The sequence below is a fragment of the Neofelis nebulosa genome, chromosome 14, assembly GCF_028018385.1.
Source record: "Neofelis nebulosa isolate mNeoNeb1 chromosome 14, mNeoNeb1.pri, whole genome shotgun sequence".
NCBI classification, from domain to species: domain Eukaryota; kingdom Metazoa; phylum Chordata; class Mammalia; order Carnivora; family Felidae; genus Neofelis; species Neofelis nebulosa.
In genome coordinates this window covers 47,012,392-47,139,540 of record NC_080795.1, presented here as the reverse complement: position 1 = coordinate 47,139,540, position 127,149 = coordinate 47,012,392, and the positions used below count along the sequence as shown (strand labels likewise).

Genomic DNA, 127,149 nt, shown 5'->3' with positions numbered 1-127,149 from the left:
GGGCCCGAACTCACAAACCGCGAGATCATGACCTGAGACGAAGTCGGACGCTTAACCGACTGAGCCACCCAGGCGCCCCCACTTTTTTTTTTTTTTTTTAAACAAAAGATGATTGGAGGGACACATGGAATCCTCACTGGTGCTTATCCACTTGTTCTGAATAGCACTTACCATATTCCCTTTCCTAAACTGGACATCATTGGGAACAACAGGACACGTTCCCAGCCTTCCAGAAAGCGGAGGATTTTTTTTTTTTTTTAATCAGTCCGGGTGTGGTGTATCTGAGGAGAGAAAGCACAGTAAATACCTGTACATAATTAGCATCATTGCCGACCTAATCAAACATCCCCAGCCATGCCTATCTGCATCCCCGAGGGTCTCCAGCGACTGTGGTTGATTTCTGCCGCCCTGCTGTTGCACATTTGCTGAATTCAGCTTTCCTTTAGGTTTCACAAGGTTTTGGTTACACACTGAGCTGTTAATTTTGATAGCCGTGTTTCCCAACCAGCTAAAGTCATTGCTGCAACGTGACAGATGGACGACGGAGAAATGGCTGCAACGTGGATGCAAGGGGAGTGATGGACAGAGGGCCTTTGCCATTGTGCACTGCCTCTGGGGGCTTTTCTTATAAAGGAAATCTTGATCTCTTGGTTATTAAGTAGACACCTCACTACTTAGTATGTAGATACGTGTTACGAAACCGTTCTCTTCCTGTTCTCACTGGCATAGTTTCAGATGAAGTGAAAAGGGCCCCCCAAAGGGCTCTGCTCTACCACTAGATGGAGGAGCACCTTCACCCCTGCAGCCCTGGAGACAAGGGCCCAGGGAACAGGAAAAAGATCTGCTGCTACCCTCCCCCCACCCTCCCGGGTTCCTCCCAGCACCGGGCAGGAAGCCACCTGCCGCAGCAGCAACGGTCACCGGTGGGGTCACACTCATTGTGCGCTTTACATTTTGAGATCTGATTCCTGCGTGAAGCCACAGCATCCTCTTTGGTGTTCTTTGAAAGTTCTGTGTTTTTCCAGCTGTTCCACAAACCTTTGTCGGCCAGGACAGCCTTGCACATGGCTTTCCAAAATTACCAAGGCCATCGACATTCTTTCCACCCACAGTATCCGCACTGACCCCTCCACCATTTGTTCATGCAAATCCTTCCCCTTCGAACCAGTGTGGCTCACTTCCGTGTATGACAAAGGCTGTGCGCACCACTCAGAGCACGAGTGGCACTGGAAAGGGGTCACCGGGCGCAGCCAGGATTAGTTTTCTCTATTCTTGAGTTTCATATAAATAGAATCACACAATATGTCCTTTTTTGCGTGTGGCTGCTTTTGATCAATACGTCGTCGGTGAGATTCAGCCATGTTAAGCCGAATCCTATTCCATTATATAAATAGACCACAATTTGTCAGTTCCCTTCTTGATGGACATTTGGGTTATTTCCGGTTTTTGACTATTATAAATAGGCTGCTATGAACATTTTTGTCCAAGGCAATTTATGGATGTATGTACTATACTTTCTCTTGTATATATACACAGGGGTAGATTTGCTGGTCCTTGTAAGTGTGTGCTTAGCTTCATTAGAGACCTCCAGCTTTCCAAAGAGGTTGTTTTCTTATGTTTAATCTTTGCAACAACCGTAAGTGTTCGTCAGTCAGTTCACCGTTGCTTATTGAGCACCTACTATGTGGCAAGCACTGTTCTAGATGCTGGGATATAGCTACGAGTGGATAGACAAGGTCTCTGTCATTGAGGCATGTTCTCGCGGGGTGGGGGGTAGTCAGGCAATGTAACGAAAAAAAAACAAAAAAGGGTAATATGCTGCAGGCAGTGTTCTAGGCCCTGGAAATGTAGCAGTGACCAAAATAGATGAACAGACTGCTGTCACAGAACAAGAAGAAAAGAGCAACCAGGAGGGTCTGGAGGAGAAAGCAGAGGCCAGGTTAAGGAGGACCGGATAGATCATGGAAATGATTTTATCCTGAAGCAGTAGAAAGTCGCAGAAGGGCTGTAAGCGGAGACATGAAATGATCTAATTGACAGGGATGGGGTCGAGGAGATTCACTAGAAGGCTGTGTGATCCAGGCAGACTCTGGGCCAAAACTCTGTCTTCGACGGTGGAAGCCGTGACAATGACCAGAATTCAGGATATACTTGGGAGGTTGCGCCGAGAGGACTTAATGAACGATTGGTTATGGGGTGAGCGAAAAGAGGAATACAATTTAGATTCTAGATTCTTAGCCTGAGAAACGGGGTGGATGGTGGTACCATGCCCCAAGACTGGGAGGACCGGGGAAGGAAGGAACTTGACGAAGAAAAGCAAGAGTTCCATTTTGCTAAATTCGAGATGCAGACGAATGTTCGAGTGGAAACGTTCAAGAGGCAGGAGTTCGCGGGAAATAGTCTGAAGATCTACCTTTGAGAACCATCAATGTGTAGATGACTTTCAAAGGCCCAAGGCTGAATGACAGCACCTGGGAGGAGAGTATAGGCCACGAAGGAGCCGGCGAAAGAGTCTTGGAATATCCTGAGAATGTCCAGTTCCATTTTACAGATGGGGAAACCGAGGCTCAGAGGAGAGAAGCAAATTGCCCGAGGTCACACGGTGTGACAAAGTTGGTCTTATTTTAGAGTCTGCGTACTTACCCACTTCCCTTTAATGCCTGAGGTTTCTCACTTCTGCCACTTAGATGCCACATGACCTAACGTGAATTAACCTTTCAGCGCCCCCCCCCACCCCCGCCCCGGGGGCGTATACCTGAGGTTATGCTAATGAGGTGATTCAGCTTGGGAATGCCAGATCGCCTGGGGATAGGGCTGGCCACCACCAGCAAGGTCCAGCGATTAGAATGTTGGACCTTCCAGCCCCACCCGTGACCTTTGGGAAAGGGAGGGAAGGGGGTGTTGGTGGCTGCAGGTTAAACTCTATTCAAGCTCTCGAGTAATGAGATTTGACGAGCTTCTGGTGGGTAAACACACCCAGGTGCCAGGTGAGTGGCACACCCCACTTCCATGGGGACAGAAGCTCCTGCGCTCCAGACCCTTCCAGGCCTCACCCTATGGACCTCTCATCTGGCTGTTTACTTATCTCCTTTATAATAAGCTGGTAAATGTAAGTAAATGTTTCTCTGAGTCCTGTGAGCCACTCTAGCAAATTAATCAAACCTGAGGAGGGTGTTGTGGGGGCCCCCCATTTTATGGCCAGTCAGAAGCCCAGGTGACAGCTTGGACTGGCAAGTGACATCTGGCGTGGAGGGTAGTCTTGTGGGAGGGAGCCCTTCACCTGTGGGATCTGATGCCATCTCCGGGGAGTGTCAGAATTGAGCTGAGTTGTAGGCACCCACTCAGTGTCCGCTGAGGATTGTAGAATTGCCTGGTAGTGTGGGAAAACATGCATCAGACCGTGACTCAGGGTTCCTCCAATTAGCACCTAGGCTGTAAAAGCTGAATCTGAAGGCAAAGGAAGAGAAAGATCTGGTGAATGTTGAATGTGTTTTTTGCACATGGTGCAAACACCTGTGTGTGTGTGTGTGTGTGTGTGTGAACAGCGTCCCTTGCCCCTGCTCTTGGTAATGGCAGCCCTCTCTTCCTTGGAGTTATCGTCCCATCCCCCACCCAGTGTCATTCGTGGATCCCATCCCCCTGTCCTCAGTGGTTGCCTAAAGGTGGATGCGTGATCCCAGCCACACCAAATCAGAAAAGGGTCCTTTGGCTTTACAGATATTGGGAGAATAACCTTTCTTTCTCGGGGGGTTGCTGAGCTGCGATGACAGAAGAATGGAACTGTCTGCATCCATACCTCCCTTTGCCTATCAGCCATTAGGAGAGAACAAAACCAGAAGAGAGAGAGTTTTTGTGGCTTTAACTGAGCCTCTGGCTCAGTGATGGGAGTCCGTGCTTGAGCTGCTGTTTGCTTAAGCTAGTTGGGGTTCCTCACAACCATAAAGGACCAACTAATTCATGTTAAGTTCCACTGGTGCTGATTTTCACAGTCTTAGCCGAGACCCTCCTGAAAGTAATTCAGCAATGTCATTTGGTTTCATGAATGATGAACCTAGAAGGTCGAAAGTTCCAGCCCAAGGTCTTATGGCATTAAACAAACTGACTTTTGGCACGCCTGGGTGGCTCAGTCGGTTAAGCATCGGACTTCAGCTCAGATCATGATCTCATGGTTTGTGAATGCAAGTCCCGTGTCAGCTCTGACAGCATAGAGCCTGCTTCGGATCCTCTGTCTCCCTCCCTCTCTCTCTCTCTCTCTGCCCCTTCCCAGCTTTGCATGCGCACGTGCGCGCGTGCTCTCTCTCTCTCTCTCTCTCAAATAAACATTTTTAAAAAATCATTTTTAAAAAAGTCCTGTGACTTGGAGTGTATCTAATCTATTTTTAGTTTATCACCTTCCCTGTAGACCTACCCATTTGCCCATATGAATTCTGAAGTCCTCGGGGGATCTCCATAAGAAAGGAGTGTGATCAGAGTATTTGGGGAAAAGAGGACACCAAATAGGCAATACATTGCTTAGGGACCTGGGACGTCTGTAGACAAGGAGATTGGGGCAAAGGAGTCATGTAACCCTGGGTTGAAATCCTACTGGATGGGATCAAAGCAAACGTTTGGATTTGGGTTTCTACAATTCTGGCCCCAGTAAAAGGGTCCAGTGAATTATGGGTCCCTGAAGGGTTTAGCAGATTTCCAGAATCTTATGGATTCCAATCTTCCTGGAGAGAGTAGACCATTGGGTGATATTTGCTTCGTTCATACATATTTGTATGTATACATGTATGTGTGAGCATCTGCACGTGTGTATGTATGTATGTACACACACACACACACACACACACTCACACAAGTTCCAGCCTCACACATTTCTCCAGAAAGGGGGATTTAAGGAAATGGTAAGAAACATCAGAATTCCTTAAAGCCTTCTGGGGAATCATCTTCTGGACTTGGCCCCCTTTCCTGTGAGATTTTCCTTTCAAAGCTCAAAATTCTTTTCACAGCTCCTGAGTAGGTGAAAGCCACTGGAGAACAGTCTTGTATTGTCTTGCTCTCCTTTGGGAGGCCAGGTGGGAGGATTGAGGAGCTGGGAAGGTGGGGGAGGGGCCCATTTTCCCTGCACCTCCAATCTGGCAGACCCGGGTTTAAAAAGCTCCAGAAAATGTAGCATTTGAAAATGCAGCCAGGAGGAGAGTAGACCCAGGAGGCCCAGAACTAGAAGCAAATGTGGGTTTTCGGTGTTATTCTTGTCTTTGCTAGGCCAATCACTCCTCCTCCTTGTTCTTGCTGCCTGGAGCAGAGATTTTAAAGGGTAACTCTCTCCTTGCTGAAGCTTTTGTCTGCCCCGGGGACTTCCTGCGCGAGGGAGGGAATCGGGAGAGAGGACCAGGTTCCTCTCTAGCCACCTCACTGCCAGAGCAGACTCAAGTGGAGTTTGTGCCCAGCGGGTGAGTGGCCCTTTCTCCACCACTGTTTCGCTGGTGGCACAATCAGCCTCTTAGAAGATGCTAATGAGATTCTGGTAGAGAGCTACAGAATCGTCTGTGGCAGATGGTAGAAGGTTAGGTTCTGATTTCTCTTGTTCCACTGTTGTTTTTCTCTAAAAATGTGCTAACCAATGTGCAGCTTCCTTGGGCTTGATTTGGACAAAGCCACAAATTAATTTCTTCATTCCTTTCATCCGTCCTTCCTCTAATCATAAATATCTTTTTAGAAATGAAAGCAAATCATTCAGTTTCTTCCTGCTGCCCTTCCCCTGCAGTCTGCATTTTTTATTTTTTTACACCAAAGAAATCACTTAAATTCTCTCTGAACCTACGACGATAATATACACCCGTGCTATGAATGCCCCCTGGTAATACGTAATTTCATTTTCTCATCGACTGGGGCAAGGTTAGGTTATCATGTTTTGGTTATTTTACACTTCCTCAATGGAAAGATATACAAACAACAACAACAAAAAAAATACCATAAGAGCCAGCAAAGGGAATGCTACCGTTTATTGAATACCTTCAACATTCCAGGCACCGTGCTGGGTAATATATGGGCAATATTTTAGCTACTCCTCGCATTAATCCTATACGGAGGCACTATTCTTATCCCCATTTTACAGGAGAGGAGACTGAGACTTGGAGAAAGAGACTTGTCCAAGATGGGGGGGGGGGGGGCTAGGAAGTGGCAGAACTGGAAGCCGAAGCTAGGAAGTCTCACTCCAAAGCCAGTGCTCTCACTACATTCTTGCGTTTTCCTTGATGAATTTCAGTTGCACCAGTGCTGGTGGTCTTTCGGACTCAGGGGCACTTCTCCTGATTTCAACCCTCCTTTGGAGACCAGATGTCAAGAGGTTTATTTACAATGAGAGAGTCTGACGCTGCTTACGGAGGCATTGGCTTGGCCTCCAAGATGGAAGGCAGACCCACCATTTCGCCAATGAGGAAATGAAGGTCCCGAGAGTATAATGTCTCCGTTATCTATTGCTATGTGACAAACCGCTCTAAAACTGAGCAGTTTAAACCACGAAACGATTTTATTGCTCCCAATTCTGTGGGCCAGGACTTTGGGCAGAGCTCATCTGTGCTGTCTCGGGACTGTCCCATGTGGTGTCAGCCAGGTGGGGCAGACACCCTAGGGGCCTTGAGGCTGACTGCTGGCTCTCTGCCCAGCAGAATAGCCTGCACCTTACCTGGTGGCTCAGGCTCAGGGAACACAAGGCCTCGGCCCAGAACCAGAACAGTATCCCTTCTATCTCCTTCCGTTGGTCACAGCCAGTCCCAGGGCCAGCACAGATTCAAGGGGGAGGGCATCACCTCTACCTTTTGATGAGAGGACCAGCACATGCAAATAAAGATGGCCTGTGCGTGGTCGCCTTTACAGACAGCACCACACATGCTGACTCATCAGTGGCAAATATCCAAGCGTGAGGCCAACATTATGGAAAATCGCGCTGTGGCAGCTTTCCTGGAGGGGAAAAGATTCCCTTCAGAATCCGCATTCTATTTGGACTCCTTCAGCCCCAACAGGTAAACGTGGAAGTCACTTTAGAGGGGACGGGGGTGGTGACGCTCATCTAATCCTGTGGGTGGTGATATTCTTGTGGGCCCGTGCTGAGTCCGGTGACCACATCATGCACTGGGGGGAAATGAGTGGCACCTCCCCTGATCTGGGCAAAGGAAAGGGGGTGCAGATGTGTATCCTGCCAAGGCCACAGAAGTGATGTGTCCAAAGATGTTGCAGAAGCTGCCAACATGATCAGAGAAGAGAAAGCCCAGAATGATCAGCCCAGTGAGCCTCTAACAAAAAACAGATGGGGGCCCCTGGGTGGCTCAGTCGGTTAAGCGGCCAACTCTTGATTTCGGCTCAGGTCACGATCTCGCAGTTTGTGGGATCGAGCCCCTCGTCGGGCTCTTTGCTGACAGCCCAGAGCCTACCTGGGATTCTTTCTTTCTCTCTCTCTCTCTCTCTCTCTCTCTCTCTGCCCCTTCCCCTGCTTTCACACACACACCTCCCTCTTTCAAAGTAAACATTAAAAAACAAACAAATAGATGGATGGCCTAACCAAGAAGAACTGATTGAGAAAATAAAGGAATTTCAGGCCTTAACGGGCAGGGCATTTGTAATCATTTTCTAAAGCTCATCCACCAAATTGAGTAAGGAGAAAACACAAAATCAAGGTCAAAGGTAGGAATATGTACCTGGGAAGGAAAAATAAGGTAGATTATGACCGGGTGAAGAATAATTCAAATTTAGCGGCTGTAAGAGCAAGAGGGAGCCTAAGAGATCAAAGTTAGTCCAAACCCCATTTTATGCATGAAAAAATTGAGGCCCAGGAGAAACAGAAGTGAAGGGCCTGCCCCAGCTCCCGCAGCTCAGTTATTTTTGCATTGTTAATGAGCATTTAGCAAGCACTGATTAAGTGGCAGGCATTTTGCTGGGTGATGGAAACTCTCACAAAACTGTCCAGGGGAGGAGAAAAGGTCGTGAAAGGCAATGATCACAGAATAATGCAGGGAACGTGGCACCAGCAGGGCTCAGGGTGGACCGTGGGTGTCCCACACCTCAGCTCTAGGCTCGTTGCATGCTTGATGCCCGTGAGCTCTGGGTAGAAGAAAGCTTGTTTTTAAAAATCCGGCCTGGGGCGCCTGGGTGGCGCAGTCGGTTAAGCGTCCGACTTCAGCCAGGTCATGATCTCGCGGTCCGTGAGTTCGAGCCCCGCGTCAGGCTCTGGGCTGATGGCTCGGAGCCTGGAGCCTGTTTCCGATTCTGTGTCTCCCTCTCTCTCTGCCCCTCCCCCGTTCATGCTCTGTCTCTCTCTGTCCCAAAAATAAATAAAAAAAAAACGTTGAGAAAAAAAAAAAAAATTTAAAAATCCGGCCTACTGAGCTGCCCATTGGAGCTACATCAGATCAGAGGCCTGTGCTTTCAAAGAGACTGCAGTTTTCCAATCTCATGTGCATTTAGAAGAGAACATCCTAAATGTGCCTTGTGCTCGGGCAGGTCCTAAGAGAGCATTCGCACGTCTCGGGACTAGCACAACGTCACTGCCCGTGGACGCCACCACCAGTCCCGAGGGAGGCAGTGAGATTTAATCCGGAGCTTCTGACTTCCAACCCCTTCGCTGGGCTACCACATGAGACATATTCTGGCTGGAGTCCACCACAAGCAGGCATGGTGGGCCCTTCACCAAGTCATAAAGTTTGAAAGGGGTGTTTGACCGAATGGGAGCCCAAGAGGTTTGGGAGGAAATGGCAAGTTGCTGGTGGCTTCTACCCAACCCCCCCAATCCCCCCCCCCCAGACTTCAGCATCCCCTCCCTTCTACCAGTGGTTCTCAAAGGTCACTGCCCCTTGGAATCGTCTGGGGAGCTTAAAAAATCCCTGTGTGATTTTTTTCCACCTATATGATGGAGCGAGGGGAGCACAGACCTGGGTGTTCCTGGGGAGCAAGCCTCCGCTGCTCATGTCTCCAACGGGAGAAATCACAATCCCAAACACCCTCGGAGGACTGGCTGTGTGTCTGTCGCTGATAAGAGGGCTTTACAGGATCACCTTTCTTAGTTCTGACAACAATCCTTTGAGTTAGTGATTACAGCTCCATTTTACAGATGAAGAAACTGAGGCTGGAGAGCTTAAGTCACGGTGCCCAAGGTCACATGACTAGCAACAGGCTACAGCCTCGCACAGCCTCCAGGGAAAGCCTGCAGACTTAACTCCTCCAAGGGGCAATGGGACAGACAGGCAGCTCCCCAGGTATAGTCGTCTTCTCTCCTGGGGCCATCCCCTTCCTGTTCTCTCTGTCTCCTGGGATCCTGACCCTTGATGGCCACTGCTCTCCAGCCTTCCGTGACTCACCACCTGCTCAGGTCACTCTTCCTGCTACCATTGCTGTCTGCCTCCAGCGGGACTGTTCTCCCAAGGCCTCAGGCCTCCTCAGGGCTCTCATGGGGACCCTCCTTATCCTTCATCCCTCCAACTCAGCCCGCTTCCTTTTCTGCTCCCCATCCCCACCCGACAGTGGAGTTTTGGCTTCAGCCCAGCCGTCCTCCTATGAGGGCAGAGAGCAGGGAAGAGGGAGCCTGGAAGGTTCCTTCCTCTACTTGTCATTTCCTGGCTGATTCTGCCATGAGGGCCGATAGAGAGCTTAGCCATCCTCAGAGAGCTGATATTCAGTGACAGCTCACTGAGTGCCAGGTGCCTTCCATACATCATCTCATATCAAACTTGCCAGGTCACTATCACACCCCAATCTCAAGTATAAAGAACTGGGGTCTGTCTTCATTCACCAAGCTAGGAAAGTGGCAGAGGTGAGATTCCAACCCCTGGCCATCTGCTCCACGGCCCACGTCTTCTCCATGACATCACAAGAGAAAGGTAAAGGGACAAGGAGCACTTACAGAAGTGTCCCTCAGCCCTAGATGTACCCCCAGACCAGCAGCCTCAGCATCACTGGGGAGCCTGTCAGAAATGCAGGCTTGCAGGCCCCGCCCCACACCTACTGAATCGAAACCTGCATTTTAACAAGATCCCAGGTGATTTCAATGCCTATTAAGGTTTGAGAAGCCTGGGTCTGGGTCCGTGGTCCGCCCTCCGCAGCCCTGGCTGAACACTGGAATCACCTGGGGAACTTTGCAAACACACACCCGTGGTTCAGACTTCCGGGGGCGGGGGGCAACCTAGGCATCAGAGGGGTTTGCTTCTGTTACGTTTCGCGTTTTAGCTCCCCAGGTGATTCTAAGGGGCAGCAACCTCTGAGACCCCTGTCAGGAAGAAGGGACAGGCTGAAGGCTGTGGAAGGTAGAAGCCACCAGCGACTTGCCGTCCCCTCCCAAAGCACAGCGACGCAGTCGGGGGTGGGAGGCCGGGGAGACCCGGTGCCGGGGCAGTGCCCAGCCGGGTCTCCTTCCCGCCGGTGCGTGCGTCTGGGCAGAGACCGGCTGCGGAAGGACGAGGGCTGGGAGCCTCCTTCTCAAGAACACCGACTGTCTGGACGCTGGGAGGCCGCTTCGGGTGAGTTCGCGGGGTGCCGGTCTGCACCGAGAGCCCGGCGCCGGGCGAGCGGGGCGCCGCGAGCAGCGCGCGCAGGCGCAGAGCCGCGAGGCGCGGGACGGGGCGGCGGCTCCGGCCGGGAGGGGCGCGGCTCGGAGGGCGGGGGACGGGGTGCGGCCGAGAGAGCCCGCGGGCCTCCGCGGAGGGCCCCGCCCGCCCGGCAACAGCCGCCCGCCGAGGCCGCCTCCGGGAGGGGGGCGGCGGCAGGCCGGCAGGTGCGGCGCGGCCCCGGGAGGGCGCGTTCGAGCGGTTCTTTGTTTCCTGTCCGGCTCAGCCCCAGGCCCGGGCGCCAGCCGGCCAAAGCTGAGTCACGGCTGACTGCTGGGCGTGTGGCCACACGGCCCCCTCCCGGAAGAATGCGTTTCTTTCCTGAAGCCGGCTCCTCTAATGAGCTAGCAGGGACAAAAGCCAGAGAGGTGGCTTCTCTCCTACAAAGCCCTGCACTCACCCTGGGCAAGTCCAGGACCAAGGTCACCCCCACCCAGCCCCCCACCCTCGCAGCTCTCACACGGCCCTGAGCAGGAGCTGCCGTCCCCGAGGATGCCACCTCCAAGGGGATCATGATCTGGGGGGGTCAAGGCAAAGCTTCGCGACAGATCCGCAGCGTCGTGTTTCGGGCAGGTTTCTCTGGGGCTGCTCCACCTGCCCGGGGTGTGGGGTACAGGCTGAATGGGTTGGCCTGGGATCACCTGGAGGACTTGTCAGAAATGCACGTTTACCCAGCCTTGTTCGCAGAGGATAAGATGAGTAGAACCGGGGAAAGGCATGGAATCTGCATTTTAACAAGTACCCTAAGATTTTTTTTTTAAAGCACGTGGTCGGTACACTTCACTTGTGAGTCGCTGATTTTGTAGAAGTTCCCGCGACCACGGTTAGTTGCGTCAACCACAAATGGGCGTCGCTGAATAACAAAGTTGAGTTTGCCTGGGGAGATAGAATTAGCAGATAACAATACAATTGGCAGAGGTGGGAGTCAGGCCGGGGTCCCCAGGCCCCCAAGCTTGTCTTTAGTTTGTAAGCCCAGGTCAAACCTGCCCTGCAGGGATTCCCAGGGAGCTTCTCCAGAACCTCCTTTCTACTTTTGTGGTATTGAATACCACCTGAAATAAAGTGTCAGCTGGCACTTTTACGCCTCTTAGTATTATTGGGGTGTCTTTCCAGTTTGGTATGTGGATTTGGGTATACTGGAGCTTAAGCCCCTATCAGCCACTAATGGTCATTAACCCCAGAAGAATCTGTTCTGTCTAGATAGATGTCAGCTCAGATGGATTTTTAGATCTCAACTTTCAAGCTGCTAGCCTATCACAAAAAGATAAAGAAAAAATTTACTGAAAATTAGGCTTATGAATACATTTATCCCTTTGGTGGGCAAATGTTATCCTGTTAACAGCCCATAATAGAAAAAAAAAAAAAAATGAACATGTTGTATTTTCTACAACGAAGGCAGATGACCTTGGCTCACATCTCAGCTTTCCCACGTATTAGCTGGTAACCTTGAGTAAGTTTCTAACTTCTTTGTGCCTCAGTTTCCTTATCTGCAAAATGTAGTTGTGAATATTTATTGCTTCCAAATATAAGATTTGCAAGTGTCGTTTTGTGTAATTCCTATTTTCCAAATGAGGAAACTGAGGCTCAGAAAGGCTAGATACCAAAGTCACCCCACCTTGGCATACACCTGTTCCCTCCCCCATTGACCACATCTCTTCACTGCCTCCTCGCTCCTGACTGGCTGTCAGACAATAACTGTGCATATTCTCATGAGTGCACTCTAATGGCTAACATTTTTTTTTTTAAGCAGTTACTATGTTCCTTAAACTAGTGTAAACACTTAAATTCTTGCCACCCTTCCATGAGATGAGAATTGTCATCATCTCCCTCTCTCAGGATAGGAAACTGAAAGAGATATTTGAGATGACACTGCCAGGAAGGGGCAAAGCCAGAACTTCCGTGCGGCACTCTGGCTTCTGGGCCTGGGTACTAAACTGCTATACTGTGTTGCCAGTTACATGTATTATGTAAGAGGGGAGGGAGGCTCCCCACTCTCCTGATCCACCAATGCAGCAATGCTGAGACTTTTTCCTTCCCATCAGCACTGCACTTCTGGGTGCAAAGGCTCCTTCTACTGGAACGCTTGTAACTGTGCCGGGCCTTTGAAAATTGGTGTTTATGTAGGACAGCTTAGAGGGGCTTTGGAAGAGACTTGCGTATAGGCCAGCATTGAACCCCCTGATTGCCTGCAGGCAGGCTTCCACAGAGGCCCACCCAGAGCAAGGGATGGATGCTGATGTGGCTTCCTGCTGAGGGGCTGGTACTGTTGTCTCAATGCTGATGTGGCTCCCTGCTGCGGGGCTGGTAGTGTTGTCTCAATGCGGGAATATGGTTTGCAGGCTCAGCCTCCACTGGTCAGCTGGTCTCCTGCACGGCAGCCAGCCTGACCCTCCCCTATGTGATCACTCTTATAACACTGAATTTTGGGGTGCGTGCTAGGATATGGACATTAGGGGCGACTCTGGTGAGGTTTCAGATGTAAATAAGGAACATGTTATTGGGAACTGGAGAAAAGGTGATCCTTTTTTTTTTTTTTTGAACTGTTTTTATTATTTTTGAAAGAGAGAGAGCATGAGCAGAGGAGGGGCAGAGAGAAAGGGAGACACAGAATCTGAAGCAAGCTCTAGGCTCTGAGCTGTCAGCATAAAGCCTGACGCGGGGCTCAAACTCATAAACTGCTAGATCATGACCTGAGCCGAAGTCGGGCGCCTACCCGACTGAGCCACCCAGGTGCCCCAAGGTGATCCTTGTTATAAAGTGGCAAAGAGCTTGGCTGAATTCTGTTCTAGTGTTTTGTGGAAGGTGAAAGTTGTGAACTGTTGAAGTTGAACATGCAGCTGAGGAGATCTCTGAGCAAAGTGGTGAGGGAGCCGCTTGGTATTACCTGAACCCTTATAGAAAAATGCAAAAGGGGAGACATGAATTAAAGAAGGAATCGTTAAGCAAAAGGGAGCCAGAGCTTGGAGTCTTAGAAAATGTTCAGTCTGCATAACTGCCAAAAAAATGAGAAAGAAAGGTATGGCTGAACAGCCACTTAATAACGCGGGTGTGAGCACAGATCTAATCAGCCAGCTCAGTGGAAGCCGGGAAAATGATGGGGTTATACCAGCAAAGACACGGCCAGTTTGAAACGAAGGGAGCAAGAGAAAGCAGGACAGAGTGAAGGCAAGTTCACAACCTTCCTGTATGCTACAGGACCGGCGTCTGTCAAAGTGCACTGTTCTTCAAGGAAAAAGAAGGGCCCTAAAGGCAGTTGAGAGATGATTAGGCCATCACTTTGCAGGCCAGAAAGTCTTCTTGAGGGAGCCTCCCTCCCCGACTTGACAAAACTGGCAGAGGTGGGACCATTGCCGCAGGGGGTCGGGAAGGCAGAGCACTGAACCAAAGACATTATTCTCCAGCCTTAAGATCTAGTGGAATTTGCCTTGTTAACCTGTGGGCTTGCCTGAGATCCATTACCCCTTCCTTCTTTCCTGCTTCTTCCTTTTGGAACGGGAATGCCTATCCTGTGTCTGTCCTACGGGTGTATTTTGGGAGTATGTAACTTAAATGGCTTCACAGGCTCACAGCTGGAGAAGAATGTGGCCTCAGAATGAACCATACCTTGAGTTGCCTGTATCGATTTAGATGGTATTTCGATGAGACTTTAAACTGGAGATTTTAGAGTCGCTGCTGGAATGAGGCAAGACTGGGATAGAATGGACGTATTTTGCATGAGAGGACACAAATGCTATGGACCGAGTCGCACCCCTCACCCACCCCGGGCCCCTGTGACAGTATTTGGAGGTGGGGGCCTTTGGGAGGTAGTTAGGGTTAGATGAGATTCCTGTCCTCGGCCTACTCACCCTGTCTCTGCCATGTGCGGGCACAACACGTGTGTCGTCTGCAAGGCAGGAAGAGGGTTCTCACCAGACGCTGGCCCCGCTGGCACCCTGATGTTGGGCTTCCAGCCTCCAGAACTGGAAGAAAATAAATCCCTGCTGCTCAAGTCACCCAGTCTACAAGATTTTGCGATGGCAGCCCAAGCCTGCTAAGACAATTCTCGAAGGCCTGTTCTGAACGTTTAAAAACCTTGACTTCTCGAGGCGGCAAGGATGCCTCTAACAGACTTGGGAGAAGCTCTGCACAAATTGCTGGGGGCAGGGGTGGGGTGTGAAAAGGGAAGAAACAAAGAAGTCTGTTTCACAGCCGGGCTTGGTCAGGCACTATGCTGAGCCCTACTCTGGGGTAACACCGCCTCTGGCCCACAAACACCTGGGGGGAGAGAGCTGTTATTTCTGGCTGGCTGTTGACCAACCAGCTCTCCGGGCAGCTCGTACTCTTTGCTTCTCAAACGTCCCTTTGCTTCTCAAACGTCCCTCCTAGGACACCTCATTAAGCACGATCCAGTGCCCGGCGAGCTGGGAGGACGCCTGTGGCCCAGGACCCACCGTGTGCCTTTGCTTGGGTCTCTGCCGCCTGAGCTCTCCAGCATGAAGAAGACCTACCCGACCTAAACTCCAGTCGTCCCTCAAGGCTTCTCCCTGCCCATTCCCAAAGTCCGTCCAGCCTCCGGGCAGTGTCGTCAATAAGAGAGAGAACGGATCTGAGTTTTACTTCTTGTGGATAAACAGAAAAATGGCCCAACGCTGGGCAGCAGCTGGGGGAGGAGGAAGGGAAGGTAACCAACATTCCTGAAGCTTCTGATAGACGCCAGTTGTTCTACCCTCAGGCCGCAGGGACCCCCATGGCACCCTGGGCAAACAGGCAGGGAGAGGTGAAGCTGCTTGCCCAAGATCACCCAGCTAGAAAGGGGCAGAGGCGGGCGTGAGGGGAGCCGCAGTCCATCCTAAACGTACCCCTGTCCCCAACACTACACTGCCCTCAAGGACCTAGACCACCAGCATCCACTGCGGGTACCCAGCCACTCGGCGCTCCCCTCCCTGCTACACCTGCAATGGTCTGGGAGCTCTAGAAGAAACACTGATGCCCGGGTCTATCCCCCCAGTTCCTCATTTTGCGGTCTGGGGTTCAGCCCGGTATTGGGCTCTTAAAGATTTCCAGTGATTCTAACATGCAGCCAGGACTGAACTCCACTCTCCTCAGGGATCCACATTCCCTCCCTCTGCAAAATGGGGCAGATGGTACCTTCCGAACACGGTGTTGTAAGGCTGAACTGAGAGGCCTAGGCGGGGAGGCCTGGGGAGGGAAGGGATACCCTTGACAAGGGCTACGGGAGCCCTTGTCCTGTGCCCCGCGTTATGCCACGGATGGGTTTCCCTGCACATCGACTCAGCTGCCTCCCCTGAATGGATGGTGCGCCACCCTCCTTGTATCCGCCCAGCTCCTTGCAGCCCGTGGAACCCTTCGCTCCGTGAGACCCTGAGACTGAGGCTGCCACATTGTGGTCCTCAACAAAAGCCTGTTAAACAGGTGGATGGATGATGTCCTTTGACCTTCACAACAACTTTGAGAAGTAAACTGGGGAGAGTTCCTTACCTCCCCTGATTACCTACAAGACGTGGGAAATCCAAAGTCAAGTCAAGGTTCTGGCACCAGCTATATGTCCCAGGGACGCAGTTAAGAGAACTTCTCAAAGCTTTTGTTTCTTCATTTTGTAAACTAGGAATTTCTAATAATTCCTTTGTTGTAAGTCTATTCTGAAGAGCTGCTGAGACAACATATGGGGCAAACTTTTATATAAACTATTATTTGATGAGGGAATTGAGGTTTGGGGAGGCTAAGTGATTTGCCCACAGTCACACAGCTAGTAAATAGTGAAGCCAGAACTTGAACCCAGGACCAAAGAATTTCTGGGCTTTTCTCATTCCCCGTATAGAAACACAGGCCCACATGTACTTTAAAAACAAAAACGAACACTCCAATAAGTACCTGGTTGTAGAGAGAGATTCAAATATTTGGAGTCTTAGGAGGCTCTGGGGATTTTGGGCTCCCAAGTTGCCGTGTTGCAGTGAATTTTGCAGAAAGGCAGGGCTGGGCCTTGGGTAAAGGTTTTTGTTTGTTTGTTTTGAATGTTTTATTCATTTTTTTTTTTTTTTTGAGAGAGAGAAAGAGAGTAAGATAGAATGAGAGCCAAGGAGGGGCAGAGCGAGAGGGAGGCACAGAACCCAAAGCAGGCTCCAGGCTCTGAGCTGTCAGCACAGAGCCCGACGTGGGACTCAAACCTGTGAACCGTGAGATCATGACCTGAGCTGAAGTTGGATGCTTAGCCGACTGAGCCACCCAGGCACCTGGGGTAAAGGTTTTTTTTTTTATATAGGAGGACCAGCCTGGAAGAAAATTCAAAGAAATGAGTAAGCAAAGGACTTTGTCCGAGGTGGAGAAGCTGAGAGGAAACCACGGAGAGGAAGAGGCAGTCGTGTGGGGAAAAGCCTTCACCCCCTCGAGGGGGGCTTGCACCCAGAAGAGGGGCTCTAAGCAGCTCGGGGCAGAGCCCCCAGCTCACAGCCCAGGCCCGGCTGAGGAAGGGGATTAGAAGATCCCCCCTGTGCCTGGGGGGCTATGGGCCGGTGTTAGCTCACCTGAGTGCAAGCTACTGCCTTGAAATCACACTAGAGAAGGAAGGAACCCGGCCTTACTGACCACCCGTCCTGTCACCTGTGATCACAGTACGATTAGGTTAGGACCTCATGCCTCTCAGTGAGAGAGGCCTTCTTTACCCCGTGACACAGGTGAGGCTCAGACACATTAGGTCACTGGCTACTTCCCAGGGCCCCTCCGTCCACACGTACCCCGGCCACCCCTCTAATGCAAGCCCAGAATCCACGTGTCTGCTCTCCCCTGGGCTCCCAGTGAAGTCTGGGACAGACTGTGCAGGGCAGCCCAGCAGGCAGGCTGGCACTACCTAATTGCTGGCCGGCTTCTTTTGTCACCTCGTTTTTCCAAGCTGCCTGGCTCTGAAAGCCTCCACCTCAGACAGACAAATGAGACTCGAGCCTTGTTCTGCCGGAGCTCCAGCAAAAGGAAGAGATCAGAAGCTGTCGCCTTGATGGAGCAGCAGCCAAGATGCGTACAAAGCACTGGGGGCAGCGGATGTCTTTAGCAGGCGACAAAGCCCAGGCCAGTGCCCTACTTACGGCTGTGACTTCCCTTATTGGGCTCTGCCTTCCGCTGTGAGGTGCCTGGGGTCAGCATTCTGGGCTTTGGGACTTGATCTTCATCAGCCAGCCTCCCTAGGGAGAGAGCCCTTGTTAGAGCCGGCCCCTAGCATCCTAAAAGCCTCTCCTACCTCAGCCAGGCAGATGTTTCTGGGGTCAGGGAAGAAGAAAGCAATCAAAGGAATGCACTCAGTTGCACAGCCTCAAACAGGCAGGCCTTCGTGCCTGGGGGTTGAAGCCAACTCCCGAAGCTGGTACAGGGTACCCAGCTCAGAAGCAGCATCGCGCCCCCTCTGGGCTCTGGCCTGAGGCTGCAGCATCTGCCTCGGAGAGAAAAGTCACTAGAGAGGCCGAGGGTAATCGGGCCTCACCCTGTCCTTGTCCTGGCCGGTAGGTGGGGTGGACAGACAGTCCTGCTGCCCTCCCTGGACTTGGGCATCTCAAGGGTAGAAGCCGGGCCCACTGAACTAGGGATCTCCCAGCACAGGTTAGCCAAGTACTGTTCTGAGTGCCCTAGGTAATCAGCCCATTCACTGTCGCGTCAACCCTAGGAGGTTTGATTCCCGTTTTCCAGATGGAGAAACTGCCAGAGAGATTAGGCTCCTAAAGCTCATAAATCGGGAGTCAGGATTTGAATTCAGGCAGCGTAACTCCAGAGTCTGTGCTCCTAACCGTTACACGACAGTGACCCTCAGTGAACAAAGAAAGATGAGCGAGTGAATAAAGCAACCCGTTCGTGGCTTGCAGAGAGACTGACAAAAAAGCCTTCTGTTCAAAATTGTCTCCTCCATGAACCGTTGCAGGGCCTGAATCTGCCGTTGAAATACGTAACTTTTGAGTTTTAGCCTACGATCGTCTTCAAAACCTGGTCCTAAGAAATTGAGGTGATGGCAATATTGGCCAGGCACGATAGCCACCGGGAAGTCTAGGCCCGGGAAGAAGTCAACCGAACGTGTGAGGAGAGACACAGGGAGGTGGGGGTTTCCGCGAAAACACTGTGATATTGTCCGTGTTGTGGTGCAGAGGCCGGCGCATGGGCCGCAAAGCCTTGGAACTGAGTTCAAGTGGCTGTGCCGTCTACCGGCTGTGTGGCCCCCGCCAGGTCTGTGGCCTCTGCGAGCCCCAGTCTGCTCGTCAGTGGGGTTACTGATACCTGTCTCATGGCTTATGATGAAATAAATGACAGTAGGTAAGATGGTCAACGAACGGGAGCTGTTACACAGGTTATAGCTAAAAAATGTTAGTAACGATGACTGACCTGTCGGTCACCTGTTCTTCCCTCCCAAACTGGTTTCTGCTCTGGCGACTCCACATGTGGTGTCCCAGGCACTCTGGTCAAGGCCCTCCCTCTCTCCCCAGCCCTGCCGTCCTTCTCTTCAGTGTCTTTCTTTCTGGGGTGTCCCCAGCCCTCCCCTCCCCGCCCTCTGCCCCGGCCTGGGCCCCCGCTACCTGTCACCCGTCCTCACCACAGGATGGGTGGACGAGGCTGTTGGAACGTCCACCTTTCCCAGTTTCCCCCAGTTTCCCCCTATTTGTCTAGTTCCAGCCCTTTGCCAGTTTGGGTCCCCAACTGGTCTTCACGCCCCACCCCTTTTTCCTCACTGTCTTCTTGCTGCCCACTCCCTGGCTGGCTCCCTTTCGCTCCAGCTAAGCCCTAATTAACTTATGCACCAGCGGTAGATGCATGCCGCTCCTTCCAAGTGTTCATCAAAGTCTTGTGCACAACACACCCCAGACACGGGATACAGAGGGGCCTGGTCCCTGGGCAGCGGGCGGCGGGGGGTGGGGTGGGGGTGGGGGGCGGGTGTCGTCAGGGCAGGGCAGCAAGAGGATTCCTGACACCAGAGAGGGAGGGTCAGCGGTCTTCTGTGTGTCCTGGGGTAATTCATTTGTCTGTCTGTCCTGCCAGGACAGAAGTCCCCCATTCTGAAAACACAGGAGTGGAGGAGGGCAGTGAGGGTAGCAGATACTTAATAAAAATGCCCGCGAAAGTGCTGGTAACCATCACTCTGCTAAGGACTAATGATGATAAATATAAATAGTAACAGGGAAAGAGTCATCGTTGACAAAGCCTCTCCCATAAGCTCTGTCACTTGAACCTCACCACCACCCCGTGAGGTAATGGGTAAACCCATTTTACAGATGAGGAAACTGAGGCCTGGAGAGTTTAAGTGATTTTCCCAGGGCCTCGGCCGCCGGCCTGATGACCTGAAACACTTTCCTATCACTTAGTCCTTGTCCTTTCGCATCCCTCCATCACCGACCCACCAGTTCGTCCTGGCTGGCCCGAGGTACCGAGCGTTTTGGAGGAAATCACGCAGCCACGGGGACTGTGGCCAAGGACAGACCCAGCCTCCAACCTCACCCAAGCTCTCGACACACTCTTTTTCCGGGGATTGGCCTGCCCTCTCTATGTCCTCCTTAAAAACAGTTCCAGACCGTCCCTGCCCTCCTTCCTCGTCCCCTTCACACTCAGTGGGTGACCTCTTATCCTGTTACTCCAGAAGGGCATGGCCCTGGGGCAGGAATAACCCTTAGTTCCAGCCCCACGCCTGCCTCTACCCCATCTTTGTTTTCTCCTCTTAGTCTTAGGGCCACAGATACTCTTCCTGGTTGAGGCCTCCCCTCAGTCAACCCTTGACCCACCTTCCTAGCTCTGTGGCATCCTTCTCCATCAGCAACCAAACTTCCCTTCCGAATTTCTACCCCCTTCCTCTGGACCCATGTCCCTGGCCTAGGAACATGCTGTTGTCTCTCCCACCTTCCTCACCCCTGCGTTTCTCACTCTACTTCCCCATCCCAGCGAATTTCGTGAAGGGATAGTCTACACCGGGTCTGTCCACCTCAGCACTACCGACGCTGTGGACCAGATCACTGTGGTGGGGACTGTCCCGTGCAGGTGCTTGGGTTTGCTTGGACTGCCGTAACAAGACCCTGTAGACTTGGAGGCTTAAACCTGGAGGTGTATGTCCCCCACTTCCGGAGGCGGGAAGGCTGAGCTCGAGGCCTGGCGGAGTTCAGTTCCTAGTGTGGGCTCTCTCCCTCGCCCACAGATAGCCGTCCATCACCGCATCCTCAGTTGCCCGTCCTCAGAGTGCTCAGAGCGAGGCTACCGGCTCTGGGGTCTCTTCTTATAAGGACACTAATCGCATCGTGAGGGCCCAGCCCTCCTGAACTCATCTAACCCTAACTGCCTCCCGATGCCTCCTTTCCAAACTCTACCACTTTGGGGTCAGAGCTTCAACCTGAGGATTTGGAGCGGGGGGGGGGGGGGGACACAAGCACTCAGCCTCTAGCAGCACAGGGGGGACACTTAGCAGCATCTACCCACAAGACACGCTTTCCGTTCAGTTTGGGAAGGATGCACGGACCCCAGCTGCCAGCAGTGATGCTTGTGACGGCGTCCAATTGTGACAGCTGTGGAGAAGCCCCGTTGCGACAACTGAAAGGGTTTCCAGACCTTACCAAACATTTCCTAGAGGAAAAAAAACCCTGTCTCCCCGTCGCCTGTTGGGAACCACTGGTCTACACTATCTGTTCCCCTTTCTTATCCTCATTCACTTCTCAATTCGCTTGTAATTCCGTTTCTACTTCTCTGCCATCCTACTGAAACTGCTTTCGGAAGCACTCCCTATACCCTGCACGGTGCAGTCGCTCGTGCCCGTTGTGCTGGGCCGCGCCACTCCACTGGAAACCACCTCTCCTTGCTTCTGAAAGGCTCTACTCTGTGGGCTCCAGAGGAAGCCCCTGGTAGTCGCCCTCCTGACTGCCGGCCTTTCTCCGCCCTTCTTGCAGCAAGAGCTCTGCTTCTCCCACGAGACTGAGATGCTAGTTACTCACTATCCAGCCTTTTTTGCAGCTGGGACTGGTTAATGGGGTGTGAGGGAGAGTCTACGTGGGAGAGCTTCACAGGGAACATTTACTTTCTGATAAAAGGGGAGGAGGGACACAGAGAGAAAGCCACATGGTTGGCAAAAAAAAATAAAATAAAATAAAAATAAAAGATGTCTGGAGTTGCTGCAGCCATTTTGCCAACATGAGGGAAAGCCCCAAGAGGCCTGATTTAGCCATGGAACCAGCCTTGGAATTGCCCACTTACAGACCTCTTGTGAGAGAATTCGCGTTCCTATTACCTGATTCTTCAGCTTTTTTTATTCATTCAGCGATTTGATTACTTGCAACCACAAGTCCCCTGACCGATCCAGCTTCTGAGACTCTACCCGGGCCTCGTTCTCATACTTCTCTGGCCGATCCTTTGCCACCTCCTCTTGGGTTTCCTCCTTCACCCTCTCCCCGACACGGTGCTGTTTCCGAGGCTCCTGGTCCTCACTCCACCCTCACTCTGTCGCGCTGAGGACATCCTAGGTGCTGATGACCCAAATCTGAGCCTGGTGCTATCTCTTGAGCTTGAAACGCTTATGTCCAGCTGCCTGCTAACATGTAGTCGCTTTGTTGTTTCCTTCTAGCTCTCTTATCTCTGTCCCCCTCTCAATGTTGGGGCTCCCCAGGCCTCATTCCAGTGTCCTTTCCCCTTTTATAGCTATACTTTCCGCCCGGGTTACCTCATCCGTTCATGTCCCTTTAGATGACATTTGTACATTGAAAACCCTGGGTTATGTCTTGAGCACAGACAGAGCTCTCTATTGAGGTCTGGATTTGACAGGAACGGCCCACGAAGCTGTCACACCCACATGCTGGGTACTCAGTTCATCCTCCTGAGAAGCTGCTCCTCGATGGTGCGTTCCAGCTCAGTGACGCCCACCTCTGTCCTCCCAGACCGGAACCAGCGGGTTCTCTCATCTTGCAGATTCCAAGAACTGCCAAGTCCCTCTGATTTTACCTCCGAAATCTCCCTCTCCTCCGCCCCTTCTGTCCGCGGCTGCCTGATTCTGGCTGCAGGCCAGGCCACAGGTCGTACCGCAGTCCCCTCCCCATGACCTACCGCCTCCGCCCCCGCTTTTCTGCAATCCGGCCTCCGGCCTGCAAGCGGAGCGATAGTTCGAATGTGCAAATCTTGCTCTGTCACTTTTCTGCTCAGAATTCTTCAGTAACTCACCATTCCCTTCTAGTAGTGATTTTCAAACCATTTTCAGCAGAAGGACTCCAATATACAATAAAGTAAAGCAGAAGAGTAGCAGTTGAAGTTAGGGAGGGACATCTGGAGGCCCTCCTAGATACTCAGCCTCCCCATCCCTTCCCCCAGTCCAAACCCACACACGCGTGCACATATGCACATGCGTGCACGCACACACACTGATTCCTGTGTCACTTTCGTGCCATCCAGTCTGCCTTCCCCGGATGTACAGGAAGCACCACACCACACCCCTGGTAATATCTAGCATCCGTTGGATACTCTTGGATAATATGCCGCCCCCTACTTTACATGATCCATTTCAGAACCATATTTTGAAGCGTCACCAAAGAAAGTCACCCATTTTTGTGACTGGGTGCAATGCAGGGGCCTGTATTCTCTGTCACGTGGTACAGCAAGGGCTGGTCTCACCTGACTCTGGAGGACTTGGGCTCCCTACTCCAACCCATCCTTGGGTGTAAGCACAAAAGAAACGCTTCCGAGCCCTCGTTGCATCACCCTGACAGTGCTGCCTCAGCGATCAGTTGCTGGAACACGTTTAGTCAGTTGGGACTGAACTGCTGGACGGTGGGACCAGACTAATACGAACAATGGAAACCAGGCCTCTTTTCAGGCTCCTGCTCACTCAGGGGCCCAGGCCGCTCCGCCCCTGTGGAAGGGGTGACACTGGCAGGAACGCTCCAGGTCCAAACCCCAGCTCATGCCTCTTAAGAGGCATGTGCCTGGGCTGGGTAACCAACCACTCCAAGCCTCAGTTTCCATATCTGTGAAATGACTGTCATTAGGATGAGGACAATGTCCATCAAATGCCAAATGTGGATTCTCAACAAGTGATGGTTTTTAGGGGGCACCATACAACGGTCCTTTCCCATTCCTACCTGGGCTCAGAGGTAGGCGCTTCTGGATTTTCTGAATGACCGACTTCACCCCGTCTTCCTGCTCTGTAAGGTGGGGATGAGTTTGTGCATTCCTGGTATAGCCCCACCTGGGCCCTTATTTTAGACACCCACACCCTTAAGGTCAGCTTCCCAGGCAGCCTCAGCCTCCACAAGGGAAGGGAGCTCTGCCATTTGGGGGGCAGTTCACTTGGGGCAGGAAGGATTAAGAAACCTCTTGCGGCCGATACGTGTAAGCGCTCGTTCCAGAGAAATGTATCTCGTTTGCATCCTGACACCCAGCAATGGCTTTTAGAAAGGCGAGCTCAAGCAACAGGTGAGAGTGCATACAAAGCCAATGTCAGGCATCCCTGTGGTTCTGAGAACCTTCGATGCTGAGTGTGGTCCATGTGACGTCAGAAGGGCAGGGGCCCGGCGGGCCCACTCGAGCACCTAGGCGGCCGAGAACCGCCGCTCACTCTATTGCAAAGGAGCAGGGGGGGACCTGAAATGGGCCGAGGACAAAATCGGGCCCTGGCTTCCTCCTGGAAATGCCGTGGGGCCCTGTAGAAGAGGCAGTCAATTCATGTAGAGTACTTCATACGCAGCCTGGCACCCGAGTAAGTAAATGCTGGCCTTTGAAGCTCGGTGGAACTTTTCTTGGAAGGAATAAGGGGATTGTAAGTAGAGCTGAAGCCAACAGAAAACATAAATCTGGTCACTGCGTCCCCGTTGCCAGTCCCTTCGGCGTCTTCCGGTGAGGACAGGCCTCGTGCATAGCCTGCAAGCCCACAGACGCTGGCTCACCTGCTGTCACCCTTGGCCCCCGCTGTCACCCTTGCTTGCTCGTGTCAGCCACAGAGCCTCATTTCAGTTCTTCAAGGAAGTGACCTCTGACCTTTCCTGGTTCCCAGATGCTTATTCCCCCTGCGTCTGCCTCCCAAGGCCAAAGAGAGCAGCCCCCCAACAGGCAGCCCTCCAGGCAGCCTTGCCCCTGGGATTGTCGCTCTCTGGGTAGAGATACTCCGGGAAAGCAGCCCCTGGGAAGAGGAGAAGCCTTAGGAAGGGACAGGGTCTTGCTTGCTTTCCTTGCTCCTGTGTGCCCACACCTACATCCTCAGGGCTCCCTGTGCCCTGAGCCCACCTGCCGGAGGGGGAGGGCAGGGGGCCGTGAGGCACAGTACCCTTCCCCGGAGAGGAAAGGAGAGTTGCTCTTTTAAGCCGGACAGCTGCACGGGTGCTCAAGTGTCAGCAGGAGAGGTTAGGCAGCACAGGCACACGCGTCCGAGATTTATGCCTTGCGAGGCCAGAGCTGCTACCCGAATGGCCCGCCTTTGTGACTCGTCTGTGCCCCCTACACCCGGCGACACGGCTCCGTTTGTTACTCCGTGTTAGGCTGAGAAGGAGCTGTAGAAATCGTGGGAGGGCGAGGGCTGCTGTTGAATGAGACAACACCTGAGAACGGCTTTGGAAACGGCGTATCAGGGAAGTGCGGTCCCGCTGTCATTGCCAGAAAGAGCTGGAAAGAGTGCCCTGGGACTTACAGGTGGACCGGGGAGAAAGGAAATGGCCTGGAGTAGCGCTGCTCACCTGCTCATTTGCAGAAGCCATGAGGTGAGTGTCTTGAATGATCCCCAGGCTTTCTCCACCTGCAAGACTGGGCAGCAGATAAGAGTGTTTTCTTCGAGAAATAATCATTAGTATCGACGGCAGGGCTGACTTGCTCAGTATTGTGCCAACCACTTCACGTGCCTGACCTCTATAATGCTCCCTGCAGCGCCAAGAGAGAGGGACCATTGTGTAGATAAAGAAACTGAGGTCCAGGGATGCTAAGATAACCTGCCCAAGGTCACACACAGCCAGGATGCAAACCTGGGTCATCTGACTCCTGAGCACGTTTCCCCTGTGTGCCGAAGGACTTGTCCAAAGACAACTTTTCAAGAAGGGGTTAACTCAGCAACCAGGTTCCGTTAACCCTGAGCATCTCAACCTTGGTTGTGCTGTACCATCAGGAGGTAAATAGAATAACCAGGCCCCACCTCAGACCAATGGAGTCAGAATCCTGGGGAGAGGTGGGGTCTAGGTATAAACGTCTTTTTGTTGTTGTTGTTGGTTTTGTTTTTTAACTTTTTTTTTTAAGTCTATTTATTTTGAGAGAGAGAGAGAAAGGTGGGGAGGGGTGGAGAGGGAGACAGAATCTCACGCAGGCTCCACACGGTCAGCACGGAGCGGGAGGCAGGGCTCAAACTCAGGAACCGGGAGATCATGACCTGAGCCAAAGTCGAGAGTCGACGCTTAACCTACTGAGCCACCCAGACGCCTCTGGGCATGAACGTTTTCTAAAAGCATCTCAGGTGGTTCTAGGATGGCCAAGGTTGGTCAGGAAGGGCACTTCAAGCAAATGGGGGCAAAGGGCTGTCCATTCGGCCCTGCTCCGTCCCTGCCTCTCTGCGCCAGCCCCCTCCTCCCCCAGGACTGCTGAGCACAAGCCAGGAAGTCTGACTTTCGCCCTGACCTTGGCACAGCACCGCCTCTTGGGACTGCTCTGAGGGTCCCTCCCGCCTGCTCTATGATTGACACGATCTACCTGGAGCTGTCCTTAACTAGCACAACCAGTGGGCCCAAGAGGAAAAGGAGCAAAAAGGCTTTTTTTTTTTTTTTTTTTTAATTGGGTCAAGAGAAAACCAGAATTATAAAAAATGCAAGTCACAGTTAGAACGCCGGTCGTTTTTCAGGCCGCTGCCGGGCTCTGCACTTCCTACGTGGGAGAGCCGGTGCCCAGATGAGGGGTGGGGGCCCAGTGTGCGATGCACGAGCCAGCCACCATGCTGGCCGTGTCTGTGCATGATCCTGGCCCGGCCCGGCCCCAAAGACACCCCACGAAGGAGACGCTGTTAGGGTCCTATGATGAACGAAGAGGCCGAAGTTCACTGTGACCAGGTAGCACCGGAGGAGAAGGCAGCCCGGCACCATCTTTTCGGGGCCAGCCTAAATGGCTCCACTTGGTGGTGTCTCCTGGGGGGTGAGGGGACCGCCGGGTCCCCCCTGCTCCACTCGCCTCTTTTGTCTCCTCTCCATGTACTCCACAGGCTCATAACGTGGGCTCAGGTGACCCCAGACCTACAGATCTGGGGCCATCAGTCAACACTGGCCACCCACAGAACCACTCCCCATCAAGGCCACCTTGACTGCGGGTTTGCTCTGTGTTCTTGAGAAATCAGGAGAGGACACTCAGCCTCCCGGGCTCTCGCGCAGTGGGTATGAAGTCCCAGGGCCTGGGAGGGATGGCGTGTGAATTCTCTGAGAGTCCTCCATGTGCCAGACACAGCTGGAGCTCAGACTGTCCCCCCCCCCCCCCCACCCCGCCCCCCAGATGACCCCTACGGAGAACTCCCTGTCCTGTCTGGCTCTCTGACCCCACTCTCCCACCAGCCTTCCCACGCCCCCCACATGCAGACAGGGTGGGAAAGGGAGGCCCGCTTCGGGGCTGGGGAGAAATACTTGCAATGTCACACACTGTGCCCGAGTCGTCATTGTCCTTCTTGCAGTAAAGAATATTCGCTCTTCCATTCAGCTCACATTCTTGAGCCCCTCAGCTAAGTTAGGGGCCGGGCCTGCCAAAAGATACAGCCCAGAGCTGGGGGAACTCGCAGTTTTGTGGCGTAAACAGAGAGTTTAGCCCAAGTTGTTGAGCTATGGGATGATTGCAGTCCCAGAAGCATATCCAAAATCCAGCGTTAGCCCAGAGGAAGGCGTGGGTAACTTTTGAGGGGAGAGGTGCCAAGTCAGGGGAGTCCAGAAAGATAGCTTTGAGTGACACATGACCTCTGAGCACGCAGGCCAAGGTCTACCTCCTCCCTGGAGTCTGATCTGACCGTTTCGCCATCCCTGGTCTCCCCTTCCGGGAACCAAACAGCACGTCTTTATGTTTTCTTGCCTTTCACAGATAACCTCTTAATTCCGCCTTGTTCACGATGGGTTTTCTTTTCTTTTCTTTTCTTTTCTTTTCTTTTCTTTTCTTTTCTTTTCTTTTCTTTTCTTTTTGTCCAGGGCCCCCTGTCTCAACTGGGTTTCAAGTTCCTTAGGGCATAGACCATTTCTGGTATTTTCTCTCCTCCAGAGGGTTAAGACAATGCTGAGCACCCTTGAATGCTTAAGAAACATTGATTGAGCGGGGCGCCTGGGTGGCTCTGTCCGTTAAGCGTCCGACTTCAGCTCAGGTCATGACCTCACGGTTTGTGGGGTTCAGGTCATGATCTCGCGGTTTGTGGGTTTGAGCCCCGCGTCGGGCTCTGTGCTGACAGCTCAGAGCCCGGAGCCTGCTTCGGATTCTGTGTCTCCCTCTCTCTCGGCCCCTCCCCTGCTCACACTCTGTCTCTCCCTCCTTCAAAAATAAATAAAGATTAAAAAAAGAAACATTGATTGAGCTGGTGACTGAATGGCTGTTGGAAAGTTTCGGAATTTGATAGCCAGTTCCAGGCGAAGTGTGGGGACACAAATGGGGGCACGATCGGCGAGAGGGACTGTGTTGCTGTGATGGGTACTTTCCATCAGAGAACCCGTGAAGCAGACCTTTCTCTGGATCAAGGGCAGGTGGGGAAGGTGGACAGCTTTTAAATTTCTCGTAAGCTGCCTTTCCATAACGTAATCTATGACCTAAGTGTAGTCAAACAGAGCTGTAAAATTAATTTCAAAGTCAAATATTGGGTCGAGGATTATGGGCTCTTTAGGGGTGATTAAAACTGCTGTTCTGCTTCATAATAAATAATAGAGGAGAGGAAGGAGTAAGACAGCATATTCTGTTCAAAGAGCCAAAAGGCCCAAAGAAGTGATATTTTCCCCACTACGGTTTCTAGTTTTAAGAGGAAAAAGAAAAGGCAAGTAAATAAGCTAATACTGAAATTACCTTTTAATATTAATTTTGATCATGGTGACAAATACACCTTATTTAAGCATACAAAGGTATCACATTAGTATTTTTTTTATAATAAAAAGCAGAGGCTCCCTTACCCTCAGCATGTTGCTTCCCTGAGTCCCAGTTTTCAGAGACAGGCATTTTGGACTCTTTCAGACATTTTCTGGTATTTTCCTCTGTAGTTTCAAGTAATATATTTCTTGACTTTTCCCCATTTTAGACCTATATTAACTTCCCACTATAGTAGAGGAGAATTTAATTTTTACATTTTATACACACTGGCACACATTCACAATCATTCTCCAATATAATATTTCACCTCTTTTGGATTCTTTAATACTCAGAATTTATGTTGATATGCCCCAGTAAATATTGTTAACTGTTATTCACAGATAAGCCTCAGAGTCTGCTATAATTACATTTCCTTTCATGTACAGTGTTTTCTTTTTCCCCCGGAGTTAATCACCCGGGTACATTTGCTCCGATTTTCAGGTGCCTCTCACCAAGTCCTCTGACTCCTTGTTAAACTCTTCCCAATGGAGGCAAGTACATTAAAAGGCTATCAGGTCATTTGTCCTTGTGGTGGCATGAACACAGGTATTCAGTGTCCTCCAACCTGTGGCCCCACCGTGAACTGAGAGCTCTCCAGGCCTACTGAACCATGTTGCCCTGGACATGATTGCCTTGGATTAGATGTTACCCGGGTCGCTTTTTGTTGGTTTACTTTCTTGTTTTGTTGAAGTACATCTTTTAAGTAGCTTCATGAGAAAGGGTCCATGGAAAATGAATTTGTTGAGATTTTGCCTATCTGAAAAAAAATGTCTTTGGCTTAGCCTCACATCCACATGGAAGTCATTTTCGTTCAGAATTTTAAAAGCATTGCTCCACAGACTTCTAGTTTCCAATGGGATTGGTGAGAAATCAGAATACCATTCTGATTCCTAATTTTTAATATTTTCTAGAAGCCTTTATGATCATCTCTTTATCCCTGATTTTGTCAAATTTCACCATAACTTATCTATTTTTTTTATTCAAATATTCTGGGCAGTCGGTCTACATTTTTTGGCGTCTTTTTAAATAATTTCCTCCTCTCCATTTTTTGCTCTGCTTTCTTTCTGGAATGCCAATAAATTTGGTGTTGGACTTCTTGCATTGCTTCTCTGGTTCTGTCTTTCCTCTCCTATTCTTTTTGTCTTGTTCTATTTCCTGGGAGCCTCCTTCAACCTCACTGTTCAAGCCTTCTATTGAAATATTCATTTCTGTTATAAATGTCTTAATTTCTAGAAGCGTTTCCCTACTCTCTGAATGTTTCCTTTTTATCTGGTCCTCGATCCATGGATGCAACATCTTCTCATTCTTCGAGTTTATAAACTTTAGTTTGAAGCTGCCTTCTGCTTTCTGCATTATTGCAGCTTTAGGACTTTCTGCATTTTTTCCCCCCTTTTATCTGTTTGCTTAATTAGATCTCTGGCATTTGGGTTAGAGGCTTTCCTCAAAAGTCGAAGCCGCTTGTCTTTCTCTTCACATTTAAGAACGGTGACATTTAAAGCTACTTGGGTGCTCTGGGTACATATTTATTACAATTCCTCCTTTTTTTTAAGTTTGCTTATTTTTGAGAGAGAGAAGGGAGGGAGAGAGGGGGGCAGAAGATTCGAAACTGTCTTCGCACTGACAGCTGCGAGCCTGATGTGGGGCTTGAACCCATGAACTGGAAGATCACGCCCTGAGCTAAAGTCCGATGCTCAACCAACTGAGTCACCCAGGCGCCCCTTGGTTATAATTCTTAAGAGCCGGGGTTCTGGACTTATGTAAACCTGTGTTCAAATGTTCTTTCCTCTTTAGCTCTGTGACGTTGGGCAACTGCCCTACCGTCTGTCCATTTCCTTCTATGTTAGAGATGGAAATCACCGTAATGCTCAGGCTAGTGCACCATGAGGCATTCTTGGCCTGCCCTTTCGGGACTCTAAAAGTGAGCACCTCCTTAATTCTTGTGGCCTAGGGTCCCGCTTGCCTCCGCCTTGTCCCAGCCCTCCTGAGGATCCCGCAACCTCATGTGGTAGCTTTGAGGATTCAGGCAGGATGTAATGCATCCCATCCTGGGAGGCTGGCCCAGAGCTGGCCTGTGGCAAATGCTCAGTAACTGTGAGCCGTTACTCCACATCAAGCAGCGTAAGATTTCTTGATATGAAACATTTATTTAATAGCCACTGAGCATTTGGTGCTATGGCTGTGAAGTCAGAAGATTACAAGAGAGAAGAAAAAAGGAGAGAGGATTAAGTGAAATGAGGTGAAGAAAGCATTATGGTGAGAAAAGCAGAGAAAACAAAAGGAGAATCATCACAACCTAACCAAGAAGGGCTAACCTAGCGGACAGAAAACTGCGTAAAGCAAATTACACAGACGCTGAAGCTTCAGGGGGCAGGGTTTCTAGGGGAAGAGAAATACCTTCATCATAATGAGGAATGAGTTAATAAGAAAAATCTGGAATCCCCGTCCCTTCTGAAACACAGAAGTGATTGCTTCTTCAAGGCCTTCCTGAAGGAAGAGAAGCAGCCTCCGGCCCGGGAGAGGATGATCTTTTACAATTTGTGTCCCCTTGATTTGAATACATGCCACTCACTGCTGCCGCTTTTCTGCCTTTTAATCGATCGTCACGCTTCTGGGCCTCTCGGTGATCTGAGTCAGGGGCAGGGCGAGTGTATAGGTCTGACACACAAATAAGCAAGCACTGCCGATTCCTTCCCTCCTTGAGATTGTGGGAAGTAAAATCTTTATGAAATAAAAACCTCTCTCTCCCCCTGCCCCATCCCTGGGCTCTCCCTCTCCCTCCCTCCCTCTCTTTCTCTCTCCAGACACCAGCGTGCAGTAAAAAACTAGGGGAAACTTAGAAAAATATGAAAGAGCCCATGGATATTGTTTTCCCCTCCAGACTCTTTGCTCTCCCCCGTTTAAGAACTCTGTGCTACTTGGACTCAGTTTGACCTACATGCCTAAGGTGATTATCCATAAACTTTTGTGGTTGTCCCAGCCTGATACTCCCCCTTGGGCCTAAATGCGGGGTGTGTGGCCTCCCTGGACATGGCTGTGGAACAGAAGCCATGGGCGCAGGAAAGCCGAGGCATGGTGGAGAGAGGGAGAGACCAGCCACCTCCCAGGCCTGCCTCAGGAAGAACCTGGGAGAAGGGAGAAGGGATGGCCTCAGCACTTCTATCACCAAACACAAAGGAGACATTTGATCACAAACCGTTTGACCTTTCTGGAATCCCGTTGTTTCTTTGTGCTTTGCTGGCATCTAGGGAAGTGACTGAAACACCAAATCTTTTTTTTTTTTTTAAAGTTTATTTATTTTTCAGAGAGAGTGAGAGAGAGGGAGGGAGCGTGCCTGCACATGTGGGGGAGGGGCAGAGAGAGAGGGAGAAAGAGAATCCCGAGCAGGCTTCGTGCTGTCTATGCAGAGCCCAACATGGGGCTTGATCCCATGAACCTTGGGATCACGACCTGAGCCGAAATCAAGAGTTGGGCACTCAACCGATGGAGCCACCCAGACAATCCCCCGCCCTCCCCCCCGCTCCCCTGCCCGGCCACATCTACTTTAAAATAAAAGCCCTACTGCAGGGGGTGAGGGAGGGTTTGTCTGCCCCTCAAACCTTTCCTGAGGGGCTCAGGCATCCTGGGAGGAGCTACCACTGCTAAGCCTGTGTGCCAGGAGGCGAGTGGGCCCTGTGCCCCGAGTGAGGGGGCCCTAATCCGATACGAGTAATGTCCTTATAAGACAAGGAAGCGATGCCAACAATGGGAGCACATAGAGGAAAGGCCATGTGAAGACTCAGGGAGAAGGCGGCCATCTACAAGCCAAGGAGAGACGCCTCGGGAGAAACCAAATCTGTCCACACCTTCATCTCGGACTCACGGCCTCCGGAACTGTGGGAAAATCAATGGTCATTCAGCCACCCAGTCTGTGGTATCCGGTCTCAGCCACCCCCGCACACCAACACGGACGGGATGAGAGGAGTCTCCTTAAACGCTCTTCTCATCTCATGATTTCCCAAGTGAAGTCAGCAGCAACGTCATCAACTGAGACAGAGACGTGGGGGACTGGAGAGCGAGGGAACGCGTGGAGCTGGGGACGTGGCTGGGTTTTCAGAAAGCCCGAAGGGCCCCCTCATATTTGAAGTAACACCAACTGGCCTGCTCCTCATCTTTTTGACTGTTCATGCTCAGTGTTGGGGGGGAGGGGGCGGGGGTGGGGGTGGGGTGGGGGCAGGTGTGGCGTTGACAGAAGGCTGAGCTCCACTGGGGCTGTTGGGTGAGTACCACAGTGCAAGAGAAGGGAGGGGGCTGATGTGCACGTGCGGAGTCATGACTGGCCACGGACTTTAAGCTGGGTGAGGGGAACTCGAGAAGATGACGGAGGGGAGGGACACTTGGGATGTGGTGAGATCGGTGTCTTTATAGGCCCTGGTCCGGTTGTGAAGAGGTGGGAATTGGGGTTCTGGAAGAAACGAGCAGAGCTGGGCAATTGGCAGGTGGTTGAAGAAACGGTCACAGAGGCTTTGCAATTCTTTGTTGTTTGTTTTTGGTGGTTTTTTTTAACATTTATTTTTGAGGCGGGGAGGGGCACAGAGAGAGGGAGACAGGGGATCTGAATCGGGCTCTGTGCTGAGAGCACAGAGCCCAACATGGGGCTCGAACTCACGAGCCTGGAGATTATGACCTGAGCTGAAGTCAGACGCTTCACCAGCTGAACCACCCAGGCGCCCCGAGGCTTTGCAATTCTTAATGACGGGAAGGTCCAGCAACTGGGAGTGAGAGGAAATCAAGGGACGAGAAGGGGGGTTAGAAGGACCAAGTCTGTGGAGACTGAAATCAAGAACTGTCATTGAGGAGGCTGAGTGACAGAAGCAGGTGCTGAATGGGAAGAAGTGAGGGGAGTGACCCTAGGCTCGGTGGATGGCCACACCTAGGCGTGGTCCGGTTGCATCAACTTCAACTCTGGGGGGGTGTCTAAGACCAATAAGTCTCGCAGATGACCCTGATGGGCATAGCCCGGGGGTCAGAAAGCTCGCGGATGACTGGCCAGAGTCACACAGCTGCCCCCAAAGCTGGCTGTGGCCCCGGGCATCCACACACTCACCGCTCATCCAGTCCTTCTCTGAGCCACTCCACCAGCACCTCCTGAGGGTCCAGGACGTGCCCTGCACAGTGCTGTACACTCTGGAAGGTCGGAGACAGAGATAAAGACGGGGCCTGGTGGAGCAGGGAAGAGGCTGAGCCCTTACCGCCCACCAGGGCACTGCCCCCGAGGGATGAGCTGCCTCCCCATCTCGGAAGGCGGGTGGTGAGGAGCTTCTCTCCCCGACCCCACACGCAAGCGCCCGCTCCCTCTGTCGCTGCGTTCGGGCACCCTAGTAAGAGAAGTCTGTTTAGGTTTTGCACTTGAAATGATACTTCCTGGCTTTCAGGAATATGCAGTTGATTTTCCCTTCCACCGTAGGCTTTTGATGACGTGAGTGGAGGGTGCCTGTCACTAAACATCCAACAAAAACTTCATCTGATTGAAACACGAAGAACCCGCCAGCACGCTGACATGTTACAACCTGAGTCAAAGCAGTTGAGGCACACCTACGCCCTTCCCCCGTCACCTTCCAGACCACCCTGCCGGGATTCTGAGAACCAAGTTCAGCTCCTGGTCCAGCTTCCAAATGTGGCCGGTACCCAGAAGAAGCAGTACCTTTGAGTAAGAAAAGCATAAGGCCATCTCCCTGTCCCAGAGCCACTTGACATTCTCTTTTCTGTGCATTTTCTGCCATCCAGAGACCTCAGCAGGGAGCCTTCCTGCCATCCTGCCCCATCCACTGTCAATCTCACACACACACACACACACACACACACACACACACACACACACCCCTTGCTTCTGCTACCTGGCTTCTTTTTTTTTTTTTTTTTTTTTAAATTTTTTTTTTTCAACGTTTTTTATTTATTTTTGGGACAGAGAGAGACAGAGCATGAACGGGGGAGGGGCAGAGAGAGAGGGGGACACGGAATCGGAAACAGGCTCCAGGCTCCGAGCCATCAGCCCAGAGCCCGACGCGGGGCTCGAACTCACGGACTGCGAGATCGTGACCTGGCTGAAGTCGGACGCTTAACCGACTGCGCCACCCAGGCGCCCCTGCTACCTGGCTTCTTGACATTAGGTGCCTGGCCAACTTGGGGAAGGCCTCACACAATCCCTGACTTCAGGACGGGGCCCAAGGTACAGTGCAGTGTGGCTCTGTGACTCAGAGGGTGGCAGGCCCTCCAGAGCCGAGGCCTCGTCGTGTTAGACATTCTATGTGTGGTAGTCAGGCTCTCGCTGGGGTGGGCTGCTGCATGAACAGTGATCAGCCACTTAGCAAAGGACTTTCCCAGTCCCAAAGCTTCAGAGGAAATGCCGCGGAACTCTAACCTTGGATTTAGCCCGCGTTATCTATGAGAACAAGGCTTGTCACCATGTTATCATGGGGAATGTCCTCAGTAATGGCTATAGATTTGGCCGTAGAGTCATCTTACGCACAGCAGCCTCGACTGCAGCCAGATGCCTCCTGTGACCCAGCGACAGGCCTCCAGAGTTCCAGAGAGGCCCTGGTCACTTCCTGCCAGTTTAGGGCCCCGTGAGAATAGAAAGGTGAGGACAGAAGCGAGATAGTTTGATGGCAGGATTTTTAGGGTTTGATGATGGATCCCACGTGGGGGGGGGGGGCCATGGGGAGATAGAGTCAAAGTTGGTGACAATAGAGTAGGAGCCCCCCGAAGTTCCCAGGACAGGGCTGCAGTGCGGTGTGGTAAGACACAGGCTGCGAGAAAAGTCTTCTTACCACACAGGACCCGTCTCTAGGAACCGAGTCAAGCTTAGATTGATTAAGGATTGCCTCCCCCTTCCTCCTCCCACACTTGCTCTCGGGAAATGGCCCCACCACCCCTGCAGTCACTCACGCCAGAAGGCTGGGAGTTATTCTCAGCTCCTGCACCCTCCCCACCCCCACATCCCATCCACATCCGATCTGTACCCTCTTCTCCATCGCCGGCGGCCCCAAGCTCGTTCAGCTCCTTTATTCCAGCAATAACTTGCCGGTTGGCTCCATTTTCCCTCCCTCTGATCTGTCTGTCTTGTTCCCATCAGAGGGACTTCTACAATGCAAGTCATGCCCTGCCATTCCCGGGCTTACCTCTCCTGTGGCATGTCAATCAAGTGCGGTCTGCCACACCTCAGCACTTCCCTCTCCCCTCCCAGGAATGCTCTTGCCTCCTCTCATCACCCAAAACAGCCAGCTGTCTGTTACAGACACTGGCAGTGTTCTTGGGTGGAGGTGTGGGGAGGGACCGAGCAGGACGTCTAAACTCGGGCCTCACTACTGGGGCTCCTGTACAATATCTCCGCTTAGGTGATTGCTGGCACGTCGGACTTAGCATGCCCCAAACCTCACCCTCAGTTCTGTCCTGCACCCCACCCCAAGCCTGCCCTTCCTCTAGGTCAACGGCACCTCCGCTAGGAGGTCACGCGAGAAACCTGGCTGGCTGTCCCTCGTGCTCATTTCTCTCCTCACACCCCGACATCCCGTCCGGCTTTCCTGCCGCACATTTGCCCACTTGTCCCCATCTCCACGCACTGCCCCCAGCATCCAGGCCAGGGCCTCCAGCCTGGGCACCCGGGTGGCTTCTGGACCCCCCCCCCCTTCATCTTCCCCCACTCTGACACGGTGGTCAAGGTCTTTTGTTTCTTTACAGCTTTCATTACTCCTCTCCTGAAGGACCCAAACGCGCACACACACGTCTTTTTCTTAAATGATATATATACTCTACACACGGCTCTGGAATTTCCTCCTCCTCCTCCTCCTCCTCCTCCTCCTCCTCCTCCTCCTCCTCTTCTTCTTCTTCTTCTTCTTGATTTATAGTTGGCATACAATGTTTCAGGTGTGCGAAACTTGCTTTTTAAAATTGACTATCTGTATATTTCAGAAACTGGCCCCCATCAGTACATAAAGAGGTCCCTGATCCCTACAGTTGTCCAGCATTATGCCGTGTGAATGACCACCATTTGCTCAGCCAAGCCCTTATTTGTTGATATTGATGGGTTATCAGTCACTTACTGATATCTAGGGTCTTTTTTTAATCTTGTGTAGTCATACAATGCCAAAAATGAATAATCTAGTAGATGATGATTTTCAAGCATTACATATACAGGATAAATTCATGGAAACAAAGTCACTGAGTCAAAGTAGTGCATTTTTTATTTTGATAAATATTGCCAAGTTGCTCCTCTTCAAACGTATAACTCCACCAGCAAGCTATGAGATTGTCTGTTTCCTCACACCTTTGCCAACCCCATGTGTTTTCAAACCTTAGTCTTTGCCAATCTGAGAGAATGATTAAAAAAACAAAGAAATCAAATCATCTCACCCTTTTTTTATATTTTTATTTTTTTTAATGATTATTTATCTTGAGAGAGAGAGAGAGAGACAGAGTGCGAGCAGGGGAGGGGCAGAGAGAGAGGGAGACACAGAATCCAAAGCAGGCTCCAGGCTCCGAGCTGTCAGCACAGGGCCCTACGTGGGGCTCGAATTCATGAACCATGAGATCATGACCTGATTCGAAGTCAGATGCTTAACCAACTGAGCCACCCAGGACGTCCCTAGAATTTTTTTTAATATTTATTGATTTTTGAGAGAGACAGAGACAGAATGCGAGTGGGTTAGGGGCAGAGAGAGGGAGGCACAGAATCCGAAGCAGGCTCCAGGCTCTGAGCTGTCAGCACAGAGCCCGACGCGGGGCTCGAACTCATAAACCATGAGATCATGACCTGAGCCGAAGTCGGACACTCAACAGACTGGGCCACCCAGGCACCCCTCTCACTCTCTTACTTAAAACTCTGTGGTGGCTTTGCACAGTGTCTCTGTGAAATCCCATCCCGGTCCTGGCCCACACCCTACTCTCCAGCCTCATCTCTTGCCTCTGCCGGAGGCATAGCTTTGTTCCAGGGCACATCTGCTTCTTTTCAGTTCCTGAAAAATTCCAAGTCCATCAGCAGCTCAGGCCCTTTGCACAAGCTGTTCCTGCATCCTTGCCTGAATCTTCCAGGTCTCCATGGCTACCCCCTTACGGGGGCTCTTTGACCACCGTTAAAAGTCGACGTCCTTGCTGTTCCTTATTATTGCACACTGTTTCCTCCATGTTATTTATCGCAGTCAGAATTGCTTGTATGTTTACTTTCCTTCCCCACCGGATTTTGAATTTCACAGCGCCTGGCTCACACTGGGTGCTTGCTCACTGAGAACGTGTTGAAGGAACGTATGAATAAATAAATGACGGAACATTTCTCCCTGACTTGCAGTGACATCAGGCTTTCCCCATATTCTGTCTCGTCCCATTGTGTGTCTTAAAGACTTTGTGCTTCTAAAGCTGGAAGGCTCCCCATGCTCAGGTGGCTGTACTTCCCAGGTGTCTTTAGCCAGCTAACTTCATTCTTTCAGAGCCTTCTGAAGGCAAAATGTGACTCACACCTAGGTCACAGCTGTCACAGGTGTGCCACGGAAGCAGATTAGAGGCCCCGTCAAAGACTTCTGTAGTTGCCCAAGCGGCTCTCAGGCTGCAACACGTTCTCTCAGGAAAAGAGACAGATTCCCGGGCTCGGGTGGGCTGATCAGATTTTTTCAAGTGAAAAACCTGCCTTGTACAGTGTGAGGTCAAGAGTCAAAGCGAGATGCAAACTTCGGAAATCCAAAGTGACACTTTACATGAGAAACAGAAAGCATGTGACATGCAACTTTTGTATGGGGTGAGGTGTACCCACCCCCAAATCCGTATGCTGAAGTCCTAGCCCCAGAATGTGAAATAGAGTTCTTCCAGAAGTAAGGTGAGGTTATACTAACGCAGCGTGGGCTCCAATCCAGTGTGACTGGTGTCCTTACAAAAAGGGGAAATTTGGAGACAGATGCAGGCAGGTACAATGCCATTGTGAAGATGAAGACAGAGGAACGCAAAAGAAGGCGGGCAAGCCGCCAGAAGCTAGAGGAGGATATGACGCAGATTTTCTTGTGCATCCCCCAGAAGGAACCAACCCTGCCGACGCCTTGATCACGAACTTCCAGGCCGCAGAACAGTGAAACGATCCATTTCTGTTAAGTCACTCAGGTTGTGGTACTTTGTTACAGCAGCCCCTGGAAAGCTTGTCCAACCGACGGTCATGTGAGGCTAACTTGGACAGCCGTATTCTGTGTGCCCAAAGTAAATTTATCCATTTCACCATCTAAATAACCTCAATCACAAGCATTTCCTTGTCTGAGTGGTAGGAAGAGCGTGTGGCTTGGGGGTGGGGGGGAGGTCCTGGGGTATAGTCCTGGTGCACATTCCCCATTCTGGCTTCAGTAGACGGTAAGGTGAGTGGCTGCACTAAATGATCTCTCCCTTCCCTCCCAGATGAATGCTCCATGGTTCTGTACCTCCCACACGCTTTCCCCCTGTGGGCATGGTTACCACCAAACAGTTTGCAAGGCTTAGGGAGCTCAGGCCAAAAAACCAGCAACTTAGATGTCAGAGGTAGGGCCATGGAGACTCTGCAGTTGGACTGTGGGAGCTATTATCCCGCATGCTTTCCCTTTCTGTCCGTTCCCACCGACAGAAGTGACTTCTCTTTTCCATTTGTGTGGAATTCAGCTTTAAACCATCTCAAGATGGCTCTGTCTACCTGGAGATCTCACCTGGGGATGTTATTCTTAGGAGTCACTTGGGAAACTGTGAAGGCATTCTTTGTTATCACCATGACATTGGGGGAGGGGTATCAGATTCATGGACAAAAGCCAGGGGTACTAAGGGTCCACAGTGTGCAGGGAAAACTTAAAACATTCTTGCAAAAAAACTCTCCCACCCAAATTTCAATGTCTCTGCTGAGAAATGCCCATAGGGTAGTATCGAGGAAAGAATAAGGACCTTGGTGTTAAGCAATGTTTCAGTGACCTATTGCCATGTAACAGATCACCCTAAAACTTCATGACATCACATAATAGTCTTAATTATTCTCTTTCACAGTTCCGTGGGTTGACATGCCAGCCGGGTGGTTTCACTTGGCATCTCTCATGCAGTTGTAGTCAGATAGTGACCGGAGTCAGATGAAGGTTCACATGGGCTGGAGGTCCAAGACGGCAGCTCACTCACACGGTTGGCAGTTGATGGCAGTTAAATGGCCCACATGGCCTCTCCATGTGGCTTAGGCTTCTCCTAGGATGAGGCTGCTTTCCAAGAGAGAGTGTGCCAGAGGGAATATCCCACAAGACCGAAGCAAGAGGTGCAAATCTTCTAATGATCAAGACTGAGAGGTCACCAAAACTCACTCACGGCATTATATAGGTCAAAGCTGATGCAAGACCTGCCCAGACGCAAGGGGGTGGAGAAATAGACTCCGTCTTTTGGTGGAGGAGTGGAAGAAGAGCATGAGGGATTAGTCCATCTTTGAAAACATAATCTACCACAGGGGACTTGGCATCAGGTCCTGCCTCTACCACTTACTGTATCAATGGCTTCCATTAACTCCTGAGTTTCAGTGTTTTCCTTGAAAGCATAGGATAACATGGTAGCAAACTTGCTAAGGTGTCTTGAAAGCCTATGGACACGATCGCTAGTTGTTACTGTTGGTGTTTTCATATTAGTAGGAATAAACGGTCCCAGTTCCAGAAATTCTCCTAACGGCTATGCATATACCTGACGCTTTGTGTTTGCTGACTTTATCACTGAGGGATTTGAAGGTGTGCGTTTGTAAAGCCATCATTGGACCAACACAGGTCCAGTCTTCTTTCCTTTTTTGGATTTTTAATTTTCATTTATATTTTATCAAAATACACCATCTGTGAAAGTCCCTTGACCTCCTTCCTATCTCATCTTTCTTTTGTTCCCCAGAGGCAACCACTTGCAACATTCATAGCTTTTTTTTTTTCTTCCTTTTTTGGTATTTACATTCATGTTTTTGGATAATAGGCACACGTAGTTCTCTCTCTCTTGAGTCATCTATTTTAAATATTTTCCACTATAGTAAGTGAACGTTTTAAATCATTCACCCCTCCCCTTCCTGTGCTTTCTCTCTTCCCAACATAATTGTTTATTACTTTTTGGTTCAATCCACACACAGTGTTTTCATTATTATGATTATGTAAAATAAACATTGTTCATTACTGAGCCAAGTAGTGAACTGAGATTTTGTTTTGTTTTTCTCAACGTTTTCTTCTTTCTGGAGTTGATAATTCCTTTTATTTTGCATTTGTTTTGTTTCCTTAAATATCTAAGTCTTTCCATAGTTCCAACAGCTCTGCAAACTGATTCATTATACAATCCTTTTTAGATCTCAAATCTGTCAATAATCAGAATTTCCTAGAGAAATTTTTGTTGGAGTTCTCAATGTTCTTCTCTAATCTAAACTGGTTGGTTCCTAGGCCTGCCCCACCACTGTCATTCTGGGACTTTCCTTCATCCGCATCTTGGAAATTCCCTTTCCCCTCTGCATTGTTGGATCATAAGCCTTCTTCCTCTTTCTTGGTTACTCCCTCATCATGGAGCATCTTCCATTGGCTTCCCAAGAAAGGGTACATCAGATGTCAACTTATTTGTATTTTGTGTGTTTGAAAATGTCCTTGTTTTGTCCTCATACTTATTCAATAGTGTGGCTGGGAATAGAAATCTAGGCTGAAAATAATTTTCCCTTGGGATAATGAAAGTATTTTTCCAATGTCTTCTTACTTCCAATGCGACTATTGAGAAGTCCAATCCTATTCTGACTCTTGATCTTTTATATGTAACTTTTTAGTTTTCTCTTTGAAAACTCTTAAGACCTTTTTATCCCTAGATAAATCAAATGCAAAATATAAAGGAATTATCAACCCTAGAGTTCTGCGGTGTCACAATGGGGTATCTTGGTCTAGGTCCGTTTTCAACTCCTGTGCTAGGCATGTTAGACAAGACCCGTGTCCTTCAGTTCCAGGGCATCTTTTTGTATTATTTCCTTGATAATTTCCTTACCATCACTTTTCTCTATTCTCTTTCTGAAACTACTTTTACTGGGTGTCGACCCTTCTGAATTACTCCTCTAATTCTCTTTCTTACTCATATTGCTGTTCTTTTGTTTGCTTTCATGGAAATTTCTGTAACTCTATCTTCCAATGCTGGTGCAGAATTTTTGAAATTTTCATTTCGTATTTCTGATTTCCAAACACACTTTCTTGCTTTGATTATCCCTTTTTCATCACATCCTATGGATGCAGGATTTTCTCTTCTGCCTCTAAAGATATCAAATATACTTTATTTTCAGTGTCTGCTGCTCATTCATCATTTCTGCTTCCTTCATAGATCCTTTTGTCTTCCTGTTTGATTATTGTATTCTCTGTCACGTTGGATGCTTTCCTCTCTGGTGATTGTTGACTGCCGCTCGGATTGGATTTAAGGAAGAGGCCCTAAAGAGCTGATTGAAGTTCTGTATACATGGATGGGATTTATTGTAGGGTGCTCAGGTAGGCAATGACTTTTTCACCAGGAGCCTCCAAATGTCAACATGTATAGGTCTTTTTCCTGGATTGGGTTGGTTTCTGCAGGAAAGAATCTTTCAATCTCCTGCCCTTGTCGGTCTTAGGCTAGGAGGGGGAAGAGGCAGGGGAGAAGGGCTCATTTAGTGTGCAAACTTTCACCTGACACCAGCTTCCCTCTGTATCTGATGTCGGTAGCACAAAGTCTCTCTGATTCAGTTTTTCTGGAAAATAACTCTCCTGTCCCAGGCAGGAGCGGGAGTCAGGGTTGGGACCTGCAAGTCTATCTGCCTCTTATAAATATTTCTAAATAATCTCTCTCTTTTCAGGCCCCACACCATCCCCTTTTACAGACTTGTCAAGGTTCTATGGAACAGTAGAAACTTACCCCTCTTTGAGCTGTGTTACCCTGCCCCCCGGCACTCCGTTTGGACTTTCCTCCTTCCTGCCAATTCCTTCACCGGTCCAATGTCTTTATACACTGCAGTTCAAGGTTACATTATGTCTCCCATCATGTAAGAAACCTTTGTGGAGAGGTCGGAACTTGCTCTACCCACCATCTTGAAACTGATGGTCCTGGCAGCCCAGAAGTCACTGCTGGGAAAACCTGCCTTTTGTGTCAACCTCAAATCAACAAAGCCTCTGTGCAGCATCTGGAAGGGCTCGAAACTCTAAGGATGATAACAGCCGCAACAACAATGGCCATTTTTCGTAGGGCTATGTGCCACTTTGCATAATCCTCACTACAACCTACAAAGTGAGTGTGATTATCCCCCATTTACCCAAGAGGAAACTGAGGCCCGGCAAGCTTCAGTAACTTGGCCCAGTGTATCCCTTTGATAAGTGGCAGGGTGAGGATTTGAATCCAGTCTGGGTGGCCCCAAATTGCCTCTCACAACCAAAGCCTTACAAGTCCACCTCAAGTCACCCAGCGAGTGGCCCTTAAATCTTGGGTATCAGTCCGGACCCACACACTAGTATGCTTCAGCGCTTAAAAGCTGGGGTGCATCGTCTCCTGGTGCAAACAAGTCCCCATGGAATACATGTTCCGTTCAGCCGTTCGCCTCTTGTGTTTGAGGTGAGCCCTTCAGGTGAGCAGACCTTGGATCTGCCGCGTGCAGCCGCGAGCTGATTTGAAAAGCACCCAGTTCAATAGGACGACTAATGAGACCAGCCGCCCTCCCCCTGCTTCGACTCCCGCGGATCTGATCGCGGAGCTGCCTCGGGAGCTGGCGTCACCATGGTGATGGTGGCGGTAGCCGGTGGCGGAGGGAGGTGGGCGTGGGGGAGAGGGAGCTGGGAAGAAGCCTCCTGCAGCGGATGGGACCGAAGGGTTCCTTTGAAGAGCTGGGGTGGGGGTGCGGCCGTGGGGGCGGGGCTGCGCCCACCTGCCTCGCCCGGCTCCCCGGGGCTCACGTTCCCACCTCTACCCCTGACTCACCATGCAGGTGACTCACAGCACCTGGGGTGTAAGCCAGGCAGAGGAGGCGCACAGACGCTCAGGGTGCGCACTGAGCTCCAGGGGGTGGGGGCAGGGCAGCATCTGGAGGAGACCACCCCCCGAGGGACCTGAGCTTCCCTTGGCCAGGGTTGGGAAGGTGACACTGAGGGCCCACTCTGCTGGCCTCTGACCCGACCCTACCTTCGACTCCACCATGTCCTGCCTGGTCCCCGAGCCAGTGTCATACCCATTGACACTGCTTGAACCAGAGGGTGAAGAGGCCTCTGGGCTCATGGCTTTCCGTGGGCTGGGTGCCCACGTACATAGCCAGTGTCCCCTGAAAGCCAGTCCCTTCTCCGGTCCCTCTACGGGTTTCCCGCCGCCTGCAGCACAAAGACAAGACTGAAAGCAGCTGACACACACAACCTTCCCCTGCAGCCCTGAATCCTACCTCTGTCCCGCCCCCCCCCCCCCCAACGCTCTGCCCTGGGCCACACGGGCCCCCTTCCGTTCCCTGCAGTTTCCTCATCACGCCCTGCCCTCTGTCCGGCCAGACGGCCCCCTCCCTGCTTGTGCCCCTTCTGGAGTCCTCTCAAACACCACTTCCTCAGGAACGTCTGGCTTGGCCTCTCAGATCAGTCACTCCTCCCCTGAGGCTCCCGTGAACCTCTTCTTTGCAGCGATGGTCACAGCTGCCATGTCTTCATGGGATGTCTCCCCCTTCCTGCTGGACTGGAAGGGCCAGGGAAGAGCTAACGTTTCCCGCAGGAAAGGAAGCTTTCCTTGAGTACCCGGCCTCAGGGTGGGGTACCCGCCATTCGCCTCATGTTTCGGAGCATTTGCCTTCTTTCCCACAGCCATCAGCCCTGGTTCCTATGTCACTCAGGATCCTGTGCCCCTAAGGCCCCCCCCCCCCCCCCCCCCTTGCAAGGGTTTTGTGAGAAAGGCCAGGAGTGGCGTCTGGGGCCAAGCTCCCCTGCATGCGGGTGGCGGGGCTCCCAGCTGGGGCAGATGGAGAAGAGTGGAGGTTTAAGAGGCCCTTCTCTGAAGTGGGCAGAGAGGCTGGTACCTCTCAGCCCTGCAGCCCCAGCCCAGATCCTTGCAAAGGGCTCCAGGGAGTGAGTCACCTCTGATAAACCCAGGCAAGAGGGATTTTGATAAGACAGAAGGAAGGGTGTTTACACGTGGCCCTTTGATATCAGGCGAGTCTGTGGTGTGGGAGGCCAAAGAACATCCTTTAGAAAGTGGGAGAAGTCCTGCTAGGAAAGAGAGGGGAGGCAGAGTAACTGGCTGCCTCCAACCCATATGTCCTTGAACTGATTCTAAAAGGGATCTGAGTCAGTCCTCCTAGAGAAAGGTGTCTGACTACATAATGTGAATCAAATGCATTCTCGAGCTGTATGACTTTGAGTAAATCATTTTACTTCTCTGCTTGATAAACTGCCTGAAAGCCAACTCAGATGATCTATTGAGGACCTTTTGACTCTAATAAATATTTATGGATCCCTTAGCGTCTCCTTTGGCACGTACTTGAATTTGAGTCTCAAGTCTAGCATTCCCTGGTTTTCCACCTCTGTAAAACGGAGCCTAATCACAGGGCTGTGTAGGCCTCCAGCCTGGTGCCCTAATCCTGGGAGGAAGGGGCTGGCTATTCTTTCGTTACTGTTCCTCCCTTTCCTCACCTCCCAAGGAGTGTGGAATGAGCGGCCGCAGGTGTTTGGAGACCGTACATGACGTTTCTGAAAGGAAGCTCCCGGCTTGTTAAGAATGTGCCAGAGAGCCAAAAGATTGCTCCTATACTCTTCTGTGAGGCCTTGTTCCTGACAAACGGGTACTACTTCGAGAGCCAGCAGAACTGGGGAGCCCATCTGAGCAGAGGAAAGGGAGACAGAGTGGGGGCGGGGGGCCCTGTTCAGAGGCCAGCCCATAAAACCTTCTAGAAGACTAGAAGAGATCTTGGAGGTGGCCTGCCCCACCCTCCTGGTGCGACATACAAGGAAACAGGTTCACAGAGGTGAGGTGAACCCCCCAGGATCATCCGGAAAACAGGTGGTAGAGGTGGGTTGAGAGCCCAGGTCTCCTGCCGCCGGGGAGAGATTGCCTTTGGACTTTAGTCACCCATTGCAAGTTCTTTTGAAGCCTAGGGCCCTGCTCATTTCCATCAAGGATTAACAGGGAACTAAGGTATAAAGTCCAGGGGGTTGGAGCTAATTTTCTGAGCAGTGGCTTCCTTTGAGCTTATGAGCTTATACACAGAGTACAGCAAAACGTAGTAACAGATCAACAGTGAAGACTGGCTTATCAGTCATGAAAGGTCATTCCTAACTCTTAAGTTTCTATTTGATTAGTTGGTTTGTTTTTAATATTAGCCAAAGGTAATCATTCATCTATGGACCTCTTGAGACTCAGACAGTGTATCAAAGAGCTCACTAAATTGGCAATAGATACTGTGATGAGAAGGAATATCATGGTTACTCAGGACCCAGGATGGGGCAGCCCACACATCTGCATCACTGCCTCCCTGCAAAGGCCCAGGGAGGGACCACCACATGTGACTGATGAGGAGTGCTGAGTATAAATCTCCTAGGAACACCCTGAAATAAACCAGTGTCCAATGAAACCATGGAGGAAGCAGAGTTAGACGGGGCAGAGTTTCCACTTGTTTACCAGAGACTAGAGAAGGACCCGCAGGGTTCGAGTCCTCATCTCCTGGAGTAGGAGCAGGACTCTCTGGGTCTTTCTCGCCCTGTGATAGAAGGAAGTGGAAAAGTTGTATTTGTCGGGTCCTGAAGAATATGATATGGTCTCCCGGGTAACAACCTCCAGCCCAGGGCAGGAGAAAGGGGCCCACTCTGCCACCCAAGGGTAGCCCTACAGGCCTTGACTTCCAAAACCACAGGTGGTGCCCAGGGCAAGGAGTGGCAAGGAGATAAGGAGGAAGAAGATGGGGTCCTGGGGGCTGGGAGGTCCCTGCTGTCATAAAGGTTGGATCTGCAAGTACCTGGCACAGCCTGTCAGAGACAACTGGACATAGAGAGGGAGATTCTGTTCAAAAAACTCCAGAGAAAGTCCCAAGTTTCCTTCCAGGCTCTGACGAGGCACGAGGACCATGTTGCCAACAGATCTTGGGGGACGTGGAGCAAAGAGGGAGTGAACCAAACTGTAGAATATAGAGTGTCCAAGTTAAGAGGACACACCCAGGAATAAGGCAGCCCGGTTGGAGTCTCAGCTTGTGCACTTACTAGAGGTGTAACAGGCATTGGGTAGATGTCTAAAGCTTGGTTTTCTCAACTGGAAAAAATTGGGACAAGGATACTCACCTAATGTTGATTAAATGACATCAGACATGGAAGTACGTATCACAGCATCTGGTACATTAGAGTAAGTGCTTGTATTGGTTATCTGTTGCTGCATAACAAATTACCCCCAGACTTAGTTACTTCAAACAACAAACATTTTCCTTATTTTATTTTATTTTATTTTATTATTTTAATATTTACTTATTTTTGAGAGAGAAAGAGAAAGAGCACGAGCAGGGGAGGGCCAGAGAGAGAGGGAGACACAGAATCTGAAGCAGGCTCCAGGCTCTGAGCTGTCAGCACAGAGCCTGACTCGGGGCTCGAACTCATGAACCGTGAGATCATGACCTGAGCTGAGGTTGGACGCTTGACTGACGGAGCCACCCAGGCACCCCACAATAAACATTGTCTACCCACAGCTTCTGTGGGTCAGGAAACTGGGCACAGCTTAGCTGGATGCTTTTGCCTCAGGGTCACTCAAGAGATTATAGTCAAGCAGTTGGCAAACAGGTCTCATCTGCAGGCTGGGCCGAAGCAGGGAAGGGACACACCCAGGCTCACTAACATGGTCGTTAGCAGGCCTCAGTCCCTCAGCATGTGGTCCTCTACACGGGACTGCCTCATGACATAGCAGCTGGCTTTCTTCGGGGCACCCAACCCAAGAGAAAGCAACAGCAAGAGAGAAAGTGTTCAAGGAAAAAGCCACGGTCTTTGAATAGTCTAATCTCGGAAGGTACCCCATTACTTCAGAGACATTCTACTCATTCTATTCATTAGGTCAATAGATCCAATCCATACTCAAGGAGAGAAGTCACACAGAGCATAAAGATCAGAAGGCGGAGAGTAAAGACCATCTTAGGAAATGTCTATCACAGTGTTTAATATTACCTATTTTTATTATTCCACAAGTTTCCACGTCTGTGTTTTGTCGCTGCTGTTCTTTCCACCAGAAAGGCCTGCTTCCAAATCTTTACATTTTCCAGTCCTACCCATCTTTTAAGGCCAGACTCCAATGGTACTTCCCTGACGCCTTGATTACCGCCACCTTGCAGGAAGCAGTTGTTTTCTTCTCTGAAGGGGGGGGGGGGGGGGGAAGAGTTTGATGGGAGAAAGTGACAAAGTACAGCTCTTTTGTGCTCCAGATAAATGCAATGACACCTAAATGAGAAGGACCAAGGTAACTCAAACACATTCCGTGTACTTTTTCTCAACAACAGGCCATCGGTTTTGGCATTCTGGGTCAACGAGGCTACCGGCTCTGTTAGACTCTGGCAGAAACTGCTTGCATATTTCTGCTTGTTCTGGGCTGGCTGAGCTCCTACCCGTTTGCTGACCCTTAGGACTAGGCTTTGCTAATAAAGGTGATGTGGGTCAAAAAAAATAAAGGGCTTTCTGTAGGTAGGCTCCAGCACTCCAAGCAATGTACAAACACAGAGCCTGCTGCCTACCATGGAGATAAATCATTTGGCAAATAAATTGAACCGTGGTGGTTTGTTCTTCTGTGATTTCCCGTGTAGGCTTGAAAACTCCATCTCCCAACAAGGTTCTATTAGGCCTGAACAGAGCCTTATCCCACACCAAAATACTCTTCTCTAATGATCCAGGCATCGCAAAACAGGAGGAGCTGCCATAGGGTTTCCTTGGGGGTCATGGGCTGCTAAGAAAGAGACAAAACCAATGCAGCGAATGTGGCTTATGTGGAGTCAAGGATCCAAATGAAGCCAATTCAGCCACAGCCTGGAAAAGAGGGACATCAGGTCAACTCAGGAAAAGGGAAGGAAATTCACATGTATTATCCAACTGTTGTATGCCAGACCGGGCAGTTAATATTCATGGCCTTATTGAATCATCAGGAAAGCCTGGGGAGGGAGGGGGGTATTTCTCCCCATTTTACAGGTAAGGAAACTGAGGTTCAGTGAGGTGAATTGGCCCACCCCAGTTTATATCACCAGTAGAACCCAAGACTGCTGGACTCAATGCCTGTGTTTGTTCCATGATCCCCTCTTACAAATGACAGTGGAAGGACAAAGGGAAAGGCAGGGCTTTAAGACAAGCTAACTAAAGTAACTCTAAAAATAGCTATTATAGACCAAACATAAAGCTGCATTTAGTTCTCCAACCTCCCAAATCAAATTGTAGCAAGGCTTCCTTTGCTGTTCCTGAGTTGGAAAAAAGCTGTCTTCTACAGTGACAACCTGGGGGAGAGGGCAGGAAAGAATACTTAGTGTGATTATTAACATTACCCCCCCCCAGTCCTCTGCCCCATTACCACCCCATCTTTATCAGAAGATACGTATTAAAAGTGATGACACAACCAGAGAGTTAGCAGGATGGAAAATCTAAATCTAATTATCAGCTTGCATTCTTGTATGAACTCTTCCCTTCTCCCCTTACTCTTTCTTACTCCTACTTTCTGTTCTTTTAAGATTGGGCCCACTGTCCTGTCCCAAAGGAGATGCCTGCCAAAAGGAAGTAGAAGGCTCAAGTCAAGAGAAGACACAGGACTGATTCAAGGCTGTGCGGTAAGAGCAGCCCCAAATGGTTGGTGCCAATCCCTCTCTGCTCACCTCAGCTTGATGACATGGAAAGGTTTAAACGTCTGTTGAGTCTTTCGCGGGATGTGGTTATTGAGAGACTGGGAGCTCTAAAGAGCCCACTCAAGACAAAGAGCATGTGTCCTGTGATCTTCTCAATAAATTAGCACCAATTCTCTGCCAAGCACTGGGCTAATAGGTACAGTGGGACTCAACTGTGTGGAGACTCAGACCCTGTCCTCCAAAGATCTAGAATTCTGCAAGAGAGGTATAATGTGCAAATGTTGCTTAAAAATAAGACCACATGTCATAAATGCCATTAGAAAAATAGAATCAAATTAATATTCCTTAAAAATGAAGGAAATCCTGATACATGCAACTAACTTGAATGAGCCTTAAGGACATTATTCTAAGTGAAATAAGCTAATTGCAAAAAGACAAATACTGTATGATTTCACATATGATTTTCACTTATTTGACTACCTAAAGTAGTCAAATTCATTGAGATGAAAAGTAGAATGGTGGTGGTCAGTAGAACGGGGTGGTGATGCTTAATGGGTACCGAGTTCCAGTTTTGCAAGATGAAAAAGTTCTGGAGATTGGCTGCACAACAATATAAATACACTTAACAGTATTGAACTGTATGCTGAAAAATGTTTAAGATGGTAAAATTTATGTTATGTGTATTTTGCCATGACTAGATATAAAAACAATTAATGGAAAAAAACTGCTAGGGACCTACAGAAAACGAAGCAACTGTATATGTAACTAGAGATACCCAGGAAGTCTTCGTGGAGGAGGAGGCATTTGAACTGAGCCCCTTTTAGAACAGAGAGGCTAAAACCTGGACAGGAATAGGGCATTCCAGGTGAACAGAGCAGCGGGAGCAAAGGCACACCTTTAAAAAAATAATAAATCCAGAAATTTCTCTCTTCCATTGCATCAACTCTTAACAGACATTTTTCCAGTGATCAAACTGCTGGAACCTGTATCTGTGACTCTCTCCTGTGACATCTCAGCAAGGCCAGGCTCTCCTGCTTCTCCCTCCCTTCATCTCTCTCCCTCTTTCTGTGCATGCCTCTTCCTGCCTCTTGTTCTCCCTCTCTCCCTGGTGTCTTTTGAACCTTCTAAAATGAAATCCTCGACAAAGGTTTGCTTTCAGCCCAGAATTAACCTTCCTTGAGGTCTCTTGACTAACAGAAAATACCCAGAGACTCTCACACCTTTATTAACAGACGTTGTTTTGTTGTTCCTTTTTCTCCCTGGATACCAGAAGCTTGAGAAGAAATTACCTCACCTCCTACAACAGGCTAGGTCTCAATTGTAAGAACAGTCTTTCTGACAGACATTTCCATTGTCAATTCTCCCTGATTAATGGCAGTTTTATAGAACAGCACTTTGATGGAGGAAAAGGGAAAGATACAGATTTATACTTAATTCGTGAACAGAGTCAAGAGAAGGGTGGGTTCCACCAAGAATTTCTTCATCTTTGGAAGGATTATTAAAATCGCAGCTTATTATAATCCCCATGTTCATCATGGAGATCTATGGCCGGCATCCTTTTGTGATGAGAATGGTAACCGGGCCCAGGGAAGGCATCGAAGGCTCTGGAAAGAAAGCCCCCCTGCACAGGCCTGGGGATTCAGGACAGGCAGGCAAGAAGGTTCATTTGCTCGGGGAAGAGTCGTGGAGCTCAGTCTCCCCGTCCCCAAAGTGCAGACTCATGTAGTGGGAATGCGCAAAACTTGCCTGTGAGAGCGAATCAAGCTGACCTGAAGTGAAACCCCGCTTCACTCTGCCCACTGTGATTTGGAGAAGCTGCCAGATCTCTGGTTAGAAAACTGCTTGTTTTCGGTTTTCTGTCTTTTCACCCGGTCCTTCATTTTCGATCGTTACCTTTCGTTCTGGTTGAGGAGGACGCGTGCCTTTTCTGGGGGGTGAATCGAGCCACGGCCTGGGCATATCAGAGGAAGCATCATCACAGGCCCTGTCTCCTCTCCACGGTGTCTCCACTCTAGAGAATTCACGTTGCGCTTTTTCTCACCCCTTCGGCTCAGTCTAGACAGATGGTAAGTCATACAATGCTGGAGAGAGAGCAGAGATCAGTGTGAACATTTACTTTGTTGTGCTTGATCGCTTTGGAGTTGAGGGGGGAAATCCAAGTTAGGGACCACAGTCTTTCCTCGGTGTCTGTTCAGTTCCATTAAAAATTATCACAAGCAAATCACGGACTCTCAGCATTGGGTGGAACCTCGGGTATTACCTTAGCCAAGCCACGCATGATGCAAGAATCCTCCAGAAGCATCCTAGCTGGCTGTTGCTGGTTCAAGCAGTCACACATTTTCCCTCATGGAGGGCGAGCTCCTTTTAGTAGTGAATTGACTGTTGGAAAACTCTTCCTTAGACTAAGTGAAAACTATAATCTGCTTATTTAATGGCATCCACCCACAGACACTAGCACCTGGTATATATGTGTGTGGACTGACCAACGGACAGGCTGACTGACTGAGTCAGTGATTCCACAGAGTAAACTGGCAGCAAGGAGAACAAGGTCAGGAGAGAAGACAGTTGCAGTGGCGAGAAGTCATGGGCTGAGTAGAAAGCGAGGAGAAAAGAACGTTCTTCTCTAAGGACTTGTTTTCTCCCTGGCGAGGAACAGAGGAGAAATGATTGTCCCAGCAAATGTTTCCACTCCCTCATGTCTTCTAAACAAACCAACAGGAAACCCCAAGAATCTAATTCATAAGTAAATCACCTTTCACATTTGTGAAATGAATGAAAGTACTTTTGATTAGTGAAAAGTTGCTAAAGACAAGTATCGCCGGTTTCCCTAAGTTACTTTCTCATGACCTCTCTCCCTCCCTCTTTCTCTATCTCTCTCTCTCTGTCTCTCTCTCTCTCTCTCTCTCTCACACACACACACACACACACACACACACCAGAGGTTACAGATCATGGCCTCCCGGCCTCCTCAGAGCAAGCTAGCTAGATAAAGCAGCTAGCAGTGACCTTTGCCTTAGCTCTCTCACCCTTCCCCTCTGTCTCTCCTCCTTAAACAGCTGCCCGCCCCTCTGCCTATTAGGAGGGCCGAAGGTCCTCCCCCCCCCTTCCCCCGACTCCCACACACCCATCCACGGCTCCATGTTCTTGCAGGGCTGCTCAGCTAGAGCGGGAGCCTCCTCGCCTGGCAGCAGTCAGGCAGCAAACACGCAATGCATCTTTCCTGCCGCTGTGTGGGAGGGTTGGGGAGAATTCCCAGGGTGCAGGCTGCCAGCGCTCCCCTGAATCTCCAAATGAAGACGGCTCACCCAGGCTCGCACGGCTTCACGTGGTGGTCTTGAACTTGGCCTCCGATAATCCGACATTTCCCCAGCCCGTTTTCCTTCCCACCCCGTCGCATACCCTAGGATTCCCCCATCTCCGGGCACCACAGAGCGATCCCTTCCCTGTAAATGGGAGAGACGTCTTCCTTTGCCAAGATGTCTCCCTACAGGAACCCATCCTCCAATGAGGTCCCTTCCGGGGGTCACCGGAATACAGCGCATGGCAGCAAAGGCCGTAGAGGCTGGTACTAAAGCCACCACTTGTGTTCTGGCTCCTTCCTGGAGAGGTAACCTCCCTTACTGCAGGTCTGGTATCTGGGATTGGGATGCCGTGGCCATCACAGCCAAGTGAGATGGGTGGTAGGCAACCGTACGCCCTTCTCTGGCAGCAAGGACGGCCAATCCGGATAATACCAGGCAGATCCAGATCCTCCCAGTGTTTGGTGATTGAGCTACAAATAGACCCTCGGCTTTTTGCCTTTCATTTTGCAGATAACTGAAGTTATAGCTCATCAAAGGTCTACAAGACAGTCTCTGTGCACTAACGCTTACAGAATTCTCAATGTGGAAAAGATCCTAGATGTGAATCAAGGTTAGGGAGCTCCTCCTATGCTTCTTACCTTCTGCTGGCAGGTTTACTTCCATTCACCCGATACAGGATGTCTTTTTCAACCCTATGAATTGAAATTGGTCATTGCTCTCTGCCCTCTATCAGCACTTTGGTAGACCAGATACTCTAGGAGAAGCTTCATGTGGCTCTGTCTGTAGTTAGTGGGTGAGTGGGTGCCCTGCCTGTCTCCTACTCAGACTGGGGGCTCCATGAGGGCAGGTCACATTCTTCCTGAATCCCTCCTGGCTCCTAGCACAGACTCTCATACACAGGAGTTTAAAAAGGGCCCATGTAGTAGAGTTCCCATCTTCTGCTTTCCCTTCTACTGAGCCAAGAAATAGCGACCTAGCCTAAGCAATGGGAGTCTGGCCTCCATGAGAATGGCTCCCATGTATAGAAGGGTTTTTATTCAAGAATCTGGGGGCACCCTGGGTGGCTCAGTTGGTTAAGCTCTGACCCTTGATCTCAGCTCAGGCCTTGATCTCGGGGTGGTGAGTTGAAGCCCTGTGCTGGACACGAAGCCTACTTAAAAAAGAAAAGGTGGGGGGCGCCTGGGTGGCTCGTTCGGTTAAGCATCTGACTTCAGCTCAGGTCATGATCTCAACAGTTCGTGGGTGGGAGCCCTGCATCGGGGTCTGTGCTGACAGCTCAGAGCCTGGAGCCTGCTTCGAATTCTGTCTCCCTCTCTCTCTCTGCCCCTCCCCTGCTTTCTCTCTCTCTCTCTCTCTCTCTCTCTCAAAGATAAATAAACATTAAAGAAAAAAAAAAAAAGAATCTGGTGAGACCAGAGAGAAGAGTTAGAATGTGCTCCAGATGTCCTGCCAGAATGAGCCCCAACAATATGTAGGGGCCTAATAGGGGCACTTGTACCCCAATGTTTCTAGCAGCACTCTCAACAATAGCCAAATTATGGAAAGAGCCTAAATGTCCATCAACTGATGAATGGGTAAAGAAATTGTGGTTTATATACACAATGGAGTACTACGTGGCAATGAGAAAGAACGAAATATGGCCCTTTGTAACAACATGGATACAACTGGAGAGTGTTATGCTAAGTGAAATAAGCCATACAGAGAAAGACAGATACCATATGGTTTCACTCTTATGTGGATCCTGAGAAACTTAACAGAAACCCATGGGGGAGGGGAAGGAAAAAAAAAAAAGAGGTTAGAGTGGGAGAGAGCCAAAGCATAAGAGACTGTCAAAAACTTAGAACAAACTGAGGGTTGATGGGGGGTGGGAGGGAGGGGAGGGTGGGTGATGGGTATTGAGGAGGGTACCTGTTGGGATGAGCACTGGGTGTTGTATGGAAACCAATTTGACAATAAATTTCATATATTGAAAAAAAATATATGTAGGGGCCTAAGTAAGCCCAAGTCTTACAGGCTTGTCCTCCCCTGTATGACCTTGGCTTAATGACAGGAAGCCACACGCTTCCTTTAGCCTAAGATGCCCAGAGCAGCATCTGTCCTCCCATTAAGTGTTGTCAGGATGGTAGCTAAACCTCTCTGATTTTGCTGGATAATTTCCATTTCAAGTGTTCTGTCCCATCATTCCCATCCATTCCCGTGTATGCGTCAGACTGTGCCATTTCCGGTTAAGAAAGCAGAGTTTGGACTCCCACTCTCCAAGAATCCTTCTTTTGGCTCTTCATACATCTACTCTGATCGTTTGGGTTCCCCCTAAAGTGGACACAGGCAAGACACTGAGACAAGAACTCAATCGCAGTGTATTTGGGAGGTGCCAAAAAGAAAAAAAAAAAAAAAGACGGAAATGGGAAAAAGACAAGAAAAGGAAGGCATCTCATAAAGGATCTGCGATCTAGCCAGCTACCAGTGTGGGGTCACTTAATCCCGTCAGGGAAACTCTGGGGCTGGTGTCAAATGCAGTGTTCAGAGGTAGCTCGCCTCAAAGGGGTGGAGACCAGGGCGTCCTTCCCCGGTGCTCATCAGTCACTGGTTGCAGGATGCTGCCTTGGGGCTGCTCTCAACCTTCCATCTGTTAGCAGGTGGCGCTCCAGGGCGAGCGGACGTCCCTAGGCAGCAAGAAGATACCAGCGCTGGCGGGTGGAAGCTGGAGCGGTGTGTGGGGATTGCAAATGGCTAGGAGGCGTTGTGGGGCACTGGCCAGGTGCTCCTCACCGCCCCCCCCCCCCCTTCTAGGAGACACAGCTGTAATTCCCCTTGAGGGGCTGTGGCTTGTCATGCCGGAGAGCAAAGCCCTTTGAGAACAGGACCCAGGATATAAATTGGTGGCTAAACAGACTGAAGAAAAAGACACCGAAAAATGTGGGTAGGCACTAAGGCCGACCCTTCAGGCCTCCCGACTCTGCGTGGTCCAGTCTGGTTAGTCACGTGGGGACTGGAGGCAGAGCACAGAGCTGTTTCTAACAGGTGGGTGGGTGAGCCTGACCCCAGCCAGAGGCCCGAGGGTGTCCGGTTTCACGGGGACTTTAGCAGGAGAAAACAGGAGGAATAAGCAGGCGTGGGACACGTCGGGGACTCATAGCTACTGGGGACCAAATGCCTGCTACAGGGCAGCCCTTCCCATCCATTGGCTTATTCCAGCCTCACAACAACCCCTCCAGATCAGCACATGACCCCTGAGATGGCCACCGGGGGTTGTGCCTGCTCAAAATGGCTTCCTCTTCTTCTGGGCGATGCTGATTTAGACCACGAGGTAGGGCGAGGGCTGCCAGTCGTGGTCTTCCATCGATCTGGCCACAGAGGCTGCTCCAGCTACTGTTCACCCTGGTTTTCTGGATAAGTATGCTAAAGCTCAGAAAGGTTAGGTCACATGCCGGAGTCACATATCTCCCCGGTGCTAGGGTCGGGAGACCCTCCGTGGATGTCTGGCTCCGAGGCCATTGCACTGGGTCCTCAGGTCAGTTTCAGCAACAGCATGTGGGCTAGTGCCAATGGGGAGCCAGAGCTGGCTTTTATTCACAAAAGACCATCATCCATATTCTGTAATTCTGCAAGCCAGTTACCGTCGTGTTGTTAGCTTGGGGGTATTTACACCACAGAAATTGGCAAATGATACAAAACCGGGGCTTCCTCCCACCTGTTGTTAAACATTAAACACATGCATCTTGGAAATTCATGTCTTCCCTGGGCCCCACAGGGACATTCTCAATGTCCCTTTGATGTCCCACCAGATGCCTAGTGCCCACCTGATGTCTGAGTCTGGTAAGAAATGTCCCCAGTCGGGGGCGCCTGGGCGGCTCAGTTGGTTGAGCGTTCGACTTCGGCTCAGATCATGATCTCGCGGCCCGTGGGTTCCAGCCCCGCGTCGGGCTCTGTGCCGACAGCTCGGAGCCTGGAGCCCGCTTTGGATTCTGTGTCTCCTCTCTCTGCCCCTCCCCCACTTGCGCTCTGTCTCTGTTTCTCTCTCAAAAATAAACAAACATTAAAAAGTATTAAAGAAAAAAAAAAGAGATGTCCCCAAAGAGTCATAGGTACTTGGTTGGGCCTTCCCCAGCCTGCCATCAGGGGCAAATGCAAAGCTTCTTTTGCTTTTGGTCTTACACAGTTCAGCTCAGCTTGAGGCTCCCATTGAGTGTGCTGCGGGACTTGGCAATGACGTAATCCCTGCATCCAGGCCTGCCTCGCCCGGGAAAGGGAAGAGTTTTAGGGGAGCTCAAGCATGATCACCCCCAGCTTGCTTGTGGAGTCTTCCACAGAGAAAGGAGGAGAGAAGTTTCTTCCTGTGAGATGAGTGGGGAACCCAGAGTGTCATGGGCATGAGCACACCTTCCTCTGGTTTGTCTTCATCACTCTTGGGCTGAGGTAGTCACAGCCCTTATTTCTAAGATCAGACCTTCTTGGGTCAGTTTTGGCTCTGGTCATTGAAAACAGAAGTCAATGACACAGTTTTAGGGAACAGACTATCCTCAAAGATACATCCCAAAATAGATACTCTACCTTGTGTGTGTGTGTGTGTGTGTGTGTGTGTGTGTGTGTGTGTGTGTCTGGTTGAGTTTTGTTTGTTGTTTTTCCCAGACTTGGGAGAGAGCCCTCCAGAAAAGCAAAAGTGGGAGACTTCTGTGGGCTTTGACTAGAAACCAGGATAAAACAAGTCAGAGGGGCAGAGAGGTCTCCAGTTCCAAAGAGGAAACTGGGGGAGACGGGTTAATTCCTCTGGGTCACGAGGGTCCTTGCAGAAGGAACAATTTCCAAAGCTAACAACATTCCTCTAAATGCCTGCCTGACAGCTTGGCCGAAATCCAGCTCAAAAATGCATTTGAAAATTTTAAGGCAACAACTTAGATAATTGTATTCAGAACTGGAAATAAGCGACCTTGGGCTAAAACTTCTCCAACCCGGTGGAACGATTTAAATGCACGTGTTAGTGCTGATATGTAATCCTCTACCAGCACCCAAGACAGCAGAACAATCCTTCCTTTCAAACTTTTTCAGCCTCCTCCCCTCACAGAACCTTCCAGGGCTAAGCAATTTGGACTTTAAAATGCTAGCTGTTCTTGCTTATTATCTCCCAGTAAAGTGCTACAAGGGTCTGAGTCCCATCTCCTGCCTTCTACCCTAGCTGCTGCAGATCGTGTGGATGACATCAATGTGGCAGGGACTGTATAAGCCCCCCATGTTAAAATCCAACGTTAAATGGCTGAGCACCACCCTGCCTTTTGACTCAGCTCAAAGAATAAGAGCCTGATGCTTTCTTTCATTTGCAGGTACACTCAGGCTGCAGGGCACCTCTAGAGGAATGAGCTTCCCCAGGTGTCAGACCTCAGGTACATGAAAACCCCTTGAAATGATGCCACGTGGGGGCTCTTGGTCACATCTGAGCCATGGCTCTCCAGCTCTGGGAGGGCTTTCCTCCCTCATCTGTCCCCAAAATGTGCTTTCCCCTCATCTGTCCAACCATCTGACACTTGGGCCCAGTCTGTCCTCACGACACATGCTAGGGTGATAAACCATCTACTCTGGGGGGATGTATTCAATATCTGTTACATTTCTCAACATTTCCTTTGGTTCTGAGTTTTCAGAGGTGTCGTCTGATTTCTTCACATATGTGAATGCAAAGTTGACACCTTCCAAGCTGACTTCTCACCCTCTGCAGCATCTCCATCACGTTTCTTAAGGGGCATTGTTGAGAACCTTTGGACTTTTGAAGTCTTTTACCAAGATAGTTTTTTATAAAAAAAAAAAAAAATTCTGTTTCTCATTGCCAACTTGAATAAGTAACACCATTATTTTTACTTTGAATTTTTACTCTATATACAATACATACATATTTTGCTATAAATGTATGTTCCTGCCTAATTTAAGCCTTTAAAAACTCAAATCAAGTCAACTGCTTATTAGTATGTATGATGTGTTCAGGCTATGGACTAGCTAGGGAATTAAAGAAAATGTAAGCTCTGTTATTTGGGCTCAAGGACCATAACATCTTGTTGGGGGAATGACAGAGGAGAGTGTAGATACAGCACTGGGGTACATGGACAATAACAGACAGGAACCATCAGCCCAGGCACTAGTTTATAAGCCTGACATCTCCAGGAAAACAGGATCTCTACCACAACACTGGCCCAACATAGAGGATGGATGACAGCCAGATTCTTAACTAGCAACTCTTTCATAAACAGAACTGGAATGGCCTCTAGAAGGACAAGTGAAAAACCTATAAAGAACCTTGTGGAAAGCATGAACTCATCCTTTTACCAGATCCTACTTGGAGAAACTCTGGCCCCTGCATTTCCAGGATGAGATGCAGGGAGGCCCATGTGGCTCACAGAAAAAGCAGAGACTTCACCCATCTTGCGTGTATCCTATCCCCATGGCAGTAAGGCTTTGAACGTCCCTCACCTACATCAAAGGGGTTCATTTGACCAAAGCTTGCTTAATTCATAAGAAGGTATCAGCTCCCCCCATTCTTGTCCCAATACCGTACCAGTCCACATCTGATAGCTGACGGGCAATTATCAGGGAGAGAGGGAAGAGCAAGTTTTGTCCCCAGTTGTAGCTTTCCCTTGGGTCTTCCCCTGTGACCAGAGTCAGTCAATCAGGTGAATCCCAAATTATACAAGTCCAGCTGATGCAATTTAGAGGGAGAGAAAAAGCAAAAACACTTTATGGTCAAGGAGAGAATGTGTTTATCATCTTCCTTAATATCTGATAACATTTAGAGTATCTGATGCTGGAAAAAACAGAGGCTTTCAAAATAATTTTGAAGCCCTCTCCTTTCCTCTAAATAAGGAGTCCTCAATAAGTCCCCTGTTTTTATCTGAAGTCAACCCCAACCTGGGGCGCCTGGGTGGCTTAGTCGGTTAGGCGTCCAACTGCAGCTCAAGTCATGATTTCACAGTTCGTGAGTTCGAGCCCCCTGTCGGGCTCTGTGCTCAAGCTCAGAGCCTGGAGCCTGCTTTGGATTCTGTGTCTCCCTCTCTCTCTCTGCCCACCCCCCACTCACACACTCTCTCTCTCTCTCTCTTTCAAAAATAAATAAATGTTAAAAAAAAATTGAAGTCACCCCCAACTTGCTGATTTATGCATCATCTTTTTTTTTTTTTATTTTTTTTTTCTCAACGTTTTTTTTAATTTATTTTTGGGACAGAGAGAGACAGAGCATGAACGGGGGAGGGGAGAGAGAGAGGGAGACACAGAATCGGAAACAGGCTCCAGGCTCCGAGCCATCGGCCCAGAGCCCGACGCGGGGCTCGAACTCACGGACCGCGAGATCGTGACCTGGCTGAAGTCGGACGCTTAACCGACTGCGCCACCCAGGCGCCCCAAGCATCATCTTGATCAGTTGTCTGTTCAGAGTTCTAGTAGTTCTGTCTCTAAACTGCAATGACTTTGGCCAAATTGCTTGACCTCTGTGGTATTGTTTTCTTACCCTAAAAATGAAGCTGTGATCTCTAGGTTCCCTTCTAGTTCTTAAAGTCTACAATTCTGTGACTGTGCTGCACGGAGATAGACTTGCCCTCAAAGAAGTGTTCTTTATTTAGGGAATCATTTCTGTGGGTATTAATCTTCAGCAACCCAAGAAATGCACGGCGCCACAAATAGGCTGGGACAGAATACTTTCCCAGGAAACCTAGAATTTTCCAGAATGACCAGGGTGATCCACTCCCAGCAGCCTTTTCGGTCACACTTGGCCCAGAAAGAACCACACCATCTGCAGGGATGAGTAACTCTAAGAAAGTAGGGCAGTGATGAAAAGTAGGTGCAGCTGGATGGAATTTCAAGAAGCAAAGGCCTGACAAGCCGACAGTACATTACCATGCTATCAGCACGTGATTCTTGCAATGATCGGGTCTCTGGACGCCAATCGTTCTCCAAACCCAGGCTTGCCCCTAGCCCCTGAAGATTTTAAAGACGAGGCTGGGAGGGGAAGCAGAGCGAAGGGAGGGCGAGGTGCATTAACGTGTCACCTCGACACTCACCTGAGCCCTGAATGAGGCGTGGTTCGTGCAAACGGTAACCGGCGCTTCTCCCGTGTGTCACGTACAGTATGGGCTTCCCCCGCCCTGCCCGCTGGGCCCGCAGGGTGCGTCAGATAGGTTGAAACAACTCTGGGATCCGGAAGATGGCTCGCCACCCATCGAACACTGTACCCAGACACTGCCTTGGCCTCAGGCACCGTGGGGGTTCTGCTGTGTCAGGGACCCAGCGCTGCAGTCGTTTTGTCTTTCAAATGAGAGACGACAGGCAGCCCAAGAAGGGACAGTGTAGGGTGGGACTGGGGAGGGCTAGACGGCTCCGTGAGGAGCCTGTATCCGTGAGGCTGGAAAGTAGAAGATGCTGGCAGCTCTGGGAGTTCCGGCTTAGTGACCTGGCCTCCCTCACGGGCACTTTCATGACTTGCTCTGTCGACATTTCCTAGTCCAGAAGGCAAAGGGAACTTTCTCCATTCAACAGGAGAAACAGGCACTGCTCACCTTGGATGTGGAGATTCTGTCCTGTTGCATGCATTAGAAGATAGTGGCACCTAGGGGATCATACACACACACACACACACACACACACACACACACACACACTCACAGACACACACACATATACACACACACACATACACACACACATATACACTCACACACACAGACACACAGACACACAGGAGTGCCCACTCTGGAGCCCGGCTCCTGCTGTGACTGTGGAGCCCCAGGCTTTCCAGCCCACTGGTGAAACCACACTCTGCTTTCTGTCCTGGGCAACGAGGGGTGGAACCAGAGGGACCAAGTACTGAAGAAAAGGTCCCGGTTTGGCATGAAAGTTGCTGAAGTTGCTGCTGTACCCACATAGGGGACTTTAGCCTCTGCCAGGGCAGTCGGAGCTCGAAACCCACTCCAGTATCCAAACCCTGTGGGGTCTCCGGGCACGAGTCCCTGGTAACTCCACACCACCCCAGACATTCCTGAACAGGAACGAACTCCATGCCTGTCCTCAGGCTACAGTTGCCCCTGCAGGGAAAGGCAGGTTGGGTGGGGCCCTTGGAGGAGGCTCCCAAAGAACACCTGCTCTGAGAAATGCTGTGAATGACTCACCACATGACGCTCGTCCCTCGAATTCAGCCCAGACTCTGTGCCCAGCCTGCCGGCAGGGCTTGGAGCAGTTGTAGAGTCATAAACCAAGAGGTGAGTCATAAACCAAGAGGCTGACCATCTACACTCCTGAGGGACCCAAGACTTACTCATAAAAAGGCAGGCAGAACTCATTTCTATTCACCTTCTCTCCTTCTGGCCTCTCTTTGCCCATGATGATGATGGCAGGTGCCACGGTATGTGCGAATATGCTTTTTCACTGCTTCCAAACTGTTGTTGAAAATTTCTAGACCATGTTAAGCAAAAAGAGTTAACTTGAGAAGGCTACACAGCCTATTAGTGTAGGTGATCAAATTACGCAGCCAATAATCTAAATCTGCACATTCAATATGGTGGCCACTGGCTACACGCGACAAGTTAAATAAAATGAATTAAAATTTAGAATTCAGTCTCCCAGTTACACCAGCCACATTTCAAGTGCTCCGCAGCTACATGTGAGTGCAATAATGAACAGCACCATTATATATTCCATCATCACAGAATTTCTATTGGACAGAGCTGATCTAAATACACAACAAGTATTAGAAATCCACTTAGCCGTGCACTTACTTGTTTACTAAGCAAACAGATGGAGGGTCAGCCATAGGTAAGCACCTGTGGGGGGAACAAAGATGAAAAACAGGTGGTCCCTGCACCCGAGGAGTTTGTAACTGATTGGGAATCCATATGTGTAACCAAGCCACAGAATTTTCCATCCAGGGAATGAAACTACGCAGGAGTGAACAGAATTCTTACAAAGAGCCAGCTTTAGGGAAGAAAAGCAGAAGAGTGAGTCAACCTGGTTGGACCTGAGCTTATAAATACTTCATCAGCATCTGCAGCAGATATGGGTGCAGTGAGTTAGCTTAGACCTGAGTGAAGGTGTCACAGTCAGAGCAATTAAGCCAAGAAAAGGGAAGCTCAGACCCAACCCCCAGAGCCTTCTGATTCTGCCCTGTAAAGAGGGCAATTTTGCGAATACAGCTGGTCCAAAAGAGGGCCATTTTCTCAGGCAATCACATCCCAACCAAAGGGCTTGTGTAGGTTAATTTTGCCTTTCGCCTCCTGGAATTCTTGAACACTGTGCTTCCCACGACACTTCTGAGAAAGTGGTGAGCAACCAGCTGGCTCTTTCTCCAGCCCAGCTGTTCCTTGTTTGAAGGATTTTCACCGAGTGATTTTTAAATGTTTTTACAAGGTGTTCAAATTGGGCAGCCGCATTTGATATGCATCAAGTACAGAGTCTGGACAAGCAATCACAAAGCACCAAGAGTGACCAGTTCTCAAGAACTTCTCAGCAAGGTCATCTTTGGGAGGGAATGCCCAAGGAAGAAAAACATCAGAAAACAAAGGGCAGACACTGGCTTTGTTAAGTAGAGATACTATCTGAAAATGACCACTTGAGTGGGAAAGAAGCACGTGGGGAAAGGCAGAAACCCAAATCCAAGCCCCCAGAAGGATGGCGGGGCGGGGTATTTTCAACCTCGAGGGAGTTCTAATAACTTACAGCTGGGTGATGCGGTACCCCTGTCCTCTAAAGACATGTATGAATTTGCTTGGGGGGAATATTTCCTAACATTGAGGGTTCACTGGAGATGGTGTGAGTCATCAGACCAGGTGCTGGGTTCTTCTGGCAGCCAGGCTACAGAAGTCTTCTGAAAGAAAGACTATGGAAACGGGAAACTATCTTTTTGTAATATGTTGAATAGGGTACACATTCTCAGGATTCAAAATTCAAAAAATATAAAAAGGTTCACAGCGAAAAGTCTCCTTTTCACACCTACCCCCATCTGCCTGGTTTCCAAACCTCTCTCACCTCTACTTGGGCAATCATTTTGCACCTCACCGAATTCCTTTATGTTTTTACAAGAGAACACAAATACAATACACACACAATACAAATAGTCTCATTTCTCCTCCCCCATGTTATACACAAAATGCACCAACTATTTATGCAGGCCTACCTTTTTCTTAACTGTCTTGTAGCTATCTTGGATATCTCGGATCCCTTCCCTGTCATGAGCACATCTCATTCTTTTTCTCAGTTGCACGATATTCTATTGTACGGAATCTGTCATCACCATCTACCCAATGGTACCCGGTTGATGGGCACTTAGCGGCTCCCTATATGTCACCATTACAACAGTGCTCTAATTAATAACCCTGAATATGCATTATGTCACATGTGTACAAGTATATCTCTATAGTCAAACCCCAGAAGTGGAGCTCAAGGTATAAGCGGTTACAATCTGGGTAGATATCGTCAAATCGCCTTCCCCTGAGTTGTGCTAATTTACCTTCTACCAGCAGTGGTTGGTATTGCGACCAGACTGTGTTATCAAATTCTGGGATTTTTGCCCACATAATAGGTAAAAATGGGATCTGTGTAGAGAATTAATTTGCATTTCTCTTATGATGAGTGAGATTGAACATCTTTTGTATGTTAAAGAGCCATTTGTATTTCCTTTTCTGTGAACCAGCTAATCATATCTCTTGCACCTTCTTCTCTGGAGTTATTGGCTATGTTTAAAAGTCAGTTTATTGATTTTTAAGATCAACTTTCTTTATCAATTTCAAGCTCTTTATTTATCAAGGACACTAGCCCTTGGTAACATGAGGAACAGTGAATATAAACACAACTAATCAAGAACGCTCTTGCTCAGAGATGTTTTTGTGAGTTCCCATAAAATTCTTGACAAGGCAAGGCCTTCCATCCCCACTCCTCATGCTCTCCCCAAGCCCACCTTACACATCACCTCAGGTCACCCCAGGTTTCTAGTTGTCCCTCTCTCACTTGATTTTCTTTCTTCTTCGTATTAGTTTTTTCCTCTTCCTGGGATGAAATTTCTCCTTTGTCCTCCTGGTAACTTCCTGCTAAACTTCTCAAGGCCTATGGCACCTGCTCATTGGAAAGAGCAGGTGGAGGGGGAGGCTCCTGGGTGGCCCAGTTGGTTGAGCTTCTGACTCTTAATTTCAGCTCAGGTCATGGTCTTACGTTTCATGGGATCGAGCCCTGGGTTGAGCTCTGTGCTGACAGTGTGGAGCCCACTTGGGATTTCCTCTCTCTCCCTCTTTCTCTGTCTCTTTCTCTCTGTCCCTCCTTCTCTCTCTCTCTGTCTCTCAATATAAATAAATAAACTTTAAAAAAAAAAAAAGAGCAAGTGGGGACAAAAAGGAGTGATGACTTGAAACCGTGAGACTCTTTCCCCAAATCTTAGTGAATTGAGGGGAGAACCAGGCTGGGCAATAGACCACGAAGCAGTGGTAAGTCAGGAAGTGGCAGTCAGTCGGAGACCCTGAGAGAGGCAGAGTAGTGTGAGGCCCAGGGATGGGTGTGGCACAGTCCGCTAAGCGTCGACTCTTGATATTGGCACAGGTCATGAGCTCACAGTTCGTGAGTTCAAGCCCCACATCGGTCTCTGTGTTGATGGCATGGAGCCTGCTTGGGATTCTGTCTCTCCTTCTCTCTGCCCCTCCCCTGCTTGTGTGCTCTTTTTCTCTCTCTCAAAATAAACAAATAAAGTTAAAAAAAATAAAATAACGAACTCAGAGGCACCTTCTGGTAGGGACCTGCCCTAGGAGCAGCAGTTCAGCATATCCCACTCTGAGGCTCCCCCAAATACTCTTTTTCTTATGTTCACTCAATACATGGGTTGTTTTTTTTTTTTGACACCTACCATGTCCTAGGCACTTTGCTATGAATTGTAATGGTGATTACAACACCAGCCTGTCCCAGTCACTGTAGTCTACCAGGAGAGATGGACACATACGGAAGCCAGTGTCATATGTGCTTTGATGGAAGTGACCTCTGGGGTTTGAGGCAGCGCAGAGAGGGGGCTTGGCCCAGGTTTGGGGGTGTCATGAAGGCTTCCTAGCAAAAACGACTCCTACGTCAATTGGGACCCCTCAAAGAATGGCATCCCCATGGGAGGCCCCTGAGAGCATCTGTCCCGGGATAGGGCAGTGAGCTCTCCTGGGGCTTAGAAGGAGCCTCAAAGTGACATACTTGACTTCCAGGTAAAGGAGGAGACTTTAGAGCATCAAACTGAGAGATGCCTGCTTTCTTCCTTCTGATCATTCTGATCCAGACAGTCAAATTCCTGCACGACTTACGCCTCAAGAAGTAATGTCTATGCAAATTCTAAGCCAAGAACAGAAGCTGTGCTTGGTAGAACCCATTCTGCCTCCTTTGTGGCTGACTTTTGTATTCGCTCTTAGCATTTCCTGATGCCGTCTTCTACACGGATCACCTCCCCCACCCTCCTCCAACTCCTTTAAGGGTCTCAGATCTTCCCAGCAGTCTGACTGAGTATTTATGTAGTCTGGACACGGCGAGGCTACGTTGACTGGCAGTGAGGACTACAGACCATGGGTGCTTGGCTCTCAGGGCTTCCTCTTGGTTGCTGGTCCCCAAATTTGCCCCTCCCCCATGGGTCCTCAGGAGCCCTTGGGGTGGGGGGGGGGGGGGAGGGAAAACTCTTCATTCAGAGTCTTCACTTCCACTGGGCACTAGTACAGACCTGCGAATTTCCTATGCGGCAGAGAAAAGAGCTGTGCCGAGTACGTTAGCTAATTCTTATTTACAGCCCAGAGAGTCGGTCTTCATCCTTTATTGTGACCAGTTAGCGGAAGCAAGAAGTCAACAAGCCCGTAGGGCCAGTGCATGTAACAGGAAAGTGGATATGAGTGGCAACTTCTCTTTTTCCCCTTGCCACTTAGAATTCCCAAGGCCTGGCTGCCTGTTTTCTTTCATCAGAGGAAGCAACGACACAGGGGGACCTGTGTGGCTCGTTCTTGCTCTGACAAGCACACACCTCCGCCAGGGTGCTAAATAAGGAAAGCCCCCTTGGACTTGCTTTCGGGACCTTCCGTGAGAAATGAAGGCCAGTCCAGAAATCTGTATTGATTTACCTCCAGCACAGAGAGTCTGGCGTAATAGGAAGCTGATTGCTGTGCTGTTGTCTTATCTTCTCAGCCTAGCTACAAAAAGAATGCCGCTACCGTGGCTGCATCCGGACAGAACCTTCTAGGTCAGCTAGCTGTGGGGCAGCATCAGGCAACTTGGTCTTCGTAAAAGGACGAGAGGCTTTTGGCCGCAGAAGCTCCTGTGTCTCTAACATCTTAGAGAAGCAATAGACCAGCATCAAGGGTATAGGTCAGAGTTGATAAATATAGCATAGCTAAATTTCTCTCTCCTTCTTTCTGTCCCTCTCTCACAAGAGACATTAGAACTAATCAATCACAGGACTTTTTTTCTTCTGAAAGCACGTACCATGCTGAGAGCCATAGTTGCTGATACAGATTCTTGGGCTGCAGAGAAAGTGAAGAGAGGAGTATTGATCTCCTTTCCCGAGAAGGTTAAGTTTTATAGTTAACGAAGTCTAAAGGGATCCTTTGCTGACACTTTATAATTAGGAGCCCAAGTGGATTCATTTTTTTTTTTTTTTTTTTTTCTCATGGGGAGAAAAGCCCTGAGCTACTGGTTCACTGGGAGCATCCTGACAGACAAGAGCAGGGGTGGGCCCAGGAGACCCTTTCGTGTCCCAGGAAGAGCCTACAAGACTGCACTGAGCATGTTGGAGATAGGAATGAAGTCAATCCCCACCTCCCCCGGCGGCTGGGAGCCAAAAACCAGGGCTTCAGCCCGGCAGAAGGACACAGACGATCCACTGCCCAGGCGTGAAGTCTCTGGTGATTCCTGATACCCAGGAAGGCTGGAGAAGAAAATAACTCCCACCAGCCTCCTCTTACATGGCTTCATTCATTCATTTGTTTATTCACTGAGTCACCGACATTTCCTGTGGCTCTATCTTTGGCCAGGCAGTAGGACTTAGCTGTGGGGGTATTAGCACAGATTCCTGCTTCTGAATCTTCTAACCTTCCCCAGCCATCTCCCCCTCAGTCCTCGGGCATGCATTGCTTTGGGTGTGGACTGATAGCAGAAAGACAGACAACACCACGGAGACTGAAAACCAAGGCCAGGCTTTCCATCTGCCAGAGCCTGGGATGTCAACAACCAAGGTCCTAGCAGGGACTTTTTGGGATGATGGGTCATTTCTACATCTCGGTTGTGGGGGTCATTACATGGTCACATGCTTTGTCAAAACACACAGAGGTGGACCCTAAAAAGAAGGCATTTTGCTTTATGTAAATTGCTACCTTAAGAATAAAGAAAATATTAATATGCAGTGGAAAAAAGAAAACAAATGCGTACAATATGATACTCTTTATGTAAAAATCTGTAAATGCATGTAACACTAGAATATACTTTTTACATTTTTATTTTTAGAGAGGGAGAGAGAGAGAGAGTGCCCGAGTGGGGGAGAGGGGCGGGGGGTGGGGGGGAGGGGGAGGGAGAGAATCCTAAGCAGACTCCACCCTCAGCACGGAGCCCACCTGGGATTTGATCCCGCGACTGACGGTGAGATCATAACCTGAGCTGAAATCAAGAGTCGGACGCTTAGCCAACTGAGCCACCCAGGCGCCCCTAGAATATACGTTTTAAGTGCAGAAACAAGTTATAACAAAACAGAAATTTCTGAGGGACTGAGGAGCACTAGCTCTGGCACTGTCATTACTTGCAGAAGCTGGGGATAGCGGAGGTATTGGGCTCTATCTATAGCGATTGATTTATTTTACTTTTAAAAAGAGGAGGATCTGAAGCAAATATGACAAAATGCTAAGGTCGGTTTGATCTTGGTAGTGGGTACAGAGGTATCATATTATTTTCTGATCTTTCTGTAGGTTAAAACGCTTTATAAAAAAACCGGAGATATTACACACACACACACACACACACACACACACACACACACACACACACGGCCCTAAATGTCTCCGGTTCTAAACAAGAGATTTGGAAGCTAGAGGCAAATAAGTAACAGTGAAAATGAAAGCAAGAGAGTTCGTGAGTGGGGTAAACCCTGTGTTACCAGGCAGTGGTTGTAGGAAGAGACGTGGAGCAAGGGGTGTCTGAGCCTCCTTTCCAGGGAAGAAGCCCAGAAGTGGCAAACCTTATAGTCCCCAGGGTCCTTGGAGGACCCGCGAACAGCTGGCAGAATTTCCCACATCCTGCAGCATACAGAGACAACACAGTACTTCCCACAGCCCAACAGGGGCGTGGAAGGAGTTGAGACAAACAAGATCTGAGAGGAAGAGGGTCCCCAGAAGTGGCTGTGTATGCTACCCTCGGAACAGATGCCAAAAATAAATATTTGGGTGAGTTGTAGAAAAATAAAGAATTTTTTTGTGACTGGCCCCTTTAAGCTTGTATCCTTAGAACTTGGCTACATTTAGGATGGGTCAGCCGAGCCCCTGCTCTCAAGGGCCCACAGTCTGTCTGGGAGACAGAGAAGCAAGGAAACCATACCTACTGGGGATATGATGCCTTCGGGGGAAAGGGGTAATGAGTGATACGGAAGCTTCTGGCCCCGAAAACCGTTTTTGTGAGACTCCGCCGTCCCTCTCTCCAGTCCCACCTTTGGGATATATATGAGTTACTATTGCTAGGCAACAAATCGCCTCGAAACTAAATGGCTTCAGATAATCAACACTTATCATCTCACAAAGTTGGTGTGGGCTAGGAATTTGGGAATGGCCTGGCCAGGTGGTTTTGGCTCGGGGTCTCTCAGAAGGATGCAGTCAGGACATGATCAGGGCTGCAGTCACTTGGAGGTTTGACTGGGGTGGGAGGGTCCACCGCCACCATAGCTCACTCAGATGCTCCTTGTTGGCAGGCCTTAGTTCCTTACCACGTGATCCTCCCCACGGGGTGCTTGAGTGTCCTCACAGCATGGCGGCCGGCTTCCCCCAGAGTAAGTGATCCAAGAGAGAGAGCAAGGAAGACTACATCCTGATCCAAAGAAGCTCAGCCCACACTCTAGGGGAGAGAGCTAAGCTCCACCTCCAGAAGTGGTGGTTGGGGGGGAGTATCAAATTATTTATGGACTTAGTTTAAAACCACCAAAGGGCAGGAAGGAAGTCAGATTTCCTGAATTGCCCCACTGTCCCGATCCCCAAAACGTGATGGATTTTCGTGGGTCCAGTGGTAATAACATGAGGAAGCCCACGTGACAAGACTGGAATTGGGACTCAGACACAGTTGGGAAAGGTTAGGGGTCTAAATACAAGAGCATAGTCAAAACTGTCACTGCTGGGATAGGGCTCTCAGGAAGCCAGCACGGGGTGGGGGGGGGGGGCTGGGGGGAGTAGAAGCCAGGCGTGAGCACCGTCAGCAAACGTCTGAGCTGTGCTTTTAGGCAGGATGATAGGATCCAGGAGGGATGGGGCAGGGCCCGAAAGGGACCCAGGAGGGGGCCCCAGGCCCAGGGCCGGACTGCCCAGTGGGCCCCCTAAACATGAGCTTTGAGACCCAGTCCAGTAGGTGGTTCCTACAAAACTAAAAAAAGTTTCAGCTTTAGCGAACAAGAATGTTGCAATCTAAATATCCCAAGTAAGTTCGTTATAATTTCAACACTTGTGTAAGTTTGTGAGTCAGTATTGTTGTAAGCTTGTGTTTTATGAGCCAGTATTGTTTTTATTTTAAATTTTATTCTGAATTACATAGTGGGGATGGGGGGGGGATCGAGAATCTCTGAAGCAGAATTTGCCGATTGGCGTATCATAGCACACTGATAAACTGTTCGTGGGGAGGGCCTCCTCCAGAGCCGTGAAGCTAGTGGCCAGTACAGAGAACCTGCCATAAGGGGCAGCGGTGGGGGCTGACCTCCAGCCTGTGTCCTGTCCACCACGCCTGGCATCCTGGTGCAGGGACGAGCCAGCCTGCAGGGAAGGGACACATTTTTTTAATTTCTAGTTTCCGCTAGCTGCTGGCTCGGCCAGTAGGTTACAGACCTGTTGAAATACGGATGCCTTTGGCCCTTGGGGAAGGAGTCCAGGCAGGCTAAGAGAGCACCCTGGAGCACCCATGCCAGATCCCTTCTACCAGGAGCAGGCTGCCCAGTGTCCAGATAGGAAGGAAGGAAGGAAGGAAGGAAGGAAGGAAGGAAGGAAGGAAGGAAGGAAGGAAGGAAGGGGGAGAGAAGAAGGAAGGTAGGAAGGGAGGGAGGGAAGAAGGAAGGAAGGAAAGAAGGAAGGGAGGTAGGGAGGAAGGAAGGCCACGTGAATCCAGTCCTAACTAGGCTACTAACCACTCAAGCATCGGCGCAGTCCCTTGGGCACGGCTGTGCATGCCAGGTGAAGGTTTCCTTACAGTCTCCTGCTAAGTAATCGATCCCCAAGTATGGGTAGCACAGGAGGCCAGCGCGAATCAAGGACGCATGGAAGCAGAGACTGAGAGAAGCAAAGACTCGGGTAGCTACCATCCAGGGTTCGGCCCCCGTGGGCGGCTGGGGAGCAGCGTGCCCAGAAGGTGGAACGGGCCCATTCTCCCAGAGCTTTGGAAGCCGACCGCTGGTGGCAGAATGTCAGCAGCGCTCAGGCCATTCTGCTCCACTCCCTGATCCTTGTGGGGCCGTGCCTGAACCCCCCCCCCCCCCCCTGAAGTGCCCTTCCCTTTAGAGAGCTCCATTCCGCCAGAGGGGCTCTGAGTTGGTCCAGAGCAGTGAAGGGATCTGCGGCCAGACCCCCTAGCATAATAAAGCCTGAATCTGATAGGAAGAGGTCGTTTGGGACAGCTTTGTTTGTCCGCTGGGATTTGGAGTCAGGGGCCTGCGGGCTGAAGGAAGTGACATACGCAAATGAGTCACATGCCTGCCCTGCGGAGACTGACAGCTTTATCACGAAGTACCCAAATCTCCCAGGGCCTGTGTATAAAGAGGCCTGGAGCCTTCTCTTGTCCTTTGGCGACGATCCAGCCTGCTCAGGCATGACTTCGCACAGAAATCGGGTTTGGCTTTAAAAACGCTCCTTGTGATGGTAGCTCTGCAGCCAAGACAGGCTCTGTGCTGAATTATTGAGCGGGGCGCCTGCTTGCCTGCCTCGGCCAGAGCCTTTCTTCTCTGTAGCTCCGTGGCCTGACAAGTCAGTTTCAATACGCAGCGACGCAAGGCTCTGTGCTCGCTCCGCCTGATGCTGGGCCAGATTCCAGACGTGCTTGTACAGCCGCCAACACACCCCAGGCACCAGGCTTTACTCCAGGGTCACGGGCACCACAGATTCAGACAAATGGATATCTCGATGGTCTCCAAGCTGTCGTCCTGTAGGAATCCTGTATCAACATATCTAACACCAATATCAGGAATCAACGCCCCAGCCAGCTTCTTCACCTGTTTCCTCTATTTTGATGAATGGTGCCACCATCCACCCAGGTGCCTGAGCCCAGGTCTCGGCTTCACTCTTCATTCCTATCGCTTCCTGTCTCTGCAACATGGCATTGGTCTCCGAGTTTGTCTATGCAGCCTCTCAGATATTTCTCAGTGGGGCGCCTGAGTGGGTCCGTCGGTTGAGCGTCCGACTTCAGCTCAGGTCGTGATCTCATGATTCGTGAGTTCGAGCCCCGTGTCGGGCTCTGTGCCGACAGCTCAGAGCCTGGAGGCTGCTTCAGACTCTGTGTCTCCCTCTCTCTCTGCCCCTCCCCTGCTTGTGCTCTGTCTCTTCCTGTCTCTCTCAAAAATAAATAAACATTAAAAAAAAAAAAATTTAAATATTTTTCAGCACCTGGGTGGCTCCGTCGGTTGAGTGTCTGACTTCAGCTCAGGTCATGATCTCACGGTCCGCGGGTTCGAGCCCCGCATCCGGCTCTGTGCTGACAGTTTAGGGCCTGAGGCCTGCTTTGGATCCTGTGTCTCCCCCTCTCTCTGCCCCTCCCCCCGCTTGTGCTCTGTCTCTCTCACTCTCAAAAACAAATAAACATAACATTTTTTTTTTTTAATTAAAAATAAAAACCAAAATTCTCAGATGTATTCAGTCGTCCCCATTCTCACCACTCCTGACTTGTGGCTGCTATCTCCCCTCTGGGCTCCTGACCTACTCAAGCTCCCCTTCTCCCATCCTTCGGCAACACCATCTAATCCTATCGTTGTCCGACCTTCGTTGGTTCTTATTCGTTGCAGGACAAAGTCTAAAGCATGGTCGTCAGAGAGAGCTCAATTTGAATGTGTTCTGCCCCTTGCAGCCATATGACATTGGTCAAGTCAGCCTGTGAAATGAGAGTAATAGCAATGGTGAGGATTGAGGTAATGTGACATAGTTCAGGATCCAGTGTCTGGAAAGTACCAGAAACGCTAACCTTGGTTGCTATTCACATCCTGGCTTCCCCTGCCCTGTCCCTCTTTATCTCCTGACCAGAGGGTCATATCCTACCCAACCACACACATTCCCTGAACGTGCCCTGCCATCTAATGCGTTTGCACTATGGGTATACCATTTTCCTGCCTGGAATGACCTCTATCTCCTTATCTAGCCAACGACTTGCTACTCATTCTTAAAGGCCCATCTCAAATATTACCTTCCTTGAGACGGTCCCGATGCTCCTACCTTAGCATTTTCTTAACTCTTGTGACTCTCTTACAACCTGTTACCTTGAAATATTCTCATGCGCGCCTGTCTTAGCATGCAGTGAGCGCTCTGGGAACAGAGACAACTATCCATTCAAACGTTCATTCGCTAACAGGCGTGTGGTATTTCTCACGGGCCGGGCATAGTGCTGGGTGCTGCGGATGCAAAATGGCATTAAACACTATCTCTATTAATCAGGGCGCTTAATTGCCAACAATAGCATCCACTATTTTGTTGTGGAAAGAGTTTTATTCCAGAGAATTGTGCCGCTCACAGAATCGTGGCAAGGGCCAGGGCCAGGCTTGGTGTCCATACAAGTCCCAGCAATAAAGCTGGGAACTGCAGACTAAGAAAAAGCACCAACTCCATTAAGGCAATGTTCTAGTCGGAAACACCATAATTATAGCCATCCTGTGCTGGGGGCCGGATTTTAGAAACTCACCTGTACCTGCCCCCACAGGATCAGATATCACCACCAAGGTTGCCAGAAGATCTCTTCAGTTTTTGCTTCTATTTAAAGTCTCATACAGGGGCATCTGGGTGGCTCAGTCGGTTAAGCATCCAACTTCGGCTCAAATCATGACCTCTCGGTCCGTGGGTTTGAGCCCCGCGCAGGGCTCTGTGCGGACAGCTCAGAGCCTGGAGCCTGCTTCGGATCCTGTGCCTCCGTCTTTCTCTGCCCCTCCCCCATGCTCGCAGTCTGTCTGTTGCTCTGTCTCAAAAATGAACAAACGTTTAAAAAAAATAAAGTCTCATACAGGTATACCTGCTTGATGGAACTTACATTACCTTTCTATATCCCAGCCGCCAGGCGGTCTCGTAAATGCAATTTTTAGCTTTCTAGCTCCAACAGGAAAATGCGCTACGAAGGGTTTGCAATGAGGTGGAGTGAGCCAAACTACGATATCCTGGCTCTTAAAGTGCTCTGGCTTAGGGGGAGAGTCAGGCAAGCCAACAGATGGTACAATGTTATCAGTGTAGCAGGGGGCTGGGCACCAGAACAACAGTCCCCAAGCCAGGTGAGGGGTTCCGGGTGCAAGATAAAGCTACGTATGCCAAGTTTTAAAAGCTTGCATTTTACGCTGAAGGCATGGGGTAGTCAGTGAGTGATGTGGTCCTATTTTAGTCCGGGAATGATGAACCTGGATTGGAGAGGAGCAAGCCTAGAGTGAAAAGGCCAGTTAGGAGAGCACTGTAGGCATCTGGGTAAAGTGATGATGATCTGAGCCAAAGAGGCAGCAATAGGGCTAGAGAAGAAGGACAGGGATGGAAAATAGTTTAGCCCCAGTGACAGACTGACCACGAAGGAAGGCCTGGAAGTCAGTGGTTCGGGTGGTGGGGTAGATTATGGTACCTCTGCTTTTCTTCTGGCCCTTCCTACTTATCTCGTTTTAGGGAAACTATGCTTTCAGGAAACCATGGGGTCGTGAGGACCTGACCTCCTCACCCCTTATGAGTAGACATTTAGCCAGGCTGTCCGATCAGAGCCCCCCACCCTCAACCACAGAGATGGGTGCAGGTGTGGTCACGTGACCCAACCTGTGCCAGTCAATTAAGAATATACCCAGGCTTGGCCGGACCCCTCACAGAGAAGCTGGTGTGTTTCCATGAGGTTGACGAGTTGATGCATGAAACTCTAGAGTGTCCAGGGGCCGTTTTCCCATCAGGTATCTCTAATCGAATACCAAGGTGCAGGATGTTACCGGGAGGTTGACTGGCTAAGGAAGAGGGGACGAGAGTCACCCAGAGTGATGTAATTTGCATCTCCTGCACCAACAGCAACACCTGCATGTAGTGAGTGCTCAGTTACGTTTAATGAGTGAGGAAATGAATGAAGCCTTTAAAATGTGTATTTATAAATACAGAATGGTACTTCTGTCATGTCATTTAAAAAGTCAAACCTTGAGGGGCGCCTGGGTGGCTCGGTTGATTAAGCATCTGACTTTGGCTCAGGTCACCGTTGGTGCGTTCAAGCCCCGCATCAGGCCCTGTGCTGACAGAAGGGAGCCTGCTTTGGATACCCATCCCCCTCTCTCTGCCCCTCACCCACATATTCTCTCTCTTCTTCAAAAATAAATAAACATTTATTAAAAAAAAAAAAAAAAAGTTGAGTGCCTGGGTGGCTCAGTCTGTTGGGCGTCCGACTTCAGCTCAGGTCATGATCTCCCAGTTCGTGAGTTTGAGTCCCGCATCGGGCTCTGTGCTGACAGCTCAGAGCCTGGAGCCCGCTTCCGATTCTGTGTCTCCCTCCCTCTCTGCCCCTCCCCTACTCACACTCTGTGTCTCTCTCTCTCTCTCTCTCTCTCTCTCTCTCTCAAAAATAAATAAACATTAAACAAATTTAAAAAATAAAAAAATAAAAAGTCAAACCTTGAGATTAAAAAAAAATCTATCAAATGGATTCATTGGACATGCAGAAATTTAAAAACAGGTAGATTCCTTGTTTTCTTGGGGGCAGGAGGCGAGGATTACACTGGGCATATTGTTTTGTATTGCACGTGATTTCCCTTGAATGGTTGAAGACATAGACGAATAATATTAAACATATCGCGTTACTAAATACTGTATTCAACTAGATCCCCAATTCTTTTCCTTTAAATGGTTGATGCCGTAAAAAATAATCAGTATAACAGCAGGACTCACTCTCAAAGTCTTGGAAACCTGTGTTCTAGGGACTGGTGCACCCAGACAGTGGGTCTTATTCAGTTGCAAAAACAACAAAGGCGATATAAGTTAAATTGCTATTTTAATCAAGTAGGGATCGAACATACAATAAGATATGTAATACCTTTTGCTTCACATCGTGTACCATGATTCATCCACAACTTTTGGTTTGCATGTGTGCTACTGAGCCGAATTAAACATCTAGCCACGGTCCTTCCTCGTCACTCCTTCCTTTGGCTAACAAAGGATACGAGAAATCAGGAGAACTTGCAGACCTGGCCATGGGTAATTCATTTTCTTTCCATTTCTCCACTTATACCAGGAACCAACACATGTTTTGAGCTTTAATTAAACAAATTGCCCGGAAGGTATTAGCAACACGTTTCTCTCAGGCTGGGAATCTGCGGGCGCGGCTGGTAGTTGGGAGTCTGTCCTGGGCTGTTGGGCAATTGAGGGAGAGGAACCCTGAAGACAGAGGAGAAGAAGGAAAGTGGCACAGCGCTTGCACGTGTCTCCTCCCTAAATTGTGGCAATAAACAAGCCAGGCAGGAAGGCACCCCCCCCCCACCCCCCACCCCCTATCTCTCTGTGTCCTTTCCTTTGCCTCCGAACAGTCTCTGGCTGTGTTCTTCTTACCAGGGTCACATCTCCCTCGTCCCCTGAGCCTGACAGAGGGAGTGTTTGCAGAAAGGAAGCCCGAGAACTTGGGAGTATGGGAGCAGGTCTTCTATCAAAGGATGAAAAAAATAGTCACACACATGCAAGCAGGCAATTTGCAGATCCCCTGGGAAATTCTGCCCAGGGTTATTCAGCTACCCCCCTATCGCCTTTGTCTGCAAGGCGGAGTTACCACAGGGGTAATTGGCAGCATCAGGGGCTTGGGCCGAGAGGGGTACCCCGCGGCAGCAGGTATTCTGCTAACCAGATGTCACCACTCTCTACTCCCCCATCTCCTTTCTGGCCCTGTCTGCTTTCCTCCTCTCAGACACCCTCTTGGTCACACAGTCCTCTGGCTGGCTCATATACCCTTCCCCCCTTGTTCGGGAGAAAACGCTGTATTATTTTATAGTGACCTTTCCAAGAGCAGACACAAAGGAGGTAAGAACGGGTGTAAGAAGGGACTAGCATACCAGCCAGAACAGGTGCTGAGTTAACATTTGTTGAATGGCTGATACACAGAAAAAGCATCTAGATAACTCCTAGAACCAAAGAAGCTTTGAAAGTAGTACAGAAAAAAACCCAGATCGTTCTTTCCCCACTCTTCCATCCGACGCCACCCTGCCACGGGCTTCTCTGGACTTCCCCCTCCACACAGACATTGTGGACCTCAACATGCTGCCTTAACCTAGCTAAGCCCCCAGATGATTAAATAAACCACGTATCTGGAGGAGCGGAGGGGCCAGTTTAGGAGGTGAGAACCCCGGACCATGTTGAGGTCTGGAGAGCCCCATTATATCTAACATCACATAAACCACAGCTTATAAGGCTAAAAATGTCCCCACATGGTCTGATCCTTTTTGGCCAACTCAGACTAGAGGTAGCTGTTAGTACTAAAATGAATAATAATGCTATTATCTTTGAGCGGACCTATCATTTGTCAAGCACGTCCTCAAATTCTTTTATTCCATTATACATAACTTTAGTTCTGTCACCCCACCTCGCGGCTGGGCACACTGAGGTTCAGGACGATTAGAGGACTCATCTAGATGACACATGGAACACCGGCCGTGCCACGATTTGAACCCGGATCTGTCTCCTTCCCTACTGGGCACTGTGATAAGCCACATGAAGAAGAGAGCACCTTTCATGTGCATTGCCTGTCAACAAAGGGTACCAGGTACTCAACTATTGCGTTTTAGAAGTCAAAGCTGACTTTCCTACAGGCCGGCTTTCTTCTTAGGAGAGTCCCCTTTTGCCTGTTATGGAGACAGATGTCCCCATGGAAAACCCTGGTGACCCATTAAAATGTTATGAAAACTGCCTCTGGCCAGACCGGTAGGAGCCAAGACGAGAACACAAAGTACATCCTCTGGTGATTTAAGGAGGCGTTGGCCTCACCACCTAGTGGGGCTAGCACAGGTACCAATGCTATTAGGCAAAGCCACAGAAATAACAGACTGAATTAAGCTTTAGTCTCTAAACCATTGTAAGGATAATGAGTGCACTTTATAATAATTGCCAGAAGTGAGAGCAGGGAAGAAAACATTGGAAAAGGCCGCAGCTTCAGTTTCTTCCTTTGCAAACCGGGAGCGTAGTACCAGCCAAGCTCCTGAGCCCACAGAAGGCTAGAATAAAAATGCTCCGCAATTAACGAAGAGGAAACAGATTTAGAAAGAGGCCCGCTTTACCAATGGGTCTGCCAGCCTCCAGCTCCTAGCTGACCGTTGACCATGATGACCACAAGCCTGCCCTGAGGCAGCCTCTCCTGTGCATTTTCCCCGTAGGCTGGAAATCCAGCTCACTTATATAACAGGCTTCGAGGCAGCACTCGTCTTTAAGCAGGAGGGACCCCGGATTACTCCCCCATTTCTGTGGCTTCCAGGGCAGGCATTCCCAGCTTCCTGGGAATTTGGTGAGCCACCCGAATGTGTCTGCCAAGCCTCTCTTTCTGGGGGTATTTGATTCATTGTTGTCCAGAACCCCCAGTGGGTAACATTCACCCGTCACGCTGGGTTGTTGTGCCCGGGGAAGCAGAGCGCCAATGGGGGTAACTGGGTACGGCTTCTGTCTTTCTCTTGTTTCTGTCCTCACTGTTGCTTTTTCTCAGAGGAAGAGACATTTACCTATAGAACCACAAGAAAGCCCACAGAGGGTTCCCGGGAAGACATAACTGTTCCAGCCGCCGTCAACATTTGTGTACAAATACCTGTTTGGGTATCTTTTTCAGTTCTTTGGGGTATAGATCCAGGAGTGGAAATTGCAGAGTCTTATGGTTGATTTCCACATATGCGTTAATGTCCAGAATAAGGAAAAGCATAGAGATAGCAAGCAGATTGATGGTTTCCGAGGGCTGGGAGGGACAGGGCAGTAGGGAATGACTGTTAATGGCTACGGGGTTCCTTTTGAGGGGACGCACATGTTTGGGAACTTCATAGAGGTTAGAGTGACACAACACTGTGAATGTACTAAATGCCCTTCAACCGTACATTTTTAAGATGGCTATAAATTTGTTATGCGAATTTCACCTCAAGAATTATTTATTTATTTATTTTTTAATGTTTCTTTATTTTTGAGAGAGAGCGAGAGAGACTGCAAGCAGGGGAGGGGCAGAGAGAGAGGGAAGCACAGAATCTGAAGCGGGCTCCAGGCTCCGAGCTGTCAGCACAGAGCCTGACACTGGTCTCAGATTCAGAGACCGGTTAAGCGTCCGACTTCGGCTGCGGTCATGATCTCGCGGTTCGTGAGTTCGAGCCCCATATAGGGCTCTGTGCTGACGGCTCGGAGCCTGAAACCTGCTTCAGAGTCTGTGTCTCCCTCTCTCTCTGCTCCTCTCCTGCTCTCACTCTGTGTGTCTGTCTCTCTCTCAAAAATAAAAATAAACAGGGGCGCCTGGGTGGCGCAGTCGGTTAAGCGTCCGACTTCAGCCAGGTCACGATCTCGCGGTCCGTGAGTTCGAGCCCCGCATCAGGCTCTGGGCCGATGGCTCGGAGCCTGGAGCCTGTTTCTGATTCTGTGTCTCCCTCTCTCTCTGCCCCTCCCCCGTTCATGCTCTGTCTCTCTCTGTCCCAAAAATAAAAAAAAAACGTTGGAAAAAAAAATTAAAAAAAAAAAAATAAATAAAAATAAACATAAAAAATAATTAAAAAAAAAAAAAAAGCACCTCCAATATCTGAGACCTGCCTTCCCAGGGAAGTACAATAGGAGAGAAACGCAACTGAGAGCCTAAGAGCCTCAGACACCTTGATGCAGTTGTGGTGCAGTCATATTTTATGGGGGAAAGGAGTGGTCTGGTAGCTTCAGATTCATGAAAGACAAAAATCTTCATATTGTCATTATTACCGTAGGCGTTTCTTAAGATACAGTAAGCTCTTTCCGTTGCTTTCGTAAGTAGTATTCATAGTCCTAGCAACAACATTCCAGTTTTCTTATGAACCTCAAGGCTGAGAACCACTGGCCTAGACTGAAAGAAGGGAAAAAGGCAAGTGTATGATGCACGTCTTTGGACCTTCCAAATATGGCGTCTTGAAGATAAAGAGGGGGAGGGATCAGGCATGGCGACTCTCGTTAATAACACCGTATTGCATATTGAAAGCTGCTAAGAGCAATTCTCCAAAGTTCTCTCACAAGAAAAAAAAATTCTGTAACTCTGTGCAGTGATGCAATTTAACTAGATTTACTATGGTGATCATTTCACAACATATACAAATACTGAATCATTATGTCGTACACCTGAAACTAATATGTTATATGTCAATTATATCTCAATAAGGAAATGAGCAAAACATTCCAAAAATACACAGCAGAACACATCAACAAATGGGAAAACATACCATCTCTTCTGACAAGATGACACAATGTCATTTTCCTCTCTTGCATCGAGATACGCTCATCTTCTTAATTCGATTTTTAAATTCAGCCTGATGTCAATAAACCTGTGCATAATTTTAAAAAAGGGTAGGAAATTTTGAGAATGTTCCTACTCGTTTGTAGGGTTTAGTTCCATTCTGTGTACATATTAAAACTCTAGAGTATTAATACATGTTAATAGATTTTTTTGTTTTGATTTCATCTCATTTGGGGGAGAGTTGAGAGAGGTTGGGCTCTATTAAAGGATAATTATTTTTAATTAAAGAGGTAAAATCATGAGTCTCATATAGATATAAAATGATCGCATGTCAAGGATTTTATTAAACTCATTAATTGACAAGGGAGAACTTGATTAGCTGCCACCCAGGCCATAGTCTCTCTTCTTTCACATGGGTGCTATCCTTCTCCACTCAGCTCAGCCTGGCAGACCCCTCCAGACCCCAGCTGGGCCGGGACCGTTGTTCCTTTTCTGACATTTCTTAGCCTCAGATGCTTCCTCTCCATGAACCCTACTGAGCTGATGGATGGGATGGCCCCTGAATGGGGTGAAATTACAATCATCAGTTTGAAACAAAGAGAACGATAGTACAGACCCAATAGGACCTATCGGTCTCCATGCTAAAAGGCAGCTTTTCTCTGAGCTGGAAACTGCAAGGTCTGGAGGGAGATCAAAGGGAGAGAGAAGGAGCATGGGGCTGAGCACCCCCACCCTTGAGAAGGTTGCTATCCAGGCTGGGAAAGTGGAGGCCACTCTGTATTAGTCAGGAATCTCCAGAGAAACAGAATCAATAGAACATGCACATATATAGAAAGAGAGATTTATTTTAAGAAATTAGCTCATATGATTACGGATGCTTGGCAAGTCCAGAATCTGCAGGATGGGCCAGCAGGCTGCAGACATAGGGGTGAGTCAATGTTGTGGTTCAAGTCCAAAGGCCATCTGCTGCAGAATTTATTCTTGCTCAGGGGAGGCCAGCCTTTTGTTCCATTCAGGCCTCCATCTGATTGCATGAGGCCTACCTACATATGAGGAGCAATCTGCTTTATTCAAAAATCCACTAATGTAAATATAAAGTTCATCTAAAAACAGCCCCATAGACACATCTACAGTGATGTTAGACTAAATATCTGGTCACCTTAGCAGAAGTTGACACGAGCTGACACACAATGACCATTACACATTCCCAGGACCGTAGCCTGGGTCTTTGGAGCCCATGGGTCAGTGGTCCAGGTGCTGAAGACTGCTGAAGAACAAGGCTGGTGCTGAGAGAAGGGGAAGGGAAATATGGCTTCAGAGTGGCCAAACAGAAGGAGGTTAGGAAAAACCCAGCCCAACCTTATTACTCCCCTGTCCAGCCCTCTACCTCCTGCCCCCTGTCCCCTAGAGAAGATTTGCTACCTGTCCAACCTCCAGGCTTATCAAGGCATTTCTACTGAGCTCGTAAAATGAGCCAAGATAGCTCATCATGGCCTCGTTCAGCTGGACCATTCTTGTGAAGGCCCAGCAGGCAGCCTGGAAAATCTGAACATTCTTCACTTAATTCCTGGGGTGCCCAGTGATGGCTTCACAGATTTACGGTCAACCGTGGTTGCAGGGGGAGCGTGCTGGGACCTGGCAGTAACATGCTGTGTGACACCATAGAGGAAGATTAGCCACCCTGGAACCAATGGTTTCTCTTTATCTCTGTTGAGGCTTTGGGCCCTTGATAGTGTGTTGAATAATGCCCCCCTGCCCTGCCCTCCAAAGGTATGCTCATGCCCTAATCCCTAGAACCTTTGAATATGACCTTATGTGGAAAAGGGGCCTTTTTGGTTATAATTAACTTTAGGATCTTGGGATAAGATCATCTTGATTGTGCCGGTGGGCCTAGTTCCAATAACAGTTTTCCTTGTAAGAGAAGGGGCAGAGGGGCACTGGAGTTCCAGAAAGAGGCCACATGAAGACGAAGGCAGAGACTGGTATTGGGGGTCACAGGCCAGGGTGTGCCTGGAACCACTGGAAGCCGGAAGAGGACAAGAAGGTCACTCCCCCAGAGCCTTCAGATGCCTATGTCAATTTTCTGGCCTCTAGAACTGGGAGAGAATTAATTGCTGCCGTTTTAAACTGCCGCGTTTGTGGTGATTTGTGATAGATTAGCCCCAGGAAACTAATATACCCTCTTGGTGGCCCTTAGAAGTTGTCTGAGGCACTGTGGATCCAGATAACATACACTGGCAGGCTGCCTGAGATGAGGCAGACGAAGTGTCCTGGCCACAGAGAAGCTGTGATAACATGCACATGTGTGTGAATGAATTCATCCACCCCCCCCCACCCCACTTCCACCCCCCCACCCCCACCCCCCGGCCTTAAGATCTCTTTATCCAGAACCAACCACATGGTAGGCGTCATGTTGGGTACTGATCTGGGGATAATCAAAACATCTTGGGAGGGGCAGCTTCACAGCTGATTGCAACCCGTGTCCCTTGGTCCGACCAGTTCTTTCTTAGAAACTATTTTTTTTTAATGTTTATTTATTTTTGAGAGACAGAGAGAGACAGCGCAAGTGGCGGGAGGGTGGGGTGGGCAGAGATGGAGGGAGACACAGAATCTGAAGCAGACTCCAGGTTCCAAGCCGTCAGCACAGAGCCCAACATGGGGCACGAACTCCCGAATCGCGAGGTCGTGACCCGAGATGAAGTCGGCCGCTTAACCGACTGAGCCACCCAGGCGCCCCAACAATAAAGCATTTTTTATTTTTTTATTTTATTTTATTTTATTTTTTTTTTAATTTTTTTTTCAACGTTTTTTATTTATTTTTGGGACAGAGAGAGACAGAGCATGAACGGGGGAGGGGCAGAGAGAGAGGGAGACACAGAATCGGAAACAGGCTCCAGGCTCCGAGCCATCAGCCCAGAGCCTGACGCGGGGCTCGAACTCACGGACCGCGAGATCGTGACCTGGCTGAAGTCGGACGCTTAACCGACTGCGCCACCCAGGCGCCCCTAAAGCATTTTTTAATTAAGGTATCTACATTGTTTTTAGACGTCATGCTCTCGCACACTTACTAGACCACAGTGCAGTGTAGATGTAACTTTTATATGCACTGGGACACCAAAAAATTCATTTGACTCCCTTTATTGCAGCGCTCGCTTTATTGCAGTGGTCTGGAGCCAAACCCACAGTATCTCCAAGATACGCTTGTATTTGCATAGGCCTCAGCTGTGCTTGAATTAACTTCAATTTCCTCATCTGTAAAATGGGGGTGATGGCTCGTAGGGCTGCTGAATGGATCGGATGCTCAATACTCAATAAAGAGCAGCGGTTACTATTTTTACAGAACTCGTCCCTTTGCGTAGTTGTCCTCTGGCTCTCATTCGGAGGCCTGGGGTCCCTTCTGGTCTAACCCGGAAAGTTTTGTTTTTCTGCTAGCGCCAGGAAGGCACCTTTCAGAAGGTGCGAGGACAACTGGCGATGAAGAGAACAACCGGGCAGAGAGCACCCGGCAAAGCACACGTGGGCCTTCAGTGTGACTCGACCGCGTGCCTGCCTGGATTTTCAAAGAAAGGAAATGGCAGCAGTGAAGACAGATGTCAGGGCCCGTGACTCTACCAGCCTCCTTCACGCTCAGAGCCACTCTGCGACGCACCTCTGGGGGCCCATTAGAACAACACTGGTCGATGTAGCAGCCCCTTCCCGGCAACCTGTCCTCTGACGTGGGGAAGAATGAGAATTTGGACTTTCAGATGCTAATTCCTCCTCGCCTGAGTCCTGAGTTTTATATATTCATTAAAATGGCAGTGGGTGTGCAAACAAGTTCTTGTACGTACGTGTTCATAGCATCACCGTTCACGACAGCCAAAGGTGGAGACAACCCAAATGACCTTCAGCAGGTGGATGGATAAACAAATTGGGGCGTATGCATTTACTGGAATGCGATTCCGCCACGGAGAGGAGTGAAGCACTGGCACATGCCACAACTTGGATGAAACTCAAAAACATTATGCTAAATGAAAGAAGCCAGGGGGCTCCTGGGCGGCTCGGTGGGTTGAGTCTCCGACTTCGGCTCAGGTCATGATCTCAGGGCTCCGGGGTTCGAGCCCTGCATCGGGCTTTCTGCTGTTGGCACAGAGCCCGTTTTGGATCCTCTGTCTCCCTCTCTCTCTCTCTGCCTCTCCCCTGCTTGTGTGCTTGCTCTTTCTCTCGCGCGCGCGCAAAATTAAATAAACATTAAAAAAAGAAAGAAAGAAGGGGTGCCTGGATGGCTCAGTCAGTTAAGTGTCTGATTTCGGCTCAGGTCATTATCTCATAGTTCGTGGGTTCAGGCCCCACGCGGGGCTATTCACTGAGGCGCTGATGGCATGGAGCCAGCTTCGATCTTCTGTCCCCCTGCCTCTCTGCCCCTCCCACACACTCTCTCTCTCTCTCTCTCTCAAAAATAAACATTAAAAAAAATCAATAATAAAAATAGAAAGAAGCCAGACACCCAGGATCACATACTGTATGATTCCATGTATGTGAAACACCCAGAACAAGTATTTCCATAGAGATGAAAAGCAGATTGGTGGTTGCCAGGGGCCCGAAAGGGGAGAATGAGGACTAACTGCTTACCGGGTACAGGGTTTCCTTTTGGGATGATGAAAACGCGTTGAACTTTTCTAGCTAGTTGCACAACATGGTGAAGATACTAAATGCCCCTCAATTATTCACTTTAAAATGGTTAGTTTGGGGGGCACCTGGGTGACTCGGTCTGTCATGTGTCCAACTTCAGCTCTGGTCATGATCTCACAGTTCATGAGTTCAAGCCCTGCATTGGGCTCTGTGCTGACAGCACAGAGCCTGCTTTGGATCCTCTGTCCCCCCCCCTCTCTCTACCCCTCCTCTGCTCTCTCTCTCTCTCTCTCTCTCTCACACACACACACACACACACACACACGCACACACATACAATAAAAAAAATTGAAATAGTTTTTGTTGGGTGAATTTCACATTTTTTTTTTTTTAATGACACTTCACCTTCCAACATGAAAGAATCCTGAACGATTCTCAAAGAGCCTGATCTCAAAGATAGCCTCAGGGCTATCTTCTCCCCAAGTCTGGTTCTAGGATCTTTGCTTATTGCTGTACCTGGAAAGAGAAAGATGCTGCAGATCTGGAGCCAGTGCAACAACTCGCCCTTCAGTGGGGATTATTTTGAAAAGAGACAACCAAAAAGACAGGTCCAGTCCTCTCCACAAGACGTATTTGATCTCAAAGGCAATTTGTCCTAGGTTGTGATATCTTTATTGCATTCAATTCATGCTTCCATTCCAGAAATATTAGTGTTTTTTAATACCTCCCCCACACCAACTGTAAGATCTTACGGCAGCTTTCTGGATTTGCAGCGAGTCTCATATTCCTTCAGAACATGGTTGGCTAGAAACTTCGGTGTCCCCGCCTAACATATGGAGAGAAAAACCGATCCTCTCACTGTGGTTTCGGTTCTCTGAACGGCCTTCCCAAAAGATACTCTTAGTAGCAATTATGCAGATGTGTGGACAAGGTGAGGCTACTTTTGGAGGATCTACTGCTACCTCAGAGGAACAAATGCCAGAATCTCCAAACAGCGCTATGGATGCCCAAGAGCAGAAGACGCCCCTGTGGCTCTCAGTTGGAATCCTCCCTCTCATTTATCAATCACTGTTGGTGCTCCAGGGTTGGGACGGCAGTTTGTCGATGTTGGGAGTCTAGACTCTTTCTAGATTCTGTGTGCTATCTTTAGGATGTTGTCCTTATCTACAAAGTCCAAAATGGTTCAACAGCACATCCGCACTCCTGGAGGAGAAGGGAAATAGGAGCAATGGAGGACAAACTCATTTCCTTTCAGGAACATGGCCTGGAAATTTCACACATCACTGCTGCTGATATCCCATTAGCCAGAATCTAGTGGCCCTGTCACACCTAGCTGCAAGGAAGGCTGGTCTTGTGCCCAGCTTAACCTTCCATCCGAACAGAAAAAGGGGAGAATGGATACTGAGAGAGACAACTAGGACTCAGGCCCACCATCCAACTAATGTTCCTTCTTTCACTCGTATGTCCAGTGCCTTTGCTGCCATTTAAAACAGGGGGTTTGTGGGGCTCCTGGGTGGCCCAGCCAGTTAAGCGTCTGACTTCGTCTCAGGTTATGATCTTGTGCTTCGTGAGTTCGAGCCCCGCATTGGGCTCCGTGCTGACAGCTCAAGCCTGGAGCTTGCTTTGGAGTCTGCGTCTCCTTCTCTCTCTACCCCTCCCCTGTCCATGCTCTGTTTCTCTCTCTCTCAAAAAGTAAACAAACATTAAAAAAATAATAAAACAATAAAACATTGAGTTCGTGCCCCACCTCTGAGACTTTACTCATGGTCTTCCCTAACGTGGAAGGGTCTGTCCACTTCTCCACATCCATATTGCCTTCACTGCCCCCTCTGCCTCGTCTCCTCCCTTCCTGACAACCTTCCCTGACAATCCCAGCCCTCAGTGACTTCCCAAGGCGTCCCTTGACCTTTATGTTTTCCTTGTACATGATGTCCTATATAGCTAAGGTTTAATTTCAGAACTAGACAGCACATTTCTTGGGAACAGGGTCCTCATCATATATTTTTCTTGTATCCTTCATGGTCTCTAGCTCAGTGCTGAGCACACATATGTATTTAACAGTTACTCTCTGAAATGAATTGAAGTTGATTAGAATGACATGCTCAACAATCTAGGACAATATTTTTATTCTTCTTTGATTATAGTATTTTTTCACCCAAGTGGTCTGCATGTAATTATGTATGTACAGTTTTATATAAATACATACACATATTAATTTACTTATATAAGTATATATAAAGAGTTTAATCTCTATAATATAAAAAATTTATATGTAGGGGCGCCTGGGTGGCGCAGTCAGTTAAGCGTCCGACTTCAGCCAGGTCACTATCTCGCGGTCCGTGAGTTCCAGCCCCGCGTCAGGCTCTGGGCTGATGGCTCGGAGCCTGGAGCCTGTTTCTGATTCTGTGTCTCCCTCTCTCTCTGCCCCTCCCCCGTTCATGCTCTGTCTCTCTCTGTCCCAAAAAAAAAAAAAAAAAAAAAAACGTTGGAAGAAGAAAAAAAAAATTTATATGTACATACATATATGCACACATTTGCAACTCAAGAAACCAGGTTTATTCTTATTTAGTTTTCTAATCCTCTTGTTTACTGGGCAACTTTTCATCAACGTTACCTGCACTGTTTCAAAACTTTAATAGGATAAGCAGAACCTGAGCATTTAGCACAGCACTGGCACACAGCCAGCACTAAATAAATGCTAAGATTAAAAAAAAAAAGGCAGGGGCAAAGTATAAATGTAAACTGAGTTAGAACTTACTACAAGAGCAAGGATTCTGGTATTAGACCCTGGTCTGAACTTTGTTTCTTCTATTTATTCACAGTTTTGTAGAGTATTAAGTGAATTGACTCATCGTGCTTGTCAATGATCTCTCAGTTCCATGCACACCCTTTATACTTTGATCTGTAAGGCTATGGGCTTAGATTCTGAAAATGAGATTTCCCAGATTCCCTTGCGAGCTGATTTCCACTTAGGGTCTGCAATTGGGAGGCACAACTGGGAGACTGGGAGGCAGGAGGAGAGAGGAAGGGACTTCCTTCCTCTTTCCACCTTCCTTAGGACAGCTACCACTCTAACAACTTTAGACCAGAGTCTTGCCCCTTCCTACAGGCCCTGTCACCAGCCACCCAGCGCCCTTTGGCAATCTTAGTGCCAAGTACATGATGGTCCTACAGCAGCCCAGCAACAAAGATCGTGGCTCTTCCTCTACATTCCTAGGTTATACCTCTTTCCTTTTGTTCCCCCCAGCCCTAAGTTGCTCCCTGTATTTACCGACTTCACTGCTTTCTTTTGGATATTCCAACACATGTGAAATCCATTCACTATATTAAATACCCTCTGGTTAAAATACCTATTATAATTTCTGTTTTCCTGATGGCATTTTGATTGATACGGCATGCAATGTGCTTAAGGCCTTTCATCTTCTCAACAAATGTTAGTTCTCCCCTAGGTGATTATATCTGCTGTGTTAAAAGAAAATGCATGATAGAAGCGAAGATATAGTCACTGTATTTTTTACGTTACCATTTCTTTTCAGAGTTTTTGAGCTTTCTCCATGGGCTCCCATTTCAGATGTGAGGGTTAGTGCAAACTCCCATGGATGGTAAGTGACAATCAGGGCTTGGCCTTGGTTGAAATTGGGGGGAGAGCCAAAGAAAATTAACTTTCCAACAACTAGGCTTATACCACTGAGATATGACTGAAGCCCAGGATGGGGGATCCTAAAAGAGAACAAAAGAGAATGCCACAAATATCTATCACATCATCTGTTCTCTTGGCTACTCTTACCTCTTCCTTCTCCATTATGCTTTTACACTGACCTGATCTGAGAAACATCTCCAACCCATAAAAACATTGCTTCTTTAAGCCCATGTTTCTCTCACTCATTACCCACACCAGTTTTCCTAGATTCAAATAAGAAGCCCATGAAGAACCCCTTGGGTGAGAAGCGATCCCATGAATGTTGAAGGAAGCTCTGCCCTCACTGGAGAATCAAGGCACTAGGTTATCATGAAATCCAGTCCTTTGCAATTATTATTGTATCAAGTGAGATGTCGTCTCACTGATGGGCTTCCAAATTCCATCTCAATGGAGAAATCCACAGCAACCAACAAAGTGTAAGGAGAGAAAGCAGAGCCAGGGAGGGGTTAGTGTAATAAGCTGGTGACTGCAAATAATATGACTTCATTTATTATTTTAACAAATAAATCAGAGCTTACATTTCCAAATAGCAAATTTTTTTTTCCAACCGTGCTACCATGGCTCACTGTATTTTAAAATTATCCCTAGAGCCTGCTGCAGAATTTTATAAAAAATTCTCAAATCTTCCTGGCCTCAAATCTTCCTCCGTGAGTGGATTTGGTGATTTGGAAACAATTGAAGTCATTTGGAAGTAAATCTGGTGACCAAGGTATGTGAGCAAGATGGGAAACACCATTATTTGGTCAAATGTGGCTGTAACCAAAAGAAACCAGGACTGGGGGGTGGGGGTGGGGGTGGGGAATGTAAGCTAAATGTGAGTAGAGTTTTCAAAGAGAAATTGCAAGCATTTTAGATAGTGTTTGGAAGGAGTAATAGTCTTCCAAAGATGACTTCAAAGATGACTATTTTATATATATATATATATATATATTTTTTTTTAATGTTTATTCATTTTTGGGAGAGAAAGAGAGAGATAGAGCGTGAGCAGGGAAGGGGCAAAAAGAGAGGGAGACACAGAATCTGAAGCAGGCTCCAGGCCCTGAGCTGTCAGCACAGAACCTGATGCAGGGCTCAAACCCGCAAACCACAGGATCTTGGCCTGAGCTGGAGTCATACACTTAACCAACTGAGCCACCCAGGTGCCCCATGGATGACTAATTTAAAGGATGGTGCTCATAATGAGTAACGTGTGTGTGTGTGTGTGTGTGTGTGTGTGTGTGTGTGTGTGTGTGTAATCAACCTAACTTTATAATGTTATATTTATAGAAGTTGTTCTCAGTTTTCTCTCTACATATGAAGATGCCCCGTCCAGGGTATTCTTCCCTGCCTATCATGACCTCAGGCCAGGAGTTTGTCTCAGAAAAACATGGATTTTGGAAAAAGATTATTATGCAAATCTGTGCCTAAACAACTTACTGTGTCTGAAATCTTAAGCAAGTTGCTTGAGCTCATTGCACTTCAGTTTTCTGATGTATATAATGGACAAAATACAATGGAGTGATTAAGAGGCTTAAAAAACTATGGATGCAAGTGCCTAGCTGAGTGCCTTGGCCCAGAGCAGACACTCAATGAATGGTTACTATTATTGGTGCAAACATAATTTTTTTCAGTTTATATTTTAATTCCAGTTACTTAAATACAGTGTTATATTTCATGTATACGATATAGTGATTCAAAAATTCCATATATCCCTCGGTGCTCATCACGACAAGTGCACTCCTTAATCCCCATCAGCCATTTCACCGTCCTCCACCCACTTCCCCTCTGGTAGCCATCATTTTGTTCTCTATAGTTAAAATCTGCTTCTTGGTTTGTCTCTCTCTTTCTCTCTCTTTCGCATGTTAGTTTTGTTTCTTAAATTCTACATATGAGTGCGATCATATGGTATGTCTCTGACTATTTCTCCTAGCGTTAGACTCTCTAGCTCCATCCATGTTGTTGCAAATGGCAAGATTTCATCCTTTTCTGTGGTTGAATAATATATGTATACATAAAACTTCCTTTTGGTCTATTCATTAATCAATAGGCACTTGGGCTGCTTCCATATCTTGGCTATTATAAATAATGGTGCTATAAATATAGGGGGTGTATGAATCCCTTTGAATTAGTGTTTTCGTATTCTTTGGGTAAATACCCAGTAATGCACTTGCTGGATTGTAGGGTAGTTCTATTTTTAACGTTTTGAGGATGATCCATAATATTTTCCACAGTGGTAGCACCAGTTTGCATATCCACGAACACTGCAAGACGGTTCCCCTTTCTCCACGTCCCTGCCAACACCCATTGTTGATTGTAGCCATTCTGACAGGTGTAAGGTGATATCTCATTGTGGTTTTGATTTGCATTGTTCTAATGATAAGTGATAAGCATCTTTTCATGTGTTTGTCGGCTGTCTGTATGTCTTCTTTGGAGAAATGTCTGTTCATGTCTTTTGCCCATTTTTACATTGGATTACTTGTTTTTTGGGTATGCAAACATAATTATTATCATCAGTGTATAGCTGTGGCATCGAGACCCTCATCAATCATTTCTGAGAGAGAGAGAGACCGATGTAGAGAGACCGATATGTCTATTTATATGAACCAGACAGCCAAGCCTAGAGAAGCCCATGGTGAATTCTACGTAGAGGAGGGAGGAGCCAATGATAGCACAATGGAATAGTTTCCCCTTCTTTTGGTCCACTTATAGGATACTGCAAAATGGGAAAATTGTGTCTTCTCAATGTACACCTGTGTTAGAATGTTAACACAAAGATATTGAACCAATAGTGTTAGGAATGCCTGCAGTCTTTTGCATACTCCACATAGTTGAGGTTTTCCTCTTTGAGAACCAACACTTTTCCCAAAATATTAATTGTTTGGCAGAAAAGCATTCAAAAACGTACCATTCACCCCTCTACCTTTTAAAGCAAAGGACATGATTTAACTTTTTCGTTATAAGCCAGGACGATCATCATGAACATCTGTTGCAGTGTGGACGAGTAGCTTGGGGCTGGGCCTACTTTGGTTTTTTTCTGCCCTCTCCTTCCTTGGTGTCAGGCATTGCCTGGATATGACAGGCTTGAGATGCAACGCATCTACCAACCTTGGAAACAGGCAGATACTCAGAAACCAGCAACGTTCAGGACAGTGACCACATACTACTTAGGGACATAGATTCATTCATAGGCAGACCTGAAATGAGACCCTCCTTCAGCCAGGTAATCTTGAGCAAATGACTGTACTGAACCTCAGTTTCTTCATCCGTTCAATGAGGATAAAAATAGTACCTAGCTCATAGGCGAGTCATGAGTCTCCAGTAGGAAAATAGACATAAAGTGCTTAGCATGGCACTGGGCAGATATCAGATGCTCAATAAACATTCCCTACTACCATAAGTATTACTACTAGCAAGCAAGGTCTCCCAGACACTCTGACTTCCCTACTGCGATACTCATAAACACTCAGCCTTTGGTTTTTTTCCTTCCATCTGTCAAATAGGACTGATAAAAGGTAGTCTGAACAGCCAGTGACCAAAGCCCCCTTGAATTTTTCCCCCCTAATCTGGTGAAACTCCCAGATAAGAGAATTTCAGCCAAAGGAGAACGTCAATAATTCTGTGAAAAGCCAATCATTCTCATAAGGGCCAAGTTTCTCACATGGCCTGAATGCCCCCCCCCCCCCAGACCGGCTGTATCTGCCCCTCTGAGCTGTGCAGTCAGACACGCCAAGAGCAGGAGTGCGCTCCGGGGACCAAACACCAAGTCACCAGGTCATGGCTGGTGTGGTGATCCCTGGTGGCAGAAGCGGGGAGGCAGGCAGGAAGGCCCCAGAGTCTCTTGTCTGGCACTATTCACGGCACTAAGAGAAATGTCCTCCAGAGCACTGGCAGGTGCCTATCTGGTGAGGATTCGGTACGTTGCAGCTCTCCAAGCGGTTATTTTCTATCTTCTGTATCCTGCAGGGGCTAATTCACGTCCTCAGCGGTGTACTATTCTGGCTATTCCACCACTGGGGAATATAATTTAAGGTCGCTCTGGAGTTACAGGAAGGCAACAACAACAGCTTCAGTCTTTGTGCAGTCCAGATAGGGAGCTGTTGGGCAGGTCCCAGCCTGTGCCTCATCACGTGCCAGCACCGTGAGGAAACCAACAACCGGAGCTGGAATAAGCCCACAAGTGTTTTCACCCAGCACGTGCCACTGGGTTAGGGCTCCAGTCTCTGTACCAACTTCCTGGCAAACACTCACTTCTCCCAGGGACGCACTGCCTTAAAATGATATTCCCAGGATAAGTGCCAGATTGGAGACCATCTGACACTGTTTTATATTTCATATCCCCAAGCCTGTTCTCTCTCCATCAAATCTCCACAACCTCCATTTACGTATCAGGACGTGGACCTCACTTCATACAGCATTGCTTCCTTGCAAAGTTGGGGGTATATGTAATGCAAGTCATATTTTAAGCGCACGAGGTGACCTTGAAATTGTGTTAGGTCGCTATCGCTGCATAACAAATTATCCCCCCAACATATGGGATAACACAATAATAAATATTTATTATCCTCACGATATCCGTGGGTCGGGAATTCAGGCGTGCCTTAGCTGGGTGGTTCTGACTTGGGTTCCCTCCTGAGGTTAGAGTCACGATGTTGGCTCAAGTCGCTGTCTCCTGGAGAGCCTGCTTCCAAGATGGCTGTCTCACACCGCCAGCAGGTTGGTGCTGTCGTTGGTGGAGGCCTCTCTTTCTCCCCACATGGGCCTTTCAGGCTATTTGAATGTCTTCACAAGGCCACTAACTTCCCCTAGAGTGAGTGACCCATGAGGGAGAGCCAGGTGAAAGCTATCCTTTTTATGACCATCTTAGAAGTCACATCTTATTCATTGGAAGGGAGTCCATCACTCAACTAGGGAGGGAATTCACTTGACTTTTGAAGTGAGCATCATCACAGTATTAGCGAACACATTTGAAAGCCACCAGAAACATTTAGGAGTGAATCATTCGTTCATTTAACAAATATTTGTTGAGTACCTACGACGTGCCCACACCGTTCTAGAAGGTTGGGACACATCCTGAACAAAACAGACCAAAGTCCCTGCCGGACCTTGTCAGACTAAATTCTAGTGGAAAGAGACAAAATAAACAAGAAGCCTCACAACTGCGTTTTGTGTAGTGGGCTGCAGATTTAAGTGCTCTGGCGAAAAAGAGATCTAGGGAAGAGAGCTCCGGAATCCTAGAGTCAGGTTACATTGTTTTAAAACTTTATTTATTTTGAGAGAGATAGAAGGAGGGGCAGAGAGTGGAAAAGAGAGAGAATCGCAAGCAGGATTCGCACTGTCAACACAGAGCCTGATGTGGGGCTCCAACTCACAAACCGTGAGATCATGACCTGAGCTGAAATCTGGAGTCGGTCGCTCAACCGACTGAGCCACCCAGGTGCCCCAAGTCAGTTACATTTTAAATAGAGTCATCAGACTTGTTCTCACTGAGAAGACAGCGTGGGGAAGGCAGTGATTGGAGAAGTAATGGGACCGTGTGCATAGCCTCATAGTCCACCACCTGACCACAGAACCCATGCATCCTGGTGGTTGTCACCCTGCTCCTTCATGGGTACATGGATGGGAAGAGAAGTTTCTCTGCACCTCATGAGAACCGCCAGCATTCCCTTCCCCTAGATTACATAGGAAAAGGTGTTCTTGTGGCCATCCCCAGCTGCAGGTGACCTTCATGGCCATTCAGAGGGAGCTTCTGTGCCACCCTGGGACAAGCTGTAGGCAGCATGGGCATATAACACCGTGCATCCAAGGGGGAAAGACAAGTGAGTCACTCGGTCCTAAAGAGATCGCATTTGGAAGAGCAGCACTTTTGCAGGGCTGAATGTGTGCTTTCAGTGCTTAAATTGATCACGGTGTTTCTACCACTGAAGGCAAGCTCCAGACCACACCCAACAGAAGCCGCCCAGCCCTGGGAATGGCAGAATTTTGAAGTTTTCTGAATCATGAAGGGAGGGAACAGGAAGGAGAAGACATTCCTGGCTTGCGTGTGGCCCAAAAGGGGTCAGCACACTGCTGGCCGTATAGGGTCTCTCAGGAGACCCTTGCCAACAGAGTGCCTCGAGCTGGCGGAGCTAGGGATGAAGTAGGGCAGGGCGGGTGCCAGAGGATTCAAGGAGAGCACCCGGTTCTAATTCAGCCATCCAGGCAGGCAAGAGGAGGCTCAGGGCAGGTGGAGGGGCAGTGGGTATTTGCACAGCGATGTGTGAGCCCTATTTGGGGGGCAGTTATGATCTCGAGAGTGTGGCGACTAACACACTGGGACATAGGCGGCCCCCCAGGCTCCCATGCAACAGACCCCATGAAGAGGGACCCTATCTCAAGCGTAGACAGAGGTGCACAAGAGGGCATCGGTTCAGGGTCTGAGGGAGACCTGTACATGTAGCAAGAGATGGTTCCCTAAAACAGGATCATCAATCCAGCCCAGATGACCTCACCCAAAGATGGCTGTGAGGAAAGAACGAAGGAGAAAGCTCAGCCCCTGGAGGTGCCATAGACAGTCGGTGCTCACCACGTCAGTAGGTAACAAGCGCTAGGGTAAGTGACGAGAACACGAAGGAGCCCCCTGGGTGTCAGAACAATCATCGATAGCCATGTCTGAAGCCCTTGGAGGCTGACGGGGGACATAGGGTGCACATGTTGAGTTCCACATTTACTCTTTCTCCAAGGGAAATCCTTGAATGGCTAAAAGGCAGAGACGGGGTCGGGGTCGACACAGCCAGGTATGTATCCTGGTGATGCCATTTACTGTGTCAGAGAAGTCCCTTTGTTTCTCTTTAGCCCTGGTTTCCTCACCTGTCAACCTCGCACAGCTGGTGAGAGATAAATGAGAAACTATTTCCCATGATTCCCAGACTATAGAAGTAGTCCACAAATAGCTGCTATTTTTATTGTTACTATTTTTACAAATGTTGTGGACAGCCACTGTGGGGGCTTTGTTTGGTTTTGTTACCCAACACCTCTTCCTTTGGAGACATTGCCCCATCCCACCCCCACGCACTTGGGGGTGGTGTTCAGCTAATCTTCGGACTCGGACAGGGATGGACAAGTGACCAATCAAATTCTCTCTCCCAGGGATTGGAACCCTAAGTGCCTTCAGGCAGGAAGGCAGTCAGAGCTGAGTCATCCTGTGACAGGGGATTTCCTGGAGTGGCTCCTGCTATCATCCCTCCCAGGGTCTGAAATCCAACTCGTCCTTCCGGTGTCTGAGCTTGGCCAGCCTCCCCGTGGTGACCCCCTCTTGCAGCCGAGAATCCCTTCTGACAAAGCAGCCACAGGGTGGGACATCTCTACATAGATGGCCATCCGAATGGCTGTGTGGGGACACCGAGGCTGGGAAAGAGGATGTGACCGTCCCACTTCCTCCCTTCCCCTTTCAGTTCAGGCTATCTCTGCCCCCTGCCCTCTCTTTGTTTGGCTTACTTTTTTTTTTTTTTTTTTTTAATCAGGGTAATATAGGTACTTAAATATGATCAAATGGTGAATAGAGTTGGGACAACTGGGTAGCCATCTGGAAAAGATGAAGCTGGTTCAATATATGAGGTAAATTCAAAATGGATCAAAGATTTAAATGTAGAAAATTGTAAAATACTTAAAGTCACTAGGAGATAGCATTGACGAATTACTATGTAATCTTTTTGTGTGGAGGACCCTGCTAATTATGACTCAACATCCAGAGTCTATCAAAGAAAATATTTCTAATTTTTTAAAATGTTTATTTATTTTTCAGAAAGAGAGTGGGAGCAGGGGAGGGACAGAGAGGGGAACAGAGGATCTGAAGCAGGCTCCCAACTGACAGCAGCGAGCCCAAGGCAAGGCTCGAACCCACAAACCATGCGATTGTGACCTGAGCCCGAGTCAGGTGCTCAGCTGACTGAGCCACCTAGGTGCCCCTATCAAAGAAAATATTTCTAAATATTACTCCATATTAGTCAAAAACTTAGCATAAAATAATAACAAACTCCGTTAACAAACTGAAAAATCAAATTGCAGTGAAAAGGATTAATTTCCCTAAAATGTAAAGAACTCCTAGAAATCAAGAAGAAAAAGATACAAAAAAAATTGAAATTTGGGCAAAGGACATAATTAGAGTATTCAGGGAAAAAAAGAATTATAAATGGCTCTTGAACATTTAAAAGATTCTTAACCTTACTCGTAATTAGAGCAGGTTGACACCCATCAGACTGAAAAAAAACTCAAAAGTTCGACAACACATTCTTCTAACGAGACTGGGAAAATAACCACTTTCACATGATTCGGGTGAGAGAATAAGATGCTACAAAGCCTTTGGAGAGCAATTAGGCATTATCTATCAATAGCACAAATACATTTGCCCTCTGACCTCTGGAAAGTCATCTCACAGCTTCTCTGCACACAAATGAAATAACATATGTATAAGATTATTCATTTCAGCATTGTTGGTAATAGCAGAACATTGGAAACACCCCCAGTGACTAGTTTTTTAAAAAGCCAAAAGTTTGCTTTAAAAAATCCATCCGGGGCATGTGGGTGGGTCAGTTGGTTAGGCATCCAACTTTGGCTCAGGTCATGATCCCACGGTTCATGGGTTTGAGCCCCGAGTTGGGCTGTATGCTGACAGCTCAGAGCTTGGACCAGCTTCAGATTCTGTGTCTCCCTCTCCCTCTGCCCCTCCCCCACTCATGCTCTGTGTCTCTCTGTCTCTCACAAATAAACAAAGGTTAAAAAATTTTTTTTTTTCTAAATCCATTCCATGGTCCACCCTAGCCCCATCCCCAATTCTGTTTCCAGAAGCTTTAAAACCTGTTAATTGATTTTTCAGATATTCATCTGTAAATTTCTCTTTTAAAATGCTTATATTATTGGGGCACCTGGGTGGCTCAGTCAACTGGTCATCTGACTCTTCATTTCAGCTCAGGTCGTGATCTCACGGTCATGAGATCAAGACCCATGTTGGACTCTGCACTGAACATGGAGCCTGGTTGAGATTCTCTATCTCCCTCTCTCTCTGCCCCTCCCCTGATTACATGCATGCATGTGCACACACTCTCTCTCTCCCTCAAAAATAAATAATGTTTAAAATGTTTATATTATTTCTCAATTCTCAATTTAAGCATGATCTACTGATTTTCTACTATAGAAGAGAACTATTTAGCTCTATTATATATCCTCCACCCCTCATGCACACACAGAGCTATTCACCATTCACCTTCATTTTTCCAAATGGTTACATTACAATTTTTTGTTAAATTCATACTTAATAGTTGAGTATTATGATGATGCAAATATCGTTTACAATTGAAACATAGGTATAGAATCATTAACATTCCTTTCTTGAATATTTAAAATTTTTCCCTGGAGTTCATAATTGCCTTGTTTTTCATTTGACCATTTCATTTTTGTTTGACCATTTTTAGTGTATTTATCAACAATTTATTCCCCAAATATTCTATGCATCATATACAAGATCCTCTATCAGTTCCAATTTTTTCCTAGAACTTTTCCATTCATTCTTTGTTCTCTGCACTTGTTTCCCTCTAGTCCTGCTTCATAGCAGCCATCTTAAAACCTGTCTTTACTCTCACCCTGAGAATTTCCTTTGCTCCCTCTGTCTCATGTGTTGGATCCATTCATCCATGGGGTCTGGATCCCAAGCCCCCTACATTTGATCACTCATTTCAGTAGAATACATTCTCTAGTAAATCCTCAAGAAAAAGTACATAGAAAAAACATTGAGATCCTGCATGTCTGAAAATGTTTTCATTATACCTTCACATTTGGTATTAGTTTGGCTTTATAGATCAGTTCAGAAATACTTTTTCCAAATGTTCCATTTCCTTCCAGCATCCAGTGTTACTGTTGAGAAGTCTGATGTCATCCTGTTTCCAGTCCTTTGTTGTGGTTTATTTCTGCTCTCGGGAAACCTCTCTGAAATCTTGTCTTAATGCCTGGTGTCCTGAAATTTCATGCTGATGTTCCTTGATAGGAGGTTTTCTTTTACGATTATTTTTTTATTGTGTTCGGGCAACCCATGGGATTTCTTGTATGATTTCTTTGGACAGTTTCTTTCCTCAGTTTTCTCTGTTCTCTCTCTGAATATGCTATCAGTTGAATGTGGAACTCTTGAATCCATACTCTCAATTTCATATTGTTTTTCTCCTACTTTCCAACTATGTATCTTCTATTTCCTTTCTATGATGTTTCATTAATTTCATCCACTGGCCTTTCAATTGAATGTTACTCTATCATTGCACTTTTAATTTCTGAGTGCCCTTTCTTATTCTCTGATTTGTACAGGGTTCTGTTCTTATTTCATAAATTAACAGTGCTTTTGATTACTTCGATTCCCTGATGTTTTTCCTGCTTCCTTCAAGTTCCTTTTTTTCCATTGGTTTCTGTCTTTCAATCTATCTTCCATGTTAAATGTAAGTCTCTAGTCATTCCAACTCCTAAATCCAGTGTCTCTTTTCAGCCTGTTTTTCAGACTGTTGATTTTAAAATAACTACATATGCAATATATAAATGTATTCTCATTATCAAAAATTCAAACAGTATAAAAGTATACTGAGAAAAAATGTAAAAGTCCCCATACACTCTCACTCCTGCTCCTAAAAATATCCACTAACAATCGTTTGGTGTGCCAAGATATTTTCTACCATAGAGTCTAGAAAGGGTGTTGGGGGGGGTGTGTTTTGATTTTTCCTTTGGGATACAAGTTCCTTAATTTTTGAATTGACTGCCCAACATTTGAATATTAGGAGATCATATAAAAATTCAGATTCCTAAACTCTCCCTAAAAAAATGAGAATTCTGGCAACACTGGACCCACATACCATATTAAGAACGGCCATCTTTTCTACAGTTCTGCGAGTCCCCATTTGACCTGTGCCCACTCACATTACTTGCCTGGCTCCTTTAAGCATTGGGGTTAGTGGCGCCTCAGTTAAGTGATGCCTAAATTGTTGGTGTCTACTCTGGAAGTAGTAACACATCCATCAAGTAACAGAGTAGTCTACCACATCATAGGACGATCTGTCAGATAGGCAAACATAGAGAGGAAACGCCTCCTCTTAGAATGGCACGGAAAAGAATGGGCTGGAGTGGACTGGACACCAGGTCAGTGGTACCGTTGGACGCAGAAAGTAGGATGGCTCATTAACCGCTGATCCCTGAGTATTTCTTCCAATTATCTTCCCCAGTATAGATTCCATGGCTGCAAAATACATTTTCTGACTTCTGTGTAGAAGAATAGGCACAAACTGGAGGGCAGACGAAGCAGGAAACATCAGACATGTCGATCTGCCCAGAGAAGAGGACCCTCAGAATGAACTGTCTGTCCCCATGGCCGTTGCATCGTGAATGGCTGCCATTTACCCTCACGTAGGTGTTTACCAAGGCTAACTCCTCACCCTTTGTCCAGTCAGGGAGTGGACCCACTGTGCCATTTTTCCCTGAGCAGCATCCCTGTGCATCAAGTGCAAGGAGGCTTTTTGCACACGTAGCTCAGATCTCTCTACCCGGTCCTATCGATTTAACCCGTACATAGCCACATACCCACTCATCCAAGGCAAATCATGATTTAATCCCAGACAAATGGTAAAGAATACAGATTTTATGAACCCTTTTACATTAAAAAGGGTTAAAGAGAATCTAGTAAAATCATTTCTGTGGGCAGATGCTTAGCTATAAGAATATATTACGTCTTTGTCGGCAGAAGGAAACATCTCTGGCCCATTTTAATTCACTGCTATACAGATAAGTTTTGATGTTCCTTCTTTAAATTTCACAAATGCACGGGATGGTCTGGGGGGAAAGAGATTGGCCAGACCTCATCATTTGTCTACAGAACACAGAGCAAAGGGCCTTGAGTTCTGCCAGTCTCCAGTCTAGTGAAGGTCTCATGGGACATTTTTCACAGAAGGGCACTCTGACCCCTGTTTCTGCCACTGTCATCTCCTTACCCCACCTCCAACCTTTCTTCCTCTTTTCCAGCAGCCTCACTCCCAAGGGTCCTATAAGCATTCCCCAGTAAGCCCTTGCTCTGAAACCTGTACAGAGATCATAGAAACATTGTTATACCCACAGTTAATGTTTATTTTCTTGCTTCCAATGAGATACACCCTTTCCTCCACTAAATTGTTTCACTATACTGTACTTGAGAAATGACAGGGTCATCTTTGGTCAAATGTTCACCCTCAGCAGAAATAAAGGGGCATTTAATGGGGAATACAGATGGAATGATCCAGGCTCCCTCCGTAGACACTATTTTAGGAGTCAGCCAGGGAGAAAAGACAGAGAGGGGAGTAAGGAAGCAAATTATATGATATTTCTCTTTCTACTCTCCCAAATTAAATGTATTCCTGCCTTCGCTTTCATCTAACACTGCCACCATAATTTCTCTTGGATGCTTCCCATTATCGCATAGCAAAACAGAATTCTGCACCACGATTGAATCTAAATACTAAAATCATTTAAGATACACTGCTCCTGGGACATACAGCAAAATGTAATAAGTTTCTCAAAATGTGACCTAATTATAACTGTCCTTTTAAGTTTTATTTCCCACTGGGACCAAATGTCTGCAGTTAAAAATAATTCTTGAAACAGGTCCATGTTGCCACAAAACTTTTCAGAGTCACTTAAATGTTATCCATGTACCCAATTTATTTTTCTCCTCTGTTCCTATGTGATAAAAGCCAGACATCCAGGAGAGACAGGAGGCCAAGCCGGCAGAGAACATGCTGGGCCAGAATCCTCACAATGGAAGCCTTCCCATGTGACCGGATGGGGAGTCAGGTTACCACTGTCTCACTGACACCCCGTGCGCCCCAGTGACCCTGTATCATGGGGCCGTGAATGCCAACAGTCGGCCCTTCTTTTCCCATGCCCTCATGAATACCAGGCTCCTACGCTTTGAGCTTCATTCTCATTTGCTGCCCCAGTGGTCTTTGAGATGCTCAGGCCTTGATTCCCCTCCATCCCCTTGGTCCAAAGTGTTCACTCTCTCCTTCCAATGTCCATTCAGTAAACCTCCACGTAGAGGCAATCCCGTCTTCTGGAACAGCACAAGCCCACTCTCTGGCTGGCCAGAATCCCACTGCTTTATTTGCACTGACTCTGATAGACCCGGCTCCTACCAGTGGGGTTTTCTAAGGACACTTTCAGAAGCTGTTGCTTTTTCAGTGTCTCCATTTAACTCTCGCTCGAAAGGAACAAAAGACATTTAAAAACGTCTGATCTAAGGCTACACACCTGGAAGGTTCAACACACGTGTTCTGAAGTCAGATGGACCTAGGCTTGACTTTTTAGCTCGTCCACCCATGTGACTCCACACATGTGCTTGAACTCCTCACGTCTCTGCTTCCTCATCTGTGAAGCGAGGATGATCAAGGAATGACTTTATAAGGTCGTTGTGAGTATTAAAATTGATGAAGAATGCTAAGCAGTTATCACAGAGCCTAGCGTGTGGCAAACACTCAGCAGATATGAGCTATTATTATTAGAGCATTTGAAAAAAAATCACTTCTTCCAGCTAAGATAATGCCATTAGTACAGATACTCTTTCTGCTTGTCAGAGGTTGCCAGAAAAATTCAAGCCAAAGATGGCTAGAAACTAAATTACCTTAGTCTCTGGATGCTCTTCTGTCCTGATTCCAGCTCATAGGAGAGGTAAACAGCCAAGCAGAGGAAGACCAGCCAGGATCATACCCAGGATGCCGTGGTGAGAACCCACAAGCACAGGCATGCCATTTCCAGGAGCTTTCCCAACCTGAGAAGGAGCAGCTGAGCTTTAATATGACCAGATACATTTTAATTTTTTTAACATTTATGTATTTTTGAGAGAGAGGGAGACAGAGTGTGAGCGGGGGGAGGGGCAGAGAGAGAGGGAGACACAGAATCCGAAACAGGCTCCAGGCTCTGAGCTGTCAGCACAGAGCCCGACGCGGGGCTCGAACCCACAAACCGCGAGATCATGACCTAAGCCGAAGTCGGCCACTTAATCCACCGAGCCACGCAGGTGCCCTGAATTTTTAATTTCGGATATGTACATTTATTCTGTGTTAAACAGTACCCTGGAGTCCTCATTGGGGTGGGCGGGGCGGGGGGGGGGGGATGTTGACCAGTTGACTGGTGAGCGAAGCTGAATATAAAATGCCACGTCTGATGCTGGGAGCTTTATAAAATGATACAGACAGTCACTGAGAGCTCCCCACCCAGTCGTGGCCAAACGCACGGCAGGCTTCTACCGAGGGAAAGTAGAAGAAAAGAAACAAAAAAAGAACATTGCTGGCTGGGAGCAACAAAGAACAGGCAGGCAAAAAACGAAAGCTGCGGGAGGCACTGCTCGGCAGTGACTCCAACTGGGACCAGGAGGCGGGAGGAGTAACAGGGAAGGGGGAGGGGGGAGAAACCCAACCGTTCATCTGCTGTGTTTCCACACTAAGCTGGGTGCTGGGAGGGCCGAAGTCAGGAGATCCAGTCTCCACACAAAGCATCCGGCAGCATTTCTGGCATGCGTACAAGGAGATAGCTGATTCAGTGTGTGATTATAGAGCTCACACGTAAGACAAATGTAATGGGAACAGGAGAACCTTCCATTAAATAGTAATAAACAATATTAATAATATTGAGTTACCCTCAATCAGCAAGCAGTGGCTGGTGGATATCCAAACCTCCTTATCCCTTCTTCACTGGTTCTCCAAAGGTCCCGCAGGGCGGAAACGCACTCCTTCGCATTCCCTGTATTGGCTTGCCCCCCTTCCACGTCTCCCTTCCTCCCTTCTTCACGTATGATCACCTGCTGTATTCATTTACTAGGCTGTCATAACAAATTACAACAAACTCAGTGGCTTAAAATGGCAGAAATTCACTTTCTCCCTCTTCTAGAGTCCACAGTCTAGGTGTGGACTGAACTCCCTCTGAAGGTTCTAGAGGAGAATCCTCCTTGGCCTCTTCCAGCGTCTGGTGGCTCCGGGTGTTCCTTGACTTATGGCTGCATCACTCCAGTCTCTGCCTCTGTCTCCATGTGGCTTTCTCCCCCTCCATGTTTTTTTTCCTCTTCTGTCTCTTCTGAAGATGCCGGTCATTGGATTTAGGACTCACCCAAGTAATCTGGGATGATCTCCCATTTTGAGATCTTTAAGTTAATCACATCTGCAAAGACTCTTTTTTCCAAATGTCACATTCATAGTTTGTGAGGCACAGGACACCGACGTATCTTTCTGAGGCCAACATGTTACCACCACACCTGCCCAATAAACAACTCCCATTCATCCTAGTCTTTGCTTTTGGTAGAACTCAAACAAAGCAAGCAGCGTAAGAAAGACAGACTTTCTAGTCCATACCTCTACTCCCAGGCAGGTCTCATAGAAAACGTAGCAAACAAACAGCTCATAAAGCTTATCAGGCTTCAAAATCGTACCCCCAGGTTTTTACACACGGTACGTGGCCCATAGTAGGACTCAAAAAATATCTGTTGAATGAATGATAAAGTCTCACCATCAGATTCCCAGGTAGAGAATGAACTTTGGGGGTTTTCTTAACTCTTTTTCAACACCTTTATTGAAGCATAACTTATATACCACAAAATTTACCCACTGCAAGTTTCCAATGTGATAATTTTTAGTCAAATTATAGAGTTGTGCAGTCATCACCACACACCCCTTTTAGAACATTTTCATCACTCCAGAAAGTTCTCTCAGACTTGTTTGCAGTCAGTCCCCACTTTCACCCCAGCCCTAGGCAACCACTGATCTGCGTTTTCTTTTCTCTTTGGGGATGTTTCATGTAAAGGAAATTACATAATATGTAGTCTCCGGCTTCTAGCTTCCTTCGCATAGCATAATGTTTTTTGAGACTGATCTAGCTAGTAACATATATCAGTAGTTCAGTCTTGGTTGCTGAGTTGTATTCCACTGAATGGATATGCCACATTTTGTTTAACCCTTAACAATCGGTCGACATTTGGATCGGTTCCAGTTTGGAACTATTATAAATGATGTTGCCATAAACATTCTCACACAAATCTAAGTGTAGTCATATGTCTTCACTTCTCTTGGGTAAATAAGAGTGAAATCGAACCTTTTATTCTGAAATTTTTCAAATCCATAGAAAAGTTGCAAGAATGGTACGTTCTGGTACATTCTTTAGCTCGATTCGCGATTGGCAACATCATGCCATATTTGCTTTATCTCCGTAAGATATTTTCAAGTACTATTTGGTAAAAAGTTGCAGACATCATGACATATTACCCCTAAATACTTTGCCTCCTAATAATAAAGCCATTCTCCTACATAACCACAATACCATTGTCACAGCTAAGACTTTTTTCCCAACTGTTTTCAATTTTTCAAAACTACAAAAAAAGTTGAAAGAATAATACACTGAAGTGAACTTGGACTTTGCCACTGCTTCCCATACTGTACCTGAAATATTTGTACTTGGGCCATTCTTGGTGCATGGCCATGGGATACTCCCAACTTGTCACACTCTTACTCCATTGTTTATTCCCGGGGGTTTTTGGGGCTGGTTTCACAAGACTCCAAGGTGCCTCTAGTGTCTTTTCCTGGGGGATATTGCAAAATTCCCTCGTCCCCTCCTAGGCTTGGCTCAGATGTCAGTTTCTCAGTGAAGCCTATCATTCCCACTGCTATTAAAATTCTCAACCCATCTTTTCCCTTCACCAGTACTCCCTACCCCTTCTTACTCTGTTGTAACTCTTCCCCCAAAGTACGCGTCACCTTTTAACATGATGTAGAATTCATGTTTTTGTTATGTTTATCCATTGCCTCCCTCCACTACAACACAAGCTCTATGAGGGCAGAGATGATCTTTTATTGTTCACTGCTGTATCCCCAGGCCCAATTATACTTCCTGGCACATTGAGAGTTCAATCGGTCCTCATGGAAGGACTGGCTGGATGATGCATGTGCACGTATGCACAGCTCCATCAGGAGGAGCAGGGACCAAATGACCCCGAGCAAATCACCCCCCGCAGGCAGCGAGGGTGGGAAAGGATCCTGAGTTTAGTCTCAATGAAGGCTTCAGAAAACCACCAACCCTTTAAAAACTGCAAAATCAATAACCAACCCCCCCCGCCCGCCGCCGCCCTTCAGTAGAACAGACCAGACCTTTCCAAATAGGAAGTCTCCCAATGCTTTTCTGAAGAAAGATATTTTTTGCCTCAGAAAGCCACTCTCCAGGGACCACAGAAGCTGGAATTCAGCCAGCCCTGGATTTCCTGGAGGAGGCAAATACCATGACCCGCCCCCCCCCCCCCACACACACACCCTTAAAAGGCCCTTCCTAGAGCACAACGTGCACCTGCCCCCGGCAGTCAGGTCCGACCTCCTGGCCATCGTCATATCTATCCTCTCCCGGGGGCACACCTGACCCGAGGGAAGAAAGGCCGAGTGACCAGTTCGGTCTGATGAGGGAAGCCAGTCCAGAGTGGGAACCAGAGGGGCCCTGCTATCAGGGAAGGGATCCTGGAAGGAAGCTGACACAGGCTGTGGGGCAGAGGCAGTGCTGGGGAGGCTGTGAACAAGCGGCAGTTAGGAGGAAGCCCAGGATGGCAAAAGCTGTGAGGTAGAAGAAAGCCCTTCAAAGAATAGCACGAGGGTGACGAATTCCACAAATCCCCGCCCCTGAGGTCCCTCCAGCTGACCCAGTTTCCCCACGATATCGGGTTCCGGTCTCTTCGAGGCCTGGCTAGTCCACAAATCCTGTGTTCCAGAAGTCTCCATCACCCTCACTGTTTTTGCAATGCCTTCACCACACACCTGAGCACTTGAACTAGGTTGAGTGACCCTTTATTCCTTGCAACCCAAAGAATCTAAGTAAAATAGAAAGACGTGAGTGTCTGTCGTGCACAAGAGACCACGGGCAAAGGCAAAACTCCCGGACATTCTCTTACAGCGCTTTATAGCCTCGCCACTAAAAGTGTTGTTCAAAACCCACCTGCACGGACCTCGCTTGGGAGATGGCTAAAAAGGCAGAATCCAGGGGCTCCTGGGTGGCTCAGTCGATTGAGCGTCAGACTTGAGCTGAGGTCGTGATCTCACAGTTTGTGAGTTTGAGCCCCGTTCTCAGTGCAGAGCACTCTTTGGATCCTCTGTCTCGCTCTCATTCTGCCCCTCCCCCTCATACTTGCTCTTTCCACCCCCCCCCCTCTCAAAAATAAATAAAACATTAAAGAAAAAAAAAAAAGGCAGAATCCAGGCCCCTAGCCAGACCTACTCAACCGGTAAGTTGTGAAAACACTGAAGTTTGAGGAACACTGCTTCCCCCAACTAAGAGTCCCAAACCCATTGTCCCAGTCGCCTTTCTGCTTCTGGGCTTCTATCAGCCACTGATTTGATAGCCACCATCAATAATTCTCTGGGTATCAAAGCTATTGTTAAAGGTCTGCCTGTAAAACACAGGCTTCTTCAAGCCGTTTCTTTGCCTGTTTCCTTCAGCTGTCTTTCATTAGATTTTTGTCTGCATGGCATTATAAATGCTTATCTTTTTTTCAGAGGTTCATCCTGTCTTGGTAAAATCCTGTTGGGTAAATTCAAGGAGTGGGGGAGTCTGTTCCTCTACCCTGTTCCTTACAACGGTAGATGATCCCTAACGAGCATTTTAACTACATTCTTTCAACATACCATCATCCTTGAGAAGTATCTATAGTTCAAGTTACAGCAGGTTTTCATCTCAGAACCCTGGAGAAAGAGAAAAACCTTGTCAAGTGATGAAACACCAAGAAATAAAATGAGACCATTTTTTTTTTCCAGGAGCGATTGATGTTTCAGGTTTCTCAACCAGATGTCCTTGAGTGTCGGCCCCACGGGTCGGTTACTGGGGTGGGTCACCCACCATTGTGAGCCTGTCTGCGGTTTTCAGAAAGGAGATCTGGAGCAGGACCAAGCTTTGTGTGCACCCCTATTCTCCTGTGTGCCCTTTATGAATCTTTTCTTCCTCCCAAAACGATGCACTGAGGGCTGACAAGGGGCCACTCACTGCACTGGATACTGGAGACACAGCCATAAGGAAGACAGATGCCACCCCGGCCCAACTCGTGGAGTGTTCTAGCAGGGAGGAAGGCACAATCAGTCATCGATAACTGACTTCAATTATGAGTGTTGTGTAGGAGAATCACGGGGTGATAGGGGAGTGAATGAGGGCACTTGACCCCGCGCTGGGGACTGCCTTGGGAAAGTGAGGTCTGAGCCCAGGCCGATAGGGTACCCAATGGGGAGCCAGGTAAAGAAAGAAGAGGGGTCTCCCTCTTCCCCAGTTGGCCTCTTTACCCCTTCTGTCGGCCAACCAAGTACCCCTGTTCCCATTGGCATCTCGGGCTGTTGACACCACACTGACCTTGCCCGATGTCCTGCGGTGCTGACAGCTCCACAGCCCAGGCTGGGACACTTGCCTCTGTTCTTGTCTGTGTCTGCCCTTGGCCTGGGTCATTCTCCATCCCACTTCTCCAGTGTGGGTGCTAACCTCCCCCTACAGGGTAGGAAGATAGGTGACGGCATCACTTTCCTAAGGTCATTAGGAAGCACTTCTTTCCAAACAATTATGTTGTGCTCTCAGGACAAGAACGCAGGGCTCAATGCAGGGTTTCCATTTGTGGTATTGTCAGTAGTCATACGGGAAAGCATTTCTAGCACAGTTGCACCTTCTTCGTGCCAAGCACACCCCCTTGGGTCTCAGCGGCCTGGTGAGCGGGACCCCCGCTTGCTGGGTCAGGGTTAAGTTGCCTCTTGCTGATGCCCTCATTCAGGCCGATGGAGACTGGAGCGAGTGATTCTACATGCTTCTCTCCAGGTAGACAAGCGGCTGCTGGATCCCTCTCTCACCCTGAATAAATTCAGTTGTTTTGCTAACTGGCCGACAGCTTTTTCCAGAATGTGACGGGGATATTTTGGGGTTTCTGTGAACAGATGCTGCAGGAAGCACAATTCGTTTGTTTATTAGGATGTAACCCTGTGTTTTGAGAAACAATCTGAAAAGGAAAAATGACCTATCCGGTGCCTTTTGCTTTTTTCATCAGGCCCTACGCCGTGAACAACTGCTATTACCTTTCGTTTACAGAATCCCCATCTGGTTAGGTACTTGGATTTATGTTGGCTGTAATCCAGAACGGCTGATTTAGTTTACTTTCAGGGGTTTTATTTTAAGAAACTTTTGACATTTAAGAGTTTAATTGGAACAATCTGTACCCAGAAATTTTCAAATGCAATCTAGGATTAAAAGATGTTCTTCAGAGTCTGTAGGCTTGTAGAAGAAAGCAGGGCTTTCCACATCTGGACAGTCTTTGTACTTTAGGAGTTTGTTCAAGATGTGGCAGGAGATGGGGCACCTGGCTGGCTCAGTCGGTAGAGCATGTGGTTGAGCTCGGGGTTGTGAGTTCAAGCCCTGAGTCGGGTGTGGCGCCTGCTTGAAAAAAAACTTTAGAAGGAAAAAAAAAAAGAGAGAGATGAATCCTCAGGTTGGGACTTCCACCAGTGCTGAGAAGGAACAGAAGAGCTACTTCCAAAACAGACTATTTGGTCCCTCAAACCCATTCTTTAAACTCCACTGATTAGGTACAGACTGTCTGCCACAGGCCAGTTACAGAAAGACGAAGGGCACGTTTTTCCTCCCTTCGCCTAGATGTCACCAGATGGTCAAGTCTCACTGAGATGGATTCAGGAAATCTGCCTCGTTCTCTTAACCGAAGGTCAGGCTCTCCCGGTTCTGAGAGGCAGAGAGACTTGGTTCAGAGCTTTTCCACCAAAAACTGAAGTCATGGCTGAAAGTTCGAGAGCTTGGTGGGGTTAGATACTCCCAAGAAGCATTCTAGCTTCCAGAGATTGGCCTAAATCTCCAGGGACATTAGGTACAGTCCCCAGAATCCTGAGTGCTCCTGGGGAGCTAATGTTGATTTGTGATCCCTAAAATTGCAACAGATTAAAGTGAAGAGCCTCCCAGCTTCCGAGAGGAGAATGAGGAAGGGAGAAACCAGGGCCCTTCACTGCTGACAGATCCAAAGAAATGGAAGGGAGGGGTGGCTCAGTCAGTTAAGCATCCGACTCTTGATTTCAGCTCAGGTCATGATCTCATGGTTCATGGGATTGAGCCCCGTGATGGGCTCTGTGCCGATAGCGTGGAGCCTGATTGGGATTCTCTCTCTCCCTCTCTCTCTCTCTCTCTGCCCCTCCCTCACTTTCTTTTTCTCGAAATAAATAATTAACATTAAAAAAAAAAAAAAGAAAAGAAATGGAAGAGAGGTTTCTGTTCACCAAGCCCTGGGTAGTGGCTTTCCAACCATACCTCCAGCCCCTAGTTCTCTCCCAAATTCCGCTTGTGCTGCCAGGTCTCCCCTCATTCTCTGCTCCCCATTTCTGCAGATTGTACCTCTGTTCTCCTAGTCACCATCCCAGAGTCATTATCCACCTCACTTTCCTGCCATAAGATGCAGTGATTAATTGTGATTCTTGTCCAGCTTCTGAATCTCTCTGATCCTCAGTCACATCATTTATTTTATTTTATTTTTTTTAAGTTTATTTTTGAGACAGAGAGAGACAGAGCATGAACGGGGGAGGGTCAGAGAGAGAGGGAGACACAGAATCGGAAGCAGGCTCCAGGCTCTGATCCATCAGCCCAGAGCCCGACGCGGGGCTCGAACTCACGGACCACGAGATCGTGACCTGAGCCGAAGTTGGACGCTTAACCGACTGAGCCACCCAGGCGCCCCAGTCACATCATTTAAAGTTTATTTACTTTGAGAGAGAGAGAACGAGGAAGGGCAGGGAGAGAGGGAGAGAGAGAGAATCCCGAGCAGGCTCTGAACCATCATCACGGAGCTCAAAGAGGGGCTCGAACTCACAAACTATGAGATCATGACCTGAGCTGAAATCAAGAATTGGACGCTTAACCTACTGAGCCACCCGGGCGCCCCCTCAGTCTCATCATTTAAAAAAATACCCACCTCATAGGGTTTTTAGAGAGCTTTAGATGTCAAAAGTTTGAACTTTATTGGAGAAAGAAAAGGGGGAAAAAGATGTTAACTTTAAAAAAAGGTGTTAACTTTTTAAAGCACCTACTATGTGTCAGACTCTATTAGACATTTTACATGGAAGCTTTAGACTTGATATAGTCCTCCCTCAGCTTTTGAGTTGTGACTCCTACTCTTCTCCTATATGTATCTTACTCCAGGCAAACTAGACGATTGTTTCTTTCTTGAGCAAACTTGAATTCTCTTCCAATTCTTTGCCTTTGATCGTACTCTTCTTTCTACCTGGCACATCCCACCTCTTCAGGGGGAAATCCTATACATCTTTTAAGATCCATCGGTGATGTGCTCGTAAATTGTTAACAACCAGTTCTGTGAACAGAAAGAGCTTGGATTTGTAGTGTTTGCCAATTTTCGTAGCTCAATACTCCCACCAAGGCCAATTTCAAGCTACCAACTTGACTTCACTTGGCTCACAAAATTTCTGGAAATTTAGCTATCAGTCCTCAGAGACCAGAATGAGCTGGTTCCAGCACACCGCTGAGCCTACGGTGTCACCTTTCTTGGTACCCTTCCCCCCCTCCCCCCCCCACCCCCCCACCCCCGTCTGTAGTATGCCCTCCTTGCTCTGACCTTCATTAGTAACTTGTACTCTCTCACAAAAGGTGTTCTTCATTATATTATGGTTACAATGAATCCCTGTGATCATTAACTTTTCAAGGACATGAACTGTGTCTTACTCATCCGTGTGTTCATAGTGGTGACTAACACAATGGTGTTCAATAAATATTTGCTGCCTTAGACCCGATGATGAAGATTATCACTAGGACCTGGCACACAGTTGTGGGAAGGATACAATGACATCATGCATGTAAAGCACTAACCAGAGTGCATGGCCCAGGGAGTGCTCAGTTAGTGACAGCTAATTTTACTACCGATGGTGGCTTCTTGAATTAAAGGAGCACAAATTGTAAGTTCTAACAACTCCGCCAGGCCCAAATGCATACACATTATAATCACCCGAGGAACGTTAACAAATCCCAATGCCCAGACCAGTACATCAGACATCAGTATTTTAAAATTTCCCCGAGTAATCCTGTTGTACACCAGTTTGGAGAACCATTATTCTCTACGCTTCTAGTCCTCTCTCCGGCCGATGAGTCAAGAGTGTCCAAAAAGAAAGAGAACCAGCTAGTCCTTTAAAAATCCTCCTGTTCACTAACTAATTCCAGTAAATAGAAGGAAAACTCACTTGGAAGATTGCCTTATTTGGCGATCATGTTGGGCGGAGTCACCTGGGAGGGGAAAAGCCGAGAATGAGTAATGTAGCCTTCTGTAGAGGCAGGAGACAAATACCTCTTTGTCAGCAAACTCCTGGAAGTGAAGTTTTTCTAGCTGAAGAATTTCAGAGGCATCTCATTTAAACTAGACTCGGTCCTTGGGATCAATTCATGTAGTTGAAACGGAAGTAAACTTTATTTCAGTGAGCCTCAGGGTATTTGTCCCAGTTCTTCTGTTCACTTGATTTTTATTGTATTAAAATAGCTGAGGTATTAAGGCTCAAAATGATTCTCATCCTCACATTTGTGGCCATGAGGGCGGACTTCCTTTACGTCAAGACAATAATACATTTCTAGCTTCGAGAAACAGGTATTGCTTTCCCCTCAGAGCTAGAGAAGCTGAGCAGGTATGAAATCTGATGGGTTCAAAGTGACAGAGGAGGAAATAGGAACCAAAAGATTCCTGTCCTAACCACCTGACACACTTCATCTTTTATGGATCCTGAGTTATTGCGGTTTTGTCATTTCTCCCGTTAAAGGTATTCACCAAAAAAAGAAAAGGGCTTCAAAAGGATTTGATCTGAAAAGTAAAGCGACTGCGCTTTAATAGGTTTCTCCTTTTGTTTTTCAGATAAGAATGATAGCCTGGTAGTTCGCTTTAACGGAGGGGGTAGGGGAAGAGAGGAGAGCGTGAGTGTGTGAGTGTGTGTGTGTGTGTGTGTGTGTGTGTGTGTGTGTGTCTGTGTGTGTGTGTGTGTGTGTGTGTGCTACAGAGTCAGATTTTAGAGGTCTAATATTTCCTTCGTGCCTCACTATGAATGAGCCTTTTAAAAATGTTTTTTAAATGTATTTTTGTGGCATTAAAGAAAACGTGGATGAAAGTGGGAGGTGGCCACGGAAATTGCTCCAAGCAGCACTATCGGCTCTGTCGGACCACACCAGATGCTTTTGCAAAAGCCATGTTTATTTCTCCTCTGAGTCCAACTTGGAACTTTCTTCTAGAGACTCTGGATTGTCTTTGCAATAAACATTTGTAGCTATGCTATTCAGTAGATTATGATTCTTTTTCTCCTATGGTATATGCATAGGATATCATTTAAATATGTGGATGTGGTTTTTTTTTTTTTTGCTCCTAAGTAAAATGAGCTTTTAAAAGAAATCTTGGCAGAACCTCAGATTTTAGATCGAGACTCTATAATACCATAAACCTTTCAAATTCATGTCATCATCAGAATTCTGGCTGCTATGTGAATCAGCCCCAAAACAACGACTCGCCTTTCTATTACTCTTTCTCTGTTCTAATGGTATAAATTTACGAAGGACATGAAATTCATTCCCAAGTACTGCCACCAGGGACCACTGAATAACGCTATGAGTAGAGCTCTGAACCAGGAATCAAGAAGTCTACTGTTATCCTCAAACATCACAGTGATTTCAAGATATGAGATAAAGTTGCAGTAGAATAGAATCAGACTGACCAGAAGATCTAGCAGATTCCGCTTCTTGCTGCAAAGCTGAACAGAGAATAGCCGTAGAAATAGAAAAGTTCCATCTTCAGGTCTTACACATCATGCTCTGTTCTTTGCACAAGGGCTCTGAGATCATCTTTCTGCCAGGCTGGTTGTACAACCGTGCAAGAAGCATCTCAGACTCCCCTTTTCTTGAGACAATGGGAAGGGTTGCACAAGTTCCCTGAATGCTTTAACATCTAGGCCCTGCCCGGAATCATAGTCACTGCAAGCCCCATTGTATGGCAGTTAAATGGTAAAACGGATGATAAACCAAGGTCCAGTTTGGTCGCAGGGATGAATTGGGACTAGGAAAAGAGGGAGGGGACTATCGTGATCACAAAACTTGTCTGAAGGGGAAAAGATAAATGGATGGCTCCAATTCTCTGAGTGCCTGAGTCAGGAATCTTTGGAAGTCTCATTAACTGGGGCTAAGGAAGGCAGCATTTAATATACTAAAAGAGCAATTTGCTTGCAAATATACCCCTTTTAAAGAAATTTTTTAAATTTTTATTTATTTTGAGAGAGAGAGAGAGAGAGACACCGAGCGTGGGAGGGACAGAGAGAAAGATAGAGAATCCCAAGCAGGTTTCGCACTGTCAGTGCAGAGCCCAATGCGGGGCTTGATCTCGTGAACCGTGAGATCCTGACCTGAACCGACATCAAGGGTCAGACACTTAACCAACCGAGCCACCCAGGCACCCCACAAATATTCCCCATTCTTAAGCCTGGAAACACCTAGACAGAAATAGGCCCGTTTTTAGGTGTGCACCTATTACGAAAGATGTTAAGATGCTGAAATTCTAATTTCGGAAGATCTAACACCCTCTCAGGTTTACAGCAAATAAAGCAGGTTACCCAATGTCCACATGTGAGAGAAAGACACTGCTTATCAATTTTTGAGATTGGTTTCAACTGCATCTAACAAACAAATGACGTTGACTTAAAGAAGACAGAACTTTCCTTCTCTCTCGTCCTATGAAAGAACAATTCTAGGGCTGTTATGGCAATGGCATGGTCTTAGGGCCCCAGGCTGCACCACCCTTGGCACATGGTTTCCACCTCACAATTCAAGATGGTGGATTTGGGATCCACCTACAGAAAGAAGGAAGGGAAGAAGGAGGAGATGGAGAAGCTAAGGGCACATATCAGCTGTCTTTTCAGCAAGTTTTCCTGAAACTGCCTTCCATTCATATTATTTAGACATAATTGAGCCCAGTTAACCATATATATATGTGCAAGGGAATCTGGAAGATACGGTGTTTTCAGCAGGAGGTCACGGCCGGGTAAAAACTGGAAGTTCTGCCCTAAGCGAGAAGAGAACAGATACTAAGGTAAGAACTCAGCAGAGTCTGCTGCAATCTGAGTAATGTCAGTGCCGATATTCAGGGTCAAGATGCTGCCACAGTTAAATCGAAAGCCTAGAGTTCAGGAGGCCTAGGTCCTAGCTCACTTCTCCCCAAGTATCCAAGTGACCTTAGTAATCTCATCTTTAAAATAATAGATATGAAGGGGCGCCTGGGTGGCTCAGTCGGCTAAGCACCTGACTCTTGGTCTCAGCTCAGGTCATGATCTCACGGTTCATGAGTTCAAGCCCCACGTCAGGCTCCATGCTGTCATGCTTGGGATTCTTTCTCTCCCTCTCTCTGCTTGTGCTCCCCTCCCCTGCTTGTGCTCGTTCTCTCTCTCTCTCCCAAAACAAATAAACAAGCTTGTGCTCGTTCTCTCTCTCTCCCCTGCTTGTGCTCGTTCTCTCTCTCTCTCACAAAACAAATAAACAAGCTTAAAAAAAATAATAGATAAGTCATGACTAAAAATTAAATGGTGTAACACAGAATATTATAAGCATATAAGATAGCTATTAGTTTAAATGCTGAATTAATTACCTGATCTAAAGCACGTAACTTATGAAATTCAGATACACCAACAGGAGAAAATAGAATGGCCAAATCTCTGAGTTGAAAGGGGCGTTCAAAGGTGTCTAATTCAACCTCTCTCCCGGTATAAGAATCTCTGTCACAGTAACCCTAACAGATGGTCCCCCGTCTTACGCTTCATCGCTTCTAGAATGTGTTTTTGCAGTTCCATTGATGGACAGCTCCGATTGTCAGATAGTGTATCTGAGTAGTGATCTAAAAGCTCCCTCCCCTGAACCTGTGTCTCCTGAAATAACAGAGAACAAAGCCGTTCTTTCCTCCTCATGACAGTCCTTCAACTATTGGAAGACAGTTCTTATGTCATCCTATGGTCTTCTCCCCTTCAAGCTAAACATTCCCGATTGTTGCAACTGTTTCTTAAATAACCAGGTGTCCATCCCTCTCACCATCTGGACATCTTTCTCTAGATCACTGTTTCTGGAACTCTGCTGACTATGACCCACAGAAAGAAATCCATTTTATATATCATCAGTATGCATATTCATGCATGTAAGCCGAAGCACAAGTTCCAGAAAACAATAAGTAGCCTTACTAGCTGCCACGGACTTTTATTTTTCTATTCAACTCTATGGTGTTCTATTTTATTTTTTTGAAAGGCTGGTTTGCTATCCACTAGGTGGATTTTATGCTCATAAGTGACAACCCATGGTTTGAAAATCGCTGCTCCAGGGTGCCTGGCTGGCTCAATCAATTGGTAAGCGTGCGACTCTTGATCTCAGGGTAGTGAGTTCAAGCCCCATGTTGGGCATAGAGCTTACTCAAAAAAAGAAAATCGCTACTCCAGATATGCTCTGGCCTGTAGATATTCTCAGAAGGGGGCACCTTGATATAGCAGACTGATTTGAGTGAGCAAAAGGAGCCTCCACTTCCTGAGTCCAAAACTTGGTGTCTTTAAGGTAATCTAAATGCATTAATTTTCAGAGTAACACCATCACACCATTGGCTGAACATTTGAGTCAGTTATAATTGACTTTCTCCATATGAGCAGCTTCCAAGCCTGCTTTCTCCCACCCTCTGCTTGTGTAATTGATTTTTTTTAATCTACATGCAGAGCTTTAATTTAATCCTGTCAAACCTCGTCTTTTTTGGTTTCAACTTTTTTGAATGTTTCAAAAACTTTTTGGATAATTTTCATCATCAATCCTTCCAACTTTATAGCATATGCATGTTATATAAGTAAACTTTCCATAGAATAAGAAGGGTTTTTTTTATGGTTTTGCTCTCAAAGATGACTGTTTACCTAAAACTTTGCCTCTATTATAGCCATTCATAAACAAACAGTTGAAACATAAGCCCAAAAGACAGAGATCAATGGTACTGGACAAGAAAATAACATTTCTGAGAGGTGGAACTTGAGATTGTTATTTATCATACAGGTTTTCTACTTAAACTCCATTTAGATAATGTCTGCCCATCATGTGGCAAGAGAATGCCCACATTCTTCAACTTGGTGGGGACTCCATTTATGAAGATCAAACATATACGGGCTATACTGCTAAGGTCTAGGAGAATCCTTCCCCACCCCTGAAACCCAGCAGAGACAGAGATCTCCAGATATAGTGGCTAGGAGGTAAAGTTAGGACAAGTGTGAAGGATTTTCATTCGTTCATCTATTCATCTATTTATTCTATAGATGTTTGCTGTGGCAGACAGCAAGGAGGAAAAACAGAGTCCTAGATTAGGCTGTGAGGTGTGGAGGACAGAAGAAATGCAAGGCAGTGAGGTCAAAGGCAATCACCTTCTACTTAGGGAGGAGGCGGCCTGTACTAATCAGGCACTAAGTCTCAAAAAGCTCCAGAAATAAGGCCTCAAGGGTTGGTAAGAGTTAGCCAGACAAAGAGAGGCCACATGTTTGAAGGCTTAGAGGTGAGAAAAACGTGGGGACTTAATGAATGGCAAAAGACAAGCACACTCCTAGAGTATTTACTTACCACATGTCCAGGCTAAGGCTGCAATGAGGACACCAGAGGAGATGGCCTCCGTCCATGCTGTGGAGGACACCGGGGGTCTACTGAGGCTCCTGCAGAGTGTAGGGGCAGCTTGGGGACACTTAATGCATTTGCTACTTGTGAGTTCTACATTCTTATCCGATCGATAGGAGCTAAAAGCTGTTGGCCAGAGAGAGAGAGAAAGAAGGGGAGCAGGGGAGGGGCAGAGAGAGAGGGAGACACAGAATCCGAAGCAGGCTCCAGGCTCTGAGCTGTCAGCACAGAGCCCGACGTGGGGCTTGAACTCACAAACCACAAGATCACGACCTGAGCCGAAGTCAGACGCATAACCAACTGAGCCACCCAGGCCCCCAACAGATAGTATTTGCTTTTTCCTTTTACAAAATTGACCAAACCAAAAGGGGGAAAACGTTTGTAGGTGGAAGGAAAGAGACTAGTCTTCAAGGAATAAGAAAACTCATGAATATCAAGAAGACAGGGAAAAAAAATTTTTAATACATATATATCTATTCACACACACACCCTCCCCCAACATCACCGTTTCTATATCTCAACTTCTCAGGAATAACCAAGAATTTGTAGAGAAAAAAGTATAAAAGGAAATATTGCTGGCTCTTCTTCAAGATGTTTACTAAAATCCTTGCATTATAAAAATGCTTGCAATTTTTTGCTGTCAAATAGAAGAAACATGATAAAAGAACACTGAGTAGAGTTATACTTTGTACTTAAAATATTATGCAAGCTTGAGAATTCAGAAAGCTACACGATTCTGTACGCAACCTTCAGAAATATTAACAATCTGTACTGACAAACAGGGCCATCTAATTTCCTCTTTTATGCTACCAGATTGATGTAGAAACTGGGAAAAGAATGTTCAGGCTGACATGAATAGAGAGAACATTATTAAATGAGTAACAGGATAATTAAAGCATGAAGTCTTCTATATCTTGAGATAATGGTAGCAGTAAGTGTGGTTTTAGTTCATTAATTGGTTACGAACAATTTACCTTTGTGACTATCATATATTTGAATATGGAATACTTTATGCTTTGCTAGAAACTAAGAATGGAATTATCATGGAGCTTGTAAAACAAATAGGTTTTGGCCACCAAAAAAATGTAATTACAAGTCAGAAAACCCAGAATAAGTCGGTCTGACAGAGATAATTTTCCCCTCCACACAATAGAATTTGTCAAGATTTATGGAGAGAGGGTAACTCTCCCTTCTACTAAAAGATTTCCATTTCAAAACCTTTTTACCACACAAGAAAATGTTTCATGACATTTGGGACGTGATGTGTTTGTAACCAAAAACAATATTGCCCAGGTTGTGGGGTCACATACCTTACTCATCAGACCCAAGCTCTGACAGTTTTTGGCAATTTCCAAATATCAAACTCACCCTCAAAGTGGGAAAACTTGTCAATGTGATAATATTCAAAAGAAAGTGCCAGAGACTTAGAAAGTAATTCCAGAGGAGAAATCCCGGAAGCGTTGTAAATTAAGTCAGCAGCATTAGAATAAATGTGTGGTGGTATTATGTCCCTATCTCCCAAGATACCTTGAAGGGGATTTGCCCATTTAGATGGTTACGTTCTGAGAGATTTGCTAAAAAACCTGCATCTTACCTTTAGTCATACCTTACAGACTTACTGCAGAGGAAATCCAATGTTCTGGACTCAGAGAATGATGACAAGAAGCACATCGAAGAACTGTCTTGCAGCCTGAAATTGATTTTCAAATTAATTTCCGAATTGAATCGTAACTATGTATACAAAGAATGCATAAGAATGAAAATGGTGGGAAATTTACCAAACCTTAAAATGGATGAGATTATAGGGGATTTTATCCTCTATTCCTTTAAAGTTTACTTCCTGCATTTCCCACAATGATTATTCAATACTTTGGTAATCAAGATCAAAGAGAAGTTTAAAACTGGAAACACTCCTTGTTCTATCTGCATATGTATTCCTTTTCCCCTGTGTGGTAGGATATCATCCTAAGCATTTGAGCTGGTTCAAGTTCTATTTATTGTTCTCAACAGCAATTTCCTAGGTAGACTAGGAAACAAAATGAGAAATGGAAACTAAAATACAAATCACCTTTTTGCAACATAGATTTCCTTCTGCCTCTACTGCAAAGCAATCTAAATACACTTTTACTCTCAGGGGCAGAGAACCCAGGTGTTTCTTTGGTGTTTTCACTAAGAGGGAAAAGGTAGATGGGGGGCCACTGTCCTTTTAGTAACCCTCCATCCCCTTTCCTTCCCCCGCCCCCAGGTAATTCAGTCTCCTTCCATTATATACTGGATATTTAGAGCTCTAAATGACCCTCTGCCTGATACCCAGGGCAGTAATTTCTACATTTTTCACCAATCCCGCTAGCCCTTCAAGATAAACAGCTATTTTAGAAGTTGCTTCCAAGGAACCTGGAGCCTCCTTGGCTGTCACTTCTGGGCCTCAGAGAATTTCCTCAGGGGCTCTTCAAAACTGAAGAGGAGGGGGCCAACTTTGGTGAGCCACAGCTCCAGCTAGCCCTCTTTCCTCAAAGAGGAGGAAAATGACTCCTCGGCTAGGTTGAAAGGGCACCTGTGTTTATAACCGAGATGCATGGTGACCTTCTCCCGAGGTCTGCTATGGAAGAGAAAGTCCCAGGATCCCTTCCTCCTTCTCCAAATCCAGTAGACCCAGTGCCAGGAAGTGACCTTGAAAAGGCTCTGTTCCACCTGTTGCGGGGGGAGTTGACTGGCTAATCACGAATGCCTCAGAAAGGTTGTGATTCGAATCCAGTTTATCCTAATGTACTTCAGGATATAATGGGACACACAGGAGAACCTTCTCTCTGGCCTCCTTAGTAAGGAGAGTTGTGCTTTTCCAGGCTAGGTCTGTTTTTTATCTGGGAATGATGAATCTTGTAACAGTTCATGCTTCCTGTTTGGAGGCTTGGCAAATGTGTAGCCTCCTTGAAGCAAATATCTAGGGCTTATCGGGTGTACTTTGTACACTCATCTCGCTCTAGTTCCCAACTTACTTTACTACCTTTATTTCCTTCTTTGTCATTTTTCTCAACTTGTTTTTATAGTATTGTCCTTACTTGTTTTATTTTGTTATATTGTATGTCCCTTTAAAAACTTCTTAACATCTTTCCGGGGACAAAGTGGGATATAAATAAAGCCAAATTGATTTTTTAAATATATATGGTAGGGGTGTTCATTTTTCTGCTATTTCTGTCTTCTCATCACAGTTTCCCCCTAAATCCAAAAGTAGATCCCAACTCTACAATTCTGATTATGCAAATACGTCAAACTTCAAAAATGTGGTAGGGTGAAATTCTAAATCTTTTGTAAGCAGGGATCAGGTCTGATTAGGAGCAATGCAACTGCAGAGGGCGAAGAGCCTGGGCTGGGAATTGTGCTTCCAGCTCTGCTGAGAACTAGGTGTGTGACCTTGGGCAGGGTGCCTTTCTCTGGATCTCAATTTCCTTGTTTATAAAATGAAGGGGTTGGACCAGGTCACCGCTCAAATCCCTTCCAGCTCTGAAATTCATTGACTCTCTGACCCACTGCGGGCACTTAATAAATAACAAGCACGCTTTCAGAGAACCTCAAGAATGACTTGTGTTTGGGACACTTTGGTCAACAAATATTTATTTACTTGGCATCCACCTGGAATGTGGCTGTGGTGAGGGACAAATCAGAGATGGCCCCCTGTGGGTCCTGCGGAGGCCCCAGACCTAAAGGGGAGACTTAGACACTTTGTCCCCACTGCCTGAGGGTTCCAAGTTTTTACAAGATCACTAGAAGCTGAAACTCCTTGCCAACAAAAAGAACCAAAGGCCTGGGGGCGGGGCGGGGGGGGGGGGGCGGCGGGGAGAAGCATGGCATTCATGAGAAAGGGAGTTCATCTATTTTTAGAGGGAGAAAATTGTGTAGTCCTTTAGAGTGGGGGGGGGTAGAGGATTTTGTTTTAATTAAACAAGGTCAAGGGCTAAGTTTAATACTCTATAAGTCAATAAGCACCTGGTTATTCTGTGCAGTTTAGTTTTGCTACGAAATTGTTATGTTTGGTGTATTTTCCCTTTAAAATTAACCATTGTTAATTATAAATGTGCTGATTGATTTTTGTTCTAAATTGTTTGCACTTTTCAACACACACGGAATTCTAAGCTGCTGATGGCGTCTTTTAGGGTTTGCCAGTTTATGAGGAATGAAGCCAAGTTAAGAATAAGCCATCAATACTGCAAAAAAGCTTGTGTGTCCATTAAACGTCCCGTAATTACAAGAAGCATCCACCCACTTTCAGAAAAAGGCTGAGAAAGAAAGGAGGAGCAATTCTTGCCAAATACAATTTTTTGCCACACACACATAAGTAACCTCATATTCCTTATTTTTGCAAACCATTCCAGGAAGACTCCTTAGACTTACTCTTGAATTATAATCATCTCGGGATCTTGAAATACTGAGGATTTCTCTTGGGACAACACATCCTTACCTTTCTAAGGGCCGTATTGTTGAATGTTTCATCATAAGTATTAACGGACGGAGGCAGGTTTCTGCTCATGTTTTAGAGGGTAGATGTGTCAGAGGCAGAGCTGGGCAAAGGTCGTGCCATCTGGAGGAGGAGGGACGTGCTCACAGAACCCCAGACCAAACATCTGGACAAACACCTGAAAATCTTTTCCTGTCCTGCAAAATTTAAAACCACATCCCCAACATCAGCGGCCACGTGTGCTTTGTAATTTCGACAAATTCCGGAGCACCATAGTTCATGCTTATGCCACTCTGACTACTTCCTGCTTCTCAACAAGCATTTCGATTTCCTTCCATCCTTCCAAATGGAAATGAACTTGAAGTCTTTTTTTTTTTTTTCTCTTAATTGTATCTCCCAAAATCTTTGCCTGAGCGATAGCTGGCAAAGGAGGACGTGGCTTTCGACAAGACCTCTGGGAGATTAAAATAGGCTGGAGTCCTTTCCATTCTTTGAAGGTCCCGGTCTAATATTCTTGTAATGGAGACGTTCAAATAGGGTCAAAGTATTTGGTGTTTGGTTGTTTTTTTTTTTTTAATGCTTAGTTTTCATAAGCTGGAACTCTTAACGTGCACACGCGAAAATACAATGCAATAAGAAATAATAATGTGACTAGTAAAAATAATAATGCAATAAAATAAGGCTAGACAGTTGCAGAATTTATTAAAATATTAACTGATAATACATAACCATTGGTGTGGCTTGTTATGGGACTAAGTTAAAGTTGTAAGAAGGTCATTTCATTTTAATCCCATCAGTGTGTTTAACTTCAACTGAAGAGAAAGGTAAAGCTCTTCCAAATAAACCTGAGGCCTCAGAGCAGTGCTCCCCACCTCCAACCTTGGAGTTGTGACATAAGACGGACTTTAAAGTCTTCAGGTTACTTGTAGACACCACCCTCATCAGGTACAGTTATCTTAAAACTAAGGAACTAAAAAGTGGTCACACCTTTCCTATCCATTTGCTGGAGTTTCAAATGACATTGTTTTATCCTACGCATTCTTTTCTTTTTAAGACAGCAGCTCTCCTATGAATAGCTTTTTATATTCCTTATCCCTTTCTTGGATCTCTCGTAGCTCTGGAGAGCACCCAACTCGATGATGTCACGAGGAGGCAAGTTCGGGCCTCGCATGGAGCGTCCTATTGGTGGTCATTGGCAGGCCTCCTCTCCCGTCTTCTCGACCGTGCCCCTGTTCCGTTCAGTCAGCAAACCAGTCGCCCCTCCCTGTCTTTTGTGGGGCCTCCCACATTGATAACTAATATCCACAATCTTTCTCTTGTCTTCGACTCTCCGTGAGAGAAGCAAACCAAAAATACGTTGGGGTGTCAGTACCACAGAAACTGTGACCTCTCTATCTGTTAATCTGTAAATATTTTGAAAGATAATGCTTGACTGATTGCTACTTAAGCAGATTCCCTTCCCCACTCTGACTCTAAGGGAGACTTTTCTCAGAGCCTGTCTGCAAGGCAAACAATATGCTGATCTTAATAATTAAAGCACTTCCTGCCAGGATGCATTTTCAGTTGGAGGCTGTAAGTGCTCCAGAAAATATAAATTGGTCTAGTCATTACCCTTCCCCCAATGCCTGGATCGGTGATGAAGCCAGGAACCTTTTTTATATAATAGCTTCAAATATTTATTTGATTTCTTGAGACTAATGATTAGATGCTCCTTGCCATGATGCATTGACAAAAAAAAAAAAAAAGGCAACAGTGGGAGTTCTAGATTGAGAAGTACACATGGAAGAGATAAACAGATGACTGTAGGATGTCATTCACTGTAAGGATCTCATAATCAGTTAAACATTTTTTATTTTGTTGAAGATACAGCTGAAAAGCCTTATGAACGTCTCATCTTAAATTGTATTTAATCTTTGTTAAATATGCCAACGCAAAACATTTTTTTTTTCATTTGGGGGAAGAGGTTTCAGAAGAAAAAAATGAGAGAAAAGACAATAAATGGCTCCCTTTTATATCCTCAGGTCTCCTACATGCTGTTAGCGCTCCGCAGCTCCCCTCCTGTGAATACCAGGCAGGAGCAGGCAGAGGGAGTGAGAAGCACTCAAACAAGTCAGGGCTACGTTCAAATTCTGACTCCGGCAATGACCAGTCAGTGAGACCCAGAGTACATTACTTGACCACTCTGTGCCTCCATGTACTCCTAGAGCGTTTGTGAGAATGAAAAGGAAGAAAATACCCGGTTTTCCTGAAATAAATTTGTGGTAGACCGTGTTAATCCCCATTCCTCTGAGACAGGAAAGGTTCTGGAAAATGTGAAGAGCTTCTCTCATGGTCTCAGTTTGATAATGTCTTCAGAAGAAATAGTACTACCATGAGGAGGAGTCTTGACATTTTGTGGCGGGCAATATGGAGCACTTATCAGTGCCCACCTATTCCCGCTTCCTCGACCTGGCCGCCGACTGCCACCCACTTGCGGCCACTTGAGTTATAGTCATCAACATCTCTTTGCCTTTCCTTCTCCCAGGTCAGCAAGCAGTCAAAAAGCAGGTGTGGTTGGTGCCACAATATACAGATAGACAAGAATCCTTAACCCTATGAGACAGACGCAGAGTGCATCCAAATTATCATGGTCTTTAAAAAGAGATCTCACTTCTTGCTTCTGACTATTTTTGAGGAGAATTATTAATTGGCATGAGTAATGCTTTCCTTGTAGATCTCGTAAAATTTTACATTTGTCTGTCCGTGTTTTCCACTGCTAAGTTTCGGGAGCCAGGACTTGTGTTGGCCCCGTTCAGGACCCAAGGCACCAACCCTGCATTCACTGTGCTTCCTGATCCATCTGTCATATAAAAAGGCTTGTCTCCTGGGTGCTCCTTTCCAAAGTTTCTCCTCCCGATGTCAAGGACTGTGAAGATTACTTAGGATAGTTGTATCAGGCGGGAGGAGATATAAGCTCTTACTAGACATTTAGGAATAGTTAACGATCAGTCAAAAATCGAAATAAATTAGGATTCTCTGCCTTGGGTTTACTAGTGGAGGCTTCCTCTTCTCCCTGCTCCATGGTCCTCTCTCGAATTCTCTAAGCTGAATTAGAATTAGGGTTTGTGGGTTTCTCTTATCGGGGCTGAGGCTTTTTCTACCAACTCACTCTCTTTTACGTCCTTCTCTGCTGTTTCTTCCTTGTTTCTGTTCATCGCTTTTTCTTGTCTCCTTTTCTGACACCGGCCTTATTTCTTGCCTTTTAATTTCTCATTTCTCATCTTTCCCATAAAAGGAATAAGCTTCATCGTTGCTGACCAAGTCTATTTTTTGTTCTCTGTGGGCTTATGCTGGAACTCTATTCAAAAACTGCCAGCATACACTGGGTCCTGATAAAACCATAGAAAGCAGAGAACCCACCCCAAAAATAAATAGTCACTTCCTTCTTGGAAAGGCCTTTAGTAGTACAACCAATACATCCTTCACCAAAAGCTGTGAAAAGCAAACTATTTCCATACCAAGTGAGCTCCATGAAACGGGCATCCTGTGCGTGCAATCAACAAATATTTCTGGAGCCTCACGAGGTCAGGCAGTAAGAAAGGTGATAAGTTCAAGAAGTTCAACTGGCGTCTGTCCTTGAGAAGGTGAGTAAATAAAAAGGCCCAACAATGGCAGCTTTTCTCCCACCCCTCCTACCTTTTTCCCTGCATTATCTTTCTCCATATCACTTATCACCAACTGACCTGCCCTACATTTCCCCATTTTATCTTCAGTTTCCCCCAACTAGAATGCGAGCTCGAGCTCGGTGAGGGAGGGACTTTTGCATCTTGATTCGTGGCTGAATCCCTAGTACCTGAACACTGCCTGGCATTTCAAGGTCTCAAACATATATGCTGAACAAATGAAATGCAGCATGATGCATGCACTATCAGAAATGTGGATGAGGTGCTATGGAATTATAGGAATCCACTTGAAACTGAGAGTCATCGTGTGTGTGCGTGTGTGTGTGTGTGTGTGTAAAAATCAAGATTCAAAGAGAAATTTGATGCTTTGGAGTGATGTAAGTAAAATATCAGAGCTTAGAAGAGCTGTGGTCATCTAGAACCGCACAGGAGGGGGAAATGTGACATTTTCTACCCCTAAAACTTGTTAAGGTGTGTGTCCTTTCATTGAATTGCGTTAGAAATGCCTACCTTTCATTTGGAAAGAAGGGAGTGGGAAACATTCTCAGAGATTCCTTAGAACACAAAAGGCAACCCTAGGTCACAGCTGTCACAGGCACATGGGAGGAGCCTAAGAACTCCCCTATGGGGAGTCCTGGTTTCTTTCTGGTCTCTGCTATGTGAGCTTGAGCGCGTTACTTTACCTCTCTGAGCCCTGCTTCCTCAGAATATCCATATTCTGATATAGATATATATCACCTCTATAGCTGGAGGCAGCCTAAAGATTAAATGAGATAATGGATGTAGTTTTTAACACGGCACCTGCCTTTAAGCCCACAATTAGAAAGGTAGCTATTCTTCTAGTAATTACGCTCATAAGAGCAAAACACAGAGCTCATACCCTTGTGGTGTCCATATCACTGAGGAGTGGGGACACCACATTGCTAAGGGTATATATGTAGTTTCAAGCAAGCTCTAAACCAGTCCCTTGGCTCCAGTTCTTTATTCCTATACAAGGTGACTGGATGCAACATAAATTAGGTACCGAAAAATATTAATATCCCAGGCTTTCCTAAACCTGGTCGGAAACTGAGAACAGAGACATCACGCTCCTTTCCTTTTTCTCCTGCTACTGAGTGGCTAGGATGGTTTTCTTTCACCCGGAGTATGGTTATCTGGGTGACGGCATCATTATACTGCTCATCCCTTCACATGCACCCCTTTCCGCCCTCCATTACTGAAAACGCTTTCAGCAGAGAAACTTAATCCACAATTTTATAAGCCGCTATAGCCATGTATTTAAAAAAAAATTTTTATTTCTTTCCTGCATAAATACAAAACATATTTTTTGATACCCTGAAGAAAACACATCTTGGGCAGAAGAAGGGAATTTTTAAAAGCACACAATAAAAGAAGCAAGGTGCTGGAAAATAGGAAAGCCAGGAGTCTACCGGGCCTCACAGAACTCCCTGGCCATTGAGTTTCTTGGGTTGAGTGGCCTTGTAAATTGGTGTTTGACCTCTGAAAAAAATGGGGTCCCAAGGTCAGACTTGGCCTCTGGGTCTTATTTTC

General features: G+C 47.7%; 2 long non-coding RNA genes across 3 annotated transcripts; one reads left to right on the top strand and one right to left on the bottom strand.

The window, feature by feature from the left end:
* Positions 1 to 9,798: 9,798 nt before the first annotated feature.
* Positions 9,799 to 89,244, top strand: LOC131494379 (uncharacterized). Its single transcript, XR_009253354.1, has 3 exons — positions 9,799 to 10,493; positions 49,267 to 49,362; positions 88,625 to 89,244. It is a non-coding gene; the product is annotated as an uncharacterized LOC131494379 (long non-coding RNA).
* LOC131494380 (uncharacterized) lies at positions 70,335 to 74,215 on the bottom strand. Of its 2 annotated transcripts, none has more exons than XR_009253355.1 (3): positions 73,752 to 74,215; positions 71,002 to 72,950; positions 70,335 to 70,633 (listed from the first exon to the last, which is right to left on the bottom strand). It is a non-coding gene; the product is annotated as an uncharacterized LOC131494380 (long non-coding RNA). The 2 variants fall into 2 exon arrangements; XR_009253356.1 differs by having other exon boundaries at positions 70,341 to 70,633; positions 72,079 to 72,950.
* Positions 89,245 to 127,149: the final 37,905 nt, after the last annotated feature.